Source organism: Loxodonta africana, chromosome 9, assembly GCF_030014295.1.
Source record: "Loxodonta africana isolate mLoxAfr1 chromosome 9, mLoxAfr1.hap2, whole genome shotgun sequence".
Classification (NCBI taxonomy): Eukaryota; Metazoa; Chordata; class Mammalia; order Proboscidea; family Elephantidae; genus Loxodonta; species Loxodonta africana.
In genome coordinates this window covers 55817236-55960626 of record NC_087350.1, presented here as the reverse complement: position 1 = coordinate 55960626, position 143391 = coordinate 55817236, and the positions used below count along the sequence as shown (strand labels likewise).

At 42.4% G+C, this 143391-nt stretch overlaps 6 protein-coding genes across 24 annotated transcripts in view; 3 read left to right on the top strand and 3 right to left on the bottom strand.

Moving 5' to 3' along the window:
• Positions 1-43623, bottom strand: part of FBXW2 (F-box and WD repeat domain containing 2) — a 62011-nt gene extending 18388 nt beyond the window's left edge. The window contains exons 1-8 of one of the 8 annotated variants that reach the window (XM_003407776.4): positions 43606-43623; positions 43394-43502; positions 37739-38248; positions 27191-27385; positions 24948-25081; positions 22466-22552; positions 21636-21805; positions 6362-14673 (exon numbers count right to left, since the gene is read on the bottom strand). In XM_003407776.4, coding sequence (XP_003407824.1) covers positions 14385-14673; positions 21636-21805; positions 22466-22552; positions 24948-25081; positions 27191-27385; positions 37739-38228 — 1365 coding nt within the window. In that variant the 5' untranslated portion in view covers positions 38229-38248; positions 43394-43502; positions 43606-43623 and the 3' untranslated portion in view covers positions 6362-14384. The other 7 variants (XM_064291525.1, XM_010587689.3, XM_064291526.1 and 4 more) reach the window with 7 other exon arrangements.
• Positions 15742-16402, top strand: LOC100653634 (pterin-4-alpha-carbinolamine dehydratase-like). Its single transcript, XM_064291531.1, has one exon. The coding sequence runs from the start codon at positions 16120-16122 to the stop codon at positions 16285-16287; it is 168 nt and encodes a 55-aa protein (XP_064147601.1). The 5' UTR covers positions 15742-16119; the 3' UTR covers positions 16288-16402.
• Positions 43624-47606: 3983 nt separating the features above from the next.
• On the top strand, positions 47607-50339 carry B3GALT9 (beta-1,3-galactosyltransferase 9). The gene is given in 7 exon segments (XM_064290843.1): positions 47607-47612; positions 49210-49258; positions 49261-49449; positions 49452-49604; positions 49607-50014; positions 50017-50049; positions 50052-50339. Coding segments are annotated over 7 exon segments (1092 nt in total). The 3' UTR covers positions 50306-50339.
• Positions 50340-56862: 6523 nt separating this feature from the next.
• Positions 56863-87327, bottom strand: PSMD5 (proteasome 26S subunit, non-ATPase 5). 2 transcript variants are annotated; one of them, XM_003407775.4, is made up of 10 exons: positions 87119-87325; positions 70318-70462; positions 69154-69267; positions 68675-68803; positions 66849-66958; positions 65608-65750; positions 64523-64714; positions 63253-63362; positions 60467-60607; positions 56863-57721 (listed from the first exon to the last, which is right to left on the bottom strand). In XM_003407775.4, exons 1-10 carry the CDS (start codon positions 87289-87291, stop codon positions 57464-57466), a joined length of 1515 nt encoding a protein of 504 aa, XP_003407823.1. In that variant the 5' UTR covers positions 87292-87325; the 3' UTR covers positions 56863-57463. The 2 variants fall into 2 exon arrangements, with proteins under 2 accessions (XP_003407823.1, XP_010585990.1); XM_010587688.3 differs by lacking the exon at positions 64523-64714 and having other exon boundaries at positions 87119-87327.
• Positions 87297-125141, top strand: LOC104845637 (protein CutA homolog). 6 transcript variants are annotated; one of them, XR_010323042.1, is made up of 8 exons: positions 87487-91673; positions 95041-95189; positions 96894-96911; positions 99414-99473; positions 101098-101143; positions 101398-101447; positions 123563-123640; positions 124121-125141. XR_010323042.1 is itself a non-coding variant. In XM_064291530.1 (7 exons), exons 1-7 carry the CDS (start codon positions 91605-91607, stop codon positions 123567-123569), a joined length of 399 nt encoding a protein of 132 aa, XP_064147600.1. In that variant the 5' UTR covers positions 87487-91604; the 3' UTR covers positions 123570-125141. The 6 variants fall into 6 exon arrangements, 1 of the variants encoding a protein (XP_064147600.1); XR_010323041.1 differs by lacking the exons at positions 96894-96911; positions 123563-123640; positions 124121-125141 and adding exons at positions 111505-113594; positions 115811-117146; XM_064291530.1 differs by having other exon boundaries at positions 123563-125141.
• On the bottom strand, positions 109152-131385 carry PHF19 (PHD finger protein 19). Of its 6 annotated transcripts, XM_064291522.1 has the most exons (15): positions 131263-131385; positions 128456-128656; positions 127890-127971; positions 123397-123492; positions 122887-122987; positions 121982-122130; positions 119973-120068; positions 119233-119301; positions 118922-119042; positions 117407-117474; positions 115782-115943; positions 115085-115172; positions 114238-114323; positions 113090-113182; positions 109152-111753 (listed from the first exon to the last, which is right to left on the bottom strand). In XM_064291522.1, the coding sequence occupies exons 2-15, from the start codon at positions 128639-128641 to the stop codon at positions 111411-111413; spliced, it is 1740 nt and encodes a 579-aa protein (XP_064147592.1). In that variant the 5' UTR covers positions 128642-128656; positions 131263-131385; the 3' UTR covers positions 109152-111410. The 6 variants fall into 6 exon arrangements, 5 of the variants coding, with proteins under 5 accessions (XP_064147592.1, XP_064147591.1, XP_064147590.1 ...); XM_064291521.1 differs by lacking the exons at positions 128456-128656; positions 131263-131385 and having other exon boundaries at positions 121982-122126; positions 127890-127917; XR_010323040.1 differs by lacking the exons at positions 115085-115172; positions 115782-115943 and having other exon boundaries at positions 111713-111753; positions 131263-131366.
• Positions 131386-143391: the final 12006 nt, after the last annotated feature.

The window sequence follows — 143391 nt, the reverse complement described above, 5'->3', positions numbered from 1 at the left end:
CTTTTAGTTAACAGCCGACTGCTTAACCACTGCGCCACCAAGGCAAAACATAGAGATGTGTAAACTTACGAGTGTTCAAACCATGATGATTTACAAAACTAGCTGTGGCAAATTTCTGGAAACAGTTTCTGCAGTATTACATTGCTAAAGGGACAGTAGAGGAATCAAGTGGCCCATCACTACCTATTTCTTTGGGTATCCTTCCTGGCACTTTTCTTTGAAGAAAGTTGACATTGTTCAACACGGTCAGGGAACAACCCTCAACGATTGCATCTATGGAGACATGCACAGGGGCCAGTTTGTGCTGCTGAGTGACACTGACGAGATCATGCTTGGGTCAGGCACCAGGACTGGAAGACCATGGTGAGGGAGCTCAGACATTTACAGCCAGATGGGATTTTCCTGGTTAAAACTTTATCTTTCCCAATGTTGTGTTGTTAGCTGCCATCAAGTCAGTTCCGACTCATAGAAACACTACGTACAACAGAACAAAGCACTACCCAGTCCTGCGCCATCCTCACAATCATTGTTACTCTTGAGCCCATTGTTGCAGCCACTGTTGTCTATTCGAATACAAAATTTGAATAGAATTTTATTGAAAACAAAAAAGAACAACATATTTTGCCTATTTTGGGTTCCCCTATTTTTAGGTTCACCATACATTACCTGTTTTTTCATTCTTTTTCCTCTCACACAAATGCAGGTCTTGTGGCAGTTGGTGTTTTCCCCTACCTGTTTGTATTTTGGGGATTGTGGGGATAATTTAAGGTGCCCTGGTGGCACAGTGATTAAAGCCATCAGCTGCTAACTGAAAGGCTGGCAGTTTGAAACCACCAGCAGCTTCACAGGAGAAAGATGTGGCAGTCTGCCTCCGTAGAGATTTATAGCCTCAGAAACCCTATGGGGTCGCTATGAGTCAGAATCGACTCAATGGCAGTGGGTTTGGTTTAGGTTTTGGAGATACTTTAGGAGCCCTGGTGATGCAGTTTTTAAGTGTTCAGCTGCTAACTGAAAGATCAGCGGTTCAAACCCACCAGCTGCTCCATGGAAGAAGGATGTGGCAGTCTGCTTCCATAAAGATTAAACCAAAAAATACCTATTACCATTGGAGTTGATTCTGACTCATAGTGACCCTATAGGATCCATTAAGATTACAGCCTTGGAGACCCTATGGGGCAGTTCTACTCTGTCCTATAGGGTTGCTATGAGTCAGAACTGACAGTGGGTTTGGTTGTTTTTTTTTTTTGGAGGGGTATATTTTGCTACCTATTTATTAAGTATTGTCTGGGTTTTTGGTTTTTTATTTGGTTGCGCTGTGGGAATTCTAAACCATGGAAAAATTATGCTGTCATGACCAATCTGTTCTTCTGTGATGAATTGTGTTTAATGATTTTGTTTTCAAATTCTGGTTGTGTTTTATTATATGTTCCTATATTGATTATAAAGACTCCCATAAGCAATACAATCCAGTCAACCACGAGTTTCCTTGAGCCAGGTAACAAAGGCTAGTGATTTTACAGGATGTCTGCACCTAGAGTCCTCCTCTTAGCTTGAGAACTTTACGGAGGGTTACTTCCTCTGTGAAACCATGGTTATCACCCCTTAAGTAGAACTTCTCCCTTCTTTGTGCTTCTTTCATTACACCTCTTAAGTTTTGTGTGTATTACTCCAGAGAACCATGAGTTCCTGGGAACAGGGACGTTAACACAATCTATCTCTGTATCCTCAAGCCCTAACACAGTGCCTAGTACAGAGTAGGGACCATCTAAAAGGATGTGAGCTAAATGATGCCTGTAGCTGTACCACATAATTAAAGCATGTTCAAATTATTCCAAAAAACAATACATGTTCATTGTAGAAAACTTAGAAAATACCTTTAATCTCATCCTTAAATATACCCACTCTTAACCTTTGATGTATTGCTTTTGATTTTGTTCCTATACATACTTAAAAGATTTAATTTAGATTATTCTGTATGCCATTTTGTATCCTGTTTTTACTACTCATGTTTTTGCATTTCCCCATGTGATTATTCTTCAATATCATCATTTTATATAGTTGCCTATTATTCTAGTGTATGATAAAAGCAACTTCAATACAAAATTAAAGGCATTTCTAAAACAAGGACAAGGTTACCTAGACTGCCTGCTGTCTTAACATGACATGCCCTGTGGTAGCTGAACATAAATTAGAAGGCAATTCCAGTATTAGAACACACTCTGGGTAATTAATGTATTCAATAGCAACAGAATCCCGCCTAACTAGCTACTCTCAAAAATTCCACTAGGTGGCAGAACAGGTTAGACAATAGCAGTGTTTCTCAGCTTATTGGGCATCATTATCACCTGCTAGGCTAGGCTCCACCTGGTCGTTTCTGATTCATTAGGTCTGGGGTGGAGCCCAATAATTTGAATTTCTAACAAGCTGGAGTAGTGGTTAATAGCTACAGCTGCTAAAACCAAAAGGTTGGCAGTTCAAATCCACCAGGTGCTCCCTGGAAACCCAATGGGGCAGTTCAACTCTGTCCTATAGAGTCGCTATGAGTTGGAATTAACTTGAAGGCAACGGTTTTGGGTTTTTTTTTTAACAAATTCCCAGGTGATGCTGATGTGCTAGGACGGGATGACATTTTGAGCACATTGGATTATAGGAAGCCAATGTAGATTAACTCAAGGCCCATTCACCCACACGTCCATCCTCTCCTTAAGTGTACTTTGTACCAGTTCTAAGCAAGACCAGCACAAGAAAGAATAAGACACAGTTCTTGCTCTTGGACTAGTCTGGTGGGGGAGAAAAATGAGAAATAAAGAATATAATGCTTAGTTTAATATTTCTGCTTCTCCACTTCTTCCTTCTGATGTACAGGCTTCATAAGTGTTGTTTTTCTGATTCTCAAATAGACTTCAAGCTTTATGCCCTTACAGCTTGAATGATCAACTATCTCAAGAGTCACCTGACATGGATAAACCTACCAACTAACAAACTCAGCAATGTTTGCTATCCTGTGAAACTTTTCACAGATAGAAGATATCCTCTCTGAATTCACAGAGGCCTAAGATCTAAAAGCATGGGCTGACAACCTCCTCCTTGACTTTGCATTAACAAGTGAAAATAAATTACAGTGTTCTTGGAAACTGCATTGGGTTGCTTTCGGAACTGAGTTCTTATTTGAAATTTCAGTTAATTTTGGAAAAAAACATATTTTGATACAAACATTATTGATCATCTATGATCAATACATTTTAGTTGGAAAAAAGTTTAAATTAAAAATATAGTTCTAAATCTTAACAACAAAAAGACAAATAACCCCATTAAAAAATGGGCAAAGGATATGAACTGGCACTTCACTGAAGAAGACATTCAGGCAGCTAACAGATACATCAGGAAATGCTCACCATCATTAGCTATTAGAGAAATGCAAATCAAAACTACAATGAGATACCATCTCACCCTAACAAGGCTGGCACTAATCCAAAAATTTATTATGTATCCAAATAATAAATGCTGGAGAGTTTGTGGAGAGACTGGTACACTTAATACACTGCTGGTGGGAATGTAAAATGGTACAATCACTTTGGAAATCGATTTGGCACTTCCTTAAAAAGCTAGAAACAGAACTACCACACGATCAGCAATCCCACTCCATGGAACATATCCTAGAGAAATAAGAGCCCTCACACGAACAGATATATGCACACTTAAGTTCACTGCAGCACTGTTTACAATAGCAAAAGATGGAAACAACCAAGGTGCCCAACAACAGATGAATGGATAAATTATGGTATATTCACACAATGGAATACTACTCAATGATAAAGAATAACGATGAATCTGTGAAAAATCTCGTAACATGGAGGAATCTGGAAGACATTATGCTAAGTGAAATTAATCAGTAGCAAAAGGGCTCATATATTGTACAAGACCACTATTATGAGAACTCAAGAAAAGGTTTAAACACAGAAGAAAACATTCTTTGATGGTTACGAGGGTGGGGAGGGAGGGAGAGAGGCATTCGCTAACTAGATAAAAAAAAAAAACTAGATAGCAGGCAAGAATTATTTTACGTGAAGGGAAGCACAACACACAATACAGGAGAAGTCAGCACAACTGGACTAAACAAAAAGCTATGAAGTTTCTTGAATACAACCAAACACTTCAAGGGACAGAGTGGCAGGGGCCTGGGGACCATGGTTTCAGGGGTCATCTAGGTCAACGGGCATCACAAAGTGTATTAAGAAAACGTTTTGCATCCCACTTCAGTGAGTGGTGTCTGGGGTCTTAAAAATATAGTTCTATTATATATGCAGTACCATAGACTTGCTCTGTTTTGAAGTACTAGGTCTTGTTAGACCTACTTTAACGCACAAGGCATAATTTGCAACGTGTCACATTAATTACTGGCATGTAACCAGTGATTGCTTATAGGTTTGCTTAACGCAATCCTTTTTACATAATGAAAAAAATTTCAACACAATCCTTGGGTTGAATTATTTTTTTCTAAGTTGGTGATGCCTAGATCAGTGAAATTTTATTTATGACCATAATTCATCTCAATGTTATCACAAGTACAGTATTAAATATATTAAAACAGGTAACATCCAGCCAGAATTCAAAAGAAATACAAATAAGCCTAAGACAGGGAGCAAAGGCCCTGAGATCGGAAGTGCCTGTTTGAGAAATAGCGAAGAGACTGCTGTGGTTAGAGAAGAAGCAAATAAAAGAGAAATAGACTATACTTTTTTTTATCAGGGATGTAATAGGGGGTTGAGTGTGGAACCTAGAGACTTAGTAAGACAAGGAACAGAGGGGCTCTCAAATCTGCAAACAAAGTAATAGAAATGGGCCAGGGCACAAAAACAAAGTCATTCCCCAGAACAATGGGGCAGGGTATCTAAAAATAGCCAGCAAACTTCTTTAAAGTTACCTTTCAGAAACAGCTAGAGAAAACCAGGCCCAGGGCCATGCGCAGAACATCTACCCGTGTCTGCTGTGTGACCTTCCACCAGCGGCAGTGAGGGGCTATACCCCCAGCTGGGGACTAGAACCTGTAGAGCGAGAGACTGCGCAGGCATGAAACTCCGTAATAAGTCCTGCTAGGAATCCCAGAGGCCTCCAGGACAGGAGCCATCTTGGAAAGCTGCTGCATGCACACCATAGTTAACATATCCCCACCTGTGTCTATGAATATACATGAATCTTTTCCCACCCAAGAACTTTTAAAAACTCAGGCCCCTCTTTTATTCTGTGAGAGGGGGGTAAGCGTTGCTCCAGGCCCTCCTCGTCTCCGCTTGCAAGGCTCTTCAATAAAGCTTTGCTTGTCTGGAAAACTATGTGCCTTACATGCTCATTCTTGACCAGTGAGAGGCAAGAACCTTTTTCCAGTAACAACCACACATAAAAATATTTATCTTCACAAGTTGAAGAAATGTAAATTAAAGCAATCTTTAGATACTGTCTTCAAAGTCTTTATTCCTACTAAATTGGCAAAAATGTTTAAAATAACCAATCAAAACTGGTGATGTGGTGGTAAAACACACACAATTCAGCTGGTGAAAACATAAATCAATTTAACCCATTTGGAAAGTCATATAATAAATATGAAGCAAAGGCATAGGCATGTTTCTTCCTGGACAAAGGTTTCTGGGGAGCCAGCAATGTTCTTTCCTAACTTTGGCAGTGGTTACAGGGGCATCCACTTTATAACTATTTAATAAACCGTGAATATTTAATGCATGCTTCTCTATTACAAAAAATTTTTTTTTCCTTTGCTTTTACCAATAAGTCATCTGTTGGGAATTTGTTCTAAGGAAATATGCAAAGAAATTCTCAGCAGTATTATCTAAAAAACAAAACTGGAAACTACCTAGTTATCCACCAAAACTGGAACGGTTTAGCAAATTATAGTAATAAAGAAGTATTATGGTAATTGTAAAGACTAAAGCACATTTCTGACAGCACAATGACCTGTCATCAGGTAAGTCTATACATGTGTCCATAAAGATTAGAAGACAACATTAAAAATTGTTATGATAAAGGAGCTCCGGCTGATTTTATCCATTAAGTTTTTTTCTTTCCTTTTTTAAATAATACTTTATGGTGTTTTAGGTGAAAGTTTACACAGCAAATTAGGATCCTTTTAACAATTTTTATATAGTTTCATTCCATTGGTTTCAATTTTTACAATGTGTCAGCATTCTCATTATTTCCATTCTGTTTGTTCTGCTTCCATTGATCTAGCTTCCCTCCCCCCACCCCCCACCTCCACCCCCACCCATTCCCTTCTTATCCTTGCTTTTGGGTAAATGTTGACCATTTGATCTCATTTAGTTAATGATATAAGGAAGCACATTACTCATGGATATGATTTTATAAGCCAATTTATTATTTGGTTGAAAGGTGACCTGCAGAAAGCTTCAATTCCAAGTTCAAAGGGTATCTTAGGGAGATAGTCTTCAGGGTTCTCTAGTTTTTATTGGTCCAGGTCTGGCCTTTTTTGGGATTTGAGTTTTGGTCTACATTTCTCTCCCATTCAATCTGGGACCTTTATTGTGTCCCTGGTCAGAACGATCTTGGTAGAGTGTAGCCGGGCACCATGCAGTTCTTCTGGTCTCAGGTTAGAAGAGACTGTGGGCTGTTACTCCCGGGGACTAGTTTCTTCTTTAAGCCTTCAATTTCCTTCATTCTCTTTTGCTCCATATGAGTACAGACCAATAGTTGTATCTTAGATGATCACTTGCAAGTTTTTAAGACCCCAGATGCTACTCACCAAACTAGGATGTAGAACATTATCTTTGTGAACTATGTTATGCCAGATGACTAAGTTGTCCCCTGAGGCTACAGTCCCAAGCCTTTTGGTCCAGTACAGTGATCCTGCAAGTTGTATGGATGAATCTAGGAAGCCTCCGTAACTGTGCCCCTAAGTTTGTTATATATGTGGATATATATGTAGCACGCACAAACATGTATATACATATGCCTATACACACACCTTTACACACACGTGCATTTACTCACATATGCCTTCCTATATACATACATGCACCGTATCTACCTATGTAGCCACACACGTTTTGGCCGTTGTTGAAAATTGTCTATGCTATAGCATTTACTAAAATTGTCCCTTTTTCTCGTGTATTTCTTAGTGTCTTTATTTACCTTGGTCAAGTTGTGCTGACCTCACCCATATTTGGGATTCTCTGTATTTATTATTTTTAGATTACCTTTTTTTTTTTTACCACAAAGAGAACAGAACATGTGGTTAAAATGCAAACAAAGGACAGGAACATCTCGTCTGCAAGATATCTAATCACAATGTGATTATCAAACACTGTGCCCAAGTGTGCTCACAACATTTTAGATGTTTATACCATAGAGCAGAACACGGAAGACTAACAGAAGAACTGTGCGCAACTGATCTTTCATTTTGCTTCAATGTTCTCATAGTCTTGAGTTATTTTTCTTCCAGGTCACACAGCCCTTCATATAATCCATGGAATTTATTGAAATATCTTATTAAAAGCTTAGGGAGTACCATGGTGTTCCTACCCTTTATCTTATAATGATGCTGAAACAAGCTTTCAGCTGAATTTAGAAAACTTATGGATCAAGGGTGAAAGCTAATAGTTCACCAACTGTAAAAGAGACCATGTGATGAAATTGCCAAATGAATTGTTCAATTAGACAAAAATGTTGAGTCAGGTTGAGTGAGAGATGGTGGTCAGAAAAAGTTTTAAAGACAGTGAGAGGTAAATGGTGTCTTAAAAGAATGACCGTAGGAGCTGGTAGAAAAGAACAGGCAGGACTTTCCCATGAGGATAGGAGAATAAGACCCAAAGTACAAACGCAGGAAACGAAAGAAAGCAAAAGAACTGTTTGCCTAGAGTGATGAGTTGGGGCTCAACTCTGTTAAGCAATCTAGACACCCCTGTTAGTACTAGGAGTCCCAAGTTGCTTGAACAGAGGAGCCACATGCTCAAAGCAGTGGTGTGAGGAGACCCCTGGAAGCAGAGTGTAAAAACGCTTGAAAGGCGCACAGAAGAGGTGAAGGGGAAAGGCAGTAGCCTAGATTTTGACTGAAGAGACTTGAAACAGAAAGGGAAACAAAGAAAGGTAAGAAAAATCCAGTTCTATGGGGGTGCTGCAAATAATGTACTTGGCTGCTAACCAAAAGGTTGGCAGTTTGAATCCATCTAGAGGTGCCTTGGAAAAAAGGCTTTGCAATCTATTTCTGAAAAACCAGCCACTGACACCCTATGGAGCACACTTCTACTCTGACCCACATTGGGTTGCCATGAATTGGAATTGACATGTAAAGTGGAGGCTGAAAATCAGGCCCCAGTCTCGACCTTATTACTTACTACTCCTCTAAGCAATTACCTACTTTTCTAAGCCTCAACTTTCTCGTTGTGTAAAACAGGAATGACAATCTGTCCTGTAATAGTGCTGGTGGGAGAAATCAAAGGTACAGGACCATATTTAGTGAGCCTTACAAATTCAAGAATGAACCAACTTGGGGATATGCTAGACAGAGGAGGGCAAGAGAGAAGATGATTTCAAGGTCTTGAGTCTGGATAATGATACCTTTTTTTCCCCATTTTATCTACTCATGAAGGTCAGCAAAATCCCTTTCTTGTATTTTATTCAGAAATTGTTATATTGTTGGACTTACAATTAAAAGCACATAAAAAAAGGTAAGAGAACATAGCCACAAATGGGATAGCTTCGTTTCTAAAGACACATTCTAAAACACTCACTTTTAAAGTTCCACCTGAATTGGTTGGAAAGAAAAAAAAAAAAAAGTATTAACAACAGAATATATTTTTAAGGAAATGTAGCTTTATTACTTTCAAGTACAATCAATAACGTGGGCTTGGCTAACCAAATGTTGCCTAATTGAGGGAACCTGCTTTAATATATAAACGATTTATAGTTAGCACAATCACTCATGGGTAAAAGAATGTTTCTATGATGCATAAAAATAACGTTTCATCTTATAGAGACATCATGTACCACAATCACTCCACTATTTACTTAAGGAATCCCTTCTCCCCGACCCCACAATTCAAATATAAACTTCACCTCATTCCCCCTAGATCACAAAACACATCAAATTAGTAAAACATAAATTGACAATTTTTTACCGTGTTGCTAAAGATGTTGGCTTGGTAATAGAGACCAGTTTTTTCAACCTGAGCATTCTCATCAAGAGTACTAAGTCCAAATTAGGGAAATGTCTGTTCACAATGTCAGTATAAGGATACCAAAAAATTGTGAGCTTGTATCATCTAAATTAATAATCTGCAAGGTTTAAATATGCAAAAACATTCTTATTTGGACACAGCCAGAGAGAGCAGAAGTAACTGCATTCTTTAAGCTGCAATAACTAAGTAGGTTTACATCAGTCAGGATGTAATGTTAACTTCAAGCAATTGAACTGTTCTAGGAAGGGCTGAGGAAGACTGTAAACACACTGAAACAACTTGTTAGCAAAACACCATTTTGCACTAAGCATGATCATTCAGCTTGATTAGGCCGATGGGAGTGGTGCAAAGGCTACCCAGTAAACTAACTGAGGATTTATTCTGAAAAAAGTCACTACCCTTGAGCAGGCACAGGGAACCTCTGATCAGAGACAGCGGTAAAGATGGTAGGTTGGCAGTTTTGTCAAGAATGCTAACCTGTTCTTTTCATCAGGGACTCTATCTGGGGACTGCATAATTCTCAAGAATGCTTTGGTTGTCTTAAAACACTATGGCAAGCACCAGCATAACCAGGTAGAAAGGATGTGTCAAGGGACAGACATAAAGGGCTTCTCCCCTGTGTCCCTAAAGGCAGAGGTGACAGGGTACCTTGCCCTGGATTGCATCCTAGAGTAGTGATGTATACTGCTCACTTTCCTGCACAGAAGGGCAAGTGGTTCATACACCCAGACCCTCAAAAGGCCCACAGGAGAGGGCACTGAGGCTGAAGAGTAACGGTGGGACGATTAACCTCTGGGATCCCAAGAAGCCAAGGCACACAGTCACAATTTCAAGGAGCTGGCTGTGTTTGGCCAAAGCAACGTGTAAAGCCAGACTCTGCCATCCTTAGCTGCTTCTGTTAAGCCAAAATGGACCAAATAGGAACAATTTTTTCATGTTTAAAATAATACTGTTTCCAAAGATATTTCTTTCCCCTCTAAGATGTTTTACAAATTAGAGAAGTAATCATTCCCCTGTGAGCAAATACCAGAATGATTATATACTCCTCGTTCGAACCTTCCTAAGAGTTTTCAGACGCCAGAACAGAGTGATTTTTAAACCACTGAGAATGAAGTACAAACCTTAAATTTTAACAGCAACACTTTCCACCTTCCATTTATGGAAAGCTGTCCACACATGTGTACCTTCCAGTGGGTCCTTTGCAAAGATTAGCCCCTCCAATGGAGGAAGTTGTTTTTCTTATTTCTCTGACAGGTCTAAAAGATCAGGTTAGGGCCAGTTTTATAACACTTATAACTTCAAATAATGGGGCGGGAAAGGGAAAAAGTCTGCTAAAATCCTCACCCCCACTGAGCAATCCTAGGCCCGTCTCACCTTGGAGCCTGAAGTTGTTATGGCACCCTTTACTGACCAGAGAGGTAAGAAGCCCTTCACTTCCATCAAAATACAAAGCTACCCAAGAAATCCAATGTTCATTAAAAAAAATAGGGTCTATATCATGGTTTCAGGGGACATCTAAGTCAATTGGCTTGAAAAAAATCTATTAAGAAAACATTCTGCACCCCACTTTGGAGACAGCGGCTGGGGTCTTAAACACTAGCAAGCAGCCATCTAAGATGCATCAATTGGTCTCAACCCACCTGGAGCAAAGGAGAATGAAGAATACCAAAGACACAAAGTAATTATGAGCCCAAGAGACAGAAAGGGCCACATAAACCAGAGACTACCTTAGCCTGAGACCAGAACTAGATGGTGCCCGGCTACAACCGAAGACTGCCCTGATAGGGAACACAACAGAGAACCCTGAGGGAGCAGAAGAGCAGTGGGATGCAGACTCCAAATTCTCATAAAAAGACCAGACTTAATGGTCTGAGACTAGAAGGATCCCGGAGGTTATGGTCTCCAGATCTTCTGTTAGCCCAAGACGTGAACCATTCCCAAAGCCAACTCTTCAGACAGGGATTGGACTGGACTACGGGACAGAAAATGATACTGGTGAAGAGTGAGCTTCTTGGACCAAGTAGACACATGAGACTATGTGGGCAGCTCCTGTCTGGAAGCGGCACAAAGGGTCAGAAGCTGGCTGAATGGAAACGAAAATAGAGAGTGGGGGGAAGGAGTGTGTTGTCTCATTAGGGGGAGAACAACTAGGAGTACACAGCAAGGTGTATATAAATTTTTGTATGAAAGACTGACTTGATTTGTAAACTTCCACTTAAAGCACAATAAAAATTAAAAAAAAAATGGGGTCTATATGTTCATGACTTAGAAACTTTCAGAAACAAGAATATTCATAAGAGAAGAGACAAAGGCAATTCCCTCGCCTCTAAGCTGGAGAAGCAGAAGTCAGTGTGTGGGGAAGGTAGCCCCCTCCCTGAATAAAAGGAGATTAAGGAGCTACGGCTCTAATTTTCTCCTCCTCACTCCCTCTACGATTCCCTCTTCATCTTTTTAATGAATTAGTTTTCCATTTTTAGAAAAGCTGGCAATATTATGAATAAACTCAACATCTGCAAAGCAATTCAATAAAATGCTCAGGTGAAATAAAGGCTCTGTGAGAATGAAGAATTAAAGTTATGATTTTAACCACTGTCCCAAGTACTGCTATCAAAATCCATCTGCACCAAGCACCACCCTGATGAGAACTTGGGTATTCACCACTGAACAGAGGCAGCATGGACAGGGACGTAAGTTTCAATTTTGTAATTTGTAAATTTTTTTCCACACAAATGACTAAAATTATAATTACTTGTCCTTTGAAGCTACTGCAAAGTGAGGTGGGGATAGGCAAGGTCATTAGACCAGTAATCTTCAGTTATTTATTCAGTCTGGATGAAGGGGAAAAAATAATTTGCTCTCATCGTTGCCCTAAGTCTCTTGCAAAAGAGATTCCAGCTATAATTCTGATTCCACTTCTAGGAGGACTAAGCAGAGCTCATACGCAGAACTCAATGTGAGATGGATTAAATCCAGATGTGGAGGGTGAGGAAGATCTTGTTTTCTCATATGTACTTAATCCCCTTGCAGTCTCAACACATATATTAACTAAACCAACCCCCAAACCAAAACCACTGCTGAAGAGTCGATTCTGACTCAGTGACCCTATAGGACAGAGTAGAACTGCCTGATAGAGTTTCCATGGAGCGCCTGGCGGATTCGAACTGCTGACCTCTTCGTTACCTGCTGCAGCACTTAACCAATACGCCACCAGGGTTTCCAAACCAACCACTGATTTCCTAAAATACTAACTTTACAGCACCCAGAGGTCCACTGTCAAGCTTTATGCTAGTGAAGACTCTGTGAGACCTGGGTCCCCACAACAGTTAACTTCAATTCAGCTCTGCCAACAACTCTTTCTTCCATCTGTAAAAATGGATATGATTTATAATAGAGTCAGCAAGAGGCAGTAACTCATATTCCAAGGCAGAGGCTCTCACTGAGGTTCCAGTTCTTGTGTTCACCAGTCAACTACTTTCCTATATGTCTGTGACTGAAATCTGTCCCTCTTACTCCCTTGTAACACAATGGGAAACAGCTGAAGGTAAGTGAGGGGTTTTTCTACTGGCTGCTCCAACTACTCTCTCCCTAAAGTTTTTAACAATTGAGTCAAAGCATTTCCATTGCTAAATACAGAATTACCTACCAGGAGCAAGAGGGTGGAGGACCCAAACTGAAAGCCCTTAGGCATGTTTTGTTTAGCCCACCATTTTAAATTATCTTCAATGAGCTGTCAACGTTTTTAAAAATCGAAACATTTCCAATAAAAAAATCTCTATTTCTCATCCTTCCTGAAAAAAATTAGAAGACCTGCCAACACTGGACTCCTTTCTGCCTAATGATAAACAGCTAGAGCCCAGTAACAGCCTGCCTCAGATAAGCTTTCCATGGCTCAGCACAATCCTATCCAGCATTTTTGTTCCCTTCATGGTTCCCTTAGGCATTTGCTTTGTGAATCTTAATCTAGGACAGTTTCCTCATTTTAAAGATGAAGAAAATGAGGGGCTAGGGAGGAAAAGCTAACCTGCCCCAAGCCACACATCAAGTTAGAGACAATGGAGGAAGGTAAGTCGGGTTCTTTCTAATATAGTACACTGCCTCTCTAGAGAACCATCATTCCTATCAGCATTTCTCTCATCAATTACTTAAATTTGCCAATCTGTTGTATTTTCTACATTCCCCTTTTATCCACCCTTTTCCTATAGTTGATTTCCTTATACGTAACAACTTTTATCAGTGATTTCGTTTAAATGTTATCTCCAACCCAAACAAAACAATGAATCAGGGATCAGACAAAACTGCAATACCACCTTTTCCACACTTCAGGAGACCCAGTACTTGAAGGAATCTTAGAAATCACTTAGGTTAACACCTAGCTTTAAAGACAGTAATGCCTGAAGTCACCGAATTCCTAAGTACCAGAGCCAGTCTCCAATTTTCCAGTTCAATTGTTTTTTTTTACTGTATCGTGTCACCTCTGTGCTGTCACCCAGGCTGTGGGGGACCAAGAAACAGCTTCCTCTATATAGGAACAAAAATTACACAACTCCCTCACATCTCAGACATGTGTAATCCTGACTCTATCAAGAACTGGGGTTTTCAATGAGTTATAACAATCAATTTACAGAGCTGGATTTGCACTGGAAGACAGACTTTCTTTAGAACTGGTATTTGGTGGAGAATTTATAAATGTCACAGGACTCCGTGGTCTTTGTAACACTGGCTCTTGTAAAAATCTAAGCCCCATGTGTGAGAAGTTGCTGTAACATCATAGCACCTTTAACTTTGAAAGAAAAAAAGGCTATGGTAAAAAGCTTTAATAACAGTGTAATTTTATAGGCAACCAATTAGCAGATTAATGAACCAATTTAATGTCCTTTACTTAAAAACCATGTTCTTGTCAAGAAAGGTGAACCCAAATTGCATCCTCTTATACTGATCAATATAACTAAGTACAAATGAAGTCAATGGTGTACCCCCAAGAGCATGCTGCATTGTATGTAAATAAAACAAGCCCTCCCCCACCCCGAGCCCTGGCCCTCTGGCAAACAAAGATAAATGATTGTGCACTGCGTGATGATACCGTTAGGTGAGAACTTTGGTTCATGCAGTCAGCTGCCACTGAGGTTGCACTCAAAACCCGCAGCCCTGGCACCCAAAGTCAGTCAGCGGTGGTGGCTTGTGGCATCAGCCGTGCTCCTTCCACAACACCAGGTGAATACTGTGGTCAGGCATGCTGGTAGCAAAGACCAAGCCTGTGTCATTGTGCCCATCCAGTCCATTCAGCCAGGATGCTTCGCCTGCCAGAAAGCTTGAGCCTCTCTTTGATTTCCTGTACTCTGGCAGAGGCCAGCGGCTAATCAGGCTCTCTGTCCGCAAATCCATGATGTACAGGTAGCGGTTGTCAAACAGCAGGGCAAAGATCTCTCCAAAGCCAAGCAAGGCCAAGTTTGCTATCTCAGGAGTCTTGATGACCCTACAAGGATGACAGTTAGGGACGATGAACCAGAGAGCAACTTTACTTCCTATGTTTATGCTATTGTAATCTTTTCTGGAGACTTCCACTGAAAACCAATATAAAATTCAAGAAAATTTAGAGAGTTAAATGAATGTTTTTGATAAAAAGGAAAATATGACAAAAAGCTCGTCTGCTTAAAAAAAAAAAAGGTGGTGGGGGACCCCTTCAGTCGATAACATAAGCATGTAAGGGGAAAGGAAGGCAGTGTTTGATGAAAGTTTATAAAAAGCACAAAATATCCCAATATCCAGACTAGAAAGGATCTTACAGATTATCTAACAGCCTCATTTTTAAGATGCAGAAACTGAAGCCCAGGCAGGATAAATACTTTGACTAAGGTTTCACAACTAGTAAGTTACCAGTTAGACCTAGAATGTAAGACTCAACTATTTTCACTAGGTAAAAAGACTTACTGGTCAAATCTTAGGATACTAGAATAATGGGGAACATCCTGAAGCCCAGAACAAACTCTGAATACCAAGTGAATGAAGTGTTAGTCCACCTAGCAGGTAACAAACACATGGATTTCTCTTTAAAAATAGTAGAGGCTGAAAATATTAGAAGTTTCCCAAATCGTTCGGAAAACATTTACTAATACAAGATTCATAAGAAGTTAAGAGAAAAATACAGGACTCAGGAGGACAGCCTTAACCTTCTCAGGTTGGCAGTTTCCAAACATCAACAACAGAGGCACAAAATGGGAAAGACTGATTAAATAAATGCACAAATAAAAAAAAAACTTAAAAAACTCACGAAACTTAGTTTTTGTTATCTGCAAGTTTGTTATTGTTGTTAGTCGCCATTGAGTTGATTCCAACTAATGACCCCATGTGCACAGAGCAGAACTGCTCCATATGGTTTTCAAGGCTATTCTTTCAGAAGCAGATTACCAAGGTACCATTTAGGTGGGTCTGAACCAACAACCTTTCAGCTAGTAGTTGAGAGCTTAACCATTTGTTTCCACCCAGGGATTCCTATCTGCAAGTTTAGTGAGGCAAAAGGTTGACAAGAAAAGTTGATGTGGGAGGTGGGCCTGGAGGCAGCCCAGGCATGCCCTGCTAGGCCACTGCCCAGTGCGCTCAGCCTCGGAGCTCACCTCTCGGCAGGCCACCTGCTTCTTGCCCGTGACCTGCCATGCTCAGACATGGCCAGCAAAGCATACAGGGAAAGTGCTGAGGAGAGGAAGCAATTGCTGCCAAACCTGAGGGCTGTGGGGTGTTATGAGCACCACTTGCCCATGACCTGCCATGCTCAGACATGGCCAAGAAAGCATACAGGCAAAGTGCTGAGGAGAGGAAGCAATTGCTGCCAAACCTGAAGGCTGTGGGGTGGAATGAGCTGGAAGGCCGTGATACCATCTTTAAGCAGTTCCATCTCTAAGACTTCAATAAGGCTTTTGGGTTCATGACAAGGGTGGTCCTGCAGGCTGAGAAGCCAGATCACCATCCTGAATGGTTTAACATGTACAGCAAGGTCCACATCATCCTGAGTACCTGTGAGCGTGCAGGCCTTTCAGAGCAGGATATAAACCTGGCCAGCTTCATCGAACAACTAGCCGCGTCCATGACATAGGCCCTGTCCCCTTCCTCTTCTAATTCCTCAGGAGAAAGGCACGGCTGAATTGGGAATCCACGGAGGGAGCTGGGGGGCCCTTGGTTCCAAGGCCTTGCTGAGTCACCACTGCCAAGTCCACCCTGCCGCCTCTGATTGGGTGTGAGTCCTTGCTGTGGTAAGGAGAGGGCCCCTTCACTGACCTTTTACCCTATGCCACGCTCTTCATCCTTGGGGCCCTGTTATGTGTACAGTAATTTGAATAAGCTCTTACCTTTCTTTGCAACTTCCCAGCAAGTCATGATTTTCTTTCCCACCTGCACCCTTTGATTCATTTCCCAAGAAGCTGTGACAGGAGGGGACATGAAGTCTTATCTTAGAAACCAGAACCCTAAAGTAAACCCCATCCTAAGTGATGGAAACATGCTTTCGTGCCTCAAATAAACCTATCCTATCACTCAAAAAAAAGAAAAGTTGATGTCCTCTTTAGAGGTACCTGGAAAAGAGCTATGAGACAAGGGATGTACAATTGTGCTCTACGACATTATGGTGGGCCCCATGAGGAGGCAAGCTTAGTGTATGTTTTATCAAGAACACTACCAAGTTACTGTATGTTCAAGAGGTCAATCAGAATGGGGAGGGTCTGGTAACCAGAACAAGTAAGAAACAGCTGAAGGATACTTCGCTGAGGGAGGAAGGACTACTGGCAGGGTCAGGGAAACTATACATGACCGTCACCTTTAAATAGTGAAGGATGTGTAAGAGAGGAGGTCAGACATTACCAGCTCTAGAAGGCAGAACCAGGATCAAAGAGAAAGAGTCACACAGAGGATTTCTGCTTGATATCAGGAAAGGAGAAGACATTTATTTTTTACTGAACATCTACAAGGTACCATGCACTGAACTTCATAATTAACATATTATCTCAATCCTCACAACTGGGAGAGGCAGAGGCACATTATACAAGTGCCATGTTTACATAGTTAACATGCTGCAGATCTATCATTTGAGTTCAGATCTGTCTGACTTCAGAACCCATGCTCTGTTCTCTGCATTCAACTGTTTCCTACGAGGAAGGCAATGACCATCTCCAGTTGATATGTACAGCTCTTCACTGAATGAATGGATAAGTGCACAAATAAACAGATTTCAAATGAACAAACATTATCGAGTGTCATATGTGCTACGCTGGCCCCTGAAAAGAAATGAGTAAGACAGTCTTTGCCCTCCAAATGGGGGTGCATAGCATATAACTGTCAGAGAACGTGAGAACACCCTCAGCACAAACACTGTGAAGAATATAATGCGAGCACCAAGGAGTGAGCAAATCATTCTACCTTTTATCAGTTGGACCTGGAAGAGTACTTTTTTTCTTCTGGAGAAGAAATGGAGCTGGGCACTCCACGTTGAGAGAATACTAAAAGGTCCTCTAAATTTTACAAATTATCTATCATAAGCATGTATTTCTCTTAGAATTAATTCTTATCTCTGCAAAAAAGATTCTGTGATACTAACTATACCAATTGGGACATCACTTCTATGAAACTAAGCAAATAGTTAACCAGTGCTGGCCCCTGGCTTGAAAAGCAGATCAGAGAATGGATTCACCTGCTGAGATTGAAAATGGAAGAAACTCCAGCAGAAGAAAAGAACTACAAGAGGTAACCATTTAAATGGAAATGTCTGAGAAGAACATTCATGCAAAATTACTCATTTAAGCATTTACTGAACACTCCCTATGGTTCAAGCTTTTATAAACATGTCTACAAAATAGAGCTTGATATCCCAAGAAAAGCTGTGAATTGGGATTAAACCTCAAGTAAAGGGAAAATAGGAGCTTGAATCAGTGTGCACCCATCATTTTCCACTTGGAAGACTCACGTTCATTCAATCAACAAATATTTATTGAGGACCTAATATGTGCCAGCCACTGTCAGTACCAGGGATTTAGTAGTGAACAAGACAAAGTTCCTCATGCTCAACCTGCCCCAAATTGAACTTACTAGCCAGACCTCTTCCTCCTTTTTATTTCCTTTCTCATTCACCCAGTTGTTCAAGCTAGAAAACATGGCAATCACTGGACTTTCCTCCTAACTCAAATCACAAATTCAATCACCAAGAACTCCTGACTTTACCTCCTAAATTTTTCTCTGATTTATCCACTACTATCCCCATTGCCACAACTCTGGTCCAAGACATCATCTTTTGCCTGTATTACTGCCAATAATTTTCTATCAGTCTCCCCACATCTACTCTTGACCCCTCGCAATCAGTTAAACCTCACGCTAACATCTGATCATGCTACTACATCGTTTGAACTTTTAAAACTCTTTAATGGCTCCTGACTGCACTCAAATCTCCAGCCACACTGGCCTTCTTTCAGTTCCAGAAGTACTAGGTCCCTTCAGCTTCTGGGCCTTCTAACAGACTGGTCTCTCCATCTCCAACACTCCTTACTGCACACCCACCCCGACAGTTAATGCAGACAGTCATTCTTTAGAGCTCAGCCATGAGCATCTCTTTCTCAGGAAGCCTTCCCTTATTCCCTGGACTAGGTCAAAGTACCACATACTATGTTGTGTTTATCCCAAACGTTAAAAAATTTTAATGTAATTAGCTGTTTAATATCAATCTTCCCTCTTACTAGTTAGTAATGTCCGCAAGTTCAGAATTCTGCTCATTCCCAATACAACTCACAATGCCTGAAACATAGGTAAAAAGGTAGGTGCTCAATAAATATCTGTTAACGAATAAAGCAGTTGTGCAGTAAATACGGTCAAATACAAATTTTGCAAACATGATCCAAAGGAAGCTGGGAAAAAAACACCAGAAAATCTAATAAGTTCTATATCATCAATGCAAAGCAGGGTATAACTGGAAACTTAGAAAACTGGATGGCTATGCGGACAGGGTTTAAGCCAGGTGAAAATGAGCTAATACCAAAGACTCTGAAGCACAAGTATGTTGCAGAACAAAATACAGGTTTTGATAGGCTCAAGGCCCCTTTGACTCTGATTACTTTAGAAGTGTAAACAGAACACCCTTGCTGTGCAATCTGGGCCCTTCAACCTAAATAACCTCACATCCTTTACTGAGATAACCCAGCTCAAGAGATTGTATCTTCTCAGTCTTATTGAGCAACATGCTGTCATTTGTGTTTTGTGCCCTTTCAATTAGCTTCAAAATGTAAATAGTCCTGTCTGGTTCTAACAACTTATCTCTGAGGCCACAGGATTTTGTACTAGGGTTTCAAAACAGGTTGGGTTATTTGTGTTCAAGGGAGAAAAAACAGAGATAAAATACCCATTTTCAAAGAAAAATCTAAAACTAGTACCTCCTACCAGCAAATAAACAAATTTAAACATATTTTGACAAATACTTTAAAACTATAAAGGAGCCCTGATGGCAAAGTGGTTAAGTGCTCAGCTGCTAACCAAAAGGTCGGTGGTTTGAATCCACCAGCCACTGTGCAGGAAAAAGATGTGGCAGTCTGCTTCTGTAAAGATTACAGCTTTGGCAACCCCATGCGGCAGTTGACTCAACATCAATGGGGTATTTAATTTTGCCTCCCATGCCCCCAAAAAAGATTAATTCAAAATAAAAACAATATTAAACTGTAAAAGATCTGATTTTCCTATGGTGACTACCTGAACTTTGTCTCTGCAAAATATCAGGTTTTTAAGTTTCTTCCCTCATTATTTGGTGCCTCTGGTTTGCTGGTACCTTAAGCATATGTCTATTGGGCAACACAGCCAAGGATGGATGAATGTTGGGCTAGGACAGTGAGCTGTGGGACCTTGGGGAAAGCCTTAACCCTCTCTGGGCTTCAGTTTCCCATGTATAAAATAAAGAGCTTGGACTAATGCTTTCTAGGCTCTGTTCTGGTAATCCCCCCCACTCCCTCAAAGCATAATCATCAATCATTTCTGGAAACGATTCTGACAGCTCTAAAACCTAACTGCTTAGAAATTTTGATCTGACTCCAGGAAGATATAAATGGGGCCCATCAAAGTCCTACTGGCTAGTATGAACAGATCTTAAACAGTCGTGGATAAAAACAGTGAAGAGATTGTTCAATTTTCTGTACTCCCCCAAGTTAGCATTTCCTGAACCATTCTGTAGAACACTAATTCACTGAGTTGTTAACAGGCGCTCCTTAAAAAAAAAGAAAAAAAAAAAGGGCTTCATGCACAGTAAGTGTGAGGTACAGTATGGTAACCAAATTCAGATCTGTTTCTTTATGTATGACTTCTCAAAGCTAGCCCTGATGGTGCAGTGGTTAAGCACTCGGCTGCTAACCAAAAGGTTGTTGGTTCGAACCTACCAGCTGCTCCATGGGAAAAAGATGTGGCAGTCTGCTTCTGTAAAGATTATAACCTTGGAAACCCTAGGGGGCAGTTTTACTCTGTCCTTATAGGGTCACTATGAGTTGGAATCGACTCAACAGCAGTTGGATCTCAGAGCTATTAGTAATAAAGACTTACTGCGTACTGTGCCAAATCCTCTTTACAGGCATTTCATTTAATCCTTATTTTACAGATGAGGAAACCGAGGCACAGAGAGGTTAAGAAGCTTACACAAAATCATGCAGTTCATAAGTATGGCACCAGGTCTTAAACCAAGGTTTGTCTGTCATCAAAATAAATTCTCTTAATCACCACATGGCATCGGCTTTAATCAGCCTTCAATACGTTAATAAACCAAAAAAAAAAACAAAGCTGTTGCCACTGAGTCGATTCCAATTCACAGTGACCCTATAGGAAAGAGTAGAACTGCTCCCCTAGGGCTTTCAAGGAATGGCTGGTGGATTCAAACCGCCAACCTTTTGGTTAGCAGCTGTAGCTCTTAATCACTGCACCACCAGGTCTATGGTATGCAGTGAATCAGAAAACTATTTGTCCATGGACCTGCAAGTTTTATTTTTCTCTAAATACCTCTGTCTTTCTACTGGTCAACACAAGGCCACTCAACCTCTCAACTGCACTTAAGTTGACTTAAAGATCGTGAAAAATTTCAACTAAACAAGAAGTGCAATTTAAAATATTAGAACTGAAGGAGATCTAAAATATTTCTTCATCCAAGCCTCTCATTTTCCAGAAAAGTATGTTAAATTCTGAAAGGGGAAGTAACTCATGACTTAGAGTCAAGAAAGGAATTAGAACCTAGATCTCACAAAATATAACTCTTTTGCATACTGTCTCTAAAACATTTTTCCAGTACATTTTCAGCATATATATCCTGTTTATGCCAATGCAGAAAACATTTCCTAAAACCAAATTAGCCAGTACATCCAAGTATTTAGTTTTGTTTTACCACTCAACTGCAACCTACTTTCAAAGAGTTAAGCGTAAGGCCCAAGGAAACATTACCTGAGAATATCATAACTGGCAAAATCCCACTGGTAGAGACCTAGTGCTGAACTACAGACAATGTATTTGCCATCAAAATGAAGTCTTGGCTGCAGGCAGATACTTCTATCCTCAGAGACAGACAAGGTCTTTAAGCACTTGCAGTTGATTTCTCTCCCAATTGGCCAAATCTACAGATTAAAAAAAAAAAAATTAGGAAAGATAAAAGGTCACATCAGCACAGAAAAGCCTGTGCTGAAACAATGTGGCTTGTATTGCTGAAGGCAAAGTAAAGTACACTGAAAATGTCACAGGTTTCACAATCAAGTGACTTAAGTTCAAGTCCTGATTCTGCTGCAAATGTGCTGTGTAACCTTGGATAAAATACATACCGCTCTAACCCTCCGCTCCCTCCGGAAATACTGCCTACCATACAGAATGGTTTAAAGACTCACTGCGAATGTACATATGAGTGCTCCGGAGATTCTCTGCAAATTGTTTTATTATAACAAATTAATGTTTATGTTTTCAGGGTTTAAATCTAAGAACTGAGGAAGGTAGGAGCTATGTGTCTTAAGAAAACAGTAAGAATGAGTTGAAGATAAATTTCTATGTGTGTGTTTTTAAACTTGCATTTGTAAATCAGAGTTAGAAACTGCCTAAGACATAAGAAAAAAAAAAAAAGACATAAGAGCTAATGAATAATCTCCTCTTCCAATGGGTTTAAGACAGTTTGGACTATGATATTCCCATCCCCCCTTAGGTATTCCTCCTTACTATATCATTTTAAATTTTTTATATTTGCCAGTTTTTCTTTTCTGAGGCAAATTAATGAAGGAAGAAAGCCTCACCTTGATCTCGTATTTGTCTGCACTTAGGAGGATATAGTCCCCAGGGCTGTGTAAGAGAGACTTGACTTTGCACTTCTGCAAAACCACCTGTAAATATAAACACCCAAGTTATAGAAAGGTCTTTTTAATGCTGTTCTTTTTTTTTTTTAATTAATTAAAATATTAAAGAGAAGAATTTGAAATACTATGGTATGCTCTAACAGGTAAGCTATAACCATATATTATTACTAAGTTAACTTCTACTGATATTTTTGCCACAACCAGATTCTCTAAGTTACCAACGGGGTCTAAAAGGGTCTAATGTTGGCAGCATTTAATCTTAGTTTTAGTCTGAAAACAAACATTAGATATTATTTTAAAAATTATAAAAATGTGACTTTATAGAAAACATGAAGAGCCAAAAAAAGAAAGTTATCTGTTTTCATACCAAAACCCATTGCCACTGAGTCGATTCCAACTCATAGCGACCCTAAAGGACAGAGTAGAACTGCCCCATACAGTTTCCAAGGAGCACATGGTGGATTCGAACTGCGGACCTTTTGGTTAGCAGTAGTAGCACTTAACCACGACGCCACCGGGGTTTCCGTGTTTTCATAAGCAGATGCATTATAATGGAAAAAAAATGCTAGACTTGGGACCAGAATCCCCCATATGCAACCTTGGGCAAGACCATCTAGCTCCTTTGTTCCTCAGTCTCCTCAGCACCTATTATCTCACGTAAGTACAGTAATGATGGAATGAAACAATGCAAATAGTAAGAATAGTGATATAATAAAAGCTAACATTCCACTAGCACTTGCAATAATCTGTAAATACAAAATTCTAATTATTTTTGTAATAAATCAGCGGAAGGTGAGAGCCCTTTTCACTCATTCAGAAGCCTGAGTAGCAGATTCAACTGAAACTGACCTTGCTGACTGACCAACAGACAGGTACCTTGCTGGGTGCTACCCTATCTTCTCATCTAAAACTCACAGAACATTTAGCAGGTGATAAAAAGCAGGCCCTGAAAGGGGTAGTAACTTCACGATACTACAGTCTTCTAGCTCCAAGCCCACTGTTTTTTCCACAACACCAAATTACCTTTTTATAACATATAATTTTTCTATTTAAAAATTCAATATGCCCAAAACAGAATTATTGATCTTCTCTCAAACTGCTCTCCCTTTAGCTCCTTCTCTTTCAGAAAAAAGACACAATCGCCCAAGCAGTCTAAAACCCACCAGCCATCTCTAATTCTTTCTTCTTCTTTGTTCCCCACAACAAATCAGAGCGCTCAGCTGGCTTTACCTTAAAGACATCTTTCATGTGTGCCCCTCTCTTTATTACCAACACCCAAATCCAAGCCATTCGCATCTCTGGCTTAAACTACTACAAAGCCCTAACCGGTCATCCTGTGTCTACCTCGTGTCCCACTCTAATTTATTTTTCACTCAGCAATCACAGTTGTTCTCTTAAAACAAATCATATCAGGCCCTTGTTCAGAACTCAACTGCTTCCCATTACACTTATGATACCCAAATTCCTTACTATGGTTTACTACATCATAGATGATGACTGCCTCTCAGCCTCTCGACTACAGCACAGTTCCACTGCCTTTCTTCCAGGTTGTCAAATGCTCCAGTATCTTGCCCACCCCAGGGCCTGTGGATATGCTGCACCCCTGAAACACACTGTCCACTACTCTTTGCCCAGCTACCTCATATTCCTTCTTCACACTTTGTTCCTTCTCAAAAAGCTTTCCCTGAACCAGTTAGGTACCCTTCCAAGACTTTCTCAGAGAACACTATACTTTTCCTTCACAGCACTTAACACAATTTGTAATTATATATTTATGAAATTACTGTGAATAATTATTTCTCCCGCTAGACTAAAATCCATAAAGGTAAGACCAAGTCTGTTTTGTTCCCTCCTGTACCCTCAGCCCCTTGCAGAGTGGTCAGGGATGTTCGAGAAAAATGCTTCTGTATGAAATACCCATTATGATTATTTCATTTGATCCTCACAGAAGTATTTTTTCAAAAACTAGAAGACATCACAATAACCTGGAGATTCTGTGGATTTTTCTTTACCGCACTTTTTGCAAGCATTATTTTTTCAAAAACAAAGCTGCTTTTTTCATTAAAAAAAGAAACACGCTTATCCTGAAAGAAAAAAAGCACCCACAACCCAACCAGAAATAATCACCTTCAACATTTTCATACATAAACACACTCAGAAGCTGGTGTCGTAGTCCACATACCCTTTTGTAACCTGTTTGCCCCTCTACCCACCTAATACATTGTGGGCATCTTTCCAGAAGTTATCCATCCATTAACAACTATTTATTGAGTGCCTTCTACGTGCTGGTCACTGTTGTACACCACCATGCTTTGTGGTTCCATCTTATGGTTCACCTACTACCATAAAGCAGCATCGGTCATCCTCTACCCCTCACCCCCAAATCTGACATCGAGGAAATTTCTTCTGTAAGTCTTCCTACCTTGGTAACCCATTCCGTATGCCCGGTGAGTGTGTTCAGGCATGTCCCAGCAGATAAAGCCCATACTTTCACAGTGAAGTCTGCAGAGCCACTCACCAAGATATCCAGTTCATCATTGTAGTCCACACTAAATACTAGTGCATACAACATACACAAAGTTAAAACATGCCTCTGTCTGTGGGGCTTTTCTAACAGTGAGTTCAATAAGATTGATTTTCCCCAGATGACCAACTGTATAGATTTCCCAACTACAGCTACTATGAAAATGGTGCTACTCAATTATTAATTTTAAGACTAAAAAAAAAGTCCATTTAAAAAATATTATTATAACTTATTATTCTAAGGTTAGAAAGTCCCTGTAATAATACAATCTCTTGTATCTGTGCTAGCTTTAAAGTGAAAGACAAACCAGTGCTGAAGATAATGGCATTCCTTCTCAGGAATGCCTGCCTGACACTATAAAACTTATCTACCTCATGCCGGGAAAAAGTGAACACACTTGGTCCTACTCAGATTTGCACTATTTACTGCAATGAGACAAAATTTAGAGAATGTGAGCTGCAAAACAGTAACCAGGCTCAAGAAAAGCCAGTGTAAAGAGAAGCGAAACAAAAAGAAGGACCAGGCTAATCCAGTCATTCAAAATAGTGTCTGAAATTCTTCACGGCTGTATCTTCAGCACCGAAAACAGTGCCTACAGTATAAGGAGTTCTCAAATATTTGTTGTTAAATGTCTGCCAAGCTCTAAGGGAACACTGAAGTCCTAGAGATGAAGACACAGGCCTTTCAAGGAGCTTAGTCTAAGGGTGATGGAGGAAGGAGTCCAAAGAGAGAAATGTTTACCTCTTGCTAGGGAAACACCAAGGAGAATGACTAACTCTGCCCAGGGGTATCAGAGAGGACTTCAGGGAGGCGATTTAGGAGACAGGCCCTGAAGAATGAGTAGAGTTTATCAAGGAAATAAAAAGACTATTGCAGAGAGAGGGAACAGCAATGACATGGAGTTAGGAAAAGCCACAGCAATGTCCAGGGAAAAGCAAGAAGAACGTTTTTTAGAGCAACACTCACAAAGTTGATCAGGTACAAAGTTACCTGGAAATCATGGTATGTCTTGAGAAATATTTTGGAATACCATACTCAGTTTAACATATAAATTCTGTGCTTAGTCACAGACCTTCAAATGTTAATCTCTAGAAGAAGCAAGTAGCAGCAGATAACAAAGACTGAAGAAAATGTATAGGAAGACAAACAAAACGGGGGAAAATGTTTTTAGCAGGAAAACAGCTAGGTTTCATTCAAAGAATTACTGAGCACCAGGTGCAGTGCAAAGAACTATGGACATAAGGGTGAACAAGACAGGCAGGATCTCTGTCCTTAAGAGCTTGCAGGCTGGTGGGGAAAACATGTATCATACTTACTTGTATGATGAGTGTTATGACAGAAATACAGGTTACTGGGAAACCTACAGCAGAGGAACCCAAGCTGATTAGGGAGTCCAGGAAGGCTGCTCATAAAATGTGAATGATTAGGAGCATAGACCGTGATTGTCAGGGGCTGAAGCAATGGGTAAACGGGGAAAGGAAGAAGGGAGCTGCTGCACAAGAGGCTGGGAAACTGCTCAGTATGATTTCTACATAATGCCCTAAAATACAATGCAACAGAGGGAGAAGCTCAGCCCTCAGGGGCTATATTCAAATGACTAGATTTCTAGAAAATGCTGCTGTACATTTATGAGGAAGCATCCAGGTATGTTTCTTTAATCTTAACTGTAGGCAGTTGCTTATTTTAATCAACTGTTGACCAAGCTCCAATTAATCTGTGCAGACCACATAATCTGGCAACCGATGTTACTCCAAAGGCTTTTCATACCTAATTCTATAAATAAAGTAGACTGAATTTACAAGTATAGAACTCATTAAGTTTACAGGCATAAATTTTTGATAAAAGCAAAGGGGACTGACTGCTCAATAGGATATAAATTAAATACAAGAGAGAGAATTGCCCCCTCTCAGCATAAGGGTGCATAGAAAAGTTTTTAAATGGGCTAAGGGAAAGCAAAATTGGGGGGAAAATTCCAAATAAGAATAATTCGAATAAAGGAAAATAACCGCAGTGAATGGAAAAGGAGGGGGGAAAAAAAGCAGGTTAAATAAATATAATAATAATAAAAAGATATTCTCAGCTTCTGACTTAAGGGATAAGGTTAAAGTAACCATAAAAAGCCTTAAAAAAGGGAAACCCACCCGCCCCTGTGTGTCCCCGGAAGTGCTGGGTCCTGGCTCCAGAACTCCATTCCCAGCAGGCCACAGTGTTGTCAAAGGAGCCTGTCACAAGCTTCTGCTCATCGAACTTTACCGCTGCACAAGTGTGGGTCTGGATGCCATAAACGCACTGCCCTGTGCTCACATCCCACAGCTTTGCAGACAAGTCATCTGACCCTTTAAGAGAAAAATAGGGAAGTTAATAAGACAACAAAACACTAAAGAAAGAAAATAATCATAAACCTATGGTTCTTAAAGGGGAACTCAATAGTCACCTGCTCTAGCACTTCCACTTTTATGGCTGAGGAAAAAAAGCATGGAGAGAATGACACGACTTGCTCAGGGTGGTGTCTACAGCACTGGGACCGAACCTAGGCTTCTGGTTTACTCCTTTTCTCTTAACTTTCCAGGCTTCCAAAGGATGTTAAACCAACGCACCCACTGGTGCTTCCACATGTAAAACTTCGTGTATCTTTGGCTATCTTCAGCTCTCTTATTTGAGCTTGAGATAAATGGGGGATTTCCTATAGCTTACATGTGTACACTTGCATGCTTTCCATTGCCCAATAACCCTGAACATATAAGGAAAGTTGAATGGTAAGCAGGTCCAATGTAAGGCAAGTCAAAAGATAAGCCTCAGATCATGGGCTAGCTGCTAATCTCAAGCCATCTTGCAATGGGTGAAGAAACTTCAAAGAAGACTGGGGATAAATTATTCCTAGACACTCATGACAACTCATCAAAGTGCTTATAAAGCCTCTTTAGATTCTGCAGAAAAAGTAGAGTGTCTTTTTTTTTTTCCTGTTTCTGGTGAAAATATTATGCCAATCATGATGACAATTTAGGACCTTGCTTTAATTAAATTTAAAATTCTAATATTAACTCACATCTCACAATTTACCTTTAGAAAAGTAGTAAGAAACAGTAAAGAAAAAAAATTTCAAGAACACACTAAATACAGTCACTATAAGGAAAAACCATCCTAAGAAAGAACCAAATGACTAGTTTCCAAAAAGCTGAAATGACTAAATAAAGTCAGCCACAATTTTACCTTTAATGGTTAGTTAAGTGCCACTGTTTCACACCATGGAAAAATTGCCAGATTTATGAATGAATTATAGTATGAATTTCAACCCAGGTAAAACAAACCCTTTGACATTATACTGAAACAAAGACTGTATTTGTTATCACTTTACTACTTAGGGACTCAGTTTCCCTCTCTATAAAATGAGGGGTAGGACTTTGTGGTTCTCAGTGGGCACATGAGACACCAGAATAATCTGAGGAGCTTTATCAAAACATACACGCAAGGCTCTACCTTCAGAGATTCAAATTTAGAATATATGACCCATACCCACTGTCGCTAAGTCAATTCCACCTCATGGTTTTTGTTTTTTATAAAAATGGAGGAAAATAAGCCAAACTTTTTACAGAAGAAATGTAATTTCTTCTTTAGTGTACCAACAAAAACAAATTCCCTAACTGCTACTCATAACCAAGTCTGGCTAATTTAAACCTCTTTTCTGAATCACCATTCTAGTCATCACTTAAAAAAAAAAAAAAAAGATTCAACATCTAGAGTTATTGAGCCTAATCTGTGTCAGTCACAATGTAAGCAGATATATATACACACACGTATATGTATACGAAAAACCCACTGCGCTCTAGTCGATTCTGACTCATGGCAACCCTGTAGAACAAAGCAATACCTCCCCCGTAGGGTTAAGGCTGTTGATCCTTACTACCACATCTTTCTCCTGCAGAGCTGCTGGGGGGTTCAAGTCGTCAACCTTTCAGCTAGTGGCTGAGTGCTTTTAACCACTGCACCACCGGGGCTTCCTACATATATGCATACACACATACAATTTAATTTTCACAAAGATCCTTTATGTTAGATATATTAATCCTATTTTACAGAAAAAAAAATACTATTGAGGCTCAGAAAGGTCAAATATCGTAACTCTTTAGTTACCATTGGGTTAAAAGTATACCAGCCACCTTTTATGCCTCTGGACTTCACTAATAAGGCATTATTTTGGTTCTAATGCATGTGGCATCAAGGTGGGTCCCTTTTGAAATGTATGAAGCTTAGCAGACCAGAGCTGGAGCCTCACTGTTGTGTAGGTTGAACATTCTATTAGGTGATACTTCCTGGATATGTTTTGTAAACTTCTGCCTTTTTTCCTTTTATTTCTGTGAGGTAAGGCTTGCAAGCACAATTATGGCTTTCCTGTGTGAAAGGAAGGGAGCCCTGATGTTTTGCTTTGGTTCTTCTGTGTCATATTTGGAAAACCAGAAGTTTCCCATGTAACCCAATGGAAAAGTGTCCGCAATAAACTATTTATCTAGCTCTCACTGGTACGCTGTCACACCACAGATCAGGGGCGCCACAGAGCCACTCGCCTCATTGGTGGCTTGTATTACCAGATCATATTTCTCAAAATCCATATTTCCGACCAAAAATTTAAACACACTTAATTAGTAAGCATGCATTCCAATGCTGAAAACACATGCCATGAAAAAAAATTTTTTTTTGAGAAAAAAATGTAGTAACGAAAGGGTTTTAATCAAGGTCACACAGTAAGTTAGTAAGAATGAAATCCAAGTCTACTAATTTAAGATTCCACTCTCTTCCTACACAGCACACTACTTGCCTACAATTTCCTTTTTCCCTAAATTAAACCAAACCAAACCCATTGTTGTTAAGTCGATTCACCTCATAGTAACCCCACAGGATAGAGCAGAACTGTCCCATGGGGTTTCCGAGGCTGAAATCTTAATGGAAGGAGGCTGCCAAATCTTTCCCCTTGGAGTGGCCGGTGGTTTCAAATCACCAACCTTTCAATTAGCAGATGAGCCCTTTAACCACTGCACCACCAGGGCATCTTAGAATATCTGCAGTGGGATCCAATAATCTTAAAAGCTTGCCAAGTGATTCTACTGCGTTAACCACGTTTTGGGAATTACTGGCCTTGGACAGCACTATCCAATAGAAATATAATGGGAGCCACATAAGTAATCAAAAAATTTTTAATAGTCACATTAAAAAGTAAAAGAAACAGGTGAAAATAAGTATGTTTTATTTAACTCAATATGTCAAAAGTATCATTTTAACATGTAATTAACATAAAAGCTTGCTATGAGACATTTTACATTCTTTTTTTTTTTTGTACTAAGTTTGAAATCTGGCAATATTTTACTCTTCACATTTCAAGAGCTCAAAAGGCATACATGGCTAGTGGCTACAGTACTGGACAGAGCAGGACTGTCCTTTAAGGTCCTCAAGGTTCTTTCAGCTTGGGCATTTTGTGACTGTATTCTTAAGGAGCTAGAGTAGGAAAAAAAATAATTGAACGTGGTTCTGATTTATTGCCAGTGTTCAATGTGGAGCTCATTCATTTAACTTATATTTACAGAACCTCTGTGTCAGGCAGGGCTATTGCTTCATGGTGCTTAGCCTAATTGAGAAGACAAAAAGGCTAAACAGGCAGTACAGTAAGTGGTGAACAGCACAAAAGGCCATAGGCAAATACAAAAAAAAAAAAAGAAGGGGATAAAAAGAAAAAACATCTCAGGTGAAGTGCCACTGAGTTTACAATCATGCTCTTCAATACCTAGATGTTCCACAAATACACCTTAGGAGCCAGCATGATTGGCTCCTCACTTATACTTTCCTTTTATTTATTGCTAAACTGGGCTTTAGATTTAGCCAGGCATAGAATTGTTTGAAGAAGGAATTTCATGGCTTAAAAAAAGTTTCAAGCTTTAACTAGTTCAAGCTGAAATCTATAAGATGAATAAGTTAACCAGGCCGCCCCCCCACCAAAAAAAAAGGAATAGTATACACCAAACTTTTTCTGCAGAAGACCATATAGCATGTATTTTAGGCTTTGCAAGCCATACAGTCCCTGTCACAACTACTCAACGCTGCTAGATTTGTCCCACGGTTTGTAGTTTGCCAATCCCTGTTACACACCTATTAAAAATGACAACTATGTTGTTTAGGTCAAAGCAAAAACTTTATCTAAAATAACGTGAATAAAAAAGAATACCAAGTATCCTTATGTACTATATAAATATATGTGAATAGTCATTGGGGACAATTCATAAAGAACTACTTGGAACCAATCTAAATAACAACAACAAAAAAAACCCATTGCCGTCTAGTCGATTCCAACTTATAGCGACCCTGCAGGACACAGGAGAACTGCCCCCTAAGGTTTCCAAGGAGCACCTGGTAGATTTCAACTGCCGCCTTCTGGTTAGCAGCCGTAGCTCTTAACGATATGCCACCATCTAAACACTGCCTAGGAATTATTTATAATGCTTGTCAAAATGCAATGCTTAAAACATGGACACAGATTACAAAAGCAATTCAGGAGGAAGGGAAAACAGAATGGCAAGATCAAGCTGGAGAACTGAGTCGGGGAGATGAATATAACTATGGCCTTATTTGCATTTATAAAAGAACACTATGACTATATCATCAAGAATGGTTTCAAGGGGGGCAAAACTGCAGGCAAGGAGGCTGGTTAAAAAGCTACAGGAGAGATTATCTAATTACTTAAACTAGTTTATATAGAAAAACACTGTAACATTCAGTTTTGCTTCCTGAAGAAATTCCAAAAAACAATCAGGTTGAGCTAAGTTCCATTTTATAGTGGTGGCAGAAGCCTACTCTAACTGCTTATCCTTTAGGATTCACTATTGCCTGCTCCTTTTGGGCTTTGTGTCAACCTTCCCTTCTTAACTCCAATTTGCTGTATTGGTTAAATCAACATATTTTCAAAGAGATCACTAATGATGAAGCTCAGAAATGAAAGGGGACTAAATAAATGTGGACTAGATGGACCCTTTACATTACATGAAAGAAAAAAAACAGTCCTCTCAGTTCAGAAAATAGGATGAAAACAATAATTTGGTATCAAAATAAAGTCAGGCATGGGTGTGTAACAAGGATAGGCAGAAAAATGAGCTGTAACCCAAATGGTGTAAGCTATCTTATCAAATTAAGTTTAAATATTTAACTGGTTGAATCAATCTCAGCTCTCAACCACCTCTGAGGCATGTGACTCTGCTGACCAACTAAATAAAACTTACCAGTGTCTCTTTAAGACAAGCTGTCCACTACTTCTTGAAACTCTCTCCATCACTGTTCTGTTTCTTTACCTCTCCCCTTTCTCTAAGTACACTCTTCAAGGATCCACCTAGCTTCTATTCTTTTTCTTCTCTACAACCTCCTTGTAAAATTTCACTGTTCCAGCCATAGCTGCGATGTGACTAACTTCTAAACCTTTCTCTTGAGCCTTGTGCACTCTCCAAAGCTCTGACCCTGCATTTCCAGATACTTGTGGGAATCTCCATTTATACATTCTATGATGTTGTTAGGTACCATCGAGTTGGTTCCAACTCACAGCGACCTCATGTACAACAGAACGGAACACTGCCCAGTCCTGTACCATCCTCACAGTCATTATGCTGGAGCTCATTGTTGGAGCCACTGTATCAATCCACCTCATTGAGGATCTTTTCTTTTTTTTTTTTTCCCCTATAGGCAACTCAATTCAATCATCCCAAATTGAACTCATCTACTCCCTCATATTTATTCATTTTCTTTTCCTGTTACTAGTACTACTATCTTTCCAGGCATACACACCTAGAAACCTCAGCCATTTTTTAAATCTCCTTGTCCCTTACCACATATCCAATTTGTTGTTAAGTCCCAACAATTCTATTTAAAAGCTGTACTTCCACTGAACTACTCCTTTTTAACCTCTACCATTACTATCCTGAATCTAGATCTATTTACCCTGACCTAAACTGCAAGAGGAGTCAACAGGTGGCACAAATAGTTAAGCACTTGACTACCAGTCCAAAGGTTGGCAGTTCAAATCCAACCCAGGACGATCTGCTTTTGAAAGGACACAGCCTTGAAAACTCTATGGAGCAGTCTACTCTCCACACATGCAATTGCCATGAGTCTGAATCAACTCGACAGCAACAACAAAACTGCAACAAGCTAATATTTAATTTGGAAGCTCTAGATCTATATCAGAGGTGCTCACAAGTAATCGTAACATCTCCTAAGGGAAGACTTCAAGAAATCTGTAGAGGTGGTTTCAGTTGTCAGGAAGTTGGAGGAACATTACTGGCATCTACTAGGCAGGGGCCAGGGATGCTACACATCCTGCAATGTTTGGGACAGTGAACAAAAAGAATTGTCTTGCTACTACGATATTCTTGAAGGTTCTCCCAGATATTCTTAAGTGAAAAGCTTATTTTTAATTATCTGAGCCTAGAACCTGTTTACAAAGCATATTTACAGCTTAACTATATGCTGGGAAACCCTGATGGAGTAGTGGTTAAGAGCTACGGCTGCTAACAAAAAGGTCGGCAGTTCAAACCCACCAAGCGCTCCTTGGAAACTCTATGGGACGGTTCTACTCTGTTCTATAGGGTCACTACCAGTTAGAATCAACTCAATGGCAACAGATGTGGTTTTTTGGTTTTATATGCTGAATTTTCTATGAGGGCAATTACCAAGTAAATTGAAGATGTACTCTCCTTTGCTGGGAACTTTGCTAAGAGTTTTTCATCATTTGAGATTCCATCACTGATGGTGTCTGAGAGACAAATACAACAGCTGTCATGTTCATGATTAACAACGGACTGGTGGAAACATTTGTTTACTTCACTGTCTTCTAGCATGGCTGTGCTTGAGTATTTATTAAGGTGTGTATTATTTTAAATTACAGTCTTCTTTCTCCTCTGGATTAGAGGACATTATATTAATTTAAAAAATGTATGTGTAGATAATTTCTATGAATTTGCTTCAAGATAAGATGGTATTATAAAATATATTATAAAAGAGGGCCTGGATTTGACAGAAATAAGAAACAATGGTCTACCTGAAGCAGAAAGCTCTGCTCAGAAATCCTTCAGTTTTCTTACTGCTTACAGAAAACTGTTCAAATTCATCTTCCCAGCATTCAGGGCTCTTCACAACACAGCCCAAGCCTATTTCTTCTATTATATTTCGTTACCCTACTTTAGGAGCCCTGGTGGCATAATGGACAACCACTCAACTGTTAACTAAAAGGTCAGTGGTTCAAACCCACCTGTAGCTCCTTGGGAGAAAAGACCTAGTGATCTGCTTCTGTAAAGATTACAGCCTAGGAAACAGGTCACGGATTGAATTGTGTCCCCCCAAAATATGTCAACTTAGCTGGGCCATGATTCTCAGTACTGTGTGATGGTCCACCATTTTATGTGACTGTCCACCATTTTATGTGATTTTCCTATAGGTTGTTAATCCTATCACTATGACATAATAAAATGGCAATTATAATGATGAGGTCTACAAGATTAGGTAGTGTCTTAAGCCAATCTCTTTTGAGATATAAAAGAGAGAAGCAAGCAGAGAGACATGGGGACCTCATACCACCAGGAAAGAAGCACCAGGAGCAGAGCGCATCCTTTGAACCTGGGGCCCCTGGGAGGAGAAGCTTCTAGTCCAGGAGAAGATTGACAAGAAGGGCCTTCCTCCAGAACCAACAGAGAGAGAAAGCCTTCCCCTGGAACTGATGCCCTAAATTTGGACTTCTAGACTGTGAAAAAATAAATTTTTGTTAAAAGCCATCCACTTGTGGTATTTCTGTTATAGTAGTACTAGATGACCAAGACAAAATCCTATGGGGCAGTTCTACTCTGTCATATAGGGTGAGTATAAGAACTGACTTGACAGCACACAACAACCACCCTACTTTAATCCAAAGACTCCAGCTCAAATGAATTTTCCTTTTACATACACCCCATGCTTAGCCACTTCCATGCCTTTACTAATGTTGATCTTCCTACAGGATAGCCCTTACCCTGAATCTCATCTCTAAAATCTACCCGTTCTTCAAGGCCCAACATAAATACTGCTCAGTTTTCCCAAATGGAAGAAATCACTCCTTGCTCTGAACAACTACAATTCAACTACTCATTTTATCATACCTCTTTTATAGCTCTGTTTTTGTTATTAGACTATAAGCCAGAGGTTACCATATGGCAGCTCACAAGTTGAATATGGCCTACAAATGTGTTTTAATTGGCCTAACCACATATTTAAAAAATCTGAGTAGTACTTAGAAAGCTAATACTTAAAAATCAGGCTGTTTTACAAAAATCTGGGTTTGGGGCTTGGGTTTGGGGCTTTTCTTGAGAAGTCAGATCTGGCAGCTCTAGGCCTGAATTCCCACATGGCAATACACCACTACAGTGGAACAGCAGCTAATCCTGTTTCGAAGGGCAAGTGTTCTCTGGTTTGCCACAGTCCACATGAAGACCTTTACTTAAACCAAGTTACCTTCTAGATCCCTGTGTATACATTCTCTGAGCAAAGAACTGCTCTAATTCATCTGTGTGTGCTCTTCAATGTCTTTCACATAGCAGGCATCTCGTAAATAAATATCTACTGAATGAATTAAAAAAGAGAGCCTAACAGCACAAAGCACACCAGGTTTCTTTATTATCATTTCAGAAATATAGTGTGGAACAGAGGAATAACAACCTTATTCAATATATATATACCATGTCAATTTTTTAGCATTCATCAACGATCTCTTCGGTAATACTGTTTTATTGCAAGCTCAAGGGACTAACCTGAGAGTCACAGTATGCTTATTGCCAAATTAGGGATTTCCCAATACAACCTCTTAAGTAACAAGATGACAGACACATGTATAATTCTATAACTAACACTTTTCTCACTAGTAACAACCCCAGGGATGGCTGCTATTAGAAAATTAATGTTTCGGATCATTTTCAATATGCAAGCCTCATGAACTTAATAAGAATTAAGGCAATAGCACATAGACCCACCCAGAAAATAACCTTAAAATGCAGGGTTGGGTCCACACCTACTATAGATATTGACTTTCCAGGTAGTTTGAGAATTCAGTGACTGTTTCCCGTTTACATCTGCTCCAAGTGATTGAGGTCTTACTGCATTTCAAAAGTAAGGTTTCAGTAGAAATGAAAAAAAGCTAGAGATGGTTCTAAAATACAATGAATCAACTGCCAGTATTTATCTAGGTGCAAATGAGCTCCGAGCTCCAGGACCACACTGCATCTTAATCTTTACAAGATACCTGCCATGGGTCATGAGGCAAAAGGGACAGGGAAAAGCTATCATTACAACTAGGAAAGTACATCAAAGTACAGAAGAACAGATGATGTTGTTTCAATAATAATGTTTATAACACAGGTGGCTACAAGCGTGAAGTAACTTCAAGATGATAAACAAAATCATGGAATACCTTAAATCAAAGTGCTTATTTTATAAAACTGGCAATCTGTCTAGCATTTCAGAGAATATGTCACCATATGGGAAAATGTACATCCTTGATTAATAAAGAAATGCAATTTCAAAACAATCTTGAGAAATCATGCATCTCTTAACTATTTATAATATTAAAATTGAATGCTCATGAACCTAGGGAGAAGCAGGTTATTTAAGACTTTTCTATAAGGTATCAATTCAATCAATCTGGAAAGAAGTAACAGGAGCTATAAAATCAGACTTCTGGGTCTTGTGAGTCTACTGTGATGCTTCTGCCCCAAATAAATATTTCAAGAAAAAAAATAACTAATGTGAACAAAGATATTAATAAAAATATGTACTAAATGAAAATGATATATTTCACATAATAAATAATAATATATTTACATGGGTGAATTACCAAAAAACAAAACCCACTGCTATCAAGTCGATTCCGACTCACAGCGACCCTATAAAACAGAGTAGAACTGCCCCACAGGGTTTCCAAGGAGCGACTGGTGGATTTGAACTGCTGACCTTTTGGTTAGCAAACGTAGTGTTTAACCACTACGCCACCAAGGATTCCACACAAATGAGTAGTATATATTTATTAACAATGACAACAATGTAGCTTAGGTAATACACAAATGTTTATTAGAAATAATCTTGGATGAAGAAAGAACACCAAGTATATTACACACAATGTAAGTGATCATTTATCAGAGCTGCCTGGAGTCAACTCCCTTCATTCTCATGTTCAAACTCTGGTAATTCTTAGAATCACAGTGTTTTAGAGCAAGAATGAAATACCTCCCTTTCCATATTTTACAGACAAGGAACAAACACATGTTAAATAACTCAACCAAAATGATCTAACTACTTGCTGGGATGAGACACTAAACTTTTCAGTATTCTTTCCACAAATTATTGCTGATGGAAAAAAAAAAGAAAACTAACCAACAACTGTACATGGAAGAAAAGTATAGAAAAAATAATCTATAGCTTTCTGATTCATATCATGTTTTTTAAAAAATGTCTGAAGCTTTCTTCTTGTAAAATTTTATAAAAATTATTACCTTCTCTACTTCTCTAGAGGGAAAGAACAGGATGGGGGGGCAGTGCCATTATAGGTGTCTCATATAATCAATACCTGTCATTCTCAAGCCTGAAGAGTAGTTTTTTGCGATGCAAAAAACAAAAAAAAAAACAGTTCCAGCATCTCTTACCTGTACAGAGAAGTCCATCTTTGTAGTAAAGTGCATACACTCTGGCACTGTGTCCAATCAATGATGAGGTCTCAAAGGCTTTATGGTCCTCCAGTTGCTTCATTCTCAAAATAGCCTTCAAATAAACCTTCTTCCAGTGCAAAGCGTCCTGAACAGAATCATCTATCTGCCAGCCCAAATTTTTACATGCAGTCTGCCACACCTCTGTACAGGCACTTATCACCTTATTCCACTGTTTAGAGACGAGGCAGCATGTGAGTAAAGTCTGAGGATCGAGCCATTTTAACAAATAAAAACTGAGCTCCAGGGGAAGGAGTTTGAGGAAGTCCCGCTTGAGGAGAGTCTCCAGGTTATTGGAGAGATGCCTGAGCTGGACTGCCCCACTCAGACTAATCAGGTGATCCAGAGTTTCATTTTTCTGCAAGTCCGTCAGAGAAAGAAATGTAACAGAAATGTTATCAAGCCATGTCTCAAAGTCCTTTCTCTCCATAAGGTTATGGAAAAATTTACCTGTGGCACATCAAAATATTGTATTAGTTCTGCTCAAAAAGACCGATCAAGCAAGACTGCTAACAAATAAAGTATTAAAATTAGTGTAAAAAAACCTGGCATTACAACTTTATGCTTAGTTACTACATTACAATTTTAAAGTTAACACAGTATTATTTATCTGAAAATTTTCCATGCACACAAAAGAAAATACATTTCAGAAAACACACTTTAACAGATCATGATCTCTGAAACATAAGTCAGTGAAACTTATGTAGGTATGTGTGACTTGTTCCTTTGAAAGTCTAGCACATGCTACATGCATGAAAGATTTACAAAGTATTCATTCATTATACAACAGTGTATTCTATGATACACGCCCCCCCATACCATTATAAAACAATTTGCTTAATGAATTCCTTAATACACTCCATTTGGTCACTAAAGTCACAAAACATGAGCATTAGGATGTGACAACCAGAAATCAAGTGTCTTGAGTAGTAACCTGAGACACCAGTTATTATGCTAGACACAACCTGTCACCAAAATCACAGAACTGACACTTGCTTTTGCAGTAGACGTTCAGGCAAAAAGGCCTGTGGAGGAAAAACAAGCAGGTATAATACGTTATTTGCCTCAGGCATTCTGGTTCTTCTACCTCCTTACGGCACTGCCTGTTAGAACGAGGTCTGGTTTGACCCCATGCTGAGAACCTGCCTTTCCACCCCAGATAAATGAATCAGAATCTACATTTTAACAAGTTGCCCTGATTCACCTGATCTTGTTAAAATGTAGATTCTGATTCAGTATATCTGGGGTGGAAAAGCAAATTCACAGGGAGTCCAAATGGAGAGAACTGGTCGAAGCCGTGGTCAGAACACAAATTACCAATTATTTGGTCTAACATTTGGTTTTTATAAGCCTCATATAACCTAGTGACAGCTCTTAACTATGCACCCCAGACAGCCAGAAGGGTCTTATAAATCTGTACAAATAAGGCAACCTAATAATCCTAATGCTTATGAAACACCAAAAAACAGGTATGATTCTCTCCACTTTGAAGATGAGGAAACTGCAGACCAAAGGTAAATGATTTGCCTATACGACAGAGCTATAAAAATAGCAACAGAACAGATGGGAGGCCAGTATTCTCAAGATCAATACTTTTCCAAACACATCTTGCTGTCTCCCTCTCAAGTCAGATACAACCAGGAAAACCGCAACTTGGCAATACAACCTGCGGCACTGTGCCTATCTGACTATATCACTCTCCCCCTATAGGGGAATGACAAATTACTCCAGGGCTAACAGGGACAAAAAAAATCTAAAAGGACCCAGTATTATACACTGAGTCAAGGTGTTAAGCCATTCTTAGCAATGGGAAATAAACTAAGGGAAAGAGAACACAAAAATAAAGCAAACTAGTAAAAACTACCTTTCCCAAGATTGGCCATGTGTTGATGTTAATGCTGGGTGATGTGTACATGGAAGTTTCTTATTCTACTTTCACATGTTAAAAAATTTCCATGATTTAAAAAAAGATATACAAATTTTCCTCTAATCTCAGACCGCCATACTAATTACAAAAACTTAAGTCTTAATTAATGTGGAAGAGGAATATAAATTCCTTTCCACAAGTCATCTAGATCAGGTCTACACAAAAAGCCAGATCTCATCTTTCAACTTCGTTAATGTAAGGCAGGTGAAAATTATTTTCGTAGCTTTCCAATATCAAATTTGCAAAGAATGTTCTAAGACAAAAAGCTGTCTAATTTATTAGTAGAAACCTTTTCCAATCACACCATCTGCTCTATTGTCTCATAGTTTTCATTTCTGGACAGCGACTGGAGTTCAAGATAATACTCTTGAAGCCTCAGGTTCTGGGCTAGACAGAATTTATAAATTTATTTTCAGGATTTACTAGGCTGCCAAAAAATAATCAGTTCACCAAAAGTTCTATCGGCCTATTATAAAATAACAAGCCCCCTCCTTCTTCCGAATCCTAACAAACATCTCTCAATGGAAAATCTTTACTTTTAAAAAATAATCACCGACAGCAAGACAAAAACTCTTCTATGGATATACGCACAATGCTCCAAAAGCTAATTAATTCAGTGCAGGGATGAGGGAGAAAGGGAGAGAGAAGCTGCTATAATCTGACAATCCAAGTCAAAGGACCAGCTAACTCATAATAAAATTCCTCTCCTAGCTGTTTTACTTTCAGTCTTCTATGGGGAATGGAGTCCAGGCAAAGCTCAAATGATTACTTTTGCAAACAGTTAAGAATTCCAACAGCTGCATGCAGCACTGGTCAATTAAAAACACACTCCAAAATACCTAACCTGGAATCATTTTTTAAAGTTAAAAGTGTAGAGACTGCCTCTATCTCACTGAGAAGTGCAAACTCACACATCTGTAGTAGAAATGCTTGCATTTATGTGAACTGGATTGCGATTTCATTGGCCACAAGGCATATGTATAATTCCCATTAAAACATTGCTTCCTACCATTTACAAAATAACTAAGCGACATCCTATAACAAGCCAAATTAATGTGCCTATGACACCACTGTAGATCATGGGACAAGCTTTCCAATGAGCACCTTTCCAGAAAACCCAAGCATTTCCGAGATTTACATATTCTCTTAATGCCTAGTAAAAATTTCTTTTCCAACTCTAACATTAAAGATTGCCCTTTAAGCTGCTCAACCCCATATGGGAAGTTGTTTTCCAGTTCTTCATCTCTGATTGCTGTGAAAAAAGACATCTTTTTTAAATAAAGTAAGTCCACTAATTCTACAGAATACACTGTTAAAGAAAAAGTTTTCACTTTTCTGAAAGAATTAACTACCTTTGAAGAGGACAACAAATTAGGCTATAGTGACTTTCTTAACGTTACAGGTCTAAACTGAACTCTTTCAGAAAGCCTCTAGGAACATCACGTACTGGCAGCACAAGTCTCAAGGGGAAAACCGCAGGAAGTAAGAGATTTCAGTTCAACAGGAGGAGATTTCAAATCATCAGAGCTTTCCAACAATGGAATAGCTGCCTCCGAAGTGGTGAGCTTCCCATTACTGGGGACAGCTGGATACAGAGGCAGAAATGAGTAAATGAAAATGCTACAGAGTCAATCAAATCTTACACTGATTCAATCACTTCATATGTGATCACTGGCATGTTCAACTAACTTCTAAGCTTAGTTTTGTCACTGGTAAAATGGAAACTATCACCCATCTTAAGAATTTTGAGAATCAGAAATAAAACAGAGACATGCATAGTACAGTGCCCAACCTAGAGTACCTTAAATAGTACTTTCTGTTAGTCTTACTACGATGAATACCTAGCAGGAAAGCTTTTTATGGCATTGAAGTTTAGGCTGATGGAATAGACTATATGACCACTAACATCCCTTTCAACCCTATGATTTCACAACAAAGTTTCCCTTAAAGCTGCTTTAAAAATACCAGTAAGTAGAACTTATCTGAAGAAAAATTCAACGGTTCAAACTTACTGGGAGTTTAATTTTATGATTAAGGGCAGTTGTTGACTTGAGGCTATTATTTCCCACTTGGTGCATTTTTATGTCCATCTTACCCATATCTCCTGCTGTCTTCCCCTTGTTTTTCCCTCCACCTCAGACTAAACATTAAACTTGCCCTCCTGCCCTCAATATTAACAATCACAAAGCTTTGAGGGAACAGGCAGCAGAATGGTTAAGACTCCTAAACCGGGAGATGGGAGACCTGGGTTTGGCCTCTGGTTCTGCCATTAACTCCCTATGTGTCATTAGGCAACTCTCACATTTGCACTAGCTTTAAAACCGAAAAAAAGCCCAACCATACCAGTTGCCATGGAGTTGATTCCAATTCATGGCAACCCCATATGTGCCAGAGTAGAAGTGCGCTCCATATGGTTTTCAATGGCTATGACCTTTCAGAAGCAGATCACCATGCCTCTGGGTGGATTTGAACCACCAAACTTTCAGTTAGTAGCGGAGTTCTTAACCATCTGCACCACCCAAGGACTGCCTAAAGCCTAAAATACTACACATAAAGGTTGCCTCACTAGATCGTCACAATCCTATGGAAGGTATTATTATCATCGCTTTTAACCAATAAATGAGGAAATGTAAGGCCCAAGAAGTGGAATGACTTTCCCAGAGTCCTATAGGAGGTGGCCAGCTCAATATCTCATTCCCTGACACCCCCTCCCCCAAAAAACCCACAAAGGCTATACCTCTAAGTATTAGACACATGATATTCTGAATAAAACAGAATGAAGTGTTTTCCCCTCCTTTTCCACCAGGACCTGGCTTTGTAAGGAATGAAAGCAGACCTTTATTGGGGGGGGTGGGGGGGGCGGGGGGGCTCAATCTTCTCTTTCTTATCAAGCTTAATCAGCAATTATGGAATAGAAAGCTTTGAAAATGTATGTATACCTATGAACTTAAAATATATATGCTTAAAATTGCTTCTAAATATTTAAGAAACTAGTAACACTAGCTGCCTCCAGAGAGAACTGGACAGCTGAGGAACAGGGTGGTGTGGGGATCCTTTTTACTGTATATCTTTTTTAAATTTCAAATCACTTGTATATACCATTAAAAAAATCTGTTCGTTTTAACATGAATAAAAATGTTTTGAAAGAATACAAATGTTAGTAAAACACGGACTTTGCAGCTAAATCACCTATCTCAGGCCCAGTGTTCTCACTTGTGAAACAGCATGACTGACGACAGTTTTTGTGAGGATTAAATAGTATAATGCAATGTAAAGTGTTCAGCACAGTACCTAGCACACTGTAAGCCTACAATAAAAGACAGCTACCATTATTATTTAGCATTAATATTGTTATTTTTGCTTTATTTCAAACAGTACCCCACATACACACCCACTTCCATGGTGTACCTATAATTACGGCGCAGTCCCTCACATTAGTACAGCGCTTTCTACTTCATAAATCACCTCTCCACACTTCATCTTTCAAACTCACGGCAGCCATGCGACATCACTGTCAACTCATTTCGCAGATGAGGAAATTGAGGCATTAGGACGCAGTACCTCCGATACTCAATTTTCCCATCTCTAAAATAAACTCCAGATCTTTTCAACCCGCTTGTCGTCCCCAGGTCCCCGGTTCCCAGAGCCGTGTTCCCCACGGCACTGACCTGAGCGAGTGCCCCGGGGCCCGGGACCTCGCGCCGGGCACACACCGACTGGGCGCGCTCGGGCCGCCAGAGCCTCGCAGCGGCCGGGTCAGCTCCGCAGCCATGGCGCCTACGGAGTGAAAAAGACAAACAAGTAGAGGTACGGGAGTCAGCAAAGGTGCCGGCACTCAACAGCCCCTTCCCCGGCCCCAGCCAGGCTTTTAAATACATACCTGGACCTGCGGCCGCCGCTCGGTGTCCGCAACCTCACAGGGGAGCGGCTTCCGGCGCTACTGGCGTCATCTCCGAGCGTCCCTACGCCCCGCGGCGCCGGGCGGAAGCGGCTGCACTTCCGGCCCCCGCCCTGGAGAGAAGCGGGGAGGCCGAGAAGAGTGGAGGGAAGTGGAGTAAGCGCTGTACGTCTGTCACTGAGCCTTGATCTGGGAGACGCTTAAATAAAGCTCTCTTTCCTGCAGTGTATTCACATTTATCCAGCGCGTTCGTGCCCCTCATCCAATCTGATCTTACGTCAACTCTGTGGCACCCTTTGTTATTATCCACACTTTACGGAGGAGAAGGAGCTATAGCTTAGAGAAGTTACGAGACGTGTCCAAAGTCAGACAACTCATTAAACACCTGGTGGCGCAGTGGTTAACAGCTGGGCTGGTAACCAAAAGCTCGGCAGTTCGAATCCACTAGCCACTTCTTGGAAACCCTGTGGGGCAGTTCGGCTTATGCCCTAGACAGAGCAGTGGTTAAAAGCGCTCCGCTGCTAACCGAAAAGTTGACCGTAGGAACCCACCAGCCTCTCAGCGGGAGAAAGACGTGGCAGTCAGTTTCTGTAAAGATTTATAGCCTTGGAAACCCTATGGAGCAGTTCTACTCTGCTCTGTAGGTTGGCTATGAGTTGGAATCGACTCAACTGTCAATTATACATGTCCCAGACAAGGAGCACTGGTGGCACAGTGGTTAAGCACTCGCCCCTAACCAAAAGGTTGGCAGTTAGAACCCACCAGCAGCTCAGTGGAAGAAAGATGTGGCAATCTGCTTCTTTAAATGTTGTTGTTGTGTGCTGTGGAATCAATTCCAACTCATAGTGACCATATATGACAGTAGAACTGCCCCATAGGGTTTCCAAGGAGCAACTGGTGGATTCAAACTGCCAACCTTTTGGTTAGCAGCCTGAACTTTTAACCACTTTACAGCTTTGGAAACCCTATGGGGCAGTTCTCTGTCCTGTAGGGTAGGTGTAAGCTGGAACTGACTGGACAGCAATGGGTTATGTCCCAGACACACTGTTCTAGGGGCTAGGATTAGTGAACAAAACTCACAAAAACCCCTAACTACCTGGGGCTTACATCCTTGTGGGGGTTGGCAAACAGATAAACAACTAAACAAACAAGGATACAAGCTTTAGGAAGTGCTAAAGAAACAAATTAACCAAAGTGAGCGTGGGGAGAGTGGGAGAAAAAAAGAGGATCTTTGATTCGAATCCCAGCTCTTTCACTCTGGCTGTGACCTTTGACTGGTTACTTAACCTCTCTGGCTTTATTTTCCTCATTGCATAACAATTATACATATCCTCATCAAAAAACCGAAAAACAAAACCTTTTACCTTCAAGTAGATTCTGACACATAGTGACCGAGGATTAAAGGAGATAAAACATGTGAAACTTTTAGCATCAAGAACCAAAACTGTGTGTTTATCATGTGCTAGGCCCTCTTCTAAGCACATTTTATGTATTATCTCACTCAATTCCCACAACAATCCCACAGGGTAGTTACTATTATGAGACCCATTTTTAGAGATGGGGAAACCGAGGCCAAAAGAGGTTTAGATATCTTGCCTAATGTCATAATAATTGGCTGGCATAGGATTTCAACCTGGGCCAATTTCATAGTGCAATATAGTTTGAACCTTTCATGGACAAAGAAACCAAATTGTGTAAGCTTAAGCCTAGGGAAGATCCAAGAGCAAAGTTTACGGCTCTAAAAAAGGAAAAGTAAATTGCAAAATAGAGGTTTGTGTTTAATTAAATACTTACAAGACCAAGTTAATTATTAAATTTTACATGTTAAAATTTTCCTTTCATTTAAATGGGTTTTTTTGGTTAAATGTTCCCACTTTTAAAAAATTTTCACGTTTGCATGATGGTTGTTGAGAAAGCATAAAATCACCAAAAAAGAAAAGCATAGCCAACTTTAAATGTAATGAGTTATTGCTAGGCAAATACATAACTACAAAAACTGCTGTGAGTGGCAAGTAGGAAGATCAACATGTGAAAGGAAAAAGATGAAATATAGCCTGGCACGAGAACAAAATGTACAACTGCTTATGTGATGGGAACATGAAAACGCATTGTATGCTGTTTTTTTTATTGAAATAAACTTGCTGGTAGAAATGGCATTTGGTATAATCCCTTCACATACATGCACCAGGAAAAAGGCAAATATTGAATGCTTATTTTCTTTAATTCAGGCCAAAGTAAACTACATATTATTTCCCATTTTGAGATAAATTTGCCTGGGGGAGGTAGTTTGGATGCCTTAAAATTGATTTAGTAAGATTCTTGCACATCCTACATCAGGAATTCAGCACTCCTCCCAATGAGACATACATCAAATCTCACTATATGATGTTTCTTTGGGGACAGAAAATGAACCAAATAAACCAAAAAACCAAACCCAGTGCCGTCAAGTTGATCCCGACTCCTAGTGACCCTATAGGGATGACAAATATTCCTTGATGTTTAGTACATTTCTTGCATGTGCATGCACTGGGGAGCAGGAACTACTCCAACTGTTCAGTTTCCTGAGATGTACTATGTGGAGCAGTGAATTACTTCTAGCCATAGTCTTTGTAACTCCCACCAAATGACTGGGCGGGGTTATGCAAATGAGGTGCTTGTGGCCCACCAAGTAGGTTGGGTAGCTTGCTAATAACGTAAGTAAGGTGCATGGCACCCTTATGGGGAGTAGGACCATGCAAATAAGGTGTATGGAACCCTAATAAAGGGATTGGTCCATTTTGCCATCCTGCTAGGCTTAAAATGAGCCATCCCAGAGGCAGGAATGGAGGATCTCACCACCACTAAGGAAGAAGAACCAGGGACCTGAGATCCCTGTGACAAGAACCTCCTATATCCAGGAAAGAGAAAGAGAGAGCTGTTAACACTGGAGGTGGTAAGATATGGTGAGAAGCAGAGGTAGCAGAACCAGGAGACTGGCAGGAGACAGTGCAGTGGGCTTCCTGGCCCACAGAGTGAGAAAACTGAGTGCCTTCAGGCAAGATTCTTGCTGGCAGAGTGGGGTGCCTCTGGGCATTTGGCAGCGGAGCTAGGCTCACCAACCCGGCAAGAGAGCTGAGCACCATCAGGCTGAGGCTTACTGGCAGAGTGGGATGCCTCCCAGCACTTTCTGGCAGAGCTAAAACAGCTTTGTAACACTTGCCTGAGCAGGGCAGAGGCCAAGGGGCCAGAGAGCGGTATGCCTCTGGGCACAGCTGAGAAGAGGCTGTCCTGATCGAAGAACTGTATCCTGAGTATTCCTGAACCTGATTGTAACTTGTTACTTCCCTAATAATTCTCATAATCATGAGTGTTGTCCTGTGAGTGTGGCCATTGCAACAAATCATAGAACCCAGCAGAGAAGTAGAGAGTGCCATGGGAGGGATGGTTGGTGTCAGAATTGGTAAAAAGGTTGGAGGACGGAGGCATGTCTGACCTCCACCTCGTAGGAATCAGCCTTGGGCTGTTTATCTTGATGCTCCTCCCTCTCCCCACCATGAAGTTAGAGGAGGTCAGACACCTCCCCCCACCACCCCCCACACGGCATTTTTACACATTCCAAAATACAGTATAGGGCATTTCTCCTTGTATGATGACGCTGTGGAGAGGTGATGTGGATAACCTGTTTTTTGAGCTCCCACACACGCTTCCCTAGGAACTCAACATAAAACAAGGGGTCAATTTCATGAGGTACACAAGGTTGGATGCATTTGAAGACGTTTGCTTTTTCTATCCATTGTTCTGGATTCACTCTAGTTGTAATATGATCAACACTTGCTCTCCTATGCAGTCAGCAGGTATTCTGGGACAAAAGCTCAGGTTGATTGGCAAGAAACCTTACCCTTGAAGTTTCAGGCACAGAGTACTGTACTTCAATTGCTGCTAGACTTGAGTGATCCTGAGATACATTTGGGCATAATTTGCCTCCTGGACTGCTCACAGTCAACATGCAGGTTAAGTTTCTTAATAATATTTGAAGCATTTGATATCTATTAAAACAGGCTTTGAGGAAGCTGAATTTTCTTCTGTGTGCAAATCATCAGCACTGAGAAAACGGAACGGAGTTCAGATCACAAATGCAGGAGTTTGCTTTGTTATTGTTTTTCAGTTCAATAGACAAGGAAAAGTAAAGGTGGGAGTCAAGATTCTCCAGTGGTTAAGACTGAGCTTTAGAATCTGAGACATGATTTCAAATCATAGCCCTATCCTACCCCTTTACTCACTGTGTGATCTCGGGCAAATTATTAAACCACTAAGTTAATAAGCTTAATTTTGAAGATTACTCATCTGAAAGGGATATTACCAGGGTGAGATGAGGTAAGGCATGTAAAGTGCTTAGCACCTGGCACACAGCAAATGCTCAATAAGAGGTAACAATTATTATGAAAAGGTTCCTCTGGGTGGCACAAATGGTTTGTACTTGGTTACTATCTGGAAGGTTGGCAATTTGAATCCACCCAGTGGCACTGTGCAAGGAAGTTCTGGTGATCTACTTCCATAAAATAGCAGCCATTGAAAACCCTGTGGAGCTTGGTTCTACCCTGGAAGATATGGAGTCGCCAGGAGTCAGAATTGACTCAATGGCAACAGAAATTATAAAAGGTTTTGTTGTTCCAAGCTCCAATGAATAGGGACTTAATCCATTTAATGTTCTTTTAGAAACCCTGGTGGCATAGCGGTTAAGAGCTATGGCTGCTAACCAAAAGGTTGACAGTTCGAATCCACCAGTCGCTACTTAGAAACCCTATGGGGCAGTTCTACTCTGTCCCATAGTGTCGCTATGAGTCAGAATCAATTCGATGGCAAGTTTTTTTTTTTTTAAATGTTCCTTCATTCTGTTATTTTAAACCCTGCGTATGCCCTTCCAGAGGGAGAGTTTCCAGCTCCTTCAATGAGGTAGAGTAACCTTGGTAGGTTGGTCCTAGATCCCTGATGCTATACAAATAGAAGGAATCTACCTATATGTCAGGTGGATTAGAGAGCATTGTCAAAACAGATCCCGATTTGGTATTAAATTGGAAAGTCATACTGGAAGAATATAAATGTTTGATAGTAGCCAGTGTGTAGTGGCCAATACAAGCCACCCCTGCATGGAAAACAGCCGTTTACCTTTGTAATTAGAGAAGAAACCATTCCAAGTGTTTCAGTTCAAGGAAGAACATTGTACAATTTCCAATAGGCTTTTATCATGTTGCTACTTGTTACTTTACATCCATGTGTCTATGTCTGATTCCTCTTTGTTTCCCCATTTCTAAGACAGTGCCTTGTACATATAAATAGGTTTTCATGTAAACAAGGGAGCAACCAACCAACATTTTCTCAGAGTCCAATTTGTGCCAATTACTGAACTCATCATGGAAAAGAGACACGATGCCTGTTGTCCAAGAAACCAGGATCTAGCGGAAGAGACAAGAATAATAGTAAACAACCATAAACGCTTAAAATAGAGTATATTGCTAAGTGCTGTAATAGTGGGACATGCAGTGTTCGGGGGGGGGCGAAGACAGGAATGGAGATGTTTGAATAAAAACATGTCCTTTCTTCATTTAGGTGACATTCTGCGGGCTTCAAACTTACCAGTGGTGTTTCATTCTGTTTCATTCATCCTATTTCATGCCTTACTTTTTGGAGCTGACTTTGTGGAAGAATACTTTTTGCATTCATTGCCTTATGTAGATATGAAAGTTCTTGAAATTAAGGGTAAAGCAAGAAAATTGAATATGGAACCCCTAAGAAGCAATCTCTCCAAGTATTATATCGTGAGCCAGTCCGAGGTGTGTAAAGGGAAGGACATTTTTTGCTGTTTCTCATCTTCAGTAGCCCAGGAAATGGAACAACGTGGAAGCGCATCAGGAAAACCTGGGGTAACATGACCAATGTCCAAGGGCACTCCATTCTCACACTATTTGCTTTGGGAACGCCTGTTTTGGTAACTACTCAACAAGAGATAAAGAGTCCTGTAAGAATAATGATATAATTGAAGGAATCTTCTTGGTCATTTCTGAGAACCAAACCCTGAAGATCATTGCCAGGACACAGCGGGCTGTAACTTTCTGCCCTAATGCCCTGTTCATTCTCAAGGTTGATGAAGAGATGTTTGTCAATCCACCAACCTTGGTGCAGTATCTTCTTAATCTGAAAGAATGCCTCAAAGAGATCTATGTAGGAACAGTTATTCATCAGTATACACCCAATAGAGACCCTTGTACCCAAGAATTTGCTCCTCTTAGCGAGTACCCAGGAAAGTACTACCCAGATCACTGCAGCGGTAAGGCCTTTGTCATGTCCCAGGATGCGACTCGGATGATGCATGTAGTTTTCAAATAAGTACCAATTATGGTACCTGCTGATGTGTTTTAAGAATTTGTGCTAAGTCCATTGGCCTTATACCATCCACAGTTCAAGGTTTTATGGGAAAAAGCACATCAGCTACAACAGATGTTGCTATAAATTCATTTCCACATCCTCAGGAACTACAGATGCTGAAATGTCCCTGGCATGGAAAGAAATTAATGATGGAAACGAATGTACACTGTTGGAGACTTACTACGGGCTGATTTCCTGCAAACTTCTGAGGTATCCTGACAGTTTTAAACATTTTCATGTGGGCACCATAAAAGACAATGCCATGTATTTTGGTGAGTAGGATTTCTGTTTTTCTTACATGTCTATTCTTTTTAAGTTACCTTCTACCCTGCTACAGAAAGCATCCTCCTTCCTCATGTTTTATGTAGTTTTTTCTGAATCTTTAATTGTAGTTAAAAAGTTGTAAAATATTCTTAGTGCTCTGATGTACTAGATTTTATTGATATTTCATTTTAAGGAATTTGTGTTCATGTACCATGATTCTTTTCAAAATAAAACCTTTCAGAAAAGGGAAAACATTACATTTAACTAAAAGTTGTTTCTCTTTACAATTAAATAGTGAATATTCTTTTTTTTCTGGGATGATTTTTTAAATTTTTATTGTGCTTTAAGTGAAAGTTTACAAATCAAGTCAGCCTCTCATACAAAAATTTAAACACACCTTGCTATGTACTCCTAGCTGCTCTCCCCCTTATAAGACAGCACATTCCTCCTCTCCAGCCTGTATTCCTTGTGTCCATTCAGCCAGCTCCTGTCCCCCTCCCTCTGCCTTCTCATCTTGCCTCCAGACAGGAGCTGCTCACATAGTCTCATTGTTTACTTGATCCAAGAAGCTCACTCCTTATCAGTATCATTTTCTATCTTATAGTCCAGTCCAATCCCTGTTTGAAGAGTTGGCTTCGGGAATGTTTCCAGTCCTGGGCTAACAGAGGGTCCCTCTAGTTTCAATTAGACCATTAAGTCTGGTCTTTTTTTTTTTTTTCTGGAATCATGATTAACTTTATTTGTCACTCTATTTATAGACATTGGTCCACTTCCACATGAAAAGCAGGAATTATCCATTTCCACATAATACTCTATAGAATGAAGTTGTACCACAAACCACATGTACTTACAGGGGAAAGTTACTGAAATAAAAATATTTTATATTCATGCCCCAAAGTATCCCCCAAAGATTTGCTTTTGTCTGTATAATTACAAGCATCTATACTCCACAAAGCTAGTTTCTTCTTAGATCAACATCATAGTCTTAATATCCACACCAGACCATATGGATCACCAAACTTTCAGAAAAAAAAAAAAAATTTTTTTTTTTTTTAAGAGGTTGAAAAATAGCTACCCGCTGTCAATCAGAACACAGTTTCAAAACGATGCGATTGTGTAAGCACACCCATCCTTTAGGGCTGCTCTAGGTTAAAAACCTTTTCTCTTGTTTCAGAGATATTTACATCAAATTAAGACATTTACAAATGGTTTATAGTCTACAACTGCCCAGATATGATTTTCACCTATCCCTTGTAAGGAAGTTAAGCATCCTTAAGTTTCTCTTATAAATTCAGTGCAGTTTTTCAACATAAATAACACAAACTAATCTAAATGTCTTACATTTATTTCAGTGCACATTTCCCAATATTAGATGGAATGAAATTATATTATTAAATGGTTATAACATTCGAGCATATTATGGACTCTTTATCACACAATTTGATTCACATCAATACTATAATTCACCCTAAAAAAGTCACAGGCACACACAAAAGAGAACAAAATTTGCTTTTTTATAAATTTAAAGTACACTATCTATCTACTTTAAACCACTGAAAGATTTATTCTAACAAAATGGTAAATTTCCAAACCCCTTTTCTAAGTCTGGTGTAAGTGGTCTTTTTTATTAGAATTTAATGTCTGCATCTCATTGTTCTCCTGCTTCATCAGGGATTCTCTGTTGTGTTCCCTGTCAGGGCAGTTGTCGGTTGTAGCCAGGCACCATCTAGTTCTTCTGGTCTCAGGCTAATGAAGTCTCTGGTTTATGTGGCCTTTTCTGTCTCTTGGGCTCATATTTATCTTGTGTCTTTGGTGTTATTCATTCTCCTTTGCTCCAGGTGGGTTGGGACAAATTGATGCATCTTAGATGGCTGCTTGCTAGTGTTTAAGACCCCAGACACCTCTCACCAAAGTGGGATGCAGAACATTTTCTTAATACACTGTTATGCCAATTGACCTAGAAGTCCCCTGAAACCATGGTCCCCAGAGCCCCGTCCCTGCTACTCTGGCCTTTGAAGCATTAAGTTGTATTCAGGGAACTTCTTTGCTTTTGGTTTAGGCCAGTTGTGCTGACCTCCCCTGTATTGCGTGTTGTCTTTCCCTTCACCTAAAATAGTTCTTGTCTACTATCTAATTAGTGAATACCACCCCCCACCCTCGTAACCATCAAAGAATATTTTCTGTTTAAACTTTTTCTTGAGTTTTTATAATAGTGGTCTCATACAGTATTTGTCCTTCTGCAACTAATTTCACTCAACATAGTGCTTTCCAGATTCCTCCATGTTATGAGATGTTTCACCAATTCATCATTGTTAAATAGTGAATATTATTTATTACATTTCATGGAACTATCTTGTCTCAGTGATAGCCATGATGACTGATTTTTGAGAATTCTCAGAATGAAAGAAAAACACTAAACAGGACATTTTTATAACAGAATGTTAATTTTGTTTGTAAGCAGGAAATATTTTAGTAATCTGGGTGATGGAACTAAATGTCATTTCAAAGTATTGGCCACCTAGTACATATTAACTTAAACTTCACCAGTGTAGTGACTTGGATCTCTAACTTTTTGTATAACAACTTTCATCAAGTCCTGTATTAGGGACTGCTTCACGGACGGAGTACAACAACTTCACACTTCATGTTACGTATACTCAGTTATTTCTCTTGCACAATTAGGCACAAGATCAGTGATTGTCACCCTGTGGTTCCTGGCATTTTAGGTGTCACCCAGAACAATACACCTTCCAAAACAGGACACTTACTAGCAAATTTTTGGATATGTTACTAAACCTTACTGAGCCTGCTTATGCACAAAATCAACCCAGTAGGGTTGATGAACTAAATGAGATACAGCAAGTGCTTAGCACTGGATTTGGCCCATAGTAAGTATTCAATAAGAGGAAGAGGCAGCATTTAAGAACATATGTTCTGAGTTAAATAGCCTAGGTTCAAATCTTGGCTCCACTTATTAGCTGTGTGACCTTGGGCAAGTTTCTTAACTTTGCTGTGCCTTGTTCTCATCTGTAAACGAGGTAGGAACAGTACCTAACTCCTGGGAATGTAAGGACAGCAACATGAGTCAATACATGAAAAGCTCTTACAATAATGCCTGGCACACAGTAAATGCTCAGTAGGTGTTAGCCATTATTATCTACAAAAATAGGACCAAGTAACAAAAGGGGAACACATATGACACCCTCTGAAAAATCCAGGTTAATATTCTGGTCCTGGGATGTAACCTGTAGAAGGTACTTGATTTCTCAGTCCTGATGTCTTTATCTACAAAATGATACTTTACTTGTACAACTGTTACGAGAATAAAGAGAGAAAATACATGCTAATTGCCTAGCATAAAGTAAGTGCTAAGAAATGGTAGCTATGATTAGTAATAGTAATTTTGCAATTTCTTCCTTTAGACTTTGGCCATATTAAATCACTTGTAGTTCCTTAAACATGTTCTTGTTTTCATGTCTGTACCTGCTGTTTCCTCTGCTTACTATGCTAAACCAAAACTCATTGCCACTGAGTTGATTCCAACTCATGGTAACCCCATGTGTTTCCGAGTAGAACTGTGCTCCATAGGGTTTTCAAGGGCTATAATCTATGGAAGTAGATTGCCAGGCCTTCTTCTGTGGCACCACGTGGTGGATTTGAACTCCCAAACTTTCAGTTAGCAACTGTTTGTGCCACCCAGGGATCTGCTTACTATGCTATTCTCTATTCTTGACCTACCTCCTCCTCATTCTTCAAGATTCAGATCAGGTGTTTCCTTCTCTGGAAAACCTTCCCTAACCTACCCTTAAGTTTTGGGTAGGTGTTCTCTGTGCTTTCTCCTACCACTGCAAAGATCTAGAGTTAGAAATCCAAAAGGGAAGAACACACCTGGCATTTCTCAAGCTGAAAGAACTGAAGAAAAAAATACAAGCCTCAAGTTGCAATACTGAAGGATTCTATGGAGAAAACATTGAACGATCCACAAAGCATCAGAAGAAAATGGAAGGAATACACAGTCACTGTACCAAAAAGAACTGGTCAATGTTCAACCATTTCAGGAGGTAACATATGATCAAGAATGATGGTACTGAAGGAAGTTCAAGCAGCACTGAAAGGAATGGCAAAAAACAAGGCTCCAGGAATTGATGGAATACCAATTGAGATATTTCAACAAACAGATGCAGTGCTGAAGGTGCTCACTCGTTCATCTATGTCAAGAAATTTGGAAGGCAGTTTCCTGGCCAATCGACTGGAAGAGGCCTGTATTTGTGCCCATTTCAAAGAAAGGTGATTCAACATAGTTCAGAGATTATTGGACAATATCATTAATATCGCACACAAGTAAAATTTTACTGAAGATCATTCAAAAGTGGTTGTGGCAATACATCAAGAGGGAACTGCCAAGTTCAAGCTGGATTCAGAAGAGGATGTGGAAGGAAGGATATAATTCCTGATGTCAGATAGACCTTGGCTGAAAGCAGAGACTACCAGAAAAGTGTTTACCTATGTTTTATTTACTATGCAAAGGAATTCAATTGTATGGATCATAACAAGTTACAGATAACATTGTGAAGAATGGGAATTCCAGAACACTTAATTGTGCTCATGTGGAACCTGTACACAGACTAAAAGGCTGTCATTCGAACAGAACAAGGGGATGCTGCGTGGTTTAAAGTCATGAAAGGTATGTGCCAGGGTTGATTTCTTTCACCATACCTATTCAATCTGTATGCTGAACAAATAATCCAAGAGGCTGGATTACATGAAGGACGGGGCAGCAGGATTGGAGGAAAACTCATAAACAACCTGAATTATGCAGATGACACAAACTTGCTTGCTGAAAGCCGAGGACATGAAGCACTTACTGATGAAGATCAAAGACCACAGCCTTCAGTATGGATTATGCCTGGACATAAAGAAAACAAAAATCCTCACAGCTGGACCAATAAGCAATGTGATGATAATTGGAGAAAAGGTTGACGTTGTCAAGGATTTCATTTTACTGAAATGAAATCAATTGGCACCCATGGAAGCAGCAGTCAAGAAATCAATCCATGTATTGCATTGGACAAATCTGCCAAAAAAGACCTCTTGCAAGTGTTAAAAAGCAAACGTGTCACTTTGAGGACTAAGGTGCGCCTAACCCACATCATGGTATTTTCAATCGCCTGATATGCATGCGAAAGCTGGGCAGTGAATAAGCAAGACCGAAGAATGATGCCTTTGAATTATGGTGTTGCAAAATATTGAGTATAACATGGACTGCCAGAAGAATGAACAAACCTGTATTAGAAGTATAGCCAGAATGCTCTTTAGAAGCAAGGACGGTGAGACTTTGTCTTATATAATTTGGACATGTTATCAGGAGTCACCAGTCCCTGGAGAAGGACATCATGCTTGGCAAAGCAGGGGGTCAGAGAAAAGAGGAAGACCCTCAGTGAGATGGAATGACACAGTGGCTACAACAATGGGCTCAAACATAACGATTGTGAGGATGGTGCAGGACTGGACAGTGTTTCATTCTGTTGTGCACAGGATTGCTATGAGTTTGAACTGATTCGATAGCACCTAACAGCAACAATTTTCCTCTACTATTAGCCACTTGCTACCTGTATGATTTTGGGATAAGCCACTTAACTTCTCTGTTTCCTCATCTGTGAAATAGAGATGTAAAGATTAAATGACATGAACTTAGCACTTAGGAGAATGTCTAATACAGTAAAGTTCCTTTTCTCATTGTCAAGCACATAATAGGCAGTCAATAAATATTTATTTATTAAGGAAACATATCTAAGTTGAAAAAGCAAACTCACAGGCACAAAATAAGAGTGTACTGGTCATACAGGCATACATAGGAAAGAGGTCGCCTTTTTGAACTCTGAAGTTAAATGAATAAAATTAACACCACAAATGAGATAAAGCAAAAATCACTTTAAAAAGACAGAATGTTTCTCAGTTTAGGAAAAACCTAGTTGTAGCCTAATTAATGATATTAACAGTAGGGAAATAGTGTGGAAACAGAGGACTCAAAGATACTAAGAGATGGCAGAAGAGAGACAATGAATCTGGGGACAAGAAACTTCCAGATACTTGAGAACCATTTTGTTAAGAGCAGGGATGGCTTATCAACTTCACCATGGCCTATAAGAAATCTCTCTAGACTCTGAACCTGTCACACTAATAGGTTCATGCAGGAGTGTCTGGACTGATAACTTGCAAGCAGAGCAGAGTGAGTTGCCATTTAAAGAAGGGCACTGGAAAATGGATAGGAACATTTTTCATCAATAAATAGGAAGATCATCTTTTGTAAATTAATGAGTGACATCCTGGTTTATACACACTGTCCCTTCCCTTCTGACTCTGATTATTGGTATTCAGTCTCCCTTTGTGTGAACCCCTCAAGATTAACTTTATGGATCAGAAAAATTAGCAGCAAAACCCTCAACAATGATGACCCATAAGTAAAGGACATTTTCGGGACCTTTTTTGGTTAGCAATTATCATGCCCCCTCCCCCAAAACCACAAAAGAATAAAATTCACTGATAAACAGCAAAAAAGCATCAAAAGAACACTACAAAAGTATTTTTAGATTTATTTTATGTCTATTTTTCAAAGGCATTACAGTAACAAAAAATCAAAGGAGACTTAATTAAAATTATTTACTCTTAGTACAGAGAGAACATAATTTTAAGCTTCCATACTATTTTTTTTTCCAAAGAACATTTATATTCAAGACTTTGACAGCAGAATCAGAAGAGGAAAAAAGACTAAACAGAAAAGAAAAAGGTGAAGAGAATTCAGAAACAATTTGGTTCCATTTTACTTAAAGCAGATTATTCTAATAAGACATTGGGTATGTCCATGAAGTTTTCTGGAAGGGGAACCAGGACTTCCATGTTGTTGCAAAGATTAAGGCAGTCAAAAGAATCTGAAAAATAACTAGTATACTTAAGACCAAATCTGCCTACTCTCAGTGTTCTCCAAACTCCTGGTTCCACACTTATTTCAATGCAAAAACACAAAAAATGTTAGTGATAAAACTACACTAGACACTCCATGATAATTCTGGGGGCGGGGAAGTCTTTGTTTTGTAAAATACAGACGGAGTACATGCGCCTTCAGAGAAGCTCTGGTCCCAAAATCGTCCGCTCTATTTTTAAACTGCAGAAGAAATCATTCAGCTCCTTCTACCGCTGTCGTGGAAATAGGTTTTACATAGTATGGACCTTCACTCAGGTAAGTCCTGAGCCTCAAATAATTTGGGTTCCCAAAGATTTCCGCAATTGTCTTGGAATTGGCAAGTGCTTTTACCAGTTCATATTTGGCATCCTTTGAAGCTTTGTCATGCTCCACGGACCGGTCCACCACATATTCTACAAAACCTGGACTGTGAAACATAAGTTTCTGAGCCCAAGGTTGGTTTGCAATAGCCTGAAATGGAAGGCAAAAAGAACACAATTCCTTCGAGTCTTAAAGTCAATTAAATTTGTTAGTAAGATAGTACAACAATTTTTGAAAGAAATTTGGCAACACGAACCTTCAAAATGTTACTTTCTGCCTAAGAAAATTCCCTCCTGGGAATGTAATTTAAGAAAGTAATCCTATTAAAAAAGCTTTACATACAAATATATTCATCGTAGTGTGAAAATTATCATCAAAATGTCTAATAATGGAGAAATGGTTAAGTAAATTATGGGGTACAGCAATAAACAACTAAATAAACATTAAAAATTATGTTTACAGATTATACAGATACACATAGGTATACCAAATAGACGTGAAAGCAGGGACCCAAACAGAGGCTTGTTCACCAGTGTTCACTGCAGCACTATTCACAACAGTCAAAAGGTGGAAACAACCTGAATGCCCATCAACAAATGAATGGATTAACAAAATGTGGTGCATACATACAATGGAACACTACTCAGCCAGCAGGAGAAATGAAGTCTTGATACATGCTACAATATGGACGGAGCTTGAAGACATTACGCTGAGTGAAGTAATTCAGTCACAAAGGGCAAATATTATACGAGCTCACTTATATAAAAAGACAAATGTGCATAGAGACCAAAGTTTATTAGTGGTTACCAGGAGCTGGAGGGAGGAGGAAATAGAAGGTTAATGGTTGGGGGGAAAAAAAAAGTTTACAGAGAGTAGTAATGAAATGGGTAAATTTTGTTATTTAAAAAAAGCAGATCCAAATTATATACATGTGTGATTAAACAGTGGAAAAACAAAAACTAAAGAAGAAAAGACTACCCTAAAGAAGCTTCTACAGATGTGCACAAGATGGTATTTTTTAAGAATGTTCATTGTAGTATCACTTGTAACAGATACTATCTAAATCTTCATTGACAGGAAAATAATAAGCTGTGGTGTCTATACAACGAAATACTAATGACTTTCTAATTATTTCTTTCAACATAAATATTAAAAACATGTTGCAGGAAAAAGTAAACTGCAGAATGATACAAACAACATGATACCACTTACCAAGTTTAAGAACATGTAAAATGTATTTTGTTTAAGGATACATACACATGTAGTAGAAGTATAAAATCATGTATGAGCCTATATATCCAAAATCCATAATAGTGATTATATCCAGGGAGAGAAGAAGGGGAATAGGATTGGACAGAGGTAATGAAGTATGACTGTATGTTTGAAATATTTCAATCAATCAATACAAACACTAAAAGAAAACATACCAAACAGGTATAATGACTTAAGGTGATTTAAAAATTTCTACTTCTCAGTCTTTCCAAATTTTAAAATAATGAATAAGTAACTTTTATGATATAAAAACCTCACCACTACATTTTAATGAAGAACAAGTAATAATCAAGTTTATAGCCTAGTCCCGTCCTCTCAAAATGTGTTCCACAGACCAGTGCATCAGCATCACCTGGGAACTTGTTAGAAATGCAGAATCTCAGGCTTCAGCCCGTAACTACTGAATCAGAATATACTTTTAACAAGATCCTCAAGATTAAAGTTTGCAAAACAATGGCCTAGTTAACAATGGCCAAGGACAAACAGTAGGCTGAAATAAAAATAGTTGCTCCAACCAGTAAAACAAAAATTATCTCTATATCTATGAATGACTAAGTATAGTGTAAAGTAGAAGAGTAGAAAAAAAATAAATAAAAAATGAGAATACTGACACAGGAGCCAAAATGACCAAAATGATGGCCATCTCCAAGGGTGGCGCAGTCTAAAAACAAATGCTCTTAAAGTTAATAGGAACATCTGTATCCTTCAAGACCCAGATCATGTATCGCATCCTTCAGGGAGCCTTTCCTCTTTTGTCTCCTCCACTCTTTTCCTTACCTTGTCCAGTCTAAGTATACTCCCTTAGATCCCATTATTGGTAAGATTACTAAATATCTATAAACCCAGGCACCACAGTGAGTACTTGGGCTACAGAGATAAATAAGTCTGATACGGTCCCTCTCTGAAGAAACTTTAAGAAGTGAGATAGGCCAAAAAATAAAAAATTTCACCTCATGTAATAAATAGAAAACAGAGGTATAACCCTTACCATGATTGTAATCACATAATTAAGTGTATAATTATATTTACCGCCTGGCTCCCTCATTAGGAAGTGAGCTACATGAGAGTAGGGTCTTTGCATAATCTTGTTCACTGTTCTATTGTTCAACAAATATGCAAAGTATGAGAGCAGAGATTCCTTAACCCCATCTTGTGGGTTTGGGCAAGACATGCTGAAGAGATACCTGAGCTAATCCTTACAGAATGAATAAGGGGCTAAGAAGCAAAGTTAGAGAAGAATGTTCGATCCTGAGAGCACAGCAGAAGTCCAGAGATACAAAACAGGCAGTCTGGCATTACCAAAATGTTAAACGCCAGAAGAGGAATGGTAGGCAATAAGGCTCAGAAAGATAACCAGGACTGGGTCAACAGAGAGCTGCTTGTGAGGCAGATAAAGGGTCTGGAACTTATTCTGTAATCTCATAGCACCCCGTTCAAGTCTCTGACACAGCATCTAACACCTTTTACTGAAACAATCTGTTTATACATTTGTCTTTCTCATTAGTCTGTAAGGTAAAACAGAGGACAGAAACTGTACTAAGCACTTGTATACTCCCAGGGCATGAACAGGGACTGCTCATGTGTTGAACTGACAGAGTTCCAGGAGGACCACGTGGAACCTACCGTGAACACTTTTAAGGCAGCACAGTGTAGTTCAGGGAAGGGTTGATTACTGATGCCACGGAAGAGCTCCAGTGGGTTCCGAGATAAAGAAGAAAACCAGGATTCTGTCATCCTCAGGAGGTCATCAGTCTGTTGCTCAGGCTACAGGACAGAAAAGGATTGTCTCATGACAAGGCTAACTTGTATGGAGAAAAGCACTTGTCTGTAAGTCAGGAAACCTGAGTGTTGATGGCAGTCTTAGTCATAAAGTTGCCCTGTGATCTTGGCTAAGTCTGTAGCGCTCTTCCCCCAAACCCAGCTCACACTTTCCCCAGTTTTTTTTTTTTTTAATTATTGTCATAAAATTTTTGTAACAAAAAATTTCTACTTTAACCATTTTTAAGTGTACATTCAAGGACGTATGGTGTCAGGCTCTTTAAATTTATCATGACTTGTTTTCTGACCTAACATATGGTCTATCCTACAAAGCAATTCATGCACATAGAGAAAAATATTCTGTTGTTGCGTGGAGTGTTTCAAATATGTCTGCTCTAGGTCTAGTTAGTTTATAAAAACAAACCAAACCAAACCCAGTGTCGTGGAGTAGATTCTGACTCATAGCGATCCTAAAGGACAGAGTAGACCTGCCCCATAGAGTTTCCAAGGAGTGCATGGTGGATTCGAACTGCCAACCCTTTGGTTTGCAGTTATAGCACTTAACCACTACGCCACCAGGGTTTCCAGTTAGTTTATAGTGTTGTTCAAGTTCAAGTACTCTATTGTCTTACTGATCTTCTGTTTTAATGTTCTATCCGTTATTGAAAGTAGTATGCTGATGTCTTCAAATATTATTGTAGAACTGTCTATTTCTCCCTTCAGTTCTCTTAGTGTTTGCTTCATAGATCTTCAGGCTTTGTTGTGGTGCATATATAACTGTTATATCTTCTTGATGAATCAACCCTATCATTTTATAATGTCCTTCTTTGTCTCTTGTAGCAGATTTTGATTTAAAGTTTGTTTTGTCTGATACTAATACAATCACCCCTGTTCTCTTGGTTACTATTTGTATGGAGTTACCTTTTTCCATTCTTTCACTTTCAACCTATCTGTGTCTTACATCTAAAGTGGGTCTCTTGTAGCCACCATATAGTTGGTACATGTTTCCTTATCCATTCTGCTAATTTCTGCCTCTTGATTAAAGAGTTTAATCCATTTAAAGTCATTACTGGCAAGGAAGGACTTACTTCTGCCATTTTGCTATTTGTTCTCTGTGCTTACACCTTTTTTGTCCCTTATTTTCTCCAATACTGCCTACTTTTCTGTTTAGCTGATTTTTTGTAGTGAACCATTCTGATTCCCTTCTTTTTCCTTTAGTGTATAGGTTTTTGGATATTTTCTTTGTGGTTACCATGGGGATTACATTTAACATCCACCAACTTCAATAACATACAAAAACTGTTTCTACACCACTCCTACCCTGCTTTGTGTTGCTCTTGCTGCAAATTACATCTTTATACATTGTGTGCCCAATATAATAAATTTATCTTTATTTTCAATGCATTTGTCTTTTCAATCACGCAGGACATAACAAGCAGAGTTAGAAACCAAAAATACCATGAAACTTGCCTTTACTCATAAAACTACCATTACTAGGGATTTGTTTTTGTTCATATGGCTTCATGTTACTATCTAATGTCCTTTCATTTTAAGCTGAAGGATTACCTTGTAGGGCAGATCTCCTGGTAACAAACTCCCTCAGCTTTTCTTATCTAAAACCAAAAAAGCCAAACCCGTTGCCGTTGAGTCAAGTCCGACTCGTAACGATCCTATAGGACACAGTAGAATTGCCCCATAGGGTTTCCGAGGATTTGAACTGCCGATCTTTTGGTTAGTAGCCTGAGCTCTTAACCACTGTGCCACCAGGGCTTCTTTAACAAAATTAAGACATCTGGGAATGTCTTAATTCTGCCCTCATTTTTGAAGGAAAAGCTTTGCCAGATATAGCCCCCATATACAGGTGCTTTGAAAGCTATAATTTCTGAAAAAAATTCTGTGGCTATTCCTTCAAGTCTTTATGTGCCTATTCTATGCTTTAATAGCATTCTTTGGCCCCAAGCAGCTACGGCCTTCTGCAGTTATTAGCTGCCCCTCTGCGCTGCATGACCTCTGAGACAGGCCGAACTGAGTATACCTTGCTTCAGTCCTTTAGGAAATCCCTAGACAAGTCAGAACAGACCCACACAGTAATTTGCTAATAAAGCCTGCCCTGCTCCATCTAGAACCAGAGACCAGGCTCTGTCTCTGGGAATGTGGGCCACTGCCACTTTAAGATGGCCATGCAGATCCAGGGAGAGGATAGGGCACAGGGAGATAGAAAACCAAGTTTTCCTATTGTTTATATGTCACCTTTTTCTAGGCTAATCATTCACTTAGTTGCTGTAACTCTTTGGTTTCCAGAGTTCTGACAAACTTGTTTCTACCAGTTTCTGCTTCTTTTTTAGGTGTTGTGGGGGAACAGGGGTGTGTAGCTGTTTACGTCATCATCTCTGGGTACCCTTGTTTTTTTGAGGTGGGTGATTAAGCAATCTCTAGAGTCTTCTCTAGGCCTAATTTTCTGTAATTCTACTTTCACTTAAAAATGTCGCTAGTCATATAACAAGGGTTACCTTCTTTTACTAACAGTGAGAAAGATGGCATTTACTTTGTCAGCATTTATATTAAGCTCAACAGTGCTATGTTGAATCATAATGCTATTTATTCCCCCAAACATTTCCCACTGCCCTTCATGAATTTCCCAGCCTACTTACTGATAAATACAGAAGGGATGAAACTGCATCCAAACACCTAATTTTTAGCTCTGTTGAGGCATTCTTCGCTTGATGTCCTATTCTCATGAGTAAGTGCTCAAAGCGAGTTCCTTTGAAGGAATAACAATGAGATTTTAAAAACTGCTTTCATACACTATGACTCCTACCAACCTAAACCAACACAAAAATAAACATGCAGTGAGAGACCAAGTGACAGGCCTAAAACCACACATTCATATACAATACAGCATACGTAAGGCAAAGTGTATAGCATACAGAAATCAAAGGACCTGGGATTGAGCTGCCCAGGAAGCACAATGGTTAAACACTCAACTGCTAACTGCTCAGTGGTTCGAACCTACTAGCGGCTCCTCAAGAGAAAAGATCTGATAATCTGCTCCCATAAAGCTTATAGCCTAGGAAACCCTATGGGGCAGTTCTACTCTGTCCTCTAGGATCACTATGAGTGGGAACCAACCTGACAGCACACAACAACAAAAGTCTGTATAACTTTAGAAGATTTTCCTCATCTGTAAAATGAGAATGACAATAATCTTTGCAGGACTGTAAAAGAATCATGTTAATAGGTAAAAGCACTTAGAAAACTACATGTAACTGTAAGGATATTAGTTGTTACACACAACCGCACATTGATTTTTAATATAAACTTCACGAGGGTTCTAAAATGGTGCTGTATATTATTTTTTTTGTAGAATTTCTAGTGCTTTTGAGATATTAGTGGAAGTACCATTAAAGGCATCATTCTTAATATAAACTTTTCTGTTTCCTTTCTTTCCTTGACATTACGTATTTTTATATAAATATTCACAAAAAGCTTGAGATTAAGTTGTTACACTGTTTTAAAAAATAAATGAGACTTAGAGAAAAGAAGTGACTAAATAAGGGCCATAAAGCTAAGTAGTATTAGAATTGGAATACTAATCCAGACCTTTCTGACTCAAGAATCCATGGTCTTTACACCATGAATACTATTCGAGGAAGATGAGGTGAAGAAATAGTATTTGGTCCTGCCAACTTGATTGGTTGAACCCCTGAACAGTGAGAAACAAACAACAAAAAAAGTTTTCAACAGTAATCCTGAGACATTTTTTAGAAATGAGTTTATCCAAGGCACAGTTAAAAAGACTGCCACCTATAGAAGCAGTTACATTCTAAAATGTAGTTAACGCATTAGCAAATGGGTTTATATCCTGAATCTCTGTCAAAAATTAACACATCCTTAAAGAAGGCCAAGACAAGTCATACCAACCTGTTTTCTGCAAAACCTGTTTCCCTTCAACATTGGATCCCAGGATTCCAATTGTGTCTACCGCTACACCAATCATGGTGGGGTCCTGACTTTCTGTCATTTCAAAAACCTTTTCCACAAAGACAGGATAACGTTCACAGATCTGCTGAGGGCTATCCATGGCAGCCAGGTTTCCAAAAAATTTCACAAATCCTATAGTTACAGAAATCTATTTCAATAGAGGAGCAATATAATACAAATTGTGGGCTCTATGCTTTCATAGGGACAGTACTAAATTGCAGGTTGGAAAAAGGAGAAAGGTTAGGGTAGTGTGTTGCCTGGGAACCATAAGGAAATACCAAAGGACCAATGATGTGTGGTTCTGAGAGAGTAGAAACTCCAAGGTGCCAATGGAACAGTGTCCAAATATTGAAGCATAGTCATATTCAAGGAGAACAAACAACAAGGGCAAAAAACCCACTGTGGTCGAGTAGATTCTAACTAATACCGCCTCTACAGGACAGAGTAGAACACTCCATAGAGTTTCCAAGGAGCGCCTAGTGGATTCAAATTGCTGACCTTTTGGTTAGCAGCCATAGCACTTAACTACTGCACCACTGGGGTTTCCAAGAACAAGGGCAGTGGATAAAAATTCTAGGGAGGGAAGTTTGGAGTCATATTTAGAAGAAATTTTTAAACAGAGATGTTCAACAATGAAATAAACTAGGCTACCTAAAGAAACTGGAAGTGCTCCAGAAAAGCTAGTCAACCATTCCCCAGAACAGAATGGCTGGAGTAGATCGTACATTAGAAAGACTCCAGTTCAGAAATTTGATGACTCTGTAAATATACTGTAAATGCCATTACTACTGTTCTTATTTTTATCTAAGCTTCAAAAGAAAACTACTGTAATGCTCCAAACAGCACTGATATTTCTAGAAAGTCGGAATCAATACTGCATGGCTCCTAGGGCAATAGATTCCATTTCATCAATGAGGATATCTTCTAAAAGGAACCAGCTCTAAGGAAAATAATTCCTGGCCTCTCCTATCAGAGATAACTCAGAAAGAGCCATGATCATTTCCACAGGCATCAATGCTTCTTACCTGGCAAATAGAAGCTAGAGAAAGGGTCTGAATCTGCCCCAACAATTATATTTGAAATCTGTTCAATTACTCCTTCTTGAGCAAGGTACTGTCGTCCATGATGAGTGTATGCCAGGGATGTCACCATTTCTATACAGGTGGCTCTGCAATGTCAGAAGGGACAAAAACAAATAGATCCTGCATATGAATAGCATAGTTTATAAATTGTTTTCGTATTGGTTATCTTGTTTAACACTCACCCCCAACTCAAAGGTCAATAATCCTGGTTCTGCTTTTAAGATAAGGACATAAAGCCTAGAAAGTTGCAGTGACTTGTCCAGGATCATGTAGTTAGTACATGGCAGACCTTAGGCTTACATCTTGGTCTTGTGACTCGAGTCCCATTGTTGTTTCCACTACAACATAGCTGCTTCCTAAGAAGTTTTTTTAAACATCTCTTTTATTGTGAAATGTCAAACATACACATGTCAAACAGTTAAGACAGTAGTACAATAAACCCCTATGTACCCATAACTCTCATCGGACAGTATCAAGATTTTCCCTTACTTGTTTCATTCCATTTTTTGATACATTATTTGAAAGCAAATCCTAGTCATCTTGCCATCTACCCGTACATAATTTAGTATGTGCTTCTAAAAAATATGACTCTTTCATTAATTATAATACCATTACCACATATAAAAAGTTGACAATTTCCATGGTATCATTTAATACTCAACCACAATCAAATTTCTCCAAATGACTAAAAAATATATTTTTACAGTTGACCTTAAAACAGTCTGTTTGCAAGGTATTTTTATGCCATAAAATCTGATACAAGGCTAAAAATTAATCACCAAAATTAATTTCTTCATTGTTATTGTGTGCCGTCGAGTTGATTCTGACTCACAGCAACCCTGCTATTATTTAATAAAGCCAAAAGATGTGCATGATAAAATGTTAGTAATACAAAATGGCAGTTAGCACACTATTATAACTTTTTAAGAACACACATGCTCATGGTCAGAAACACGGTCAATCAAAAGTCACTGTATTTTCATGTAAAGCATTTCCACGTTCTCACATGATATCATGATGTAACTTGAGCACTATTTTAAAGGCTCCTTCTTCAGGACATGTATGTCATGTTACTGTAACCTGGGCATAGACTCTAACAGGAAAGGTCACACTAAGTCCCAAGGTTGTTCTTTGGCCCTCCCAAAGAGGACATTTTGCCTTAAGAACTCTCTCAGTCAACATACCTGACCAGCACATCCTCACCAGTCAGCTCTCTGAGGAGCTGGGTTACTAATCCGCTGGTGGTACAGTAGTTTAAAGATTCTGGTGACACAGAAGAAATCTCCACAATTAGCTAGAAGAACAGAAAAGGCAGAAAGATGAAAACAGCCCCATACTTGTAGGATCTCATTTTAAGTACAGAACAAGATACTTTATGCAATAATTGAAGTCTTAAAAATCTATTATTTGTCTCCACAAAGAGAACTTTATTGAAAACATAAGAAATTAACCTGGGACAGAAACATCCCATTATATCTGGGCTTACTGCCTTTTTTTTTTTTTTTTTTTTTTGAGGAATCACCAATCAGGGTACAATAACCTCAATCTGGAATAACAAATTATTAAAAAAAAAATTCATTCATTCATTCATCTATCCTGTCAGTCAGTCACTTATTCATTCAACAAGTATGTCCTGAGGGCCAACTAAGAGAAATGGGAAGACACAGAGGAATAACAAAATCAGGTTTAGATTTTTAAAAGATCATCCTGAGTGCATGAAAATCAAGACTAGAAGTGATAAAGATGCAGGAAAGGAGACGGGTTTGGAGGCAAAGGCAGTTGTCCAGGTGAGCGATAATGACAGCTTAGACCAGGGTGGTGGTGGTTAGGCAGATGTAGAGAAATGCACGGCTTTGAGCAAAAGTGACAGGAAATTGTGACTGAATGGATATGGGCAAGGAAAACAATATCTCATAAAGAATGAGCTCAAGGGCTCTGACTTGTCCAACACTGAGTACTGTGAAACAGGGCTGGTTTGTTGCTGATGATTTTTGTTGGGGGTAGAAGGCAAGTAGGGGAGACCATGAGTTCAGTCTGAGCATAAACACGAAGGGTCGAGAATATGTCCAAGAGGTGATATGAAGGTCTGAGTTCAGAAGAGAGGTCTGAGTTAGAGATTTACATTTGAAAGTCATCATTATATAGATGGGAACTGAAATCATATGATGAATAAAATTTGTCTATGGAATAAATATACAGTATGGTGAGAGCTGGGCTTGGGACTTTGCAAACCAAGATTCAATAGATGATAATAAATCAGGAGACTATGACACAGGCAGAAGGAAAACCAGGATAGGGTGATATCAAGACATGCAAAGTGAGAAAGTGTTATGAGGAGGGCATTAGACTGTAGAGGGATTCATTCTGAACATGCAGCCTACTAGCTATGCGGCTTGGGTCAATTATGCCATCCATATAGTGAGGTTAATGATAATTTTAACATATAGGGTTTGCTGCAATAATTAAAGACAATACATGTGAGGTTTTTAGCGTAGTGCTTAGTACAAAGCTGTTAAAAATGAGAGCCATTTGTCCTTCCACTACTATTACTAATTTATTCAAAGTCTGGTTCCAGTAGTACCTCCTCTATCATAGCACTTACATTGCACTGTGAAAGATTTTTTATTTGACTATCTCACATACCATGCTGGGAGCCTATACCTCTAGCACCTAGTATAGGGTCCAACTCAGACTCCCAGTACCCAGTGCCGTCGAGTCGACTCACACTAAGCACTCAATAAATGCATGCCAAATGAACCATCCTGCCTTCCACTGCAAGCCTTACTGCATTCTGAATTATAAGGTAATCAGACCAAACCAAAAACCAAACACGTTGCCGTCAAGTTAATTCCGACTCACAGCAGCCCTACAGGACAGAGTAAAACTGCCCCATAGGGTTTCCAAGGAGCAGCTGGTAGATTCGAACTACCTACCTTTAGGTTAGCAGCCAAGCTCTTAACCACTGTGCCACCAGGGCTCCAAGGTATTAGACAGTGTGGTATAATCTTACCTCATATACTCTGTACCGTACAACGTCACTGGTTTTCATCACACTTTTCAAATCATCCAGCAGATTGCTTTCAAATAAAGCCTCTAGTCCCGCTTGGGTTAATGATATTCTTGATAGGGATTTGATGGCCTTATAAGGAGAGAAAATACCTCTTTAGTCACTAAGTGTTAGCTGTTATTATTTAAAATTAGAAAGACACACAGTATTCCCAATAGAAAACAGTTTACATAAGTTTTGCTTCTTATTAAGCAAGCCAATATAAGCCGTATGATAGATAATGTGGATATGTGCATCCTAGAAAATAGAAGGGGTTTATTAGTGTTTACTTGACAAGACCAACACTGATACCATCTACATGAGGCTGCAAATTCAAGTACACAAACCATTCTATACCTCTACTTCCAAATTCAGGAGGCCTTTCTGTCTCTTAGGACATAAAGGTTTCTGCATGTTTAAGTTGATGATTCTAGCAGACTCACCGCTTTAGCTACAGACAGGTTTTCTACGCCAATACAATAAATGATTTGTTTTAGTAATTCAGAATTATTTAGAATCTCAGCAACAGCATCAGAATTTTCAACAATTCTTCCAACCTAAAACAAACAAAACAGAAAAGAATCAGGAAGGCTCTTCCAAGGTAGGACAGCATAGAACTCACGCTGGTCAAATTTCCTTAGTGTGCATGTGGTCCATGAATTCTTGACTATGCTCTAAGGTAAGTCATTAAAAATTCAGAATGACCCGATTCTTTAAAGCCAAATCACACATATGGTGTAATCACATTTTCAAAGGAAAAAGAAAAAAACGTAAATAAATGGTGACTACAAAGTGCTGAGACAGCTCAGTAAGTGAGAACCATACAGGTTAAGCACAAATCCTAGTTCTGTCAATTTTCACTGCATCAACTTTGGATATATTAAATAACTTCTTTAAACCTGCTTGATTGTGGGGTAGATACGAAGGCTAAATAGGTAAAGCACCTCCTACATTGCATGGCACAAAGATGTTGCATGAATAAATCGGTACCTTCCCCCTTTTTGTTGAATAAACATGTCAGAGGAGAAAAGGAAAAGTAGTAGTTGAGTATTTACTGGATAACTAATCTCTCGGCTCCTGACAATTCAGCAAGATAACCCTCAGTAGCAGATTTTCACTCAAATAGTAGGATGTTTTGGTTACCAACATAAAAGTTACCACCTTAATTTGTTGGTTTGGTGCACGGTAAGACAGTACTTAGGTCATGTCACTGTAACAGGCCCTAACATGGCAGAGGAGCTGTTTGAACACATGGGAATCTATCTTTTCCTCGCAACTAGGAGTAACTTGAAGGAAAGAAACAGACTTGGTAGCTTCAATAGCATATGGCACAATGCCTGGCATGTAAAAGAAGCTCCATCAGTATTTGGTGAATGAATGATTCAGATGGTACTCATGGAACTTCTTACTTTAGCCCATATCCCCCTGGTTACAGTTAACTAAGTATACATCTGTCTCCTTCACTAGGCTAGGAGCTCCCTTGGGGACAGACAGGAATTGTGTTTTCTTCATCTCTCTGTTTTTGGCACCCAGCCCAGAGTCTGGCCCAGAGCAGGAGGTCACTAAATATAGGTTCCCATCTCACATGTGCTATTAAAATTTCACACCTGGGACAAAGTGAGGATCTTTACAGAGTCATCAGGGTGAGTCAGTCCTCTCTGCAGGTCAATTTGGAGGTTCTGGGCCACTTGAACTGGCTCCACAGCTTGCAGCAATCTCTCCAGAATGGATATACACAAAGCAGTCTGTTCCCTAAAAAAGATGCCATAGATCTCATTAGTTCATGTCATGCCAATTGGGAAGTGACAACTTGATGACGTCTGAATCCTGGCTCAAGGAAGATTTCTCCACAGACTTCCCTATGAAACACCAGCTTCTACTTATTAAACATTTGCTAAGTACCTACAGGGGCCCTGGTGGTGCAATGGTTAAGCAGTGGTTGGCTGCTAACCTAAAGGTCAGCAGTTCTGATCTACCAGCCACTCGTTGGAAATCCTATGGGGCAGTCCTCTGTCCTGTGGGGTCACTATGAGTTGGAATCGACTCGACAGCAACGGGTTGAGTTTGGTTTAAAAAAAAACCTCAAACCCGTTGCTATCGGGTCGATTGCATCTCATAGTGACCCTACAGGACACAGTAGAACTGCCCCACAGAGTTTCTAAGGAGGGGCTGGTGGATTCAACCTGCTGATCTTTGGGTTAGCAGCCAAGCTCTTCACCGGTACACCACCGGGGCTCCTTATTTTGGTTTTAAGTACCTATTATGTGCTATGCCTGTGCAGGTACTACAGGGAAGGAAGGATAAGATATAGTCTCTAGCCTCAAGGAGTTGTCTAATGGAAGACAGAGGTAAACAAAAAAGCAACTATAATCCAGGTAAATGCTATAGGTTAGGGCTGGAAGCTGCAAGAGCTCAGAAAAACAACACAGGATATGGAAAAGGCCTTTTTAAAGAAAAAGTAGGGGTTACCTAGTAGGAGAAGGGTGTTTGTCTTAGTCATCTAGTACTGCTATAACAGAAATACCACCAGTGGACAGCTTTAACAACAACAAAAAAAGTTTATTCTCTCACAGTCTAGTAAACTACATGTCTAAATTCATGGCATTAGCTCTAGGTGAAGGCTTTGTCTTCTCTGTCGGCTCTGCAGAAAGGTAACTGTCATCAATCTTCCTTGGTCGAGAAGCTTCTCCACGCAGGAACCTCGAGTCCAAAGGATGTGCTCTGTTCCTGGTATTGCTTTCTTGGTGGTATGAGGTCCCCCGTCTCTCTGCTCGCTTCTCTCTTTTATATCTCAAAAGAGATTTGTTCAAGACACAATCCAACCTTGTAGATTGTACCCTGCTTCATTAACATAACTGCCACTAATCCCATCTCATCAACATCATAGAGGTAGGATTTACAACACACAAGAAAATCACATCAGATGACAAAATGGTGGACAATCACACAATACTGGGAATCATGGCCTAGTCAAATTGATACACATAGTTTTGGGGTACACAATTCAATTCACGACAGTGTTCCAGGTAAAGGGAGTAGCAGTACATTTAAAGGCACATGGGAATATGACAGCATTATGTATTAAAAGGAACAAATAGCTTGGCATGTCTGGTAAAAACAGAAACGGGAAAAGGGTGGTATGAATGGGAAGAAATAAAGCTAGGAAGATGCACAGGTGCCAGATCCCGACAGGTCTTCAGTGTGGTCTTATGGATTGGATTTTTGCATAATGGCAAACCATGCCATTTCCAGCAGAGAAGTAACATGATGAAATATGACTTTTAGAAATCACCCTGCATGGGTGTTAAGAGAAGGAATTTTCAGGTAGCTGATCATGAGAGGGGGGAGAGGAGTAAGCCTAGGGAGCAGCAGTAAAGACAGAGAAGACAGAAAAACTCAAGATTTATTAAAGAGGGAAATTAATCAGAACTGGATGAGTACCAGTTTTAGATACATAGAGTGTTTCAAGAACAACTCCCTTGTCTTCTAAGAGGCAATACAGGTAAAGGGACACTTATACACTGCTGCTGGAGTTTACATTCATATTGGTACAACCTTTGCAGATGATGACTAGGCAATACATAGCAAAAGCCTTAAAATGAGCATATCCTTTAAATTCAGGAATTCCACTTTGAATAACTGAACCTAAGGGAGGAATTAAAAGTTTTATACCCCAGAGAACTGAAAACATAGTTTCTCATACAAAAATTTATACATACATTGTTATGTGACCCTAGCTGCTCACCCTATAATGTGGCAGCACACTCCTACTTTCCACCCCAGATTTCCCATACCCATTCAACCAGCTCCCATCCCTTTCTGCCTTCTCATCTCACCTCTGGACAGGAGCTGCCCATTTAGTCTCATGTATCTACTTGATCTAAGAAGCACACTCATGTTCATGAGTATCATTGTATGTCTTATAGTCCAGTCTTTGTCTGAAGAGTTGGCTTCAGGAATGATTTTAGTTCTGGGTTAACAGAGAGTCCGGGGGCCATGTCTTCCGGGGTCCCTCCAGTCTCAGTCAGACCATTAAGTCTGGTCTTTTTACTAGAATTTGAGTTCTGCACCTCTCTTTTCTCCTGCTCTGTCAGGGACTCTCTGTAATGTTCCCTGTCAGGGTGGTCATTGGTGGTAGCCATCTAGTTCTTCTGGTCTCAGGCTGATGGAGTCTCTGGTTTATGTGGCCCTTTTTGACTCTTCAGCTAATATTTTCCTTTTATCTTTGGTGCTCTTCATTTTCCTTTACTCCAGGTGGGTTGGGACAGGTTGATGCATCTTAAATGGCCACTTGCTAGCTTTTAAGACCCCAGATGCCACTCACCGAAGTGGGATGCAGAACGTTTTCTTAATAAAAATTCTTATGCCAACTGACCTAGAAGTCCCCTGAAAACATGATCCCCAGACCCACACCCCTGCTACTTGGTCCCTCAAAGTGTTTGGTTGTGTTCAGGAAACTTCTTAGCTTTTGGTTTAGTCCAGTTATGCTGACTTACCCTGTATTGTGTGTTGCCCTTCCCTTCACCTAATACAGTTCTTGTCTACTATCTAGTTAGTATACTTCCCTCTTCCTCCCTCCCCACCCTTGTAACCATCAAAGAATGTTTTTCCTGTGTTGAAACTTTTTCCTGAGTTCTTATAACAGTGGTTTCATACAATATTTGTCCTTTTGCAACTAATTTCACTCAGCATAATGCCCTCCAGACATCCATGTTATGAGATGTCGTGCAGATTCATCCTTGTTCTTTAACGTTGCATAGTATTCCATTGTGTAAATATACCATATTTTATCTGTGTTTTCCATCTTTTTGCTATTGCGAACAGTGCTGCAGTAAACATGGGCATGCATATATCCATTCGTGTAATGGCTCTTATTTCTCTAGGATATATGCCAAGGAGTGGGATTGCTGGATCGCATGGTACTTCTATTTCTAGCTTTTTAAGGAAGCATCAAATCTATTTCCAAAGTGGTTACATCATTTTACATTCCCACCAGCAGTGTATAAGTATTCCAGTCTCTCAATAACCTCTCCAACATTTATTATTTTGTGTTTTTTGGATTAATGTTAGCCGTGTTGGGGTAGATGGTATCTCATTGTAGTTCTGGTTTGCATTTCTCTAATGGCTAATGGAAACTGTAGTGGAGTAGCGGTTAAGTGCTACTGCTGCTAACCAAAAGGTCGGCAGTTCGAATCCATCAGGTGCTCCTTGGAAACTCTATGGGGCACTTCTACTCTGTCCTATAGGGTTGCTATGAGTCGGAATCGACTCGATGGCAATGGGTTAACAGCTAATGATCTTGAGCATTTTCTCACGTATCTGTTAGGTGCCTGAATGTCCTCTCTGGTGAAGTGCCTCTTCATAACATTTGCCCATTTTGTAATTGGGTTATTTGTCTTTTTGTTGTTGAAGTTTTGCAGTATCTTACAGACTTTAGAGATTAAACCCTGATGGGACATGTTGTAGCCAAAAATTTTTCCCAGTTGGTAGGTTGTCTTCTTACTCTTTTGGTGAAGTCTCATGATGAGCATAAGTGTTTGATTTTTAGGAGCTCCCAGTTATCTAGTTTCTCTTCTGGTGTCTGTGCACTGCTATGATTTGTATTCTGTTTATGCCATCTCTTAGAGCTCCTAGAGTTGCTCCTATTTTTTGTCCATGATCTTTATTTTTCTAGATTTTGTATTTAGGTCTTTGATCCATTTTGAGTTAGTTTTTGTGCATGGTGTGAGGTATGGGTCTTGTTTCTTTTTTTGCAGATGGACATCCAGTTACGCCAGCACCATTTGTTAAAGAGACTGTCTTTTCCCCATTTAACGGACTTTGGGCCTTTGTCAAATATCAACTGCTCATAGGCCAATGATTTTATGTCTGGATTCTCAACTCTGTTCCATTGGTCTATGTATCTGTTGTTGTACCAGTACCAGGCTGTTTTGACTACCGTGGTGAAATCAGACAGTGTGAGGCGTCCCACTTTGTTCTTCTACTTCAGTAATGCTTTTCTTATCTGGGGCCTCTTCCATTTCATATGAAGTTGGTGATTTGTTTCTACATCTCGTTAAAAAATGTCACTGGAATTTGGATTGGGCTTGCATTGTATCTGTAGATCGCTTTGGGTAGAAGTGACATTCACAATGTTGAGTCTTCCTGTCCATGAGCAAGGTATGTTTTTCCACTTATATAGGTCTCTTTTGGTTTCTTGCAGTAACGTCTTACAGTTTTCTTCATGTAGGTCTTTCATGTTTCTGGTGAGATTTACTCCTAAGTATTTTATCTTCTTGGGGGCTGTCATAAATGGTATTGATTAGATGATTTCCTCTACGAAGTTTTCTTTGTTGGTGCAGAGGAATCCAACTGATTTTTTTAAGTTTGTCTTGTATCCTGATGCTTTGCTAAAATCTTCTATTAGTTCCAGTAGTTTTCTTATAGATTCTGTGGGCTTTTCTGTGTATAAGATCATATCATCTGCAAATAGGGATACTTTTACTTCTTCCTTACCAATTTGGATACCCTTAATTTCTTTTTCTAGCCTAATTGCTCTGGCTAGGACTTCCAGCACAATGTTGAATAAGAGTGGTGATAAAAGGCATCCTTGTCTGGTTCCCATTCCCAAGGGAAATGCTTTCAGGCTCTCTCCATTTAGGATGATGTTAGCTGTTGGCTTTGTATAAATGCCCTTTATTATGTTGAGGAATTTCCCTTTTATTCCTGTATTGCTGAGAGTTTTTGTCATGAATAGGTGTTGGACTTTGTCAAATGCCTTTTCTGCATCAATTGATAAGATTGTGTGATTCTTGTCTATTTTTTTTTTTAACTTACGTGATGGATTCACTGATTGTTTTTCTAATGTTGAGCCATCCCTGCATACCTGGTATGAATCCTACTTGGTCATGGTGAATTACTTTTTTGATATGTTGTTGAATTCTATTGGCTAGAATTTTGTTGAGGATTTTCACATCTATGTTCATGAGGGATACTGGTTTGTAATTTTCTTTTTCTGTGGTGTCTTTACCTGGTTTTGGTATCAGGATTATGCTGGCTTCATAGAATGAGTTTGGGAGTATTTCATCCTTTTCTATGCTCTGAAATACCTTTAGTAGTAGTGGTATTAACTCTTCTCCAAAAGTCTGGTAGAATTCTCCAGTGAAGCTCAGGGCCAGGGCTTTTTCTTATTGGAATTTTTTAAATTACCTTTTCAATCTCTTCTTTGGATATAGGTTTATTTAGTTGTCCTACCTCTGTTTGTGTTAGCTTAGGTAGATAGTGTGTTTCTAGCAGAGCTTTTGGACAAAGACAGTCTAGAAGGACCTCGCAGTCTACTTCTGAGAAAATGGTCAGTGAAAGCCTTATGAATAGCAGTGGAACACTGTCTGACATGGTGCTGGAAGATGAGCCCCTCAGGCTGGAAGGCACTCAAAATACAACTGAGGAAGAAAGAGCTGCCTCTTCAAAGCAGAGTCAACCTTAAAGATTTTGGGACCTTGATCTTATACACAGAAAACCCTAAGGAATCCTCCAGAAAACTACTGAAATTTATAGAAGAGTTCAGCAGAGTAACGGGATACAATATAAACATACAAAAATCAGTTGGATTCCTCTACACCAACAAAAAGAATGTCGAAGAGGAAATCACCAAATCAATGTCATTTGCAGTAGACCCCAAGAAGATAAAATACTTAGGAATAAATCTTATCAGAGATGTAAAAGACTTATACAAAGAAAACTACAATACGCTCCTGCAAGAAATCAAAAGAGACTTACGTAAGTGGAAGAACATACGTTGCTCGTGGATAGGAATACTTAACATTATAAAAATGTCTATTTTACCAAAAGCGATCTATACATTTAATGCAATTCCGATCCAAATCCCAAGAACATTCTTTAATGAGATGGAGAAACAAATCACCAATTTCATATGGAAAGGAAAGAGGCCCCGGATAAATAAGGCTTTCCTGAAAGAGAAGAACAAAGTGGGAGGTCTGTCTTCACCTGATTTTAGAACCTATTATACCACCACAGTAGTCAAAACAGCCTGGTACTGGCACAACAACAGATACATGGACCAATGGAACAGAACTGAGAATCCAGACATAAATCCATCCACATATGAGCAGTTGATATTTGAGAAAGGCCCCAAAACAGTTAAATGGGGAAAAGACAGTCTTTTGAACAAATGGTGCTGGCATAACTAGATATCCATCTGCAAAAAAATGAAACAAGACCCATACCTCACTCCATGCACAAAAACTAACTCAAAATGGATCAAAGACCTAAATATAAAATCTAAAATGATAAATCATGGAAGAAAAAATAGGGACAACGTTAGGAGCCCTAACACATGGCATAAACAGTATAGAAAACATTATAAAGAACGTAGAAGAAAAACTAGATAACTGTGAGCTCCTAAAAATCAAACACTTATGCTTATCCAAAGACTTCACCAAAAGAGTAAAAAGACTACCTACAGACCTGGAAAAAGTTTTTAGCTATGACATTTCTGATCAGTGCCTGATCTCTAAAATCTATATAATACTGCAAAAACTCAACTGCAGAAAGACAAATAACCCAATTAAAAAATGGGCAAAAAATATGAATATACACTTCACTAAAGAAGACATTCAGGTAGCTAACAGATATATGAGCAAATGTTCACGATCATTAGCCATTAGAGAAATGCAGATCAAAACTACAAAGAGATTTCATCTCACTCCAACGAGGCTGGCATTAATCCAAAAAACACAAAATAATGTTAGAGAGGCTGTGGAGAGATTGGAACACTTATACACTGGTAGTACAACCACTTTGGAAATCGATTTGGCGCTTCCTGAAAAAGTTAGAAATAGAACTACCATACGATCCAGCAATCCCACTCCTTGGAATATACCCTAGAGAAATAAGAGCCTTTACATGAACAGATATATGCACATCCATGTTTATTGCAGCACTGTTTACAACAGCAAAAAGATGGAAGTGACCAAGGTGCCCATCAACGGATGAATAGATAAATTATGGTATATTCACACAATGGAATACTACGCATCGATAAAGAACAGTGAGGGATCTGTGAAACATTTCATAACATGGAGGAACCTGGAAGGCATTATGTTGAGTGAAATTAGTTGCAAAAGGACAAATACTGTATAAGACCACTATTTTGAGAACTTGAGAAATAGTTTAAACTGAGAAGAAAACATTCTTTTGTGGTTACGAGAGGGGGGAGGGAGGGAGGGTGGTAGAGGGGTACTCACTAATTAGTAGATAAGAACTTCAGGTGAAGGGAAAGACAGCACACAATACAGGGGAGGTCAGCACAATTGTACTAAACCAAAAGCAAAGAAGTTTCCTGAATAAACTGAATGCCTTCAAAGGCCAGTGTAGCAGGGGCAGGGGTTTGGGGACCATGGTGTCAGGGGACATCTAAGTCAATTGGCATAATAAAATCTATTAACAAAACATTCTGCATCCCACTTTGAAGAGTGGCGTCTGGGGTCTTAAACGCTAGCAAGCAGCCATCTAAGATGCATCAATGGGTCTCAACCCACCTGGATCAAAGCAGAATGAAGAACACCAAGGATACAAGAACTAGATGGTGCCCGGCTACAACCGATGACTGCCCTGACAGGGAACACAACAGAGAACCCCTGAGGGAGCAAGAGAGCAGTGGGATGCAGACCCCAAATTCTCATAAGACCAGGCTTAATGGTCTGATTGAGACTGGAAGGACCCCAGTGGTCATGGCCCCCAGACCTTCTGTTGGCCCAGGACAGGAACCATTCCTGAAGCCAACTCTTTAGACATGGATTGGACGGGACAATGGGTTGGAGAGGAATGCTGGTGAGGAGTGAGCTTCTTGGATCAGGTGGACACTTGAGACTATGTTGGCATCCCTTGCCTGGAGGGGAAATGAGAGGGTGGAGGGGGTTAGAAGCTGGCGAAAAGGACATGAAAAGAGAGAGTCGAGGGAGATAGCAGGCTGTCTTTTTTAGGGGGAGAGTAATTGGGAGTGTGTAGCAAGGCGTATATCGGTTTTTGTGTGAGAGACTGACTTAACTTGTAAACTTTCACTTAAAGCACAATAAAAATTATTAAAAAAAAAAAAAGATTTTGGGACCTTCATTTGCTGATGTGGCATGACTCAAAATGAGAACAGCTGCAAAAATCCATTGCAGAAACCCAAACCAAAAAACCAAACCCACTGCCATCGAGTTGATTCCCACTCATAGACACCCGATAGAACAGAGTAGAACTACCTGAAAGAGTTTCCAAACAGCGCCTGGTGAATTCGAACTGCCGACCTTTTGGTTAGCAGGTGTAGCTTTTAACCACTAGGATCAGTGAAGAAGATGAAGACCTTCAACTAGATGGACTGACATAGTGGGTGCAACAATAGGCTCAAGCATAACAATGATTGTGAGGATGGTGCAGGGCCAAGTAGTGTTTTGGTCTGTTGTACAAAGGATGACTATGAGCCAGAGCCGACTTGACAACACCTAAAAACAACAACAGATGTGTGTGGTTATTTGTTTTTGTGTACCATCAAGTCGATTCCGACTCATAGCGACTCTATATGACAGAGTAGAACTGCCCATAGGGTTTCCTAGGCTGTAATCTTTATGGGAGCATATCGCCAGGTCTTCTCTCCCATGGAGCCACTGGTGGGTATAGAACTCTTAACCACTGCTCTGCCAGAGCTCCTACAATAGATATGTAGTGATTATCTTATTGTGGTTTTAATTTGCATTTCCTTAATGACTACTGATGTTGAACATCTTCTCATGTGCTTATTTGCCATCCACAGATCTCCTTGTTCAAATCTTCTGCCCATTTTTGATTTGGGTCATTTCTTTTTTTGTTATAAAAAAACCAACCCAGTGCCGTCAAAGTCGATAAAGCTCTTTAAATATTCTGGATACAAGTCCTTTATCAGAGATATGGTTTGCAAACATTTTTCTCCCAGTTTGTAGCTTTTTCTCTTAACAGTGTCTTTTGAAGAGCAGAATGTTCCAATTTTGATGATGTCCAATTTATCAATCTGTTCTTTTATAGATCATGCTTCTGGTGTCATATCTAAGAAATCTTTGTTTACTCTGTGGTCACAAAATATTTTTCCTATGTTTTCTTTTAAAAGTTGTATAGTTTTAATCCCCTCAAAAAACCCAAGCCTGTTGCCGTAGAGTCCATTCCAACTCATAGTGACCCTATTGGACAGAGCAGAACTGCCCTAGATGGCTTCCAAGGAGTGGCTGATGGTCAGCAGCCAAGCTCTTAACCACTGCATGGTCACCAGGGCTCCTTTATAGTTTTAGGTTTTATATATTTAGATCTATGACCCAATTTCATACACTGCTGATGGGAATGTAAATGGTATAACCACTTTGGAAAACAGTCTGGCAGTTTCTTAAAAACTTAAACATACATCTACCATAAGATGTAGCAGCCCTGGTGGTGCAGTGGCTAAGTGCTCAGCTGCCAATCAAAAGGTTGTCAATTCAAACCCACCAGCTACTCTGCAGGATAAAGATGCAGCAGTCTACTTCCATAAAGGTTCACACAGCCTTGGAAACCCGATGGGGTAGTTCTACTCTGTCCTACAGGGTTGCTATGAGTCAGAATAGACTCAACGACAATGTTTACCATTAAGATCCAACCTTTCCACTCCTTGGCATTTACTCAAAAGACAGCATATGTCTATGTAAAGACATGTACACAAACATTCATTGTGGTGTTATTTATAATATCCCCAAACAAGAAGAAACCAAAATGTCAACTGACAGGTAAATGGATAAACAAACTGTGGAACATCCATACCATGGGCTACTACTCAGCAATAAAAAGGAATGAACTATTCATTCATGCAACATGGATGAATCTCTCAATAATCATGGTGAGTGAAATAAGCCAGAAAAACAAGTGTGTACTGTATAACTCTATATAAAACTCTAAGGAAACTTCTGGGAGTGAGATACGTTCAATCTTAATCGCAGTGATGGTTTCACAGGTATGTACATGTATGCATGTACATATATACATATATGTGTGTCACAACTTATCAAATTGTACATTTTAAATATGTGCAGTTTATTTCATGTAAAGTATTTCAATAAAGCTGTTAGAAAACAAAGCAATGGTAGCTTAAGCTGAATAGTGCACGAATTTCAGGTCATATGTGATTCTTTGGTACCAACAAGGCAAAAAGTTAACAGCTCATAGTCAATCTTTTCTGACTTTGATGTTGTAAAGCTGCAATCTTAGGACCCACTCTCCTTCAAGAGAATGACTGTCAAGATTCTGGCTTTATAGGTAGGTCAGATCCTGAACCATATAGTAATCTATGAGGTTTAGCCAGGATAATAATAATAATAGCACTAATGACTAAGATTTTCTGAGATCTTATTATATGCCAGGCAGGGTACTAAGCACTTTATACATAAAAACAAAACAAAACAAAACACCATTGCCGTCGAGTCGATTCCGACTCGCCAGGCATGGTACTAAGCCTATACATACTATACATACTATCTCACTAAATGCCTGCCTGCCTTACATCAAGTAAACTAAGTTTTGGTAAAGACGGGTAACTCCACATCAGCTTAGGCAGCACAGAACTTTCATTTTACCTTTCTTATTTTTTGACATAAACTACCCCACATTGCCCTTCAAAGTCATATAAAGTAACATATCTGCAGACTGCCAAGATACTATCCAGAGAAGAATTATTCCTACAAACTGAAATTGGTATCTACCATGTATTCAGCTCTGAATCATGCTGTCTTTAAATTTCCATTAAAATTGTTTTGTAGAGGACTGCTCCTTCATTCAACAAACTATCTCCCACATGGGCCCTATTCCTCAATCGCTCTCACTTCAGTTCCTATTGCAGCTTTGCTAACTTGTGGTATGACCTTCAATTAATCTCTTCATCTATAGTATGAAAAAGTTAAACTAGGTGGCCTCTCTAAACTCTGTGAGTCTAATCTTTTATTGGGCATGTATTACATTATGTGCTAGGCCCTGGGAGGCATGTAGAAATGAATAAAATACAGCCTCTACCTTCAAAAAACTTAAAAACTACTAATAAACACATGCAAAACTATAACACAGGGCAATAAGTGGTAAATATTGACAGAAATAATGATATTGTCCTTTAGCAGATCTGAAGAGCAGTCACTTGCAATTGGAATGACCAAAAAAGACCTTTTGGAGGGGCTGGCACTTTAGCTGGACCTTAAGGAATGAATAGAATTTGGAAATGGGAAAGGCATATCAGTTAGAAGCACTGGCATGAACAAAGTCAGCAAAGTGCCAAGTCATGCTCAAGGGAAAAGCAAGTGGTGCCACATGGTAGCAGAAGCAGACAAAATCTATGTGTAAGGGAGTGCAGGAAAAAATGAGGCTGGAAAAGTAGGGTGGAAATATACTTGTCAAAGCCCAAATGCCACGTTAAGTAAGCATTTTATACCTTAGCAATGGTAAGCTATGGGAAAGATTTGAGCCAAGTGACCTAAAAAGATTACTATGCTTGCAGTGTGTGAAGGATACTCTAGAATAGGAAGCCAAGAGGTAATGAGAAGTCAGACTAATGCAACAGACCCAGCAAAAGGGAAACTGAGGGCCTGAATTAAAGAGAGCATAAAGCCTGAAAGAACGTAACTAATATGTATTTTAATGAAGGGGGAACAAGTATGAAAAAGGAAGGAATTTTAGAAGGTCAGAGCCAAGAAGGTCCTCCGAAATAATCCAGTGTTGGTCCAGTGATTATTTTTTCAAGTAAAAAGATTTTTTCCTTTGATTGTAGTAAAATGTATATAACGAAAAATTTTCCGTTTAAACCATCGTAAGTGTACAATCCAGTGACGTTAATTACATCCACATTTTGTGCAACCATCACCATTATCTATTTCCAAAAGTTTTTCATCATCCCAAGTAGAAACTCAGCACCCCTTAAACAATAACCTTCCATTTCCCTCTCCCCCCAGCTCTTGGTAACCACTAATATCCTTTTGTCTCTATGCATTTTGGCTATTCTAGATACTTCATGTAAGTGGGATCATACAATACTTGTCCTTTCGTGTCTGACATTTCAAGATTCATCCATGTCTAGCATGCATTAGAACTTCATCTCTCTTTATGGGTGAATAATACGTCATTTTGAAATACTAGTTTGTAAACATTTTAAAGGAAACCCTGGTGGCACAGTGGTTAAGTGCTACAGCTGCTAACCAAAAGGTCGGCAGTTCGAATCCACCAGGCGCTCCTTGGCAACTCTACGGGGCAGTTCTACTCTGTCCTATAGGGTCGCTGTGAGTCGGAATCGACTCAACGGCAGTGGGTTTGGTTTTGGTTTAAAACTCAAACACTACAGATATGTATACAATGACAAGTAAAAATTGCCACCCTCAGCCCTGCTGACACCTTGATTTTAGCCCCGTGAGACTCACGCTGGACTTCTAACCTGAACTATTGTAAGATAATAAGTTGTTATTGTTTGAAGACATTAAAAAAAAAAAAATTGCCATCCTTGTCTGGGGTCTTTAACGCTAGCAAGTGGCCATCTAAGATGCATCAATTGGTCTCAACCCACCTGGAGCAAAGGAGAATGAAGAACACAAAAGACACAAGGTCAATAAGAGCCCAAGAGATGGAAAAGGCCACATAGACTAGAGCCTACATCAGCCTGAGATGGGAAGAGCTGGATGGTGCCTGGCTACAACTGATGACTGCTCTGACAGGGAACACAACAGAGAATCCCTCCTGGAGCAGGAGATCAGCAGGATGCAGACCTCAAATTCTCATAAAAAGATCAGACTTAATGGTCTGCCTGAGACTGGAAGGACCCTGGAGGTCATGGTCCCTGGACCTTCTGTTAGCCCAAGACTGGAACCATTCCCAAAGCCAACTCTTCAGACAGGGTTTGGACTGGATTTTAAGACAGAAAATAATACTGGTGAGGAGTGAGTTTCTTAGCTCAAGTAGACACATGGGACTATGTGGGCAGCTCTGGTCTGGAGGCGAGATGAAAAGGCAGAGGGGGACAGGAACTGATTGAATGGACACAGGGAATACAGGGTGGAGAGGAGGAGTGTGTTGTCTCTTTGGGGGAGAGCAGCTAGGAGTACATAGCAAAAGGCATATATAAGTTTTTGTATGAGAGACTAACTTAGAATTGTAAACTTTCACTTAAAGCACAATAAAATACACAGTTGATTCAAAAAAATAAATAGAATGTTGATGGACAATCTCAAAGACTCCACAAGGAAACTACTGGAACTAACAGATTCAGCAGAGTAGCAGGATACAAGATTAACATATAGAAATCCGTTGGATTCCTATACACCAAGAAAGAGAACTTCGAAAAGGAAATCAGGAAAATAATACCATTTATAATAGCCCCTGGCAAGATGAAATGCATAGGAATAATTCTAACCAGGGATGTAAAAAAGCTATACAAAAAACTACAAAGCCCTACTGCAAGAAACCAAAAGAGATCTACATAAATAGAAAAACAAACCAGGCTCACGGATAGGAAGACTCAACATTGAGAAAATGTTTTAATTCTACACAAAGTGATCCACAGGTATAATGCAATCCTGATCCAAATATCGACAGCACTCTTTAAGAGATAGAAAAATTAATCACCAACTTTACATGGAAAGGAAAGAGGCCTCAAGTAATCAAAGTATTACTGAAGAAAAAGAACAAGTAGGAGGCCTCATACTACCTGATCTCAAAACCTGCTATACAGCCATGGTAGTCAAAACAGTCTGGTAATGGTACGATGACAGACACATAGACCAATGGAACAAAACTGGGAATCCAGATGTAAATCCATCCACTTATGGTCAGCTGATCTTTGACAAAGGTCCAAAGTCCAGTAAATAGGGAAAATACATTGTTTTTAACAAGTGGTGCTTGCAAAACTGGATGTCCATCTGTAAAAAAATGAAGCAGGAACCATAAGTTATACCATATACAAAAACTAACTCAAAATGGACCAAAGGCCTAAATATAAAATTTAAAACGATAAAGATCACGGAAGAAAATATAGGGATAACGCTAGGGGCCCTAATACATGGCATAAATACGATACAAACCATAACTAACAATGGACAAACACCAGAAGATAAACCAGACAACTGGGAGCTCCTAAAAATTAAACACTTATGCTCATCAAAAGATTTCACCGAAAGAGTAAAAAGAAAAAAATTTTGGCTATGGCATATCCAACAAGGGTCTAATCTCTAAAATCTATAGAATACTTCAATAACTCAACAACAAAAAGACAACTAATCCAGTTAAAAAATGGGCAAAGGATATGAGAGACACTTCACCAAAGAAGACATTCAGGCAGCTAACAGACACATGAGGAAATGCTTGCAATCATTAGCTCTTAGAGAAATGCAAAAACTACAAGATACCATCTTACCCTCACATTACTGGCACTTATCAAAAAAAACGAAAGTAACAAATAGTGGAGAGAATTTGGGGAGACTGGAACTCTTATACACTGCTGGTGGGAATGTAAAATGGTACAACCACTATGGAAAATGATACGGTGCCTCCTTAAAAAGGTAGAAATAGAAATACCATATGACCCCCAGCAATCCCACTCTTGGGAATATTATCCTAGAGAAATGAAGGCCATCATACAAATAGACACATATACACCCATGTTCATTGCAGCACTATTCACGATAGTAAAAAGATGGAAACAACCTAAGTGCCCGTCAACAGATGAGTGGATAAATAAATTATGACACATACACACAATGGAATACCACTCGATGTTAAAGAATCCATGAAACATCTCACAACATGGATGAATCTGGAGGGCATTATGTTGAGTGAAGTAAGTCAATCACAGAAGGACAAACATTGTAGGAGACCACAATTATAAAAATTCAAGAAAAGGTTTATGCAAAGAAAAAAACAATCTTTGATGGTTATGGTGAAGGAGAGGGGAAATCAGTAACTAGATAGAAAAAAAAAAAACTTGTTGCTGTCGAGCTGATTCTGACTCATAGCAACCCTAAAGGACAGAGCAGAACCTTCCCATAGAGTTCCCAGGAGGGTCTGGTGGATTCGAACTGTCAACCTCTTGGTTAGCAGCCATAGCACTTAACCACTACGCCACCACGGTTTCCAAATAGATAGGAGAGACTGTTAACTTTGATGAAGGGAAACATAACACACAATATAGGGAAAGTCAGCACAACTTGACCAAGGCAAAGTCATAGAAGCTTGGTAGACACATCCAAACACCTTGAGGGCTTGAGTTACTGGGAGTGAGGACCATGGTCTCAGGGGACATCTAAGTCAACCGGCATAACATAGTTCATAAAGAAAATGCTCTACATCCTACTTTGGTGAGTAGTGCCTGGGGTCTTAAAAGCTTGTAAGCAGCCACCTAAGATACATCTACTGGTCCCACCCCGTTTGGCACACAAGAGAATGAAGAAAACCGAAGACACAATGAAAATATTAGTTCGAAGGCCTATTGGACCATATGAACCACAAACTCTACCAGCCTGAGCCCAGAAGAACTAGATGGTGCCCAGCTACCACCACCAACTGCTCTGACAGGCATCACAATAGAGGGTCTTGGATAGAGCGAGTGAAAAATGTAGAGCAAAATTCAAATTCATAAAAAAAGACCAGACATATTGGTCTGAGAGACTGGATGAAACCCCGAGACTACGGCCTCCAAAAACCCTGCTAACTCAGAGCTGAAGTCACGCCCCAAGTCCACCTTTCAGCCAAAGACTAGACAGGCCTATAGAACAATAACACACTTGAGGAAAGTGCTTCTTAGTTCATGCAAGTATATGAGATCAAATGGGCAACATATGCCCAAAAGCAAAGATGAGAAGGCAGGAAGGGACAGGAAAAATGGACACAGGAACAGAGGGAACGGGGTGGGGAGGGAGTGCTGAAAATTGGGGGCATTGCAAACAATGGCACAGAATAATCTGTGTATAAATTTTTGAATGAGAAACTAATTTGCGCTGAAAACTTTCACCTACAGCACAATAAAATACAAATAAAAAAATGTGGACGGTCTTGCCAAGTTGCCAGGATGGGATGCACTTTTAAGAGAAGGAAAAATGTCAGGGACCTATACACGTGGTTGTGGAGTCCTCCCTGTAGGTGGTCAACCACTGCTTTGCTCCTCCAATTTCTATTTGATGAGAGCAGGGAGACCAAACCACAAGAGTAAGCTAGCTCGTGGACACACCTCAGAGGCTGAACTAGAACCTCTGTGTCTTGCCTCTCTAGCCCAGGGTCCTTAGCCCTCTGAAATTCCGGCTATTTTCTAGCTCACCTGCGACTGAGAAACTCACTCCCCTTTCCCCATTCACTTCTTCCCTAGGCTTGGGAGTGTCACTCCCCGCTCAAGCTTCAGGATCCTCTCACCGATGGTTCTGGTTGAACAGGGAGAAAAGCGGACCGAGGTGCATCTCCGCCACCTGTTCTCGGAGCTCGCTGAGCGGCACAGCCTGCAGCACCGAATGAAGCGCGCGAAGCTCCTCCAACGGCGCTTCTAACCGCGACACCTCCCGCAGCAGCGCCAGGACCTGGGCCGCCATCTTGACCCCCCCTGACGGGGCTCTTCGACCCGCCGCCCGCCGTTCGGGCTCCCAGGGCGTTTCTCCCAGCCTCGCGAGATCTGCGTGGCGCAGCCTCGCGTCTCGTCTCGTCGGCTGTGATTGAGAACCGCTAGGCCGCACCAATCGGAATGAGGAGCTGGCGGCCTGCGCGCGTTAGGGGGCTGCCAAGCATCGCGAGACTCTGTCTGTTAGTGCCGAGTCAGCGGCTGCAGGTGGTTGTGGGGCTTGGTCTGTTGGCATCTTGGACACTGCTTATTTGGGCACGTCATCTGACTTTCCAGTCTTCTCGGGTTTTTACCACAGAAAGCGAAGACTCGCAAAAATGCCCCGCAAGCGGAGTGGTGAGGATGGGGACGAACCGAAGGTTAAACAGCCTCTCGGGCGCTGTCCAGGCTCTCGGCAGCGGCGAGACCGGCAGCTGTGGAGGCCGCTGCGGCTTCCGCAGCAGCTGAGGTAACACCAGGTGGAGTGGAGGCAGGGGGTGAAATCACCATCCCGCCCCAGACACGTAACAAGTGGAGGCAGAGGATCGTACCCCTGGAAAACAAGATGGAAATTTTATATAAGGTGGACGAAGGCGTGAGTAAGACCGATGTCGGGCGCCTTTTTGGCGTTAGTAATTTTACGGTGAGCACCATTAAGAAAAACGAGAAGGCCATTTAGTGCCAGCATGGTGGGTGTTTCACCCATTTGCTCCAAGGTGCTGTGCGTACCCTGGGGTATAAACATGGAGAAGATGGACACTGAATTAACCTTTTGGGTTGAGGACCAGACCATAGGAGGACGTCATCTGACTTTGAAGGCCATCTGCAACCAGGCCAAACGCATTTACCAGCAGCTGGTGGAAACCATGGGGAATGGCAACCAAGAGAAATTTCGTGTGAGCAAGGGATGGTTTGAGAAGTTTTAAAATCGCAACTGTTTGCAGAATGCTGGGGTGATGGGGAAGGAAGAATTGCTGAATGCTGAATAGGCACCCAAGTATCCCAAGCAACTCCAGAGACTGCTCAGAGCTAGAGGCTGTGTGCTTCAACAGGTCTTCAACGCTGAGGACATAAGCTTGTTTTAGAAGTGCGAGCCATTGAGTACTTTCAGAGGGGAAAAAAAAAAAATGCAGAAAGCTTAGAGGAAGCTAAGGACATGATTTTCTTTATTTTTTGTGCCAGTGCCTCAGGTGACAAAACGATACAACCCATTGCTACTTTACAAAGACCCTAATCTCACTTGTCTTAAAGAAAAAGATTTAAAAAACGCCCTCCTGTTCTCTGGTGATCATGCCCCAAAGTATCGGTAACCACTGTCTTCTTTTTGGATTGGTTTCATAATTGTTTTGTCCATCAAGCCCAAAGTTATTTAACAGAAAAAAAAAAACTCGAATTCAGTGTGTTGCTACAGAGGTCCCAATCACTCAGACTCAATATACTTTGCTCATCCGAATATTGATATGTGGAAACCCTGGTGGAGTAGTGGTTAAGTTCTGCGGCTGCTAACCAAAGGGTCGGCAGTTCAAGTCTGCCAGGTGCTCCTTGGAAACTCTATGGGGCAGTTCTACTCTGTCCTATAGGGTCACTATGAGTCAGAATCGACTCCACAGCACTGGGTTTGGTTTTTTTTTTGAAATGTTGATACTGTGTTTCTGCCCTCACTAGCCTTTTTTAGCCCTTGGATCAGGGTGTAATTGAAGCTCTCAGGAGGTGTTATGCCAAGCATATGTTTGACCATTTTGCTGACTATATTGAAGAAAATCCTCTTCATAAACTTTGAAAGAAATATGGCAACATTAACAACATAGCCGATGCTTTGGTAGTTGTAAAAGAAGAAATGGATGTTATAAAACCAGCGGCTCTTAATAAAGCTTGGTGGAAACTTTGGGAGAATGTTGTAAATGATGCATGTTTTCCTAGAGTTAATGAAGTGGAAAAAAAAATCATAGACTCTGCACAACGGATGGGCTTTACATTCATTGAGATCCAGGCAAATCAGTGACCTGCTCAAGTTTCAAACTTCGGTGATAAATGAGAGTCTACACCCATAGATGAGGGAGAAGACAAGTCCTCCAACCAAAACTAAAAATGAATCTAAGGAAACTGCTGTCTTATGCCAGGCCTTAGACCTCACTGATGCTGCAATTGAGATGGATCCTTTCCTGGATAGAATTTTGGACTTTAAAAAAGATTTCAATAAATTTCTGTATACTATGAAGTGGTACAGAAGAACCTTAGAAATAAAAGCAAAAGGAGTTGAAGAGGGGGAAGATTCAGATAATGAAAAAGAAGTGGTATGGGTAAAAGAAACAGATACAAAATCTGGTTCTAAGGAAGAATCTGAGTCCAAATCCAAGTCCAAATCTTAAGTCAAAGTCTAGTAAGGAGGAGGAGAAGAAACTTTGAGAAGAAAAGGTTGAACTTTCAGGCAGTAGTAGCACTGAGACCTTGCAATCGCTGAAGAATCTGCCAAAGCCATAAATACAGAATTAGATTTTAGAGTAGAAGTGCCTGAATTGAAGGAAGAAGAAGATCCAGAGGCTTCTTCCAAATAACAGTTCATTTTTGTCATCCTTCCCCTTTTACCCCAACATCACCTTCATTGTGACCATCATCCTGGTCATCACCAGCCACACATCTTTATCATTTAGTCATTCAACAAACATTTATTGAGCATACTCAGCAAGGTCCTGTGCTAAACCTGAGGATATCATCTCAAAATCATCTCGGGATCTGAGGTAATTAACAGTCATTAGCAGTGCACATTTTTATTAATATAATAGGTACGGAAGATCACTGTCTTGATTTAAAAAAAAAAAAAAAAAACGTTGCCATAGAGTTGATTCTGACTCATAGCGACTTTATAGGACATGGTAGAAATGCACTATAGGGTTTCCAAGGAGCAGCTAGTAGATTCAGAACAATTTTTAGTTAGCAGCCGAACTCCTGACTACCACACCACCAAGGCTTCAGATTTAGTGGACTTAAAATATGAAGGTTTTCATGGGACCACTCAACTGCATTTTCTCTAACCCTGTCTTTTCCAGACGTCCTGTTTATCTGTCAATCATTTATGGAGTTAACCTTGACAATTGACATGAGAATTCTTGAAATGATGACATCTTAAATTTTTAATACACTCAAGTGCATCTTCCCTGTTATTCCTCACTTCAGACTCATAAAGACGTTAGTCCTTCCTTTACAAAAAACACAGTCCACAAAAGCTGAGAGGTTTAGCAACTTCTGAGTCTGCACATCTAACAGTGTCAGTGGCAGGAGGACTAGGACTACAGCTGATACATTTACTTTGCCAAGACTTTGCTAGGAAGTGTATCAGGTCTTCGACAGCCTGGAGGACTGAGACAGATTGGTAAACAGGGAGTTACAGTAAGCACAGAGCCTGTGAACTGGTAACCTGCAGGCCAGATTTGACTAACAGGTATGTTTTGTTTGGACTGCCCAGGTTAGGACAATTTTGAATTGGTTGCCACCATTTTTTTTCCAGGTATTTACAGTAAAATTCACCAGTGAAAGTGTACACTTTTTTCAGTTTTGGTGATAAATAATTGTGTAATCATCACCACAATCAAGATATAGAAGAGTTCCCTCAACCTAAAAAGTTTACACATGCCTTTATGCACTCAGTTCCTCCCCACCTCATCTCCAGAGTTGTCCTTTTTAAAATTAAGGTATTTCACATAAAAGACTGGGTTGAAAAATTAGAAACCCTGGCAACGGTGGGCTCTGCATTTCCTGAAAGGGCACTCTGCCGCTTAGCTGCTGCTGTTACTTGTTTGCAGCTCCCTCTAGGTTGTTAAATGCAACAACAGGGTGTGTGCATAGCGCCTTGGAAAAGAGGGATGCGGGAGTAATTCTGGGAAAGTGTGTGTGTGTGTGTGTGCGCGGGCTTCACTCGAACGTTTTTGTTGGCTGTTTGGGCCTCTAAAGTCCTCTAAACTGGAAGAGCTTTGTGTATATGTATTATTAGTGTTTTGTATATCTAAGAAAGGCTCACAGCTTTTTTTTTTTTTTTTAACTGTGCATCGCTAAGAATTTTCTGTTTGTTTGAATGGGGAGGGGAAATAGTATTTTTATTTTGTAGGGGTTGTGTGTTTCGAGGGAAAAGGTTGACGGGTGAAAATTCCGCCCTCCGGTTCCCTGCCCTCCCACGGTCTTGGCGGCCCGGCGGGGAGGGGCGGGGCGGGGTGCTGCAGGTGGAGGGTGGGAGGGGGGCAGTTTAAGTCCTCAGTGCCCGCCCACTAGCCAGCAGCTCGCCATCGCTGTTGCGGCTGAAGTACCAGCTCCGCAATGGACAAGCTGGGCTCACGGTGCCCTCTGCCATGCTCTCCGCGGCCTTCTGCCCTTGTATGCCTCCTGGTGAGTGCCCCACACCACGGCGAACCCCCGAGCCCCCTCATCTCCGAACCTGGGGTCTGAGAGAGGAGGAAAAGAAGGCAAGAAGGACCTTCTCTTCACTGCTCTTGGAGTTTTGTGCTGGGGGCAGGAAGACAGGGGATAAAAGGTGAGATCCTTGGAGATACCATCCGGTGTTCTCAAGATTGAGGTGGTTCTAAAAGAGACAATAAGCACACCTTCACTTCCTCCCTGTGAGGAGGAGTGATGGCAGGTTCATTGCCAGGGTAAAAAAGGGTAGGGGAGGGGAATTCTTATCTAAGGGTCACATGATGGATTTCCTCTTTTAACTGCAGTTACCATCATAGTTTTCTGTCATTTTCTTGGGCTGTGCTTTCTCCATCTCCGAAATTCTCTTAAAATGTTAAGGTTGGAGGTGATTACTGAGTAACCCCAGTTGTGGTGGTAGGGGGGAGGGTCAGAAGCCCAGGGTTCCAGACAAGCTTTGCTGCTCACTTTTTGGGTGATTTCTTCCCTTTTCTGTCTTTTACTTAGTCTGTAAAAATTTGCTCAGGCTTGGGTTAGATCAGTTGCTATTACCTTTTTTGGAACTGTAAAAAAAAACTTTTTATGAGTTTTTTTTTGTTTGAAAGTTCTAGATCCGCACCTGGGGAAAATGTATTTATACAATGTTGCATTTAATTTCAGGTTATTCACAGATTCCATAAAACTAGGTGGATTACAGGTTGAGAACCACTGGCTTAAGGGATTTCTAACGCCCCTTCTGTCTTAATACTGAGACTGTGATGTCAGTAATAACCTCTTGCCATAGTGAATACTCGAAGACAAAAAGTAAAAAAGGAGAATGAAATATAACTGAAAGAATACATAAAATATCTTTAAAGGATGTAGAATTAGAAAAGTACAGTAGTAGACATAAATACAAAAATGGTATAAAAAATAAAAATACAAAAATGTTATAGCATAATTTAAAGGCTTTTCCTTTAAAATTATAGTAAATCTTTTCCCATCATACTAAATATTTCTGTTAGGGAATATTGTGATCTATTTTCCATTAATTTTGCACTCATGTAATGTCACTTTCTCGTACATCACAGGCCACCCTTGGTTCCAAACTGACCTTTCATGCTTCTGGATGCTGTTTGTTGAGGAGGCCCACAAAAATTTCTTAAGCACCTCCTCCCTGCCTGGGGTTGTAAGGTGCTGAGTATACAGAAATGGGGGAGACACATGGAAACAACTTGGTTTCACTGTGATAAGTGGTGCCACAGAAGGATGGTTAGCAGCATTCCTGGCCTCTGTCCACTAGATGCTGATAGCGTCCCCTCCCCAGTTGTGATGGTCAAAAATGTCTCCAGACTTTGTTACCTGGGGGCATAAAATTGTCTGGAGTTTAGAACTACTGGGTTAAGTGAAGCTGAAATGGACCCACTATCCTAGGCTCATTGCAGTCCAGAGAGCCCAAAATGTGAGGCAGGAGTCTTAGATTCAAGTCCTGATTCTGTCATTGAGTTTTTATATATTCTGTCTAGATTTCCTCATCTGTTAAATAAAGGGTTGTCTTAGAGATACTTTAGAATACTAAGAGGGCTCATTTACCTCTTAGTATTCTGACTTTATGAGCTCATATAAGATTTTCAATACATTATAGATGAGTTTTTATTTAATCTTATTAGCTCTGTGTCCCACTGAGACCTGCTTACTGAAATGCCTCAGATCTTCTCAAGGAATGTCCTCTTGGTTGGGAAACAGGCTTGTGTGATGTTTCCCTCCCCTCTCAGTCACCTCAGTGCCTTCATTCCCCTCCGTGTCCCAACCACCCCCCAGTGAGTACTCCTTTGTTTAGAGTCTGTGCTGGGAGTCATATTAGGGACATGTAGTTGGACATCTTACAGAGAAATATTCTGCTTGAAACATCTCTAAGGTGGGTAACCCTAAAGCTCTACATATTTCAAAAGGCTATTCAGAGTATTAGTAACAAATTCTTGTTGGTTTATTAATTCATTAATTATCAAGTATTTATTGGGAACCTGCTGCGTGCCATGAACTGTGCTGGGGATACAGTAGTGAGCACCTTTATTGAATTAGTGATTATGAATTGCTTTTCATATCCTGTTTGAACCTCATGTCTGGGAGGTAGTCAGCATAAGTGTCACAGTCCCTAATTTCTAGATAAGGGGGAGGAAGTAACTTGTCTAAAGCCACAGTCAGCTAGCAGTACTGGCACCTGGGATTTAAATCCTTTTCTGTAGTGCTTTTTCCCCACTATAGTCTAAATGAGTTGGCATTAAAATAATAATAATAAAAGCTTCATTGAAAAGCCTGGTTCTTTTTTTTTCTTGCATGGTCACTGGTTTAGTTCAGAGGATTAGGATGTTGAATTGGAGGCTTTGATGTAGATGGTGGGAGGGAATGAAATACCCAACCTAGACAGGCCTCTTAGACTGAAGTTAAACACATAAAAATGCTTCGCAGGCCCTGCCAAGAAGTAGAAGCTAGGACGCAGGCGATAATGTAAAACAAGTAGGAGGACAGAGGTTCGTTTGAGCAAGGCATGAGCACTGGGCTAGAAGGCAGGAGAAGCAAGCGCTTGTTCAGCCTTCACCCGAGTCACAGTGTGACTCCTTGCAAGCTGCCCCTATCCCTGTTAATGAGTCCATTATACCCTTAAGCTGAGAACCCTGGAGTGGAAGATATTCTCCAGCTGTTCTTATTTCTTCCTGTTTTAAATGTTTATCATTAAAATAATAAGAAACCTTTTTGTTGGTTGTTTGCTTAGTATTTACGATCCGAATCAGGCAGCACCTTCTTTTCAGAGGCTTTTCTTACTCCCTCAGAGCCTTCCTCTAGGTTCCCTGGCTCTCTGTTACGGTAGCATAGACCACACTGCTTTAGAATTGGTCTGTTTGCAAGGCTACCTTTTCTACTAGACTACCCATCGTGTCTGATACATCCACAAACAAGTGGAAGTTAAATTACTCCCTAAAACATCGAGTATTTGATGGATATAAGAGCTTACCATTCATAATTATCTGCATAGGCCGATAGCAGTTCAGTGTATGCCTGGACTTTACCCCTAATAGTTTTTTACAGCAAGAGTGGATTTCAAGTCATCTAGACTTGAGTCCTAATCCTGGCTTCATCAATTAAAAGCTGTGTGATTTTGAAGTTTATTTCTGAGCCTCCATTTTACATCTGTAAAATGCAGAGGAAAATGCATTAAAGCTCAGTACAGACCTCAGGAATTATTATTGTGTAAATGGAGATGGGATGAGAAAAATCTCAGCTTTAGTCGTAGTCTTTTTGAGGTGGGAGATGTTGAATTGGTGATGTCACTGCTGACCAGTGCTTTTCATTTCCCACCATGTAGATTCTGACAGCTTCTTTCCTGACATACCCCATGCTCAAGACCCTTAGCGTGCAGTTCCATTCAACTGTTACAGGCAGCTATGTCTCCGGCACTCACTCCATCGTCTTTGTCAACTGTCCCAGTGAGCAAATTGCCAGAGGAATTGCCAGGTATGGTGAAGGGGCTCAGATGATGCCCCAGGAGACTTGGGGAGCTACAGGGATGTTCCAGAGGGCCCGCAGTGGGGCTCTTCTCTTCTGACAGCCCCATCTGTTCCAATGATGAACTACACAAGTCTACTTGGGGTGGTATGAGAAACATGGCTAGATGATCCCCCCACGGATCCTGCTGCTGGGCCTGAAAATTTTGAGTGTCACAGGGGGCATATAAGGTAGGGATATGAGACCCAGAGAGTGAGGTGGCTTGCCTAAAGTGTTAAGGTAAGAGAACAGTGGAACCCTTCAGGTTGATAATTCAAGTCTCCTAATTCTTGGCCCAGCTCTCTTTCTTCTTGAAGGCATTCTTTTTGTTCAGTCACAGAGGCGCTCATTATCACAGGTGAGGAGAAAAAGGCCATCCCCAGTATTTGTCAATTTTCTAGAAGCAAATGTGGTGTGGTATAAAGAGCACCAGATCTAGAATCAGACACGGTTTGAATCTTGGCTCTGCTACTTACTGTGTGACCTTGAGCAAGCCTCTTCCCTTCCCTAAGCCTTAGTTATCTGAATTATAGGCTAATACCACCTACCTCACAGGGTTGTTGGTAGGATTAAATGATATAATATATGTAGAGTGCTCACCCCAGTAACGAGTATGTCAAGGACGGATTACACAATAAGCAAGGTACACAAGGTTGCTTGTGCTTACTTAACTAATCAGTAGTGTACAATTTCACCTGTTTTTCACCACATCTAGATGCAAGTAAGCCTGTGTGTACCTTGCTTACTGGTTAACTAGGAGCTGCGTATAGTAGATGTTCAATAAATTTCGTATCTGAATTTTATTATTCTCTCTTCTTTATAGATACAGTTTTGAAGAGGGTTAGTGGAGCTGGAGGATAATGGGTTTGGCTCCTTGCTCCCTTTCCTCTTTCTCCACAGCTCAGCATGCTTGAGGTTGATATTAGATTAAGTTACAGTGTTTTAAAATGTTACTTATGGTCTTTGGCGGCACACAGCTTCCAAATTGGTGGTCTCAGGTTAATGTTGCATTTGATTCCATCTTTCCTTCCCCCAACGACAATACCAACTTTTCCCTCATTAATATTACCTTTGGAGAACAGCTCTTGCCTAAAAGAACCTATGATTATTCCAGGAACATGACCACGTATTTAGCAGCTAGAAACTGATATCCCCTCTGATGCTTCTGGTATGCCCAGGGTTTGTGCTGAACTGTTTTTTCTCTGGACCCCTGGATTAGCCAGTCTGGTTTCTATCTGGAAATACCTTCAACTGACACCTGTGGGTTTTGGGAGGAAAAGGAATACATGGGATTCTGATTGGTCGAAAGGTCAGTTCAGGTAAATGAATCAGTACCAGCTTGGACAGAGGTCTCTGTTGTCTTCTTGCATTTAAGGTTGCTGATGAGAAGTTGAGTGTTAATTGGGGTCTCATTCCTTTGTAGATAATGTTTTTTTGTTTTTCTGATAGTTTTCAGGATTTTCTCTTAATGTTCATGGCTGGTCTGGTTTCCATCACCTCCAGACATGGAATGTTGATCTCATCTTTTGTGTTAGTACTCTCCTGCATATTCTCATACATGTCTGAGGGGTATATTTTATTCTTTGGGTTTTCCTCATAGTTTCTCGTATATAAAACATTCTCCTTATTGTGTTCTGACATGGCTAAGTAATAAGTGTTTTCTCTCATTTCTAGGGTTTGCTGTGAATGGAGGTAGGCTGGAGCATGTGTTCAGTCTGTGAAGTTTAATCAGAAGTGTGAAGTAGGTTCTTCAGTGATGTGGCTATAGAGCTCTTACCACAGCCTGTCCTATTTAGTATTTTTTATTCGAGATTTGGATAGAAGAGAGGCAAACAGGCTTAGTTTCTAGGACTTATGGATGGAAAGTAAATAGGTGCATGAGGAGAAGGGTCCTATAAACGTTAGCTAGCAGGGACTCCAGCTTTAGCAGCAGAACCAACATCAGGGCCAGATTCTTAGCACCAGTTCAGTGCTTGCTCTTCCACACTCTGCTGCCTTTCAGTTCTGGTTCCTGACAATGTTCTTAGATCTATCATTGACAGACACATTCTTAACTAGAAAAATCTCATATTGGGGATGTAGAGGGTAACCTTGAATGTTGAGTCAGGAGTCCTGATTCTGGTCCTCTCTCTGCTGCCAGCTGCACATATGACCTTAGACAAGTCTTCTCTGGGCTTTGATCTCCATATATGTAAGATGAAAAGATCAAATTAGACCAGCGTGGCAAACACAAATGGCTATAGACAAAATGTAAGTGAGTAATGTGGGCTGGGGTGTAACAATGAAAGATGATGGTAGATAGCAACCCTTCTATTCTTCCTAGGTGGTGTACAAATTTAGTGTTGGGAGGAAAGACAGAGCAGTGGGAACTGTGTTGATCTAAGAAGTGTATTTCATGCCTAGAGGGAATAGCAACTGCTCAACTCTAGCTAAATGTGACCTTCTAACACTGCAGGCCCAATGATATAAGACTTGCTTTTTGTGTGTGAGAGAAAGTAGATAATCTGTATTTTTTGCATCTGAAATATCCTGAAATTAAATAGTGGTAATAAAGTCAGTGTTTTTAAAATGCCATGAGGACCAAACCATATATTTGTCCGTGAATCACTAGTCCATGACCTCTGGACTAGATCGTTTCCAGAGGCCTTACTAGCTCTAGGATTCTATCTTCTGCTTTCCTCACATGAGCATGAGGGTTTGAGCTCCCCACTGGTGGCTCATTGCTGGTCATGAGTATATATATATATATTTTGTGGCCATAGGACCTTTTTGAATAACACAGTTCTCCACAGTTCTATAACCTTTCATCCAAGGTTGCTATGATCAGCCACTGAGTTCACACTACCAAAGAGATTGGAAAGGGCCTGTGAGGCAGTGGAATTATTTTTTCTAGAGGCTTAACTCAGTCCCTGTGTTTGCATGCCACCTTTAGAACCAACAGAATGAGATTTCTCAGCACGTGATTGAGTGAGACATACAGCGGTTGTAAACACATTTGCTCCATGTGCCTCTCCTTACAGTCAGGGATTTATTGAGCTCCTGGAACTTCCCAAGGGAATGAGGATGGTTTTGCCACGTTAATAGAGCTCTGTTCAGTCTGGGGCTCAAGAGAAGAGAAAGTAGGTCAGTTCTCTTGGCCTTAGCTGAGGAAGGAGGGACCAGTGAGCACAGCTCAGATAAGGTTTGTTTGGCAGGGTCCAAGCCCTTCAGAGAACAGACCAGGCTGTCTGAGAGCTGAAAAAGGTTTGCCAGGGCCCATCTGACTCAGGCTTTAGGTTTCGATGCTTGGGAACACTTCTTCCTTGCCTTGATGACTTGGTGGTGTTCCTGTTTCTGTGACACCTGCACTAGTTGAAACATTTTATTGTGATCACCAGTGCTCTGCACAGGAAGCAGACTGAAACTGAAAGCTCAGACCAGGGATTCCAACCTGTGGTCTGTCAAAAAAATCTTAGAGGTCTGCAAAGGTGATGATTATACTCTTAGGGCTGTGGTAGGTGAAGAGTCTACATTTGCCAAAGACAATTGTAGAATACGATGCAAATTTTTTCATTTTGCTTGGAGTTGCATCAACTCTGTGTTGTCACAGGGCTGTGTGCAGATGAGAAGCATTTAGTATCAGCCAGATACGTGTCTGAGAAATAAAAGCAGAAGAAAGTGGTTTAATAAAAAGAATTCTTGGTGGTGATAGGGTTGGAAATCACTGACCTAAACCAGTCCTCTGATTGTACAGCAGGAGAGTCAGGTCAAGAGAGGCAGGAAGTGCTTATCTCAGAGCAGGTACTTAAATACTTATTACTGGAATGAAAGAAAGAACTTGCCTAAGATCACACAGCCATCCTCTGTAGGGCCAGGAATGGAGCACAGGTCTTCTTGCTTCCTGTCCAATGTTAATTCCCATTCCCCAAGCAGGCTAGGGCTGTCCTTAAAGTTAGAGCTACCTTCTTACAGCAGCTTCCCTACTTCTCTCTTCAGCCAGGCAAGGACTTATGAAGAGCTTTGTCTTCAGTACTTCTGTGAACAGTGGTTATGGAATGTGCTGGGGTGGGGGGGGTTTGCAAATGAAGGGAAGAACATCCTGAATGATTACCTGTTTTGATTCAGGTTTCCTGGGTAATTTCCAGGAACTCCTTTTCTCCTGTCCCTTCTCTAAGATCCTAGGCACTTGCCCCAATCACTTTCTGTTTGCTTTAGGGCCCTACTGGATAAGAAACTGGCTGCTTCTGTGAACATCCTGCCCAAGGCCGCCTCATTGTGAGTTTTGCCATGGCCAGCGGATGGGGGGTGGGAGTGCTAGTGTGCAGTCCTAGATGGTGGAAAGAGCACTGAGATAACGTGTAACTGTCAAAGAGTAGCTCAAACACATTTAATTAATCAACAATTCCTTGTTGGTTTTTATTCAGAGGAGACCAATTAGTGGGTTTGTGCTATCTAACAAAAGCAAAAATAGGTTGTATATAAGAGAAGGCAGGGGGAAAAAAAAAACTGTACATGGTCTAAGAATAGTGAACCTTGTTTGTACATTCTTTGGTTAAACCAGTTAGCTTGCTGTTGGCAAAGAAGTCAGACAGGGCATTCCATCCTTGAGTAAGCCAGCTGGGGATAGCAAATAAAAAATGTTCCATTGCTTTTGGATTCTCTGGAAGGCCTTGAAAGTTTAGCATAGGTGATAGGCAATTTCTGTGTGTCTTCAAGTCATTCCCATCTTCACTTCAGTTAAGCCTGGTCTGCACCATTTCCCTCATCAGGATCTTTCAGTATTCCAGTACTAGTAGTGCAGGATCTGTCATCTGCCTCTCAGATCTCTAATCTCTCTCCTCCCCAATGAAAAAAGAGGAATAATGTCTGTTCTAAATGTCAAAATGGAAAAGTGCCATATAATAATCAAAACTATCGTTTTTTTTTCCCCCAGTGATGTTGTTCCCTCAGTAGCTCCCATCATCTATACCAGTGACTCTCAAATTTGGCTGTACTTTAGATTCCTGAGCTCCACTCTGGATCTACTCAATTAGTCTCCCTAAGGATCCCAAGTCCCTGAATTTTTAAAAAGTTGTACAGGAGATCCACAAACAGCCAGTCTGGGAACTAGTGCTTAGGCACTAGAATAGAATTTCAGCCTGGCATTCCCTGCATATGTCCATCCTTCCTTTTAATAAATTCTTTCACCATGGCTCTGTGAGGTAGACAGGGCCAATGACCTAGGTCATCTTAGACTTGCCCTGGGTCAGTGTAGATTTTCACACGCCAGATTTCTTTCCTTTCCCATGATGTGTTCTCACATTCTTTTTCTGAACATTGTCACTAACTTTGTTTTTAACTTTTGGACTTACTTCCATATCTTTTAAGGCTCACTTCCTCCCTGAAGCCTTCTGTGCTTTTTTATTTATACATCTTTGGGCACTCAACTTTGACAGTCAGTGATTAAGTAGTACCAGTTCAATGGGGAGAGGCCAGAATGGTGGGAAGGGGCCTGAAAGCTATGAATGCAGGATGAGCATTTGAAATAGCTGGGGGTGCCCAACTTGGGCTTAGGAATTTCTACGGGTTGTCCTGCAGTGGTTCTTCATCTAGTCAGAGAAAACAACTGGGTGGCAGATGTTGGCTCACCATAAGAAAAAACTCTACTCATGTGAAAAGCTATAAGTTAGATGGACTTCTTCAAGATATAGATGGTAAGCCTCAAGAAGATGTTCAACGCATGCATTAGAATGGTTGGACTAGATGACCTATGGGGCCCAGACCAACTCTAGACTTCTGTATATGAGCTTGGAAAGATTTTGAAGTTTCCTCCTCAGTGATTGACCTGGATGGGTCAGGTTTGATATCTCGTTAAACTCTTCTTGTCAGCATCATAGCTTGGTTTTGTTCTTTTCCCCAGGTACTATTGGAAGGGAGAGATAGAAGAAGCCACTGAGACCCTGCTGGTGAGTGAGAATGGGAGGCCTTAATTGGGGAATGAATGAGAACAAGGTCTTTTTTTCAGGTTCCAATTACAAATTAGCAAAAATAAACTGATCGAGTTTTCTTCCACACAGAAGAAGCCCTAGCTTCATTTGTGAGCTAGTGATAGGGCCTGGTGATCTGGGAAGAATGTTGTCTCCTAAATGGCCCTGTGAGTGAGCAGCTGCAGGCCTAGGGCAGAGGTACTAAAGAACCGATTCTTTTTTTCCTTTTACAGTTAATAAAGACAAAGACTTCCAAGGTCCACGTGCTTTCCAGCTACATCAGGTAAGGCTGGCATCTCTTCTTGCTCATTTACCACAGGACCAGCCGGAGAAGCTCTGGGGACTAAGTGAATTATCTTGAAAAGCAGGTGAGCTGGAGCCTAGCCACCAACCTGCTATATGACCCTGGGCAAGGACCCCAGAGAGCTTTGTTTATATGGGTTATATCTTTGGAAGTATACTGTGTTGGAAATTAAAATTGAGAAATTAAAAAAAAATTTTTTTAGTTCATTTAAAAATAATAAAACCATACATATTAACATAATACATTTTTATGGAAAATAACGATATTTTCTATAATAAAAAAATTCAGAAGAATGGCATTAATTTACATTTTTGCAGTCTTTTTAAATGTCTGGCTTAATCAAAGATGGCTGGATTCATATTTGTAACTACATTTAGTCTGATGCAGCAGGTTGCTTTGTTTGAAGTATATGAAGAAAATGTGGCCTCTTACAGATATGTCATTGGAAAAGGGAGGAGTATTAAATAGTCTTTTTAGGTAACTGTGGATATTCTTTGATGCTCAACCAAAACTTAATAAGTCATTAGTTACAGTGTAGAATTTGAAACCATATCAGTGACCTTTTTGTACTCTGTTTTATTAAAATCTTGCACTCCAAATGGTATTTTACCCTTGCATGATATTAAAACATCATACATTAGTCATTTGGAAAATACTGGTTCATGGAATTAGGCAGGCTTTTCAAATGTTGACTCATTTTTTGATGTATCAAAACATCATATTTATTAATATCACTTCTGATCTCAGAAAAGTACTGGGACGCTTTCAATCTCATGGTGATGAATTCAAGTTTTCAAAATTCTAAGTTTTGCTTGAAAATAAAAATTTTATCTTTGGCAACAAATGATGTAAGTTGTTTTCTTTAGAGCGATGGACCCACTTTGTTCATATTTGAGAAAATGTTCACCTAATACTCAAGTCTGAGTAACTATAATTTGTCAGTTGTTCTTTCAACTAAAAATGGTGTTCCGTGAGAAAAAGTAACTGTGTTTAGCTTGCAACCCAATGAGACAAGTTTAAGACAACTGTTGAACTTAGGTCAGCAGATATGCTTTATACGTAGCACTTCTGGATGCATACTTCCCATTTTATCACACACAATATTAAAAAGATATGTATTCGAGGGTCATTATTTCATAAGAGTAATTTTTACCACTTTAACAAGAATAGTTTTAAGTGAAATTAAGTTTTTTAATGCAAGTATGTGGTGGCGAATACAATGACAGCTAGAACAGTTTGGTGTCACTGTCTTGATGTGTGCTAAGGCACCAGGGGTTTTCCCATCATGGCTTTTGCACCATGTCTTTTTTCAACATAGTTAAAATGATAAATAACAAATTAGTATTATTATGAAAATAGTTTTGACCTCTTGGACTACCTGAAAGAGTCTTGGAGATCCCCAAGGGTCAGTGGACCCCACTTTGAGAAACTAGTCTAAATCTTTATCACTCAAAGTATGGTTTGGTATCCCCTGGAAGCTTGTTAGACATGCAGAATCTTACGTTCACCCTAGACCTGCTGAGTCAGAAACTGCAGCTTAACAAGATCCCCAGGTGATTCATATGTACGTTAAAGCTTGAGAAGCACTGGTCTAAACCACTGGCTACATGTTAGAATCACTACCTCACAATTCTGATGTAGATTTAATTCATCTGGGTTGGGGATGAAGTATGGTATTTTCAAAAAGCACTGTAGGTTGACTAATGTGCGGTCAGGGATGAAAACCACCTGTCTGGATGATAAAGTCCTTTTCTTTCACATTTTAGGGAACCAGGATTCTGTGAATACATGACTATTCCCTGATCTTAATTCTACCTGTAGACAGGGCATTTGTGAGTTACTGCCTCAGCAGGTGATAGAATATGGCACCTTTGGTAAAAACAGCACTTTTGAGAAATTACAGCTTAACTGGTAAGGGACAACTTCAGGGTTAAGAGAGCAAATGCCAGAACTCGACCTCCTGGCTCAAATCCTGGCTCCCCCACTTGCTAGTTGTACAAAAAGTACATATAAGTTGCTTAGACTTTATGTGCCTTAGTTGCCCCACCTATGAAGTGGGCGTCAGGGTAGTTCCTTGAGTTGTTAGAAAGTTTGGAACGAACATATATGAAGTACACAAATGAAGTGCTGTATCAGTGTCAGGTCTTACTACTAAAGTGTTAAAAATGTCTTTTATTCTGAATTCTGTATGCTTGCTCATAAAAACAAATACATTGGTACTGGTTTCCAAGAAATAAGTTAACAAAATTCATTATCCTCAGGTACCGGAAAAAATTATCTAACTCGCTCCAAATGTTTGAGCATGTGTTAATGTGTTGTGATTTATTAAGCATGATATCAGATGAGAACTTCCCAGCACCTCACTGAGTAGAAAGGAACTGGGGGATTATTACCCCCATTTGACACATGGGATACTGAGGCCCGAGGCCTCATGCTTCTTCAGTCTGGCAAGTGAAGAGAGCTCACATTGTGTGACAAGAACCAGGTGAAAGAAACAAGGGAGAGAAGGGAGAGATTCCTGTGTGCCTGGGTGGTCAGAGAAGATTCTTTGGAAAAGGTTAAATGGTTGAGTTCGACCTTGAGGGATAGAGAGGCTTTTGATTGGCTGACAGGAGCAGAGAGAAATCTCCAGTTGGAGAAGAGAATAAAGAGGCGATGGGAAGTATGGGGAAAGCCCGATGACCGGAGTGATGAGTGTGGGATAGTAATAAAAACAGTAGCTAACATTTAATGAATGCATACCGTGCCAGTGAGTGTACTGGATAAATGCTTAATATACCTTGTCTCGTTTAGAACTTAGCAATTCTATCAGGCAGATACTATGTTTATCCCCTCTTTTATAGATGTCTTTAGAGAAATTAAGTGACTTGCCCATAGCTACACAACTAGTAAAAGGCAGGTTTGGAATTTGAACTCTTATTTGTGAGATTCTAAAGCCATCTGGCCCAACTTGACCTTTGTTGGCAGATGGGAAACATAGGTTCTGGGGCGGTGGGCCATGAGCTAAGCACGTGGACTGTGGCAGATCGCAAAGGGCCTCAAATGAGGCTGGCCAGTTGGTTTTATTGCATGGACTGATTCTAATCATAGTCACTCACAGGGCTGTTTTTTTTTTTGGTGCTTCCTTTTGAAATCCCGGAGGTCTTCAGTCTTCCCATGAACCAGGAAGATGTGCACTTTTTTAAATGGCTTGAGGACAGTGTGGAGGAGAACTGAGTGGAGGAGGAGGTTTTTTGTGCATTCTCCTGGCTGCCTCCAGACTTCATCAGCTGCACTTTGGGGAAGGAGAGACCTCTTTTCTGCCTCCCAGCATCTCTGGCCTCCCTGTTCCTATAAGTATAAAAAAAAAAAGGAGCTAAATAACCTGTGGAGGCTGAAGGACTGAGGCTCCTGAGTCTGGAAGAGGAGGCTGGGCTGGTCAGGCCAAGCAAGAACCCAATGGAACTTCTGAGTGCTTCAGGCTTAAAGGTGGCTAGGAGATGGGGGGTTGTGAGGATGGCTGGTTGTGTATAGGGGCCAGGAGAAGGTGACAGTGAGGATGAGATTTGTCATCTTTAGTCACTGAGACTACCTCAAGTGCCTAAGATGTATGGCTTTCTTGCTTCTTATTAGGAGGAAGGAACCTGATGACCTTGTTTACCCTGAAGTATATGGGGTGAATGCCTTCTTCTAGGGGAACTGGCAAGTGCTTTATCCAAAAGGATGTATTGCTAATGGTGGAATTTCAGGAATCAGCAGTATTATTTCTCCTAGCTAAAGATGGCGTTTGTTGCTCCTGAGTCCTGAGGAGGTGGCACTGGGAATGGACTGAGTGTGTGTAGGACTGGGGGAATAGGAACTTAGACACAGCCTCATGACCTGGGACTAAGTCTTTGCTAGCCTAAATGTGATAGACATCAGAAGGGTCTGATGCCTTGCTCAGTGAGCCCACTCTACTTCTTGAGCGTTGAAATTGGATGTCCTAAAGTGGGAAAAAACCTGGGGATCTCCCAAACCAGTGTTTTTCAGACTTATTCCACAGAGCCGTAGGGGTTGAGAAAAGGTACCTTGGGGACTTCCTGGGTTGGGGTAAGGATATGAGGTACCTCACCCATACTTCAACTAATGCAACTATGCTTTTATTATTTTTATGTAATGAGTTCCCTTGTAAGATTTGGTTTAATTAAAAAAAAAAAGAAAAACTTTGCTAAAGGTATGTAAACCACTGGTCTAAGCTGGTCTCCATTTACAGATTACTAAAGGAAACTGAACTGCACTGAGGTCCAGAAAGGGGGTGGCGTGTTGAGTTACGAACGGTACAGCCGAGGCTGCTCATCCCTGTCTGATGCTGTTCTACACCTGCTCCAGGGCTTCCAAGTGGAAGGGGGCCGGGAGGGCGGTGGCCAGCAGAATCCTCTAGAGTAAGAAGAAAGATTTGACCTAGGCCCCCTTCATCAGTCTGTCACAAGGTAACTCCACTCTGAGGAGACTGAGCAGTTTGGGTTGGTGGGGGAGGGTCCACAGACAACTGTGGTGTCCTGGGTCTTCCCCGAGGGAAAGGAAGGTAGGAGGGGAAGAGTGGTGCCAGGCTGTAGTTCTGACACCTGCTGTGCGGCTTGGACCTTCGTTCCCCCAAAGATAAAGTCGGGGCGGATCTTTAAGAACTCTTCTGTGAAGACCTTGTAGGGACCTCAAGCTGAGGCCCTTCAAAAGGTTCGGAGGATGTTTCGATAGTGGGGATTTTGGGGGGCTGCTCCAGGAGGAGAACAAAGGGAATAATAATGGTGATGCCCTTTGCTTTCTACAACAGTTAAGTTTCTGATATGTATAAAAATCTAGCTTGCGTAAAGTAAATCGTACTTAAAATGTACTGGGACCCCCAAATGAACTGCCCGTATTGCTTTCAGGATAAAGTCCAATTTCTTGGTCTGGCTTTCAAGGCCCTTCATAACCTGGCCTCAATTCATCTTTTCCATTGTCACTTTCTACCTCTCCTCTTGTGCTCTGGCCCACGAATGGTTCCAACATGCCACGTGATGTTATTTCTGTGTTATGTCTGCTTGGTGAAATTCAGCTGCTGCTTTGCAAAACCTGGCTCCTCTAGTTGGAAGGCATCTCTCTTGCCTTGATGTTTCTGTTACTGTTGTGCATTATTTAGTACTGGTCACCGTCAGCCTTGTGTTTCGACTGTGGGCTGCTCCAGGTCAGGGGCATGTTTGAATGTATTTGATCTCTTGCACAGGATTTGCAAGTATCTCCCAAATTGATGTTTCAAGGAATTGAATAGCTAAAGCTTTCTTTATAGTACATTGTTACTTTGGGATTTATGGAGCTGGAAGATCAGATATTTTTTTCTTGAACTTTCTTAAAGTGGGGCCTATTCCGAAAGAGATTTTCCTCCAGCTTTTTTAAAGTATCTATATGTGGCCTTCACTGGATCATTTTCTGTGCTTACTATGCACTTTATCAGAAAATTGCTTCTTGGTGGTCTTCCTTTGCCTCAGTGTCACAGCTAACTATTGTTGGAAATAAGAGGGAAGGGGGACATTTACTAAATACTTATTGCTCTGCCAGGCATTGTCCTGGGTTCTTTACATTATTTTATGCTTATACCTCATCGTTAGCCTTATTTTGCAGATGAAATCTGAGACCAGAGGGCCTAAGTCACTTATAGTAAGTGGCAGAGCTACGATTTGAATCCAAGTCTGATTCTAAACGTGATACGCTTACTCTTTTCCTGCCACAGGTAGACCCTGAGAGCCTACTCTAGCCAACTCTAAAGGATGAGATTCTAGAGGTTAGTTCTTAAATTAGATCATTTTCTACTCACAGATCTGGAGTTTGATGGTGGCATCTCCATTGTGCAGATGAAGTAACAGATTTAGAGGGGTCCAATGATTTTTCAGGTCTGCATGATTCCAGCTTACATGGATTGGCCACTATACTACACTGCCCTTCCAGAATGAAGCTGCAGGAGCTAGAGCAGGACCTAGGTTAATGTTTGCATGTGGGAATTCCTTCCCAGGATTTCTCAAAAATGTGTTTTTTGAATCCTAACCTCTAGAAAAACCAGTTGAAGGAATGGGAAAAAGTATAGTTATCTTACAAATACTAAAGCTTAACAGCATAGAAATGTTACTGGTTTGAAGGAATCGTCATCAAATAAAAAACAAGAGTAGGAAACACTGACATGTAGAGTTGAAGATAAGGGAAACAGGACAGGAGCCATGTAAGAGAAATGGCTACCATCTAATCACTCAGTGTTGCTTGTAGTTGTTGCTGTGTGTTAAGTGCGTGTGCTTGTGGCCCTGTCTGCTGCTAACGGTGTCATTCTTAAAATAAGTTTATACAGATAGTACTTTATATGGATCCTATGTGGTGTTCTAAGAAAACAAGCTTTGAGAACAAAAATTCTTCAGCTGGCGGTTTTGACAGTTGATTCTGTAGAGTGCTGTTATCCTTGCCAAGGCATTTGAATGTTAGGTTATTTGAATGATATCCAGTAATGTTCCTAGCATTTTCCAGTGTTTATATAATCCCTGGAGGCTACAGTTCTTTGTAAATACTACTAAGCTTAATACTTCTTATTTATTAAACAACTTTTCATATATATAATGATGAAAGTATGAAGAATGTTAGAGTTATTTTAAAAATAACTTATGATTTGAGGATTCTCTAATTTCTTGCTCCTAAATTCCAAAGATGAATATTTGTTGTGAATTTGGAAACACTAACCCAGACCACAAAGGACCAGGCAGGCACCCTCCAGCCCAGGGAGGCTCACTGATCTCAGAAGGGTCAATATAACTGCTGACTAAAGCTTAGACTAGCTAGGTCTCTTGACATTTACTTGTGCCATTTACTTTTCATCTCATTACATTGATTTCAACCCAGATGATTCTCCTGGACCCCCATTGTGGTTTTGTTCAAGGTTGAAGCAGAAGGAGCAGTGGAAAAGGCTGGGAGCCGCAGTTAATGAACTTTTCTGGGGGCAGACATTAACACAGCGAAGCCCTTCACTCAAACCTATGCTTTACTCCTGAAACTAGATTTCAGTTGAACCCATGGCTTTCATCTCCCTATAGCTGACCTTTTCCCTTCCCCATCACATCTCGTGTCTCCCTCCAAACTGCCCCAATTTGGTGAAGTCTATTTTAGAGTAATAATCCTTCACATGTATATGTGAACGGTTCCTCCCCGACCCGCTCCCAGCAACCAGGGGAATCCGGTATGGTAAGGATTATCACTGGCATTGGAAGGGTAAGGAAACTAAAGCAGAAGAGCCTGACCAATGGAATGCAAGTTATAAATAGTAAAGCCAGGCCTAAAATTCATTTCTATAATTGCATGCCTGTGTATACTGAGTAAAGTTATATAGTGTCTGTACTTAAGTATTTTAGGAGGGTTAATGTCTATTTCCCACCTTCTACTTCTCTATGGCCCTCAACCCATGTTTTTTGCCTCCATGAGTAAAATACAATAGAAAAAAGGTTCCACATCCTCTGTGGTGGTGAGGGTGAGAGTACTGCTGAGAATGCGGTGGGCCTGAGGAGATGGCCAGAAAAAGGATGTGGTGCTGCCATTCCTCCCCAGCTTCCAGGAAACCAAGAGCAAAAACCAAAGCCAGTGTCTCCTGTTATCCAGCAGCTGGTAACTCACTAGGGCAAAGGTAGGCAGTTTTTCAAAGAAATTTTAAATTGTACATCAGACACATTAATTATAACTTTAATATAACAAATGTTATTAAAAGCAGCAACTCAAACCATAAATCTCTTAGAAGGTGCACAGGGTTATTTTAAGATCAGTTGGCAGTAATGCAGCTCTTAAATCTCATATGAATGAAATGCTGAGGTGGGGAGTCAGAGTGACCTTGCTAGGCCTTGTGCCGACTTCCCAAGTAGGGAAGACACCCCTTTCTTCAAGCCCAGAGTCTGGAGCCTAAGTAGGGAAGGTGCAGATGCACTGTAACAGACCTTGCTTGTCCTGTGCTTTCTCAGAAGCCTGGAAAGCAGGCCTGGGAACTTGCTGTGCTCTCTGAAGCCACACAGAAAGCCACAGATTGGATCCCAGGTCCCACACCCCTGCTGGGCTTGAGTGGCAGCAGCCCTGGGGCTGAGAAGGGGGAGAACTGTGTTCAACCCCAGCTCATCCCTGCCTAGGCCATGCCAGAGAAGCAGAGGGAGGTGCTAGGCTGTGCACAGGAGACGAGGTCCCATTTGAAAGGCACTGAAGGAGCTGAGGTTTGAGGCAGAGGGCATCTGAACTAGCTCAGGGACCCCCTAAGGTAGGGAGTGGGTCAGGCCTAGTAACGGAAAAACCACCTCCTCAAGCCTGCTGCCACTGCTGTCATCACTCCTCCCACTGCTCCATCCACCTCCGCCTTCCAGCTGGCAGCCTATAAGCCCCAGCCAGGCTAGAAGCCACAGGAGCAGTTGGCAGGCTGGTCCCTATCTGGTGCCTCCCCACCCCCCACCAACCACCCCATTCAAGGCACTTTACATTTTCCAATCAAGTGAGTCAGTTTCTAACATCTCTGGAAGCAGCAAAAGTGAGGGGTCCCTCTCTCCCTTCCCATTTTTGGTTTTCCTCCACATGGGACCAAGTTTGTCAGTTCTAAGAATTCTGTTTATATTCTCACAGACGAAGCTTCCCTTTGCGGGGACTGAATGATATAGGCCCTTTAAAAATTCCAACCTGTCCCACCCAAAAGTGATTGTCAATTTTAGGATGGGGCAGGGGTCATGGAAGAGGGTACGAGAACCCTGTGCTTATCTGTGAGGCCGCAGCTGGTTCGTGGGCGGAAAGGCGGGGCCAGGAACCGGGCTTTCACATTTAGTTGCAGCACATCGCCCTTGGAAGGCCAAGGGAAAGCCAAGGGCAGGGGCCAGACGGGCCCTGGAGGGGTTGTGTGGCTGTCAGTGATGTGCACACACCTGGAGGGTGGGGCCTGAATGTGTGTGCCTGGATGTAGGGTGTCCGGTTATGTGGAGATACGTGCCTGGAGGATGAGAGCACATGTGGATTTAAGCTTGTGTGAGTGCATGTGTATTTGGCTGTGTGTGCGGTGGGGTCTGGAAAGGCAACAGGAAAACAGCCTGTTTGGCTGCTTGGCATGACATGACTTCCTTTCCTGCCTCCCCCTCCCTCCCCGCCTGTTGCTCAGGTTTTCAAGGATGGCTTCATTTCGGCAACTAGGCTAGGCCCAGCTCCATGGCAACTAAGAGGGGTGGGGTCAGGATAGGGAAAACTGTGACCTAAGAAGCTGACACCTGTAGCCTTCACTTTCAGCTATAATCATTGGGCCCTGGTGCTGGTGCCTTCTGAGGCAGAGACCCAGCCTCTTCACTTGTCAGATCCTTAGCATCCCAGGGTCTCTGCCACACAGGCTTTCACAGGGCAGAAGGGGAGGGCAAGAAAGTGGGAGAGAAAAGTTGAGCGGCATCCTCTACCCCCTTCACCCATTCTCATAATGTGGCCCTGGGGAGGACTGGCTGCCCCATGGGTCAGCTGTGAAAGGCATCCAGTGGAGGGACAGATGTGTACATAGAGGGTGTGTAAACACATAGTACATACCCAATGGGGGTGAGAGTCAGGTGAAGGGACAGAGAGGTTCAGGCCTCAGGAAACAGGGTCACAGAGCTGGGGGGTGGGGAAGATTCAGAGGTACAGATACAGGAATTTGAGGGGTTGGAGTCGGGATGTGGTGACACTGAGAAATAGCCAGTGGGACCTTAGAGAGGCAGAGGGGTAAGGAGCCTGAAAAGGCCCAAGAGCAGAACGAGCACAGCAGAGGTGGCGAAGGCCTGTGCCTGGGCAGGGCCTCTAGCAGGCAGGCTGGCCGGACCTTTAGCCAGACCCCTGCAGCTCAGTTCTGCTTCCCTTCCCACCCCAGCCTGGAGAGAAATGGGGAGGCTGTGGCTTCCACTATCCCTCCTTTGGTTTCCTGGGCTCCCTGACAGCTGGTCAGTAAGGGGTAGTCCCTTCCCACTCCACCAAGTACTGAACCTTGCCCTCTGGCGTGACCCTCCGAGCCAACACCTGGTACTTCTCCCCACAGGCCAACCGCCCAGCTGCGCCGAAGTAGTTGGTGATGGATGATTTGAGGTGGGACAAGGACGAGTCATCTTCACTGATGCTTTCAAATGTGTGGCTGTCAATGCCTTCGTCTGGCCGCTCAGGGCCCGACGCCCCCTCTGCACTGCTGTCTGAGGGGCAGCGCCCACCCAGTTCAGCTGCCCGCCGCTTTGCCTGCAGTGGCATGTATACTTTGGCTGTCAGCTTCCTCTTGCGGCTGCCCACCGTCCGTCTATGTCAAGAGAGGGGAGAGTAAGATAGTGGGAATGAGATGGGATAATCATAACTCTAAATTGCTCTCCCTGAGCACTATCCTAGGTACCAGGCACTACATCAGGCCCTGGGCATGAATTATCTCACTATATCCTCACCATAGGCCTGGGAGGAGGGAAACAGGATGGACAGGAGAAATAACCAGCTGGGGAGTGGGAGAACCAGGGTTCAAACAAAGGTGTGCTCAACTATAAAGCACATGCTCTTTGTATTCAGGACCTCAGCACTGCACAAGTCCAGGGGCCTCACTCTTTGTGTCCCCTGAAGCTGTGCAATGCAGCAGCCCTGGTTACACTGCCTTGTCCCTCAGCTGGACTTCATTTGTAGCAAAAGGAGTGAAATAAGGGTGGGGGAGGGCAGTTGGGGACTAAAATACCTCGTACCCCAGAGTCTGGATTGGAGAGAGAGACATGTATGCACACACACAGGACAGAGGCAGGATAGGGAAGTGGACACAGAAGAGGTGCACATTCACAGATACTTAGATGCTGAACCCGAAGAGCTAGTGAGAACCAAAGAAACACAAATGAGAATATAAAGAGGCAACAGCAGACACACCTAGTCAGAGATGATTTGAAACAGAGAAAGTCTCCAAGACACACCTCTATAGGCATCACAATTTTAATTCTACTTTTGCAAGGGCCTCAAGTATCCTAAGTTACAGCTAAAGGAGACTCCAAGTCCGTAAGAAATTCTGTGTGTGCTTTCAGCATCCACCCTCCCTATGCTGCTGAGGACCAACTGCCAAACATGTGCCCTCAGCTAGGTCCCCAGGGATTTCTGTCCCCCCCTCCATGCTATCTCTGCAGGGTGCCATCTACCCCTCCATCAAGCCTCCAAATAAATGGCTCCCTTAGAGACCCTGAAAGACACCAGCTTCAGACAGCCAAGAACCAAGGTTAAGGAATCCTGCAGTCAGAGAGGCACAGACATGCAAAATCATGACATATAGGCCAAGAGCCCCAGAATGAAGAACCTCTGGTCAAACAACCCTGGAAATGGAATTGCCCCACAGGAAGTGTCACACAACCTATTGCAGCATCCCAAAGGGATGAAACCACAGCACCCTGAATGCTCATATTCAGCCCCCATCCAAGCCCCAGCGATAAGAACCAGAGGCTCCCAGAGCCAGGCTCACACAATCAGAGCCAGGGTCCCAGAAGGCCAGGACCTCCAGCCCAAGACTCAGATGTACAAATGAACCACACTGTTGCAGAAGTTGGAGGGGCAGGGGCTGGGGGAGGGGGGAAAATGATTGAACTTGCACAATAAGGACAGGCTCCCAGGAAGCTCACCTAGAGTCATAGGAGAGGCTGGTGGAGGCAGAGCCAGAGGTGCTGGCAGCATCCGTGGAGTCCACATCTGAGAAGGTCTGGCCTGAGCTGGCGCTGAGAAGGAAGTCGAGGGTGAGCTTGACGTTCACCAGGCCCAGCAACGTCCTACCACTTGATTCTCAGGGCCCTTTGGGACTTCTCCAGCCATCTGTCCACCCCTCTGACATGTGTCCTTCATCCCAGGGGAGGCCTATCTCCCTACTACTGAAATCCTTCCCACCGTCACACCTGCAGTTGCCTCTTCCCTGCCTGTCCATTTTCTATGCATCCAGCCTTCAAAGTCCAAGGATTCAAGAAAGCCTTCCCTGAACATTGGTGACATTAAAGATTTTAATAAGCATAATCCCAGGCTCTTGTGCAACACTTTACAGATCAAAAATGCTTTCATTTGCAGTATCTTGAGCCTCATAACCATGTGAAAACAGAAGAGGTTCAGAGGGCTTCACGGTCACACAGCTGGTACCTGGTAAGCAGGGCTGGAGCCCAGGTCTGACTCTTTGCTCCATGCTTACGGGAAAGCACAGGATGACATTTAATTTGGGGAATAAGATGGCAGATCCAGCCCTTCCCCTTGGGTGTTCACAGTGCACAGGGGAGATGATGTCATTACATTATCACGGTAAAATGTGGTAAGCACAGGGTGTTGGGGAATACACAAGAATGCATCCTATAATAGTCTGAGGAGAGTTATCGAAGGCTTCCTGGAGGAAGCAGGGTCTTGAGTTTTCAGATGGGGAGGCAGGGCAAAGGTGTTCCAGGCAGAGGAAAGAGCAAGAGCAAAAATGGAGAGACATCAAAATTGCATGGACTGTGGGGGTAACCACAGCAATTTCAGCAAAAGGGAGAGGCAGGAAAAGGAATCAAAGAGGAACAGAGGGCCACCGTACTGGGGAGCTGTCCCACAGGAGCCCTGGGGACACTTTAGCCAGAGGGCATTGATGCTGAAAGCTGTCACGTAGGACCCTTCAAGGCAGCCCCATGCAATAAGGACCATTTTCATTGGGGATTCCCAGAATCTTCCTTCACTCTTGGGGAATGGAGGTGGCCTCCCCACTTGGTCCCATCTCAGTCTCCAGAAGAGACCTCTCCTCAGGGTCCCTCACTGTTACCTTTTTAAACTCTGAATTTCGTCCAGTGTGAAGTCAAATATGCTGGCCAGGTGGTGGTTGGTGCTCCAGGCAGAGGTGAAGTCGCTCTGTGGACGGAGGGAGGAGAGGGGGAGGATCAGGCAGAGAGCATTAAACCCACCTTCCACAAGCTCGCCTTCTCCCCAGCTGAAGGCCACACAGCCTGCCTGCTGGTCCAGCCAGGGCTTCCGAGGGCTGGACTCTCCACAGGATAAGGAGGCTTTTCACTTCCTCCTTATTCCAAGTCTTGACCAGGGAGTCAAGTCATCCTGGTTAGTCCTGGCTGTCTCTAGTTAACTGTATGACCTTTACCTTTCTAGACTTGTTTCCTCAACCACAAAATGGGACAATAACCCCTATCCTGCTTTACTGTTAGAGGTGGCAGGAAACACAGTAAAGTTAAATGGTGGTGAAGTGCTAGGGAGATGTGAGGCATTGTTTTTATTGCCTGGGGGGATGGGTTCAACAAAGATGGAAGTTAATGAAGAGTGTTCTGGGGCTCTGGGTTCTAGGCTGGGCTAGGCTACTACTGCTTTTATGTGTGACCTCAGGAAGTCACTGCCTCTCCCTGGCCCTTAGTTTCCACACCTGGACAGTAAGATCAAAGATAGTACCTGCCCTTGCCCACCCCTTTGGGTTCTTGGGAGAACTTGGGAAGGTACAGGAGTGCCTGGCTTTCCCTTATTTTGCTGTACTAGGAGCTGGTTTCTCCTTTAAGGGACGTGGATGAATCCCCTGGGGCTGGAGGACTTAGTTCTAGGCACAGGAATCCCTAATAAGTGCTGATCCTGCTGGGTGAAGGTGGAGAGTAAGAAAACAAGAAACTAACACTGGGAATAGCATCTTCCAGCAAAAACTTTGATCTTTTTCTTCTATAAACTCGCCTTTTCTGCTGCTGGAATTCATGAGGCAACAAACTGTGGAGACAGAAAAGGGAGAAGGTGGCCCAGTCACAGCCTGCTGGTGGGGGGATGGAGGAGCCTAGGGAGCGGCAGGGCTGGGGTCGCAGCCATGGGGGTGGGGTTGGGCTCTGACAACACTAGCTCCTTCACAAGGAGACTGGGGCAGGGGGTCCTCTGGGGCAGCAGGTGTGGGAAGGTGTGGAGGAAGGCATGGTGGTCAGAAAGGCGAAGAAGGTGCCCCCCAGGCACATGTGTCCAGATGCCCTGCCCCCCACACCCACGATGAGGGGGCTCAGCTCAGCCAGAAGAGCTAGGGACCCCTTACACACTCTGATTTTCCCTTATCTCTGATCCCTCTAGCCTAGCAAGGCTGGACCCCACAATCTGGCTTTCCTTCTGAGGGAGACAAAGGGACTGTGGTAGGAGGAGTCTGGGAACAAGTCACTACCTGGCCCTCTCAGGATACCTCCAGCTGGGACTAGCTGGGCATAGACCCTCCTTGCTTACTTAGATGCCACCATACTCTGGGCCTACCACACAGCCCATCCACTAGGGCTGGGAGCTAGGAGCAGAGAAACTGAGTTCAGCTAAGGCCCTTGCTCCTGGGTTCCCTGGAGCACTGACCCTGACTTGCTCTTTCCTCTCTTTCTCAGCTCAGAGGAGGCGCCATTCTCACTGGGCACCAGCCCCTTGTCAGGCAGCAATTTCCCTGGTGGGTTGGGAGGAACACGGATGCGCAGACGGAAGATGCACTTCTTCTTCTTGATCTCCTTGCCGCAGAGGAACCTGGGGGGTGGGCAGGGGAAGGAGAAAGCTCTGGAGTCTTGGTCTATCTTCCTGGTGAGCGGGGTCAAGCATTAAACCACCCTCTCTGGCTTCCTGGACCCAGAGCTAAAATCCAAAGTGGCCTCCAGAGACTCTCATTCCTCAAAGCCAACGGGATCAGGAGTTTCAGGTGGTGGCTGAGAATGTGGCCGGCAGCTCCTGCCTGTCCTTCCTCCAGCAGGTGTGTGGTTCTTGTTGCTCCTCTCCCACCTCCTACTGGAAGGCCTCCTCCAGCTCACAGTGGAACTCCTAAGGTCGAGACACTGGATTCTACACCAATCTGGTCTCTGGTCTCCCCAAGCAGACTGAAAGCACTTCAGGCACTTTATTCAGCCTTTCAATACTGGCTGAGCTACCAAGTGGGGCTGGTGAGGTGACCCAGACACAGCCCTACCCTCAGGGGACTCACAATCCACTGGGAAGCTAGTTGGCCTGATGTACGCAAGAGTAAGGCTGTGTCTGGGCCCCAAACCATGGGAAAGTAGAAGGCAGAATGGTTAATTACACATAGAGATGTCTAAAAAGATTTCACAGAAGCCAGGACCTTGTCTTATTCCCCACTGTGTCCTCAGTACCTAGCACAGAGCCTGATATAGAACAGCAATTCCATAAATATTTGTTGATGCAATGAATGAATAAAAGGAACTGAAGAGCATCCTAGGCAGAGACAACAGCATGATCAAAAGCACTAAGATGGGAAAGCAAGGAATTCAGTATGGGTGGCACCCAGGACAAACAAAGCAATGGGGCAATGGCAGAAGAGGTGGGCAGGATCTAATCATAAAGGGCCTCAAATGCCAGGCTCAGGAGGGTGGCAGTTCCCTGTGGTGCTAGCAATAGAGGTGGTCAGCTGAGTCTTCTGAGAAGAACTCAGAAGAGACAGGCTAGGGGATGAGTGAGGAGGCTACAGCCCACCTAGGGATGATGAATCAATTCCTCAGTGCCCAGCCCAGAACCAAGATGGCTAGAGAAGGAGAGATCCCCAGAGATCGGGGGTACAGCCTCTTATGGAACTGAACCCAGTATCACAATGTGTCAGGCTGCTGAGAAGGTCAAGGGAAGCTTTGTAAAGGAGGTGGAATGCTCCCTGGATTTTGAAGGATGGGAAACAAAAAAAAAAACCCAAACCCATTGCCATCAAGTCCATTCCGACTCATAGCGACCCTATAGGACAGAACTGCCCCATAGTTTCCAAAGAGTGCCTGGTGGATTCGAACTGCCAACCTTTTGGTTTGCAGCCATAGCACTTAGCCATAAGCCACCAGGGTCTCCAATGGAAAGGATTTATATAAACAAAGAGAAAGAGGGGGGAACTCTAGGGAGGGAGCACAGCTTGGGCAAAGGCTTTGAGATAAGAAGAACCTTTAGACTGAAATTCCACCTACTGGGGGGCCCGTGGCACTCCCTCCCTTCCCTGCACGCACCGGCTTTTGTAACTGTTCAGAGCGTTGAGGAGATGAGGTCCTCGATCCGTCACAGGGGTGCTGGTCAGCTAAGAGGGAGCAGGCCAGCAGGACAGAGTCAGACCCAGGCACGTGGTGTCTGAAGCGGCCCCAGCCCCGTCCCCTCCCTCCCTTCAATTCCTGATGCTTCTGAGTCCTGCAGGTGAGGACTGCTGACCTATTCTATGACCTTGGACAAGTCTTTTCACCTCCCTGAACTTGTTTCTCCATCTGCAAATGGGAAGAATAACTCCTGTCCTGAATATATCAGGAACTTTAAAAATATCCATACCTTCGAGCCAGTACCACTACTCCATGGAATCTACCATACAGATACAATACAAAACGTGAACAAAGCTTTACATACAAAGATGTTCACGACAGCATTGTTTCTAATGGTGGACAAATGAGAACAAAACTGGTGGGGAAGCCCACCAGTAAGGAAACAAACTGGTGGGAAGCAATGCGGCCATAAAACAAAATGTTTATGAAGACTCTAATAATATAAAAAAGTATTTATAATGCAAACTGAAAGCAAAGATGATTTAAAATCATACATACAGTATAATCTAGACCATATAAAAAGGAAAAATATGCACAGAAGAGAGGCTGGAAGGAAATGTATCTATACATCAACGGTAGTTGTTCCTACGTGGTGGAATAGGGATGATTTTTTTCTTTTGGAATACTCCCTTATGCTTTTTGGTGCTTTAAAATTTTTCTACCAGAAACATGAATCATTTTTTATAAATTATAAAAAATGTTATTAAAAAAATACTAAGTCTATCTCTTGTGAATTTTTTTTCTTATAAATTCAATGCTGTAAATCGCAGTCATTATTATACGAAAACCCTTTGCAAAGTATAAGGGTTACTTTTTTGTTTAGTACTGTCTCATTCAAATAAGTAGAGAGGATGCCCACTCTGGATGTGGTGGAGAGGATTCTAAGGGTGTCATTAGGAAGAGGGGACACAGCCCCACCTTGGAAGCAGCTGGGGAGGCCCTGCCTCCAGCTCCTGCTGAGCTCCGAAGCTGTGCCTGATGACAGGCAAGTAACTTTCCATCTCTGACCCTCAAAGCGTCTGGTTTATTACTTCACTCTATGGATCCGCAGCATCCAGGCCCCTGGTGACCCACATCTGCTATTCAGAGTAGGACCAGTAGGGGGTGGGCCCACCTCAGTTTCCATCCTAGCCAGGTAATCAGGAGTAGGTCACACAAACATCTCAGCAGAGCCCTGTTCCAGCCAGACTCGGTCCAAGGCCTACCCTGTCCACTGCCAAAACCTGGGTTCAAGAAGCCCCTTGCAGGGCACAGGTTCATAGGCCCGGACTCAAAGACGCAGCAGCTCAAAGAGAAGGGCTACCTGGTTCGGGGTCTCTGTCCCCAGAGACCTAGATCCTAGTCATGCACTGTGTGACCTTGGGCAACACTCTGCCCCTATGGACTTCAGTCATCTCACCTGTGCCACTCCAATGCCCCACAGCCCCCGCATACCTTGCCAAGCTGCAGAAGCTCCCAGTGGTGGTTGACAAAGGCCAGAATCTCCTCAAAGTCAAAGTACTTTTTCTTGCTCTGCACCCCCAGGTTGTAGAGGGCCAGGTGAACCACGTCCACCCTGGGCAAGAGGGCAAGGTGATGAGTGGGGTGAGGCGGCAGCCTAACAGCCAGGGCTGGAGCCTCCTGGGTCCCAGCTGAAGAGCAGGGCAAGGCTGGGACCAGATGGCTGGAATGGAATTATTCCCAGAGGGAAGGGAGGAACTGGGAGGGGGGCAGGGGTGGGCCTTGGCCAAGCCCCACCCTCTCACCATCTCAGGGGCAGCCTCTCGATGTACTCTGGGCCTTGGTTGCACACGGAGCAGAAGAACAGGTAGAACCTGTGGGTGTGTGGAGTGGGGGCCTGTGGTGGGACGGGCTCTGACAGCCCTCTCACCCCTTATCCCCCACCTGTCTTCCATAGTCAGCATTCTCACCCCTGGGGCTGGTGGCCCTGCAGGGGGACAGGGAGCAGGGCAAGGATGGAGCAAGGCAGGGATGAAGGAATACTCCCCTGTCTCCAACCCCCTCCTGAAAAATCATCGCCTGGAGTGTGGCTGAGTTCAGAGAAAGTGAGATGAGCCAGGCTGGCCTACAGGTCACCCTCTTCCCCTTTCAGACACACACACCCATACAATCACAAAACAGGACACCAACCAAATGTCACGCATACCAAATGTCACACATAATGTCAGATTGGCTTAGCCCCACTGGCTCCTACAACCCTGGGCAGGGATGGGGCAGGGCCTGTGTCACCGCTCCCCCCCCTCCCCGCAAAGAGACACTTGGAGAGACTGGAGCTTAGGGAGGGCAGGGATTTGTCAAAGGTCCCCCACAAGTCAATGGCAAGTGGGGATGTGGTCTAGCTTGTTCCTCTACTGCTTCCTCACCCAGCCCAGGCATGTGCACAGTAATACAGACACCCATCTGGCAAGCAATGTGAATAAGCTGCCACCCCCCACTAGAACCTCCCTCCAAGACTGAGTTCGCCCAGATTAGTGCCAGTACCTACCGGTCTCCAAACATCATGGGCTCATTAAGGCACTGGGTGCAGGCCTCATGGAACCACTGTCTGCACCGGTAACACTGCAGCATCCGCAGATACCATCTAGAGAGACAGGGGCCCACGTGAGCCTGCCCAAGCACTCCCAGTCTGGCCTGAGCCTCAGTGACCTCTCCCAACATAAACCTGTCCTCCACTGAGGGAAAAGGAAAAGAACTCACATTTACCGGGCACTCAGGCTATGCCAGGGGAGGTACTGGGAGCAGGGAATGTGCTAGCTTATTTGATCTCAGTATTTGGTAAAAGACGGGCCAAACCCAAACTCATAGTGACCCTACAGGACAGAGCAGAACTGCCCCATAGGATTTCCGGGGAACAGCTGGTGGATTCCAACTGCCGACCTTTGGGTAAGCAGCTGAGCTCTTAACCGCTGTGCCACCAGGGCTCCAAAAGACGAGCCACTGCCCCCATTTTACAGATGAGTCAGCATTTAAATGACATGCTACAAAGTCACTCAGAAAAGGAGTGGTTGATGATTAAAATCCTGGGCTCCCTAACTTCAAAGACCATGCTCTTCCTCACCATGCCACATTGGAGCCCCCATCTCTGAACTGCATTACTTCTCAAACACCACTGACAGGGAAAGGTTTGCTCAGGAGATTTAAGGGAGAATAATGGCTCCTGTAAACTCCACGGGGGTAGGAACCATGTCTGGTTTTTCTTACCCGGTACTATGCCTACCCTATAGTGGCCATTCAACAACAACTTGTTGAATATTCATGAAGAAGAAATTCCTTAATAATACTTTGTTCACACCTTGACAGGTGTGCTCCGCTTGACACCTGCATCGGAATCACCTGGGCGGGGGGGGGGCTAGGTTAAAATGCAGACTCCGTGACCCAACCTACACCTGCTCTTTTTGGATGAGCCCCTGAGAGATGCATTTTAACAACCATCTTTAATCTGCTCTTTAAGCTTTGAGAACCACTGCCTTATTGCTCTAAAGGTTTCCACATTTTCCCATCTGTTATCCCCTAGGCCTCCCGGCCCCTCCCCCACAGGCTCCTCGGCCTGAGTAATTACTCTTTGAGAGACTTGGTTTGCCCAGCTGGAGCTGGGCTGTAACACAGCCTCCAGACCCCTAGTTCTCATCAACATGGCTTGGGGCTGAGATTCAGGACTGAGGGTTCTGATGCCTGGGGGTCCTGAGAGCAGAGATGCCATCTCTTACTTCTGTGGTTCCTCCCACAGTGGCTGGTGCAGAGGTCAGCCAGCCCAAGGGAGCAGGCTTAATTGCCTATGGCTTATCTAGACTCTTTCCCCCTAGCCAGAGCCAGAATCCCCTTCACATCATCCCCAAGGGATGACCCCCAGGCTCCTGCTTGCACATCTCCAGGGAAAAGGATCTTAGTATCTCACCAGATAGCCTGTTTCACTGGCTCTGACAGTGCAAATGTTTATCTTCATACATTAGTGTCACCACTACCACCACCAGCAAGAGCTCACACCTATTAAGTGCTTACCATGTGGCAGGCACTGTGAGACTTTACACGAATTATCTAATTTCATGCTCAAAACCACCATATGACCAGGAAAGTATGAGAACTGACACTCAGGGAAATTAACTAGTTCACGGTTGGACAGCTGGCATGGGTCAGGGCCAGGATTGGACATCTTGGAAGGAATGGGACACTCAGACCCAGGCCCTTAAGCATACTTCAGTACTTGCTCCTTTCTCACCGGGGCCCCAAGTAAACATCTCTGCCCCCTACCCCCCAGCGCTGACCAGCGGGAGCTCGGCCCACTTGGGCCCAGCCTCGAGGTCCTTCCCTCTCTGGTCCCACCCCCGCTGCCGCGCCCCTGTCCTTGGCGTCCTGGCTCGGACCCGCCCCTTGAGCCCCGCCCCGCAGACTGGCTCTCTGCGAATAGCCCCCTCCCCGCCCCCGCAGGCTGACGCTCCCTGGGGCTCTGCCCCGCCTCCCAGGGGGCCCGCCGCTGCGCTCTGGCCCTCTCCTTACTCTCCAGGCCCGCCGCAGTAGCAGTAGCATTGCTGTTGGTTAGTGCGGTGCGGAGAGTCCCACTCGAGCTCCTCCGGCTGGTAAGACAGCACCATCTTCACGGCCTGCAGCGTCCTGGCGATGGCGCCCTTCTTCAGCGCGCCGCCTTTCTGGGGGAGATGAGGGCTCGAGTCACCCGTGGGGTTCTCGTTGGGCCACAGGTGTCAGCACGTGCTGAGCAGGGTTTGGAGGGCCCCACTGATATTCCCATATAGCTGAGAAATGCAAGGAGCTTTTGCTCCACGATCCCAAACCCATCATCTTATCCCAAAAGGATCTCCATTAATAATGGTATTAAGAGTAATAAGCACAAAAAAGGCAACGATCACTTTCATTATGTAGTGGATGTGGGCACTTACATGGATTTTCTCTTTTAATAATACAGCACCATTTACTGGAGAAGTCTCTGGGTGGTGCACATGGTTAACGCCCTTAGCTGTTAACTAAAAGGCTGGACCTTGGTGTTAATCAGAAGTGCCTTGGATTCTAGGCCTGGTGATTGACCTCCAAAAAAGCAGCCACTGGATACCCTAAGAAGCGCAGTTCTACTCTGACACACGTGGGGTCACCACGAGTTGGAATCAACAGAAAGGTAACTGCTTACCATTTACTGGAGGCCTCCTACTCCTGACACCACACCCATATCCATTTTACGATTGAGGAAACTGAGGCTCAGGGAGACTCAGGAGGCTAAGTAACCTGGCACATACAGCTGGTACATGACAGAGGCCTCCAAAGCCCAGGTGTGACCCTTCTGCTTGGAGCTCAGCCTCTGTGATGGAGAGTCAGGCTTAGCCCAGGGAGTCTCTGGGCTTCCTGCTTGGAGGAGAGGGGAGAGCAGGGACTGGGACAGATGGAGTGCTCACCCGCACAGCCAGTGCGAAGATACAGCGTCTGCAGAACCAGGGTGTGAGCAGGGGCTGGTCGGCACTGCCTGCTACAGGGATATGGCACTGCTGGTGGTAACCTAGGGCAAGAGTGGGGGTGGTGGTGAGTGTCCACAAGGAAGCAGTGGCCCAAGGTCATTCAGCCCAAAGGCGCCAGGGCTGGGAGAGCTACAAGTGCTAGAAACTCTGTGCCTTCCAGCCGCTGGGGAAATGGCTGGCGATGCCCACCAAGGTGGCCAAGCTGGCATCCTTGCAGGGAATTAAAAAAAAAAAAAAAACTTCTTACTTTCCAGAGGCCCCCACTCTCCTTATCAAGGGTCACTTCCCTTCCCTGGGCCCTTACTCCCAGAGATTGGATCCCTGTCACCCTGGAGCTTCAACAGAAATACGAAACCAGCTGAAGCCACAGCAGCCTGGAGCAGTACCCATGAGGGACCAGCGCGGGCCCACAGGTCAAGGCCTTCTCAGTGCCCTGCTCATCCCACTCACCCAGGCCACATTTGCCACAAATGAGGATCTCATTCAATGGCCCCGATGTCTTCCCCAGGCAGATGTTGCACTTGGGCTCCTCGCCTGGAACACCAGCTGAAAGAGAGAGGCCCTCTACGGTCAGGTCTGGCTCACAGGTATTAAGAATTTTAATTTCACATTCCAGGTGCTGATCGTCTCTGCCATGTGCTGGCCTAGCACTGGGCCCTACATGCCGCCTCGTCAAATCTCTCCAACCACACAGGTTTGTCCATTATCATTACCCCATTATACCAAAAAAACCCAAACCTACTGCCGTCGAGTCGATTCCGACTCATAGCGACCCTATGGGACAGAGCAGAACTACCCGATAGTTTCCAAGGAGCGCCTGGCAGATGTGAACTGCCGACCTCTTGGTTAGCAGCCGTAGCACTTAACCACTATGCCACCAGGGTTTCCTACCCCATTATAATGACTGGGAAATTGAGGCTCAGAGAGGTTAAGTCCCTTCCAGCTAGTAAGTAGGTGTCATGGATTGAATTATGTCCCCCCAAAAATGTGTGCATTAACTTGGTTAGGCTGTTCTTCCTAGTACTGAGTGGTTGTCCTCCATTTTGTGATTGTAATTTTATGTTAAAAGGATTAGGGTGGGATTGTACCACCACCCTCACTCAGGTCACCTCCCTGATCCAAGGTAAAGGGAGTTTCCCTGGGCTGTGGCCTGTCCCACCTTTTATCTCTCAAGAGATGAAAGGGAAGCAAGCAGAGCGTTGGGGACCTCATACCACCAAGAATGCAGCACCGGGAACAGAGTGCGTCCTTTGGACATGGGGTTCCTGCACCTGAGAAACTCCCCGAAGACTGAGGACAAGGAAGGACCTTCCTCCAGAGCCAACAGAGAGAGAATGCCTTCCCCTGGAGATGACGCCCTGAATTTGGACTTGTAACCCACAAGATTATGAAAAAATAAATTTCTCTTTGTTATGGCAGCACTAGATGACTAAGACAGTAGGTGAGGTGGGATTCAAACCCATGGCTGTTTGACATCAAATTCTTTGTTCAAAAAGACATGCTGTCTCTCCTGCCTAACTTAACTTTTTTTGTTATTATTTTTTTTAATGTGTACTGTTTTTTACATTTATTATGTGAAAGTTAAAGCTTATATAATAGTAGACAGAATGTTATGATGCTCCATGATCTCATCAACAATTATGAACTCATGGCCAATCTTGTTCCAACTATATTCCCACCCACTCTCCCACTCCTATATTATTTTGAATCAAGCCCTAGACACCAATCATTTTTCCACAGAAAATGGAAAATTGATAAATTTTTCAGTACGTATCTCTGCAAGATCAGGAGTCTCTTTTTTAAAAACATAATTACAGCACTTTTTTCACACCTAAGAAGTTCAACAATAATTTTTTTACTATTAATTTTTTAATAATTTTCTTCTTTTTTGGTCGTTGGAAATATAGACAGCAAAACATACACCAATTCAATAAATTCTACATGTATAAGTCAGTGACATTGATTACATTCAAGTTATGCAAACATTCTCTCTCCTTTTCTGAATTGTTCCTCCCCCATTAACATAAATTCATTGCCCCCTAAGCTTCCTATCTAACCTTTCCAGTTGCTGTTGTCAATTTGATCCCATATAAATAGTTCTTTAAAAGAGCACAGTGCTTATGGCAGACATTACCTACTAATTAAGCTATTTTTTGGTTTGAAGAACACTTCAGGGGTATTTTTTGGCTTAAGGTTTAAAGATTATCTCAGGGCAATAGTTTTGGGGGTTCAGCCAGACTCAATGGCTCCAGAAAGTCTAGATTCCATGAGAATTTGAAATTTCATTAACAATGATTTCTTAATATCATCAAAAAATTCAGTTTGTGTCCACATTTCCAATTATCTCTTAAATGTCGTAATAATTTTAATGGTTTGTTCTTTGGACTCAAGAGCAACATAAAATCCACACATGGTGATTGAATGTTTTATAAATCGCTTTTAACCCACAGGTTAAAAGTGATGTAACCCCTCTGAGCCTCAGTTTCTCTCTCCATCTTTTTTTTTTTTTTTTGCTATTTTTTTTGTGGAAGAATATGTTTTTGTGTGTGAAACTTTGCATGGATAAATTGGGTAAAATTTGACACGTGTTCCTGCCTAATTTCCCCTAGCAGACTAAGTTTTTTTAAGGGCAGAAATGGTATTTCTTCATTTCTGTGTCCCCAGGGCCTAATATAGTCTGTGGCACATACAAGCACTCAAAATATGTTTGTTGACTAAATGGCTAGGCAGGGACCGTATCTTATTCCTGAATATGCCCCCAGGAAGGCGGTGCCCACAGAGGGTTCAGTATGTCCTCATTGGCTTAATGAAGTGATGGATCAGTTACTACGGAGAGCCCAGCCTCACACCCTCATCTCTAGAGATGCCAGAGAGGCCACCGTCCTGCCCATAATGAGCAGTCATCTGGATGAGCAGATGAGCCGTTCTCCAGGTGAGCACCATAGCACTTCCACGGTGCCTGACACACAGTGGACCTTCTGTACAGGGTCTGCTATGGCAAACTTTGTTTTTCAGCTGGTTCCTTATGCTTTCAGTAAGAGAGTAACTCAGGAGAGCTGATACACCCTTATTGCTTTGGATCTTTATATAATAAATTTGGGGTGAGAGAGGCTTGGGGAAGAATCCTGCACTGGCCACAGCCTTTCTGGAGAAAGGGGCTATTTGGAAGCTCTACTCACTGGCTGGGTTCAGCAGCCTTCACTTGGCAGGCTTAATGGAATCCACCCCTTAGGACAACAAATTGTTTACAAAGTACCTTACTGCAACTTCCACCTTTTGGGAACACCATCACTACTAGTGGTAATAACTGCACTGGCTAAGTGGTTTATATGGATTATCTCATTTAATCCTCACAGCCACTGTGAGGCCAGTATTTCATTACCCCCTTTTTTCAGATGAAGAAACTGAGACTCAGACAGGTTGTCAGTTGGCCAAAGACATGCAGGTAGTAAGTGGCAGAGCCAGAATTTGGTCCAAGGTCTAGCTGACCCTATAACCTGCCTCTTCCCTACATAAAACCAAAACCCAGTGCCATCAAGTCCATTCCTACTCATAGCGACCCTATAGGACAGAGTAGAACTGCCCCATAGAGTTTCCAAGGAGCGCCTCGCGGATGTGAACTGCCGACCCTTTGGGTTAGCAGCTGTAGCACTTAACCACTACACCACCAGGGTTTCCCTTCCCTCCATACTACCATGTAAATGGTGAACAGGTTTCTTCTCTCATGCCAACTCTGATTGGTTGTTGTTGTTGTTAGGTGCTGTGGAGTCGATTTTGACTCCTATCAACCCCATGTGACAGAGTAGAACTGCTATAATCTTTATAGGAGCAGATTGCCAGGTCTCTCTCTTGCAGAGCTGCTGGGTGGGTTCGAACTGCCAACTTTCAGTTTAGCAGCTGAGCTCCTGATTGATTGATAGTGGCTGCTTAAAGCTGTGTTGAAAATATGAGTGTTGTGACTGATTAGTGATGTCTGTCATGTGCATGGAAAGGGAGAATGGTGGCAAGAATGCCTCCAATCCACCATCTTTGTAAGAGAATGTTAGTTCCCTGAGGGCAAGATGGTATCTGATTCCATTCTGTATTCCCCACAGGGCTCTGAACACAGGTTTATTTGTTGAAGAAATAGGAGCCCTGGTGGCGCAGTGATTGAGAGCTCAGCTGCTAACCTAAAGGTCTGCAGTGTGAATCTACTAGCTGCTCCTTGGAAACCCTATGGGGCAGTTCTACTCTGAGTTCAACTCACAGGGTCACTATGAGTCGGAATCAACTCAACAGCAATGGGTTTTGGGGTGAGGAATGGTCTGTATATAACTGAATGAAGACTGTCAAAAATCCTGGCATCAAAGCTGCAGATCTCAACCCAACTTCCTTTTAACCCGGAAATCTGGTTCAGCTTTACCCCAGGCATGTTCATCTTCACACTGCCTGTTCCATCTCTACTTTCTTGGTCTTTCTTGGTCTCTCCCCCATCCCCAAACTCCTTGCCCCATTGACTGCCTCCAGCAGTCTTCTTCACATGTTGCTAGAGGACACTGGGCTCATGTCTACAGGTGACAATTCTGACTGCCTGGGCCCCTCCCCATTCCTGGCCTCTGACTGACCCAGAGCTTTGTGCAGTAGGAGATCAAGTGCAGCAAGGAAATGAACACAGGCCTGAGACCCAGTCCCAGCTCTCTCAGCATCTCCCCAAGCCACTTACTCCATCTGCCCTGCCTCCTGCATGAGGTTATGAGCACTCAAGGGGATGACAGATGCAGTAAGTGCCTTTCTACATAAATGCACAACTGATAATATGATCATCATCTCAGGTGGGCTTGAGGGTCCACAGAAAAGGCCAGGTGCCAAGAGTACAAAATGGAAAGAGAAGGGAAAAAAATGGAGGTGGGGAGGAGAGAGGACCCAAGGAGGGCATGGATACCCAGAATCTTAGGAACACTCACCATGCTGTATGTCCTTCCAAAGGACCCAGTATTTGGAATTATCTTCGAAAGTCACAAGGCAGCTTTGCTTAGAACTGCTGACCTGGGGTACAAAGAGGGAAGATCAGCGTGAGAAAGCAGCTAGGGAAAAGCCAAACTGGAACAAGGACTTCCCCAGAGGGCAGAAGGCTTAGACCCAGTCCTTGTATTCCAGAAAGTAGAGCTAGGCTAGAAGGAGGAGGAAGGTGGCAGTGCCTACATGGAGTGTGCTCCCAGTCTCTGGAAATGTACAATCAGGGACAACTTGGTAGGAATGCTAAGGACAGAACAGGCCAGATGGTCATCAGCACTGCTCTCCAACCTGATTAAGTATTTAGGCTCTCAGAGTACTTTTTTAAAGAACTGATTCGCTAATGTGGCACTAAAGATGGTGCCCCTAAAACCAGGCCTGGCTCTTTCCACTCTTCAGCTTCTGGGTATGACAGAGGAGAAGGGCGTTTCCCCAATCACTGGTCTGAGGGGCTGGGTCAGGGGATGAGAAGAAAGATGCTCAGCCTGGGAACAAGGGCCAGGGAGGAAAGGTTTACCCTCTTGATCTTCCCAAGGTAATATAGTCCATCTGTCCATCGGCACAGCACATACTGGCCCTCCGTCAGTTTGGACATTAGGTCTTTGAAGTTGTTCCTGATCTTTGCCAGGGCCCCCTTGTTGGGGAGGTGGCTGGTGGCACCATAGGAGTCCCGAGTTCCTGGGTCCAGAGCTCGATTCTCCATTGGCTTCCACTGACACTGGGAGAGAAAGAGAACAGGATTTTGACTCTTTGTATCCTGTTCCAGAAGGCCCATCAGGGCAAGCAAGGAAGGGAAGCTAACATGTATGCAACTTGTGCTATGTGCCAGACACATTTATTATCTCACTGAATCCTCACGACAATACTGCAAAGTAGACTTCATCATCCCCATTTTACAGATGGGGTAACACGTTTGCAAGGGGAAGTGGCTAGTGGTCAAAAGCAGAGCCATAGTTCATAATCAGGTGAGCTGATTCTAAGTAAGTGTTGCTCTCTTCCCACCCATACAATACCTGTTGCCATTGAGTCGATTCTGACTTATAGTGACCCTATAGGACAGAGTAGAACTGCCCCATAGGGTTTCCAAGGAGCAGCTGGTGGGTTCGAACCACCAACCTTTTGGTTAGCAGCCAAGTGCTTTAACCACTGGGCCACTAGGGTTCCTTGTACCCATACATGCTGCCTCCTAAAAGGTAACAAATTTCTCAATCAACACAGAGCAAAGGCTCCCTGTCCAGGGGGCCTGAGCTACAGTCCCTGGTTGAGGAGTCTGAGGATTTATCCTTTAAGCAAACACACTTCCTGCCCCGTTCTCTGGATGGTTGTCTTCTAGCTGGGAAGATTTTATGCCTTTCATCCTACCCTGATTCTGAACACGGAAAAGTCACCTAGAAAGGGAAACTCCTGCATGGCTTGTGAACTAGTATAGACTTGGCCATCTGTGTCTTTTGTAATTCCTCTTTCTGTTCTCAATTATGGGATGATTTAATGGAAACCAATTCTAGGACATTTAAAGCCCCTATGCTTTTACCCAAATGCAAATATGCTCCAAGCAGTTAAGTCATCCCCACGGCACCCTCTCCACGCCCCGTCTCTTACCATCCTACAAAATGTGCTGTTTTCCCGCACTGCTTTCTCTCTTCCTGCTAATGGTACTACCATGGTCCCCAGAACCTTGAGGCATCTCAGACTTCTCTAACCAATGAGTTGCGAGAGCAACCAATTTCACCCTTGCACCATGACTTCTGACATCAGTTCCCTCTTTTCCATCCCACCAAGCTGGTCTAAGTCCAGACCTCACCTTTGGCTGGGGCCACCCCATTCATCCAATAACTTTGCTGAGCCTTGTGCTCACCTATGCTAGGCGCCTGGGGAGGGGGATAGTACCAAGCATCTCGGGGCCTAGTGTATAACACGCCACTCCCTGCTTTCCTACCTCCCCACCAGCCTCTTCCAAAAGGCCACCAATTTCCACCGTCTTAAAGCTCCCTTCTGGAAAAACCTTCTGTGCCCTCTCCCCCCATGCCTTCTGAGCAAGGTCCAAATGCCTTTATCTGATGTTCAAAGCCCTCCCTAACAGCCCAGGCTCTCTGGGCTCACCTGGCTCCACGCCCCTCCACACACACTCCACTTCGGCCAAACACAGCCTTGCTCTGTTTCCTGCACTGAAGCCCTCCCCCTCTCTGCCATGGCGCTGGGCACCTGGTGTTATGATTATACGTCGACTGGGAAAGTCTTGTGTGTTTCCGTTTGAGTGTGTGTGTACTCGTGTGAGAACGCCTATGATGAGCCAGTGAGTATATGAAACTAATACGTGTGTGTACGATGAATGTGAGTGTGTGCATGTGAGAGTGTGATGGTGGCTGAGGGGCCCTGGGGCAAGCGGGGTACTGTTAGGGGCTTGGGTCCCCAGACAGCGGCACAGTCACATCTGCTCCCCAACCCCCATTTTTCTTTTTTTGAGGGCATAGCACACAGGCAGTCGGTAAGGGATGCAGTCTGAACCCCTGCCCTCCCCTGCCACCTGGCTCCTCTGGCGCTGCGAGGTCCCCGCCCGCCGGGCCCAGGGCAGCGGCAGGTTCACAAACTGACACTTCCTCCCCGGCGGTGCCGCTGGGAGCCGGCCCGGCCGCCGCGCCCCCCGTGGCCAGGCGGGGGCCCCCGGGTGGCGGCCCCCACCCCGCCTCCATCCTCCCGAAGCGGGCCCCCGCGGGCTGTGATTGGCTGATTCAAACCCATCTGCAAAGAAATGCCTGTTTTGCGGGTTCCCGTCCGCGTCCAGTTCAAATCCGCGGCACTGGAGCGCGGGGCCGGGCGGGGGCAGGAAGCGAGGATGATTCATACGCCGGGGCCTCTCTAGGGGCGGCCGTTGGCTTTTTAAAAAGGGTGTTCGGAAGGAAAAAAAAGAAAAAAGAAAGGTTGTAGAAGTGCCCCCTTCGGATTCAAGTGCTCCTCTCCTCGGTCTCTCCGACGCCAAGCCTCCCCCACCCCAATCCGGCCGCAGCCCGACTTCGGACGTGAGCAAAATCTTAATTGCCCCAGCCTGCCCCCCAAAACAGTAAAAGTAAAGATTTGGGGCAAGGGACCAGCGACCTGTCACTGTGCCCCCGTAGGCTCGGGGTCCCGGGGCTCCCGCCGCCCCGCGGGCACCGTTCACCTCCCATCCCCCAGGCGCACGGCTCGGCAGGACTCCAACCCCCGGGAGGCACTTGGACCCGCCAAAGCTCAAGGAGATTTCCAATACACAGGGATATGCGGAGAGAAAGAAGAGGGTGGCGGGGAGTCCCCCCAGCCCGGCCCAGCCGCCCGCAGCGCGGAACTTACCGCGAGGTTGCGTGTCCGCCGGTCCCACTTGGAGTCTGGCCACCAGGAGCATCGGCGGCGGAGACGGCTGTACTCGGCCCCGCGGCTGCTTGGCCGAGTGTCCGCCCGTGGGGCCGGGGCCGGGGTCGGGGTCTCGGCGGGGGCGGGGCGCCGCGGGGGCGCCGCGGGGAGGACAGGGGGAGGAGAAGGAGGGAGGGGCCGGGGCACTCAGGAAGGGGCCCCCTGGGCGCGGGGCGCCATCTTTTTCGCGTTTTCCCGCGAATTATTGACGTCCCGCTTATGTAATTAGCCGGGGCAGCGCCGGCCTCGCCATTGGAGCCCGCGGCCCCCGGGCCCCGCAGCACCGCCCGCGCCCGCCCCCGCGCCGCGCCCGGGTCCCCGCCCGCCGAGGGCGCGCATCCTTGGCGGCCACCGCGCGCCGAGCACAGACACGCGGCGTGGACACACACAGACTGGCAGCCAGCGCCACGATACGGTTACACCACGGAGGCACAGTGCAAACACACACAGACACACGACCCCACGCACAGAGACGGCTTATACACTTGTCGAGGAGACACACAGACAACTCTGCGTGCAGGGTCCAGACATACAGCTGGCAAAGACCCTCAGCAAGGAGGTGCAGGCACTTGGCGCGGACACACACGACTCAGCACAGTCATGGACCCAGGACAACCCAAAAGGATTAACACACCCTGCACTTGTAGCATAGACACTCCACACAGATACAACACAAGCACAAACACAGGCTCACAACACACCACATGCACGACACAAACACAATAAAGGGACAATTGTTATACATATAAGCCATAGACATAGGTACACACAGAGACGTACAGTGTGCGCAGCACCTAAATTAGACAGACATAGCAGGCATAGAGCCACAACACAGTGACAGCACAGACACAAGAGAAGCAGAGCACACCAACAACCAACAGTGCACGGACACAATGCACAGAAACGACACAGAGATACAACTGCAGATACACACGTCGTACACAAACACAACTTAAAAGTAAGTGGCCTACAAAAGACACAACATACACAGTCATAGGAATAGCAAGCAGATTCAGGCTATGGGCCTGCCTCCATTCAGATAAGGTCCCTGGGATAAAAGGTACACAGGTCCCCATCAAGACTTACTCTTCATGGGGTGGGGGAGGGTAAGGAGTGGAAAAAACTTGCCAACGACCTCTCTCACCTCTACCCATCCTCCCCCATCCTCAGCTCCCAGCCCCCACTTCACCTGCTATCATCACACTCTCCAGACACTCCCATGAGACTGGGGGAGTGCTTGCTTTTCCATGGGTGTGGCCAGTGGGCAGCATCCTCCCCCAGAGCCTTCCGTGTTCACTGTCAAGTTACCTACCCTTGATCCTCTCTGTCCTGGCCTTGAGATGTAGTCTCTTCAACCTGCAGCCCCCTCAGTCCCCTTCCTTAGTTTCCCAGCTGTGAGGTTCATGAACCCTCTCACCTCCTTCACAGCCTTCTACCCCTTGACCTTGCTGCTCCCTCGTCCCTTACTGGCATTCTGGGTCCTCCAGCTAAAGCAGAACTGTACAGTCCTGAGCACCTGCTTTCTCTCTGCCTAGGGCCCAAAAGAAAGCTGGGGAGCGGGAATGCCAGGCAGGCTCTCCCAGTTCAGAGAGCAAACCCCCAAGTCCCAAAGGGACCTGTAAGAATGTGCTGCTTGTCCACATTCTGCCAGAAGAACATGTGTCCCTACTTTGGCAAGACTGGTGACAGAAGGAGAGCATTCGCATTCGCTTCTGAGCTGGATTTGCTTTTAGGATACATTAGGCAGAGATTACAGAGGGAAGGGCTTACCTCTGAGTCTCAGGCCAGGTTCGAATACCAGCTCCAGTGATTTCTGCTTGGGACCCTGAGCGTCAGTCTCAATTTCCTTATCTGAAATAGGGTTATTGGGAGGGTTAGAGTTAATATAGGCAAACCCTTTGTGCATAATGGGTACATAGCAAGTGATTATTATTATTTCTTGCCATCATTTCCTTCTGACTTTGTCAATAAATTATGTATTCATGGAGTACACCCTTATGTGGCAAGCCTAAAACTGGGAGCTGTAGGTCATACAGGTAAGTAGGAGACAAGGGGTCCAAATTCTCATGAGGGATTCAGGTGTTGGCACAAGCAGTGACAACACACATGTAAGAATAGGAGGAATTGGATTTGGACTGGATTTTGGACTAGGGGAGTCCTGGCTTCAAATCCAACTCTGCCTCTGAGCCAGTGTGAGTCTTGGGTGAGCTCATTCCTCTTAGGCCTGGTTTCCCCACCCATTCAAGGGAAGGAAATAATACAGCCTCACAGGGCTGTTGCATAGATAAAGGTTAAAATAGGATAATGAAGGTGCAGGTACTTTGTAAACTAAAAAGTGGTATGCAAAATGAGAGCTGTTAAAACATTACAGAAACAGGAAATTATTCATGCCACAAGAAAGGTATAGTGTCACCAGTAGATAGTTCAAAGGAGGGAACTCTTAACTTCAACCTGAAGGGAGAGCATAAGTTTCATGGAAAAGGTAGCATTTGAGAAGGATGTGAAAATAGGGAGGCACACATTTCAGGTGGAGGGAATGGTATGTGCATTGCTGGGGCCAAGCAAATTGTGTTTCGTGGGCTGGAGTTCAGATGTGTGGTGGGAAGCAGTAGAAGGTAAGGTTGGAAGACAAGTGAGAGCTGAGTTTAATGGGCTGAGCTTGAAGCCCACAGGCAAACCAGGGCATGGAGCATGGTTACAAATTGTGCATGGCTTGTTCTAGAGAGAGTCATGGGAAGTCTAGAGCAGAAGAGTGCCATGATCCAAATTTGCTTTGGGAAGATGGATTTGGCAGAAGTAGCAGGGGGCATTGAAACTATGGGAACAAGAAAAAGACAAATGGCCCTATTAAAAAAAAAAAAAAAGGTTATATCAACAGTCAATTCACAGAAGAGAAAACCTAAGTGACCAAAAATATGAGATGTTCAACTTCACTGGTTATACGAGAGATGCAAATGAAAGCAACTGTGATACCTCATTTCACATCCACAGACTGGCAATATCAGGGAGGGTGAGGATGTGGCATGGCTGGGACTCTCTCATATGCCATTAATCAGGATGTAAGTTGGTACTACTTTGGAGAAGAGTTTGGCAACATAACAATATAGATATAAATTAATTATATCTATAATGTTTTATTTCTGTAAAAAAATAAAAAGATTTGAAGCAAATATGGCAAAATGTTAAGATTTGACAAAGCTGATTGGCTGGTTCATAGTTGTTCTCCCTGATTCTTCTCTTTCCCAAGTCTGAAATTTTTCCCAAGTCTAAAATATTTTCTCTACATTCTGCATGTTTGAAATATTTGGTAATTTTAAAGAGTGAGAGGGGCAAGAAGACTAGTTGCAATGGTATTATGGATTGAATTGTGCCTTCTCAAAAGTTATGTTGACATCCTGAACTTTGTACCTGTGAATATGACCCTGTTTGGAAATAGCGTCTTTCTTTTGTTTTGTTAATGAGGTCATACCGGGGTAGGGTGGATCCAAATCGCTTCTGAGTGGTGTTAAAAAATGCGGAATAGACCCAGATACAATTGAAGTTATAAGCCCAGGAAAGCCAAAGATTGCTGCTGGTTACCAGAAACCAGGAGAAAGTCGTCCCAAAAAGGAAATGATACGGCCAAGACTCTGATTTGGACTTTTAGACTCTAGAACTGTGAGAAAATACGTTTGTGTTTGTTAAAGCCACCCACTGGTAGTATTTTTTTTGTTACGGCAGCAATGCATAACCGAGACCGGTAGGATTGCAGCAGAGGTTTTCACAGCAGCACACCCCTGTCACATGTGCGTGGGGTTATAACTCACAGTGTCCTCTCGTACCTGTTATCAATTGCCCTCCTCTTTTGAGACTTGCCACAGCTTGACGAGATGGACAGGGCTGGCATCATGCCCATTTTACAGTGCAGAAAATGGAGGGTTGAAGAGGGGAATTTCCCCAAGGTCACAAGTAATGAGGAGTCAGGACGCATCTCTTTCCCCTTAGCTGGGTCTCAGTACCTGGCTGTTGAGGGAATGCACCGGAGGCCCCAGAATCCTGAGGAAAGGTCTCCTTTCCTCCTGCTGCGCTGTCCTATTTTTTTCTTTCAATGAAGGATGCTTTGGAAAATCTAGGACAGCACAGAAAGAAATTGAAATCCATTTGTGATTTTCATTATTTTTTACATCAGCTCCGTTGAGGTATAATTTACATACGATAAATTCACCTATTTTAAATGTACAGTCAACTGTCTTATTTTGATAAGACCTAACTTTGTTTAGGAAATACTTGCATAATGAAAGCACTGGGCAAAGCAGAAAATGCTTTTCACGAATATGAATAATTATTATTGTAATACCTTTTTTGGAAGTAATTACCATGAAAAGGTGCTTTCACCCTTGAAAGCAGGTGACCCGCTAGGTGGGCCTGTGTTTCATGGCCTGAATTTGGGGGTCAGCACAAACATGGAAGTGCTGGGAGTTTTCAAATTTAGTGGAAAGCGTGGTTGTTAACACCATAAAACGACAACAACAATGACAAAAACACCTAGTTGACAAGGCCAGACTGTGTATGTGGCCTTGGTTAGCTACCAAGCCACCTTTTTTACCTGTGGCTTTTGTGAACAGGCACTGTGCTAAGAATGGGGGGCAGGGAGGTGAGCCATAAACACAAATAAGACACCCAAACCCACTGCCGTCGAGTTGATTCCGACTCATAGCAACTCTATAGGACAGAATAGAACTGCCCCATAGAGTTTCTAAGGAGCGCTTGGTGGATTTGAACTGCCAACCTCTTGTTTAGCAGCTGAAGCACTTAACCACTATGCCACTGGGGTTTCCAAATAAGTCACAGACCCTGTCAAATTCTCATGGAATCTAGACTGGAGCCACTGAGGCTGGATGAACCCATAAAACTATTGTCCTGAGATAATCGTTAAACAAACGAAAAATATCTCCTGAAGCCTTATTTCAACCAAACAATAGTTTAGCTTAACTAGTAAAGAATGTCTACCTTAAGCATTGTACTTTTTTAAGAACTATCTATATGGGATCAAATTGACAATAGCGACTCGAAAAAATAGATAGGAAACTTAGGGGGCAGGGAGTTTATGTTAATGTAGGAGGAACAACTGGGAAAAAAAGCAGGGCGAGAATGATTGTACAACTTGAAGAATGTAATCAATGTCACTGAATTGTACTTGCAGAAATTGTTGAATTGGTGTATGCTCTGTTGTGTATATTCTCAACAACAACAGCAAATAAAATAAGAAAGAAAAAAAAAGAAAGACACACCATTCTGGCCTCAAGAAGCTCCCAGTCCAGAGCTGCAGGCGTGGTTTCGGGGACAGACATATCATCAGTAATTGTGATGGAGGAGATAGAATCAAGAAAAGGAGGGGTCAGCCCTGGGCAAACACTGATGATCTCTAAGGTTCCTTCTGATACCAAAATTATTTGATTCTAGGAATTTAGTCTAAACTTTGTTGCTCCCTCACTAGATGACCTTGGAGAAGCCGCTTTGTTAATCTAGGCTTCAGATTTACTCCCTGGTCAAAGTACAAAGGTTGGACCAAATGAGTGCTTCGCAGTCTTTCTCCATAATGGATCTTATCTAAATGTTTGACTGACTGAACGCTTTTTATTTGAGAGTTATTTTGGCTTCTCATTTTTATTGATTAAGCCCACATATTATATCCAATCAAAGTTTTGATCGATATGATTATAACAGAAATGTGGTTATAAACAATAGAATAGATAGAATTTTAGCCAAAAGCAAGGGCACTTGTATTTTGTTAATCTACACCATTTTATAACAAATACTTCCAGAGAAGATTAAACACACCTTTAAAGTTACCTCCACACAAAATCCTGAGGAACCAATATTTATAAGGCATATTTTCTGGCATTGAGTAATCCATGATTCAGTGTGATGTAGCGGAGCTCCCAACCCCAAAATGGGCATACAAGAGAAAGAGATGTATGAGAACTCGTCCCTGGGGGGTAGGCCCCTTGCTGGCATTTCATGAAGGAGACAAGGTATAACTGCTCAAGAAATAGTCTGAGGAGAGCAAAAGAGAAGGCAGTGGCTATAACAGGGTTAAGTGTATGATTCAACAAGTAATGGAGGAACTGAGATTCGAGCCCATGTAAGTCTGACGTGGAAACCCTGGTGGTGTAGTGGTTAAGTGCTATGGCTGCTAACCAAAAGGTCAGCAGTTCAAATCTACCAGGCGCTCCTTGGAAACTCTATGGGGCAGTTCTACCCTGACCTATAGGGGTGCTATGAGTCAGAATCAACTTGATGGCAATGGGTTTTTGTTTTTGTTTTTACGGAGGTCTGACATATTAAAAAGCCAATGCGCATCCCACTGTACTCCTCTGCCTACCTTGCTAAGTGGTAGGAGAGTGATCATGATAATCACCAGTGTGGACAGAGTGCACACCACATGCCAGGCACACCTCTGTGTTTCCAGTGTGCTATTATTATCCCCTCTTTACACATGAGGAAACGTGTAAACATGGCAGGGCTGAGTCACGAACCGGGGCAGTCTGGCTCCAAAGCCTTTAACCACCGTGCCCTTCTGCCCCTATGAATACTGTTATTTGATCTTGTAGATCCTTATACAATTTTGTTGTTGTTGGGTGCCATCAAGTCGATTTCAACTCATAGAAATCCCATGTGACAGACTAGAACTGCCCCGTGAGGTTTCGTAGGTTGTAATCTTTACGGGAGCAGACTTGCTGGATCTTTCCCCTGCAGAGCCACTGGGTAGGTTCGAACCACCAACCTTTCAGTTAGCAGCCAAGTGCTTAACCATTGTGCCACCAGGGCTCCTTTATGGAACTTTAAAGAACCCTAATACATCATACAATGATATTTCATCTTAAAATAATATGTCACATATGAATAGCTCTTTGGAGTTTATACAAGGTATTTTCACCTCTCTCATCTCATTCCCACAGCAGCCCTACAGGTGAACAAGGCAGGGGTTATGAATCCCATTTTGTGGAGGATGAAATTGAGGTCAAGAAGGTTAAGTGATGTGCCCGAGGTCACTCAGCTAGGAAGTGTTAGACACAGGACTCAGAGACAGGTATTTACAACAACTGGAGAAGACCTTCCAAATCAAGTCATCCAACTCCTCCTTTTCAGGTGAGGAACCAGGTTTGGAGACCAGGAGAGGCTTGCTCAAGGTCATGAAGAAAAGACTTATTTAAGATCACGCAGTAGATGAGCAGATGAAACATAATTTGACCAGGGTCTCTGCTTTCCTGCCCAGAGGCTTGGGTTGTGATGCTTTTGTCAGATCTCCAGCAGTCCTCCTGAGTTTTTGTATTTCCAGAGAGATTCTTCAAAACCTTCTGGTTGAGTATTCCGTGATAATCTTATAAAATTCAGAGGGAATCACCGCCTGGGTGGAGGAACATCCAGGTGACCTTCAGGACCTCTTTCAGCTTAGAGAGGCTGTGATCCTGCTTGAATGCCATGATTACTTAAAGGTGATCTTTGCTCTGTTTATGCTCCCAGAAGAAACTCTTGGGACCAGTCTCTCTGTTATTCATTCAGGCCTCTTGGGGAAATAGCTCTAAGAGGTGTAGCTAGAACCATTCATATCTATCTTGTTTCTTCCAAGATTACCATCCAGGTCACATATGCCTCCTGCTACAGAGGAGAGGAAACATCTGGACCGGGGCTGTGTGGAGGGCCCAGCCTGTGTGGGAGACGCCCTGGAGTAGGAGCCTGTGAGCTTCATTCCAGCTGTAGTTCAGATCGTTGGGGTCTGGAGCCCACCTAGGAGGCTTGGATAGGCCCAGGATACATGTGTGGTGGCTGGGGTGGGGGTGGCTACAAGAGTATGGGGAAGAGAATCAGGAGCAGTCAGCATTCAGGAAGGAGGCTCCTGGGAATTATGAAGTGCAATTTTTTTTTTTTTTTTAGTGGGGCAGCAGGCATAGTTTGTATGGACATTGAGGCAAAATACAGAGTTCTTAAGGTAACTAGACAAAAAAAATACTGCAAGAGGCGAGAGACAGGGACAGACTTCTGCAGCAGTGGGCCTGGTCTGTGTGTGTCACCAGGAGAGCAGAGAAGAGCACAGGCTCAAGCTATGAGTGGAGATTATTCACAAACCCTTCGAGGCCAACCCCAGCATTTGTCACCCTTCGTGTGACAATGGGAGCCACCTTCTAGCTGCAGCAAGGAGATGACCCAGTGTTGAGTGTTCCCCACTCAAATGGCTGAACCATCCTGCCTGCAGTGACTCTTCTCTATCACAGGGGTGCCACCCTGAGCGGACTCCTCTCTCAAGAGTCCTTGAGAGCACATCGCTAATCAAGCCCCTCTATGCTCATCTCTTGAGCACCTTACCTTACCACGCATATGCAGATCTCCTTGCTCCTTACTCTCCTGCCCCTCTGTCCACGTACCCGCCTTCAGCAGCACATCCCACCTTCAGCAGACCCACCCATGGGTTTAACTTCCATCTGTGTCTCCACACGCATGACCCTTGTGTTAGGGTTCTCTGGAGAAACAGAACCAGTAAGATATAAAACCCAAAACCCACTGCCGTCGAGTCGATTATGACCCATAGCGACCCTATAGGACAGATACAAGTATATATATATATATATATATACGTATATGTATATATGTATATATATATATGTATGCAGGTATATGTATATATACAGTATATATATATATGGCACCCTGGTGGTGCAGTGGTTAAAGTGCTCAGTTGCCAACCAAAAGGTCATCATTTTGAACCCACCACCAGCTCTGTAGGAGAAAGATGTGGCAGTCTACTTCTGTAAAGATTTACAGCCTTGGAAACACTATACGGCAGTTCTGTCCTGTAATGTTGCTATGAGTCAGAATTGAATCAATGGCAATGTATTTGTTTTTTTTGGATATATATATATATATCTTACATATATTAGAGGGAAGGGAGAGATATTGATTGGTTGATTTTTAAGTAACAGCTCACACAATTGTGGGGGGCTGGCAAGTCCCAAATCTGTTGGGCCGGTGACAGGCTGCAGATTCCTACAATCTTGTATATCAAAATCCATAGGGCAGGTGACAGTAATGAAGAGCAAAATGTCTATTTACAGTCTGGAGGCAGAATATACCCTACGGAAAGCTCCGTTTTTCGTCTTAAGGCCTACAACTGGTTAGATGAGGCCTTCTCACATTGTGGAGGGCAATCTGCTTTACTTAAGGCCAACTAATTTAATCACATGTAACTACTTCATGGAAACCCTGGTGGCATAGTGGTTAAGTGCTATGGCTGCTAACCAAAAGGTCAGCAGTTCAAATCCGCCAGGCTCTCCTTGGAAACTCTATGGGGCAGTTCTACTCTGCCCTATAGGATTGCTATGAGTCAGAATCGACTCGACAGCAGTGGGTTTGGGTTCTTTTGGAACTACTTCATAATAGCATCTAGACTAGTGTTTGACTAAACAACTGGGCGCCATAGCCTAGCCAACTTGATACCTAAAGTTAACCATCACAACCCCTAAAAGGCCAGAAGGGCCCAGATGGGAATGGATTTGTAGGAGAGCAAGGTGGATGGTAGCTTGAGGAGTCAAGAGGTCTGGAATTTAGCAGTGAGAAATGAAACAGAGATTCTGATTGTCTTTCCAGAATATAGGCAGCTCCTGAGGGTACCAGCCTGGATAACCGAGTCTGTTGACCTAATATATTTCTCCGGCTTTGGCAAGAATAAAGACCCCTGGTGGTGCAGTGGTTAAGTGCTCGGCTGCTAACCAAAAGGTCAGTGGTTTGAATCCATCAGCCACTCCATGGGAGAAAGATGTGGTAGTCTTCTTCCATAAAGATTACAGCCTTGGAAACCCCATGGGGCAGTTCTACTCTGTCCTATAGGGTCACTCTGAGTCACGATCGGTTCATTGGCGGTGGATTTTTTTTTTTCGTTTTGGCAAGAATGGCTTTGCCAACATTTTTACAGCACCCAAAAAAAGGATTTCTTGGTCAGAATCTCCTTGGTCAGTGTCCTTAGCACTACTGGGAGGTGACTATTTCCTGCTGGTTTTATAAACAAGATGAAGACCTATGGCCTTGTGTCAGTCGGAGTTCTTGGCTACAAGCAACCACAACCACCTCTGGCCATCTTAAGCAGAGGGGGAATTACTGGAAGATAGTGAGGACTCGCAGAACCAACAAGAGCTGCACAACAGGGCAGACCGAAAGGAGCTTCAAGAAGTCCAGCCAAAGGGATCCGGCAGGTACAGTCTGATCCAGGGTCCTCTACTGAGAGCAACACTGACTTCCAATGGTGCCCTTACCGCTTTCTCAAGAGTCAGCTCCAGGAATGAGCACCTGATTGGCTGAGGTTATATTTCATGTGTGCCTGTCCGTAGGCAGGAGGAGAGGCTGAGGAAGGATTTTTCAAGTGAAGGTGGTTGTGGGAGGTGGGGGCTAAGGTTTTGCCCTTCTCGCAGTGGGGAATTCCTCCAAAAGGGAAATCAGGGTTCTAAGGTGGGAGTGGATGCTAGACAGATGAAAACTGACAGCTAAATCTCTTGGAGCCCTTGCCCCAACCCAAGTTAATGACAGATGCGTTGCTTATTAAGCAGCAAGCCAGAGTGGGCAGAACTCAGGATCTGGACTCAGATGACCCAAGGTCAAGTGTCAGTTCCACCACTTACTGACATCGTGACTCTGGGCAAGGTATTTAACCTCTAAAAGCTGTGGCTTTCTCCTCTGAAAAATGGGGATAGTAACAGTGCCTGTAGTTTACAATATTGCATGTGAAAACATTTTGTCATCTAGAAAGTACTTTGATTCCTGGAGGGTAGGGGGATTGGGGGGATTCATGCTTGAGGCATCTTCTTACCTTGGTGCCCAGGTACTGGCTGGTGTTGAATCGATTCCCTCACAGAAACCTATAGATCAGAGTAGAACGGCCTCCGTAGGGTTTCCAAGGCTGTAATTTTTAGGGAAGCTAACTGCCACATCTTTCTCCCAGAGTGCCTGGTTGGTTTGAACTACTGACCTTTCAGTTAGCAGTTGAGTGCTTAACCACTGCGCTGCCAGGGTACCCAACTAATGCCCAGTAAGTGTTTGTTGAATGAATGGTAAACAAGTGAGTATTATGGCTGATCTAACTTGATCATCAGCTTTGCAGGAAAAATAGGGCAGATATTGTTGAACTTCGATCTGGGTTTTGTGAGCTGAGGCCTCACAAATGAGCCTGCACTTTTTTTTTTTTTTACAACCCTTTTGACGTTTTCATTTTAATATGTGAGACCTGGCTACTTGTCTCAGGGAGAGTTTATGGAAAAAAAGCTTCCAACTGGCTTTAGGGCAGGCCATAAAAATGTACCAAAAACTTTGACCAGTTAGAAATGAGAAGCTGTTGGAGGAGGGAGATGAGTGACGCCATCAACCCTGGTGAGGCCCACAGTATTTCAATAATTAGCTCTCTGGGCAAGAGGATGCGTTCTCATTCCTTCTTGGTTCCCAGTCAAAGGATGGGGCCCTGAATCTGTTAAAGAGAAACCGCAGCTTTCAAATAACAGACAAACACATCTTTAATTAACACAGGCAGCCTGAGATTCAAACGGTTTCAAGAGGCCCTGGGCACGGTGGGGGAGGGAAGGGCTTTCAAGAGCTTTCACTGCATCAGCTAATCAGAACACCACACCTTTCCCTCCCTGCCAGTTTTCCAAATCCTACCCATCCTTTGGCTCAAGTCTGGCCTCCTCCAGGAAGCCCTTCCTGGTAGCTCCAGCCTGTCCTGTGGTTGTTCATTCATAAGACTCCTTGGTTTAAAACCCTTGTCTTGGTTATTAGCTAATGCTACTGTTACAGAAATACCACAAGTGGGTGGTTTGAAGGAACAGAAGCTTATCTTCTCACAGTTTAGGAGGCTAGAGTCTGAATTTAGGGCACTGGCTACAGGGGAAAGGCTCTCTGTCAGCTCTAGAGGAAGATCCTTGTCTCAGCTTCTGTAGCACCCATGTTCCTTGGTTGCTTGACAGTCTAGTTTGTGCTTCTTTGTCCCTGTCTATGCTGCTCTTTATAATTCAGATGTGATTAGGTTTAGGACACATCCTAGTCCTCATT

What these genes read in the sequence shown, in the direction of transcription:
- LOC100653634 (XM_064291531.1), top strand. Translation starts at nt 16,120, where the DNA reads ATGACAAGGGTGGTCCTGCAGGCTGAGAAGCCAGATCACCATCCTGAA.
- PSMD5 (XM_003407775.4), bottom strand. Translation starts at nt 87,291, where the DNA reads ATGGCGGCCCAGGTCCTGGCGCTGCTGCGGGAGGTGTCGCGGTTAGAA. An exon ending in ACCTGTCTGTAGCTAAAGCG is followed by an intron (nt 68,804 to 69,153) that starts GTGAGTCTGCTA and finishes TCTCCTTATAAG; the next exon opens with GCCATCAAATCCCTATCAAG. An exon ending in CATCCCTTCTGTATTTATCA is followed by an intron (nt 60,608 to 63,252) that starts GTAAGTAGGCTG and finishes TCTGTCCTGTAG; the next exon opens with CCTGAGCAACAGACTGATGA.
- LOC104845637 (XM_064291530.1), top strand. Translation starts at nt 91,605, where the DNA reads ATGGACAAGCTGGGCTCACGGTGCCCTCTGCCATGCTCTCCGCGGCCT. An exon ending in CTGCCCAAGGCCGCCTCATT is followed by an intron (nt 99,474 to 101,097) that starts GTGAGTTTTGCC and finishes TCTTTTCCCCAG; the next exon opens with GTACTATTGGAAGGGAGAGA. An exon ending in AAGCCACTGAGACCCTGCTG is followed by an intron (nt 101,144 to 101,397) that starts GTGAGTGAGAAT and finishes TTCCTTTTACAG; the next exon opens with TTAATAAAGACAAAGACTTC.
- PHF19 (XM_064291522.1), bottom strand. Translation starts at nt 128,641, where the DNA reads ATGGAGAATCGAGCTCTGGACCCAGGAACTCGGGACTCCTATGGTGCC. An exon ending in ACCTTGGGAAGATCAAGAGG is followed by an intron (nt 127,972 to 128,455) that starts GTAAACCTTTCC and finishes TTTGTACCCCAG; the next exon opens with GTCAGCAGTTCTAAGCAAAG. An exon ending in TACTGCGGCGGGCCTGGAGA is followed by an intron (nt 120,069 to 121,981) that starts GTAAGGAGAGGG and finishes CTGTCTCTCTAG; the next exon opens with ATGGTATCTGCGGATGCTGC.